General features: G+C 43.6%; 1 protein-coding gene across 1 annotated transcript; it reads right to left on the reverse strand.

Moving 5' to 3' along the window:
* Nucleotides 1–44,891: 44,891 nt before the first annotated feature.
* Nucleotides 44,892–121,033, reverse strand: LOC127001089 (fat-like cadherin-related tumor suppressor homolog). Its single transcript, XM_050865265.1, has 45 exons — nucleotides 120,929–121,033; nucleotides 118,343–118,547; nucleotides 116,396–116,607; nucleotides 108,159–108,239; nucleotides 105,608–105,763; nucleotides 104,155–104,365; nucleotides 102,163–102,302; nucleotides 100,334–100,587; nucleotides 100,074–100,218; nucleotides 97,495–97,594; nucleotides 95,182–95,600; nucleotides 94,260–94,530; nucleotides 93,036–93,727; nucleotides 92,152–92,301; nucleotides 91,231–91,442; nucleotides 90,715–90,896; nucleotides 89,436–89,459; nucleotides 87,006–87,217; nucleotides 86,540–86,753; nucleotides 82,938–83,132; nucleotides 78,638–78,776; nucleotides 77,548–77,711; nucleotides 76,773–76,981; nucleotides 75,968–76,112; nucleotides 72,461–72,622; nucleotides 72,012–72,268; nucleotides 71,731–71,865; nucleotides 71,161–71,407; nucleotides 70,905–71,041; nucleotides 70,241–70,361; nucleotides 68,812–69,047; nucleotides 66,714–66,894; nucleotides 65,800–65,997; nucleotides 65,121–65,309; nucleotides 63,797–64,011; nucleotides 60,027–60,164; nucleotides 59,426–59,569; nucleotides 56,958–57,131; nucleotides 53,872–56,244; nucleotides 53,376–53,667; nucleotides 52,787–52,870; nucleotides 51,021–51,251; nucleotides 50,385–50,408; nucleotides 49,873–50,022; nucleotides 44,892–48,641 (listed from the first exon to the last, which is right to left on the reverse strand). Exons 5-45 carry the CDS (start codon nucleotides 105,734–105,736, stop codon nucleotides 48,166–48,168), a joined length of 10,371 nt encoding a protein of 3,456 aa, XP_050721222.1. The 5' UTR covers nucleotides 105,737–105,763; nucleotides 108,159–108,239; nucleotides 116,396–116,607; nucleotides 118,343–118,547; nucleotides 120,929–121,033; the 3' UTR covers nucleotides 44,892–48,165.
* Between the last annotated feature and the right edge of the window lie 23,146 nt (nucleotides 121,034–144,179).

The following is a 144,179-nucleotide window of genomic DNA, read 5'->3' on the forward strand; positions in this document are numbered from 1 at the left end:
ATCCGACCACCTGTTTTTAACTAGCCTCTCACATATCTTCACAACCACACTATAGTCTGTTCACTTAAGCTAGATTCCTGGCGCTTGAGCATGTTGGAAAGGTTGCAGCTGATTGGCGGCACTGCTCTCTCGCTAACACTCATGTCAGACCACATCTTGCATGCTCTCGTGAGACATGTTTCATAGCTCACCTCATATATGAGATAGCCAGTTTTGGTTGACACCTTCAGACTCAGCAGTGACTGGAGAATCAAGATGTGTTGTAAAAACTCGACAAAACAAAAAAGAAAATGGTATTACGATGAGTTGAACTGTGAAGATGTTAAAAAATGTTTATAACATGTTTTAATTATGCTCACTATTTTCAACAGTTGTTCATTGACTGCAGAAATATATTATTACTTTACGTAGGAAAATCTCTCATGAACACGATAGTGGATAAGAATGCAGATAAAGCTCCACATATTGAAAACACTGAGTTATTTATAGCAACATGTCACTCGCCGTGATGGTAGAGTTATTTATAGCAACATGTCACTTGCCGTGATGGTAGAGTTATTTATAGCAACATGTCACTCGCCGTGATGGTAGAGTTATTTATAGCAACATGTCACTCGCCGTGATGGTAGAGTTATTTATAGCAACATGTCACTCGCCGTGATGGTAGAGTTATTTATAGCAACATGTCACTCGCCGTGATGGTAGAGTTATTTATAGCAACATGTCACTCGCCGTGATGGTAGAGTTATTTATAGCAACATGTCACTCGCCGTGATGGTAGAGTTATTTATAGCAACATGTCACTCGCCGTGATGGTAGAGTTATTTATAGCAACATGTCACTCGCTGTGATGGTAGAGTTATTTATAGCAACATGTCACTCGCTGTGATGGTAGAGTTATTTATAGCAACATGTCACTCGCTGTGATGGTAGAGTTATTTATAGCAACATGTCACTCGCCGCAACCATCACGGCATGCGTGACTCTCATTTTTTTTAACATAATCACGCAGCGTGTCGTGGTGTGCTGTGATGGTTGCGGCAAGTGACATGTTGCTATAAATAACTCTGTGTTTTCAATATGTGGAGCTTTCTTATCACACAATCGTGTTCACAAGAGATTTCCCAATGTAATGCAATAATATATTTCTGCAGTCAATGAACAACTGTTGAAAACAGCGAGCACAAGTAAAACATGTTTTAAACATTTTTTTAACACCTTCACGGTTCAACTCATTGTAATGCCATTTTCTTATCTGTTTTGTTGAGTTTTCAAAATACATCTTGATTCTACAGTCACTGCTGAGTCTGACGGTGTCAACCAAAACTGGCTAGCTCGTGTATGAGGTGAGCTAAGGCATACAATAAAGAAACATGTCTCACTCGAGCATGCAAGATGTGGTCCGACATGAGAGTTTGCGAGGGAGCGGCGCAGCCAATCACCTGCAACCTTTCCAACCTGCCTAGGCGCCAGGAATCTAGCTTAAGTGAACACACTATAGTGAGTGATACCGGTCTGCAATTTAATGGGTCCTCTCTCTTTCCTCCTTTATATATTGGTACTATGTTTGCTCTCTTCCAATCTTGTGGTACCCTTCCTTCACTCAGGGAGGTGCTCATTATGGAGTGCAGTTTCTCTGCAAGTTGCTCACTACATTCTTTCAGGATCCACCCTGATACTTCATCCAGCCCTGTCGCCTTCTTACATCCAGCTTGTTCAAGCTTTCCTTGACCTCCTGCACCGTTAACTGTATCTCCTGCATAACCCTTCCTCTTTCCTGGCCCGGTGGTTGTATGAATTTGTCTTCCTTTGTGAAAACTTTTTGAAAGCTGTTGTTCATCACTTCTGCCATCTCTGCTGGGTCTTCATATGTAGTTCCATTAATTTTCAGTTTATCGATTGTTTCTCTATTCTTTAATTTGCCGTTCACATGTCTATAAAATGTGTGTGTGTGTGTTTTCTTAGCTGTTTGTTCTTTCTATCTATCTATCTGTTAGTCTGTCTGTCTGTGTGTGTGTGTGTGTGTGTGTGTGTGTAACCAAAGCCTTGCCCTAAACCAGGGTTCTCAAACTGAGTGCCACGGACAGTGCCTTGGGGTGCCACAAGATCATCATGAATTTTGAATCATTCTTTTTTTTTCTTCTTTTTATGTTAGTTTACATTTATAACTCTTAAGTTAATCTAATTTGACTGATGAGTTCTGTTTGGGCATGTACTGTACTGCATGTTCCTTTTGGTTTGAGAATGGATAATAATTTTAATTCATTAATTAAAGTAATTTAAACAGGAGGAGGAGGAAGAAGAAGATGAAGGAAGGGAGGGAGGGAGAAAGAGAGAGAGATGGAGGAGAGGAAGAAAGGAAAATGAATGGTAAGGGAAGGAAATGGATGGAGGAGGAATTGGGAGAGAGAGAGAGAGAGAGAGAGAGAGAGAGAGAGAGAGAGAGAGAGAGAGAGAGAGAGAGAGAGAGAGAGAGAGAGGTTAATTCATGTGAGAAGGGGGTGGGGGTGAAAAAAGGGTGCCACAAAAGGGTATATATATAATTCAGGGTGCCACAAAAGGGTATATATATAATTCAGGGTGCCACAAAAGGGTATATATATAATTCATGGTGCTACAAAAGGGTATATATATAATTCAGGGTGCCACAAAAGGGTATATATATAATTCAGGGTGCCACAAAAGGGTATATATATAATTCAGGGTGCCACAAAAGGGTATATATATAATTCAGGGTGCCACAAAAGGGTATATATATAATTCAGGGTGCCACAAAAGGGTATATATAATTCAGGGTGCCACAAAAGGGTATATATATAATTCAGTGTGCCACAAAGGGTATATATATAATTCAGGGTGCCACAAAAGGGTATATATATAATTCAGGGTGCCAAAAGGGTATATATATAATTCAGGGTGCCACAAAAGGGTATATATATAATTCAGGGTGCCACAAAAGGGTATATATATAATTCAGGGTGCCACAAAAGGGTATATATATAATTCAGGGTGCCACAAAAGGGTATATATATAATTCAGGGTGCCACAAAAGGGTATATATATAATTCAGGGTGCCACAAAAGGGTATATATATAATTCAGGGTGCCACAAAAGGGTATATATATAATTCAGGGTGCCACAAAAGGGTATATATATAATTCAGGGTGCCACAAAAGGGTATATATATAATTCAGGGTGCCACAAAAGGGTATATATATATAATTCAGGGTGCCACAAAAGGGTATATATATATAATTCATGGTGCCACAAAAGGGTATATATATAATTCAGGGTGCCACAAAAGGGTATATATATAATTCAGGGTGCCACAAAAGGGTATATATAATTCATGGTGCCACAAAAGGGTATATATATAATTCAGGGTGCCACAAAAGGGTATATATATGGTGCCATCATTGAAAAAAGATTGAGAACCTCTGCGCTAAACAGACCTCACCACAACACCAAAGAGAAAGACAATGAATTAATGACCTGATAAACCTTAATAAAGCCAATAATAACAATGAAGCTAAAAATAGATAAATGATAATAAATGGGAGATATGCTTGTGTGTGTGTGTGTGTGTGTGTGTGTGTGTGTGTGTGTGTGTACATGTGTGTGTGCGTATGTAAACAAACCCCAATACAGCCAAGCCTCGGTTTACGAGTTTAATTCATTGTGGAATTTTGCTGGCACACTAAAACACTCATGAACCAAAATGAATTACCCCATTGAAATTAACCCGGTAGCAGCGACGGGCCAAATTTGTGGCTTTACCGTGTAGCAGCGATGGGCCAAATTTGTGGTTTTACCGTAGTAGCGACGGGCCAAATTTGTGGCTTTACCGTGTAGCAGCGACGGGCCAAATTTGTGGCTTTACCGTGTAGCAGTGACGGGCCAATTTGTGGTTTTACCGTGTAGCAGCGGCCAAATTTGTGGCTTTACCGTAGCAGCGACAGGCCAATTTTGTGGTTTTACTGTGTAGCAGCGACGGGCCAAATTTGTGGCTTTACCGTGTAGCAGCGACAGCCAAATTTGTGGTTTTACCGTGTGTAGCAGCGACGGGCCAAATTTGTGGTTTTACCGTAGCAGCGACGGGCCAAATTTGTGGTTTTACCGTGTAGCAGCGACAGGCCAAATTTGTGGTTTTACCGTGTAGCAGCGACGGGCCAAATTTGTGGCTTTACCGTGTAGCAGCGAGCCAAATAAATTTGTGGTTTACCGTGTATGACAGGCCAAATTTGTGGTTTTACCGTGTAGTTTACGGGACAAATTTGTGGTTTTACCATGTAGCAGCGACAGGCCAAATTTGTGGTTTTACCGTGTAGCAGCGACAGGCAAAATTTGTGGTTTTACCGTGTAGCAGCGACGGGCCAAATTTGTGGTTTTACCGTGTATGAGCGAGCAGCGAGCAGCCAAATTTGTGGCTTTACCGTGTAGCAGTGACAGGCCAAATTTGTGGCTTTACCATGTAGCAGCGACAGGCCAAATTTGTGGCTTTACCGTGTAGCAGCGACGGGCTAAATTTGTGGCTTTACCGTGTAGCAGTGACAGGCCAAATTTGTGGCTTTACCATGTAGCAGGCCAAATTGTGGTTTTACCATGTAGTAGCGGACCAAATTTGTGGTTTTACCGTGTAGCAGCGACAGGCCAAATTTGTGGTTTTACCATGTAGCAGCGACGGGCCAAATTTGTGGTTTTACCATGTAGCAGCGACGGGCCAAATTTGTGGTTTTACCATGTAGCAGCGACGGGCCAAATTTGTGGTTTTACCATGTAGCAGCGACAGGCCAAATTTGTGGTTTTACCGTGTAGCAGCGACAGGCCAAATTTGTGGTTTTACCATGTAGCAGCGACGGGCCTAATTTGTGCCACGATATAAACCCCCCAAAAAGATGATACATAATCTGATCACAAATGCTTTGACATATATTATGAAATGGTTTGTGTGAGGGGTGATTTTTTTCTCATTTTTCTCGCTTAGAGGAAGGAAGATGGAGGGAGGGAGAGGAAGGGAAGCAAAATGGGGAAGAAATGTATGGAAAGGAAGGGAAGGAGAGAGAGAGAGAGAGAGAGAGAGAGAGAGAGAGAGAGAGAGAGAGAGAGAGAGAGAGAGAGAGATGCATGGAAGGGAAGGAGGAGAGGGAGAAAAGTGTGTGTGTGTGTGTGTGTGTGTTTTCTTAGCTGTTTGTTCTTTCTATCTATCTATCTGTTAGTCTGTCTGTGTGTGTGTGTGTGTGTGTGTGTTTTCTTAGCTGTTTGTTCTTTCTATCTATCTATCTGTTAGTCTGTCTGTGTGTGTGTGTGTGTGTGTGTGTGTGTGTGTTTTCTTAGCTGTTCGTTCTTTCTGTCTATCTATCTGTTAGTCTGTCTGTGTGTGTGTGTGTGTGTGTGTGTGTGTGTGTGTGTGTTTTCTTAGCTGTTTGTTCTTTCTATCTATCTATCTGTTAGTCTGTCTGTGTGTGTGTGTGTGTGTGTGTGTGTGTGTGTTTTCTTAGCTGTTTGTTCTTTCTATCTATCTATCTGTTAGTCTGTCTGTGTGTGTGTATGTGTGTGTGTGTGTGTGTGTGTACAAATTATTTGATATATATATATTATTTATATGCGAGGAATGGAACCCTAGAGTGTTCCTTGTCTTATTTTTCTGCGTCTTGAGCTAACGATGTCATACCAGGAAAGGGAAATTTATCTTTAAATTTTTTTAGAGCCTATATTCTTTCCATTATAAACACTTCTCACTACCCTAAAGCCTGAGTAATGTATAAGTATTGCTTTACTCACAAAAACCTAAAAGAATAAACAGGAATTGTAAGTACAAGAAAATGATTGGATCAGGCAACACTTCAAGGCCGTGTGTACTACAGCCGTAGTTCACAAAGTTCAACAAAACACTATGAATCTTCCGACAATAAGTTTTCATTTCCAATTACTCTGAACCATAATTTACAATTCCACATGCCTTACTGATTATAGAATCAAGGAGTAATTACCTAGAAGAAAGTAACTTACCTTCTTGTATAATGATTTTTGTTGGAATGCAGACAAATGTACAGAAAGGCCCTTTAACATCCATTTAAAAATACCAAGACTTGTCAAATTATTCCTCTTTACTGTCAATGAACAATGTTACATACACAAACAAAATAAAGGGCGTATAAGCCCTCAAAAGACCTTGCGTATATATACGTACTAAACACTTCCCTAAGAGGTACTTATATGTATGTACTAAACACTGTACGGGTTAAAGAGACTGGCCTATAATTTAATGGTTCAGTTTTATCTCCACTTATGAATTGGTACAATGTTCACTCTCTTCCACTTTAAGGGCACTTTTCTTGTATTTATAGAGCATGTTATTATGTCATAAAGTGGTTCCAATAATTCATTTGTACACTTTCAGCACTTGACTGGAGATTTCATGCGGCCCCATAGCTTTCCTTCCATCTAAGGTTTTCATCAGCCTCAACAGTTCCCCTTTCTCAACCTTTACATAATTTAGATTCCCTTCATTACAATTTTCAAGCCCCCACTCAAAGTCGGTCTCTTTCGTAAATACTTCATGAAAATTTTTATTTAATATTTCTGCAATTTCTTCGTCCTCGTAATTTTTTTTTCTTTTAGCCTTTCCACTCCTTCATTTCTTTTTAACTTCCCATTTATGTATTTGTAAAACACTTTTGGTTCGTCCTCACAACTAAAAACTATTCTTCTTTCAAATTTAGCTTCCTCTTCTCTCCTTATTTTCACATATTCATTTCTTTCTTTTTATATTTGTCTGTTGTTCTTATTTGGTCATCATCATCATCATTTCATCGATGCCTGCTCGTGGGAGTTTCCACCAGGGGATGGCCACGGCAGAAGAACCTCCAACTTTCTCTATCCAGACACTCCCTCCTTGCCTGCTCAGAGTTTCTCAAAGATCTTTCCCCCTCTCCCCAACGTACTCCTGCACCTTATCCCTCCATTTCACTGGAGGTCGTCCTCTAGCATTCCCTCCCTCTATCTCACTCACATACACCCTTCTGGTCATCTTACTCTCCTCCATTCGCTCCATGTGGCCAAACCACTTTAAGGTCTGTCGCTGCACTTCTTCCACCACTCCACACTTCTTCCCTTCACCCCTGTGACACAAAATGCTCGTACACACTTTCATTACTCATTCCATCCATTCTGCTCACACCACAAGCACTCCTCAAATAACTCACTTCCACTGCCTGCACTCTAGACCTCTGACTTTCATTCCAGGCCCACGTTTCACTTGCATATGTGAGGGTTGGTACTATTATTGTATTTCTCAAATCCCTCTTTACTTCCATGCTCACACTTCTGCCATTCATGATTCGTCCCAAAGACCCTACCACCCTTCTTCCTTGCAATGCCCTTTCTCTTATCTCTCCCTCCATACCACCATGCTTACACATAACTGATCCAAGGTACTTAAACTCATTGACCTCCTCCATTTCTTCACCATTCAAAATTATTTTGCATTCTTTTTCACATTCAATTCCCACTCTATATGGGCATACAAAATCTACAACCTCACTTCTACTTCGCTCACAAACCACCACTTTACTTTTGTTGACATTTACTTTCAGCTTTCTCCTATTACAGACACTATCAAAAACACTGACCAAATTTTGTGGGTCACTTTCATTTTCTGCAATGAGCACCGTGTCATCAGCAAACAGTATAGAATTCAGTACCCACTTCCTTCCCTCATCGAACAGTCTCACTCCAACTTCTCCAACTTTGCCCTTCATTTCTCTAATGACACCATCCATATAAATATTGAATAACCATGGTGACATGACGCACCCTTGTCTTAAGCCCACTTTTATCTCAAAATGTTCACTTGTTTCTCCAGTAATTTTGACACATGCAGATGCATCCTCATAGAAAGACTTTATTGCACTAAGCAGTTTTCCTCCCACACCATAAATCTTTAAAACATTCCACAATGCCTTATTTCTGTTTTGTTTTGCTGTTTCACACCTCCATCCAAACCATGTTTTCTCTCCTTTAGTTTTTACTGTGTAGTATGGAACATATATCTCTATTCCTCTGTTGTAGATATTCATAAAAAGTCAAATTTCTCTTGAATATCAATAAATCTCCTCTTCATATCACTCCAGTCTACCCCAGCGAGGAAAGTCTTGAGTCCAACATAATCTTCCTTTGTGTAGTTTTCCTTTTTTCCTTATATGCCTCATCTTGATATTCATATCCTTCCATAGTTTTCATCTGTCATAGTTCATGGCCACTCTTTCCTTAGGGGCACTCGTCACTGACTCCTTTATCTAACTCAACATTTTTTGTGAAAATTAGGTCAAGTCTTGATGGTTGGTCATCCCCTCTCAGACTTGTTTCTCCTTTAACCCACTGCATCAACATGTTATCACGTCAGGTGTGTGTGTGTGTGTATTTAGCTAGTTGTTGTATTTACCTAGTTGTAGTTTTACAGGCCTGGGCTTTACGCTGGTGTGGTCCCGTTTCCGTATCTACATTTATCCAACTTTTCCTTAAAGCTTTGCACACTCCTCGCCGATGCTACATCCTCACTTAGTCTGTTCCAAACCTCTATATTTCTTTACGGGAAGCTATATTTCTTTATGTCTCTCAAGCATCTTTCCTTCCTCAATTTTTTACTGTGTCCTCTTGTGTTCCTGGTGGTAATTTCTTCTTTTAGTAGTAACTCCTCGTTGTCTACTTCTTCCATTTTGCTCAATAATTTGTAGATTTGTATTAGGTCTACCCTCTCTCTTCTTTGTTCTAGTGTTGGTAAGTCCATTTCCTTTAGTCTTTCCTCGAATGTCAATCCCTCCAGCTCTGGAACCATTTTTGTCGCCATCTTTTGTATTCTTTCTAGTTTCTTTATGTGTTTCTTCTTATGGGGAGACCACACTGCCTCTGCATATGTGTGTGTGTGTGTGTGTGTGTGTGTGTGTGTGTGTGTGTGTGTGTGTAAGATTGACTGACTGATGAATAACTGTGAGATTAAGTAAATAACTTACTGATGGAGTAGATGATTGACTTGGCAAGCTGTAGGTTTACTCTCAGCCATTTCAAGTTCCCGACTGATGTACTAATACCCCATCAGATTGGCTACAGTGAAGGTCGTGGCAGCCAATCAGAGAGTGTACTGAAACTCCTGCTGTGAGCTACTCCTGATGCCTGCGCCCTCACCACCCCTGTAAAGGATGCCCAGCTAACCCAACCTCCATGGTGAGTCTGTCCCACTTAATGTTGCATGAGTTATCCGGTATCTTCACTCTCTCATGCTTTCCCTATGTCCTGTGCTGTCCAACTTAATGATGTGAGAGTTAACTGGTGTTTTCACTATCATCTATTTAGTGTCTGATTAAAAAAAACTAATGCAAGAGTCATGGTGTCTTCACATTTTTGTTCCTGTTGAGTGCCTGGACTTATTAGCTGTCTTGTGCTGTCCAACTTATTAATGCAAGAGTCATGGTGTCTTCACGTTTTTGTTCCTATTGAGTGCCTGGACTTATCAGATGTCTTGTGCTGTCCAACTTATTAATGCAAGAGTCATGGTGTCTTCACTCTTAAGCCTTCCCTGTGTCCTGTGGTGTCACCTTTGCTATGCAGGTGATGGACAGTTATATCAGATACCCTTTGCCTCACAGTTAATGGCCACATAATGAGAGGTAGAGGAATGAGATAAAGATCATATAAAAGCCATATTTTTGAAAAGGGGAAGTGGAGACACAGAGTTTTAAGGTTGTAGGAAAAAATGAGGAAGGAAATGTTTCTTAACAAAGGAGTGGTACAGTTAGTGCCATGGAAATATGGATACAGTAGGCACTGCTTTTATAGTGAGACATCAGCTCGCATAGTGACCGTGGTATTGGCTATCATCCGGCGGCGACTCAGAGACAAGAACTGTTTTGACTTAACTCGGTACCTCTTTTGTATTTCGGGAAAAAATAATACTGGCTGTCATTTTGAGCCAAATGTCCAAACGTGGTACCTGCTGGTAGAAAAAAAATGTATTTTCCCTTTGCTTTTTATTTATTTATTTTTTTTTTTTTACGTTGTTGCCTATTGCGCCGGTAGGCATCTTCCCGGTGGGGCCTGATGGTCGGCCCAAGGCTTCTTCCAGGTGGGGCCTGATGGTCGGCCCAGCCCGTTCTGGCGCAGGCGAGTGTTTATAGTGTGCGAGCACTGAGGGGCCAATGTGCCGCGGGCCACACACAGTCTCCTGAGCGGCCCAAACAGCCAAAACACTGCTGGGAGGTTTTGTATTTTTTCACCCAGGGCTTTATTTTGCTCTCCAGCAGCTTAAGAATGATTTAACTTGCTGTTACATAATTGTTAGTAGCTATTTTGACTTCTGGTCTTAAGATAAGTGATTTACATCACCCTCTCACTGGAGACCCAGCAAACATTGAATGTACGGACCAATGTTGGCCAGTATCGGCATTCCGATTTTTACTATATCGGACCGACTACGTAAAATCTGGCAGCCGGTACAGGCCCGATCTAGGTCCATTATCCGTTTGCACCGCGGTAAGTATCAGCCCAATGATGGTCCAGCGCCTGGGCGAAGCTGGCAGCCATAATCATGCCATTATACCCGGCGCTGCCGATATTGGACCACTGCCGTGCCAGAATATATTTTGCTTCGTTTGCCGATATCGCGACAATACCGAATCTTATTTGCTTGCCCACATTGCCCCTGTATATCTGCAGTAATGTATATATATATATATATATATATATATATATATATATATATATATATATATATATATATATATATATATATATATATATATATATATATATATATATATATATATATATATATATATATATATATATATATATATATATATATATATATATATATATATATATATATATATATATATATATATATATATATATATATATATATATATATATATATATATATATATATATATATATATATACATACACACACACACACACATACATACACACATAAGAAGAAACTGGATGAATATAGATATGGAGACAGGACTTATAAGCTTTGCTCAAACCCTGTACAATACAACTAGGTAAATACACCAAAGATTAAAAGACATATTCAAACTTGAGTTTTATTAGAAATACTTACAAAATATAGCAAAATCAATTACAGCCTCTTCACAGCCTCTTAACTTTCAATATAAGAAAAAAGCAATACATATTATGCAGCCTCTGAAAACTTGCTTATACTAATGCACAGAGCTGGGCGCGTTACTGGATTGATTGGGGTAGTCCGCTACGCTCCTCCGCACTGGACGAGGTAGTCCACCTGCTTCCTGTACTTCCCAAAATTTGCCTCTCCGCCTCCACAGGACCTCCGCACCTCCAAAACTACTGTCGCCTGAAAAAACTAGTCCACCTCAAAATAAAACAAAATAGTACAAGGCAATAATACATCAAGCTTCATATATATATATATATATATATATATATATATATATATATATATATATATATATATATATAGATATATATATATATATATATATATATATATATATATATATATATATATTTACCTTCAAATGGGTGGGCCTCTCGCTGAGTCTGGAATGTTCTATGTAACGGCTTATTCCTCCTAATTTACATTTTCCCATTCTTAATTAAATTCTGGCATTACACTGGAAGGTTCAGCTCCACGTCAGACAAGGAAATGTCTGACGTCGCCAGCGCGAGGGGTTCTGGAGGATGACGGTGCAGGCGTGCTGGTTCTGTAGCTCACGCTATTGACGCTACTATCCCCTGACACACTCCTGCTCCTGTCGCTATCACCTCTTTTCACGTATCTGTCCATGTTTATTTGTAAACACTAAACACTAAATAATCGCAGTGAATCACTAAATGTAAAAAGATTCTGAAAAGAAAAAGAAAATTGACACAGTGATCAGCTGGTAGCACATAGCCCGCCAAAACGCTCGAAAGTAATGCCGCGGACTGTTTGTCGTCTTCGTTTTTTATCTTTGAAAATCTCAGGTGCGGAAGTCTGGACCCAAAATTTCCCCTGTCCGCACCTGTTACTTCCGCACTTTTGAAAACGTTCCGCACTTCCGGGCTTCCGCACCTCGTTTGGCGGTCCGCAGGTGCGGAGGAGCGGAGGTCCGGACCGAGGTGCGGAAGTGCCCAGGTATGCTAATGCATATACTTTGTGGTGAAATAGGTAATACTTTCCTTTACAAAATAAAGACTAGAAACTCTGTAATCATGAAATTATAGGAACATTAAAAAAAATGCATATACTTTGTGGTGAAATAATACTCTTCATTAAAAAATAAACATTGAAACTCTTTGTAAACATGAAATAATAGGAATGTTTTACTAAAATTAATGTATATATGTATATTGTGGTGAAATAATAATTCCCGTTCAAAAATAAACACTAGACACTAAACATTAAATTATAGTAACATTTTAATAAAAAGCTAATGCATATACTTTGTGCTAAAATAATCTCTTTCTTTCAAAAATAAATACTAGCAACTTTGTAAACATGAAATAATAGCGACATTTTAATACAGACCTGAGATAAGGAAGAATATAAAAGAAAATAAATTACACCTTCATCCCCCCTTGGACAAAGCCTTGGACAAAGTGCTGCATGGGAGGATGCTGTGGTCTGAGGGGTGGTTTGCTGAGATGGATGGAAAATATCTTGATTGATAGAGAAATGAGAACAGTGGTAAGAGATTGGGAGTCTTCGTGGAGGAAGGTCAAAAGTGGAGTGCCCCAAGGTTCAGTACTGGCACCAATCATGTTTGCAATCTATATAAATAATATGACAGAGTGTGAATAGCTACATGAGCCTTTTTTGCAGCTGATGCCAAGTTGTTAAAAAAAAGCTGAGAGTGAGGAAGATTGTGGAGTGATGCAGGAGGATCTGAACAAGATATTGGAGTGGAGTTACAGATGGGAAATAGAGTTTAATCTATAGAAATATAAAGTAATGGAGTTTGGAAAGAGTGTGAGGAGAGTAAAAGGAAGTTATGTGTTGAATGGCGAGAGGTTGAGTAGATCAGAAGAGGTAAAAGATCTGGGTGTTACAGTGACTGGAAATTTTACCCCGAAGAGACATATTAGCAAAATTACGGGGGAAACATATAACTTGTTGAGAAGAATAAGGCTGGCTTTTGCGTATATGGTTGAAGAGATGATCAGAAAGATGATTATATCACTGATTAGACCTAGACTGGAGTATGCAGCTGTAGTGTGGTCACTACAGGAGTGCACCAAGGCTGAGAAGAAATGCATAAATTGTGTGAGATACAAGAAGCCTGAAATCAACCACTCAGCGAATGACCAGTGTTGTGTAGTTCTCCAGACTGAAATTGAGATAATTCGTAACATGACCGATCATGGCTATTAATTAGTGTCTGTACTCAAAGGTAAATTGTGTGATGAATGTTCAGTGTGCTGGAAATAATTGTTGAATATTTAATTGTGATACTATAATGAAAATAGCAGACATGAACACTGAACTAGTTGTTATATGTGATATTATTCGTAAAAGAAATTAAGACACTCACTCACTCACTACAATGTTTGAGAATAAGTGCATTGAAGACTATTATTGAGGCTAACGTTGAAATTGTTGACGGCCCTCGTAGAGCGCTGCATCAGCGGCGGAGCAGGGCCTGAAACCTCATCAACGGTAAACGGTAAAATGTGATTTATGACAGGAAGGAATGTCACATCAGTTAAAAGCACATCAAAACTCACCAAAAAAAAAATACTTATGCTCATATATTGCAGTGCATGTAAAGTAAAAATTTACCTATAATTTATTTACTTTAGGTCCACATGCACATCATGTATTGTGACAAAACTGAAGTTGTAGTACACAAAGTCAGCTTTGCAGTGCTGTATGTTAATTACATAACCTTTATATAGACCAGGAGCCAGGGGGGGTCAACCTAGCTGGAAAGGTAACAAATTCTAACCCACACAGCAATGGTCCTTGTGTCTGCCCATGCATGAAAACTGAAGTCTGCCCGGCCTGCAGTGGTGGACAAGGTCATGAGGTCATGTCAAAGTTGTAGACCCTGACTTTGGTCCTGATCTGAACACCACGGTAGAGATGGCAGGATGGCCGCTGATGACTCCAATGGACATGACAGACAACTTACATTCCGACAAAATTTGGCTTATGTTAACGGTTTGTGTAAAAATGGTCATAGTTCAGAAATATGGTGCAAATGGCATCTTTTTATGGCAAATAGACAACTTTGACCATTTTTACAGAAAAACCGTTAACATTAGCCAAATTTTGTCTGAATGTAAGTTGTTTGTCTTGTCCATTGAAGTCATTTGCGACCATCCTGCCATCTCTACCGTGATGTTCAGATCAGGACCAAAGTCAGGGTCTTAATAAATGCAATGGGGCTACAACTGTGACATGACCTCATGACCTTGTCCACCACTGCAGGCCTGGCAGACCTCGATTTTCATGCATGGGCAGACACAAGGACCATTGCTGTGTGGGTTAGAATTTGTTACCTTTCCAGCTAGGTTGACCCCCACTGGCTCCCGGTCTAATAGGTAAGATTAGCTGGGTTAGGTTGGGTAGTAAAGATGACAAACCTAGTATCTCCGTACCTTAACCCCCACAAGTCCCAAAACCTGATGGTGTTCAGAGAGGGAAGGTGGATGAAATGTGGACATAAAGTATAAATATCTTTACCTAAATGAATAATACAGGACACTGTATACAACACAGGAGGCGGCGCAGGGCCTGAAACCTCATCAACGGTAAACGAGACACAACACAGCACACAGCACACAGCACACGACACACCGTGTTAAGAAGCAGAGATCAGCACATCAAACCTGCTGTGCTGTGCACTTAAGCTATGCTGAATTTGAAGGCACCAGTCTGGCACAGCGCGACACAGTTTCTTCTTCTATGGGGCTAGTTAGGCTGTGGGGCCACAGCCTCTACAGCCCCGTCAGTGGTAGTTGGTATCAGGTGTTGTTTTTTGTTTGTTATTTTGTCACCAGGGTGGGAGTTAGATCCTGTCGAGTTGCCCCAACTTCTGCAGGAAGGTTTGCGTGCACTTGAGGGCTTGGAAGGCTGTGTTGGGGCCAAGTCTCCCTGGTTGGGGCTGAGGGTGTTGCTGGCCAGGTCGTTTGCTCCCGCCGCCTTCAGTGACTAGAAAAGTTCCAATTCCTATATTCCTATATTCCTATTTATCATCGTTAAAACTTAGTTTATTTATCACTACTAATTCAACATGTAAATTATGTAGGAAATAATTTCAATCCATTTTTCATTGTTGTATGTCTTTTAACGCTGACATGTTGTGAAATTTCACCTCAGGCTGTTATTTTACGAGTCTTTCTATGACTCAGGTGTTTGCACCACATAGCGTCTGTAGCTGTAGACTAGAGCGACCACAGCCCCGACCAGTGAACACCGTAGTGGCCATGTTGACATCAGTTCGCTACGCCTCCACAATATGGTGGTATTATACAGGTGGGCTTCCCAGACCCATACCAACATAGCAACACGGGAGAGTCCACGGAGGCCATATATATATATATACAGGGGGGTCGCCTGATATGCGAACTTGGGATATGCGAACCACCTCATATGTGACCTCCTTCCTCCCTCCCTCCCCCCCTTGGGGGGTGGAGCCACAGATCTGTATTACCTAGATTGGACACGCCTATTTTGTTTACATTGCGCGCCGCGAGCGGGCTTGGCGCCATTTTGAAAGATTGCACCACCAGAATATTAACATGCAAACATGGTAAGGAGCGCACTAAAAACAGCTCCCAAAACCTTAATTCTGGTCCGATTTCAAAAATGTAAAAACCGACACAATCAGGAAAGAGAGTTCTATCTGGATATCTAACAAATGGCAACTATCATTTGGACATATGCACATATGCAGGGTGTGAATATGAAGGCCAGGGCAAGGAGTTCCAAAGAAACTCTTGTGAATGGCTCATTTTTTCTATTTTGCTCAATTTGATTTTTTTTAATTATATTATGAGGATAGACTGTAGGCCTACTGTATGTGTAGGCTTTCAAAGACAACGACTGTTTTGTAATTGTATACTTTATTTTACATATTTTAGGCTACATAAAAAAGAGGTGGTCACCAAAAATTTAGGCAGGTATAAAATAATATATCAAGCATCTAGCAATCTTCTCATACTGATATAGACATTACAGTATTTTGTAATAGGCCTACCTGCAAGTGGCTTGGTAGATCAACCAATTCTGGAATTGCTCCCTCACGTAGCTGTGCATGATGCATGGTAGTATTTACCATACTTGGACGAAAGTGAGCACTGCATACGAGAGCAGTATTACTGGGGTCCACTGTCCGTCTACATAGCCTGACCCACTCCAGGTAAAGGTCTCTCTGCTTTGATTTATCAGGAAACCTGCAACAGAAAGTTGAACATTTATTTGGTAATTTGCTAAAACTACAGAAAAGTTCCCACTTATAAAACCTCCTCCAGTGGCTGACCATTAGGTCTACCAATCTAACCAAATCTACCCTAACATAACCAATCCTAATATATCCTAAACTATCCAATTCTTACCTAAACCAGTCTATCCTAACCTAAACTAACCAATCCTAACCTAACCTGATCTAACCTAGTCTAACCTGTCTTAACCTATCGTATCCAAACACATTTCCGTATCGATTTTTAGTATTACATTGGTCCTACAAGACCATTATATTCACTACAGAGTGTTTATTAAGTACTCACAGCAGAAAGAATATAACAGCAAATCTTATTATCCACCTACTTCACCCTATCAGAGAGATCAACATTCCACAAACTCTCTGAACAAAGGGCTGGGAGTGGGAGTGTTCTCTGTTTTACACTCGATTTTCGGGTATTATCATATAAAACTGTGACCAAAATTGACTTACTTATGAAATGAGATTCCTCTACTCTTCGTAACTTTATTTTTGTAGTTCTTGCAGTTAATTACAAAGCACTGGGTGCCTTTTGTTTCTTCTTTCCGCGTTTTCCCCATGCTTTCCCCATACAGCTGATGACTGGCGCAACCTTTCAAAATGGCGCCTGTGAATCTTGCCCGCGGTCACGTGATGTCCAATCTAGCGAAGCTAATATATATCTGTGGGTGGAGCACGTGGGAGCGGTGACTTGACTCGGTAGTAAGAGAAAAGTTTTTTTTTCATTCATTTCATGTTCCCGACTTCGCTAACATCCATTTCCTACCAAATAATGAACTTGCTGTTACTCACTTCCTGAAGGAAGGGAAATAAACAATGGCGCAATCTGGCAACTCTTCTCTGTGAGACGGCTCCACGTGTTCTCTTCATCAGTACGTCTAAAGCAGCCATTGCTCTCACAAGCTGTGTCTGTGCTGTGTGCAAGCTAGCCTGTGGGCTATTGTTGTTGCTGTTGTTGTTATTATGGCGCCTCCAAAGAACTCGAAAAAGCAGTTTATTACATTGGAAACTAAGTTAAAAAAATGTGGCTGACCGCCCATATACCATTATTTACATGCTTTTTAAGGTTCCTAATATGAATTTGCGATATATGTAGGCTTTGAACCGCCCATATTCTCGCATATATTAGCGACCCCCTGTATATATATATATATATATATATATATATATATATATATATATATATATATATATATATATATATATATATATATATATATATATATACGAACTACAACAAAAAGACATAATGTAGGCTACTTAGTACTGGCCCGATGTACGTACATTTGCCTCTTATGGCCCGATTGCAGAATATTCATATCGGCCTTATATTGGCCCGATAAACAAAACCCTCGAACTACAACAAAGACGTAATGTAGGCTACTTAGTACTGGCCCGATGTACATTTGCCTCTTATGGCCCGATTGCAGAATATTTATATCGGCCTTATATTGGCCCGATAAACGAAATCCTTTATGCCATAGTTCCATTATTTGCCGGTATCGGCCCGGACTTTCGATGTTTGCTGGGGAGGGTGAATGTAAATCACTTACCTTAAGACCATAAGTCAGAATAGCTACAGGTACTTAAACTAACAATTATGTAACAACAAGTTAAATCATTCTTAACCCTTGGAGTACGGGTGGCGATATATTTCTCTGGATGGTGTGCACGGGGAAAATTTAGACATTTAAGAGGTGGAAATGGTGTCTTTGCAATAACTGTATATTCATCTAGTATATATGGTGGTGTAATTAAACTTCTCTCCTAATAATAATAAAAAAATTATGACAGCCCAAAATATTGCTCATTTTCTCGTGGTCATGACGCATTGCATGGAGGCACCCCACTTGCTCTCTCTCTCTCTCTCTCTCTCTCTCTCTCTCTCTCTCTCTCTCTCTCTCTCTCTCTCTCTCTCTCTCTCTCTCTCTCTCTCTCCTACCCCCTACTTGCCCCTCCCTCCTCTGTCAATGTCACTACCATACCAGTCATCAGAGTCACTGTCACTTTGATTCACCCGCGCTCTGCTTCCGCCTGGATCAGAGGAACTGCTTGACGCATCACGACACATGACATGTATTCTGAACAAAAGTGGAAAATGATCTGTGGCCTTCAGCAGGACGCGCGCTGAGACGAATGAGAGTGTGTACGGATGCCAGATGCCTCCACCATTTTTCTGAGTCAAGAACTGGCGGTATATTTGAAACATAGGGAGCGTAGAGTGTGATGATTATATATATGATCCCCGTACGGATGGGGCGTGTGGTAGCGCACTTATATATATGATCGCCGTAATGTAACGGTTAAGCTGCTGGAGAGCAAAATAAAGCCCTGGGTGAAAAAATACAAAACCACCCAGCTGTGTTTTGGCTGTTTGGGCCGCTCAGGAGACTGTGTGTGGCCCACGGCACATTGGCCCCTCAGTGCTCGCACACACCACACACAGATGCAAACCTTACCAGCAAAGGGTAAATACATTTTTTTTCTACCAGCAGGTAACACGTTTGGACATTTGGCTCAAAACAACAGCCAGTATTATTTTTCCCGAAATAGAAAAGAGGAGCCGAGTTAAATCAAAACAGTTTTTGTCTCTGAGTCGCCGCCGGATGATAGCCAATACCACGGTCCATTGGCGTGGTAGGCATCCATGTTCTTATGGGAAAACGGTACATGGGCGCTTGTCTCTGTGTTTTTCTGTTTTGAGGAAATATAAATAGAAATAAAGAACAGGACAAAGGGACACACACACACACACACACACACACACACACACACACTCTGGGACAATGCCAAGCTTGAGGCTGCCTTCACTCTCCTGGCTCTGTCCTATATCCTGTGCTGTCCAAGTTATCAATGCAAGAGTTAATTAAGCTGTATCTTCACTTGGATATTGGTGACAGGTGTGTGAGTAGGTTTTTTGACATGTGAGTCCAGATGTTGACAGTATTTTTGACAGACATTTGACAGTAGTAGTATTGTTTGGCAGATATTTGAAGGTATTTTTTGACCAATATGTGTCGGTATTTTTTTTACCTCTGTTGAAGTCTTAATAGTTAGTGTTTTTATTGCTCTTCCCTTCCTTTCCCTTCCCTTCCTTTCCCTTCCCTTCCCATCCCTTCGCTCACAACCGAGAGATCCCGGGCTTGATTCCCGGGTGGAGTGGAAAAATTTGGGCGGCTTTTCCGATACCCTATGCCCCTGTCCACCCAGCAGTGAATGGGTACCAGGTATTAATTGGGGGTTGTGTCCCGTCTCCTGGGATCTGTTCCCTTCTCCTATAATTCCTTCCCCTTCTGTCTTTCTCCGGCATATGACCACAGATGTTGCGCCGACTAAACCAAACTTTCCAACTTTGGGGAGTGCAGATTGTGAAAGCTGTTCTCCAGATGGTCATTTAAAAGTTCAAAATAAAACACTTTGTTCACAGTTGTGTTCTTCGGTAACACTACCAAGTCCCCAACACCATAATGAGAAAAACATCCCCACACCATTAAGCTGGGAGGGTGTGTTGTGGCCTTCTGTGTGTAGCGCGGCGGGTCGCTGGGGTCTGCTGAGCCGGGGCCACGGTGTGTCCTCCTGCACTCACACAAAAGGTGCTGATCGCATCACTCCACAGCACTTTCCGCCAATTGTCGAGAGGCCAACCTCTATACTCCTTGGCAAAAAAGAAGCCTCCTCTTCCTCAGCCGATCATTTAGGAGGGGCTTCTTCCACGGCCGATAACACTGGCGGTAGTTAAGGTCACGGTGCTGTACGGAGAGACACGTTACTAAGAAGGTTTTGTTCCTTTAATTCCTTTGCTGTCAGGCAAGGATTGCCTTCAGTCTGTTGCCTTAACATGTTTCTAGTTCTGCTGGACGTTTTCTTAGGCTTTCCGGGCTGCTTTTAGGAGCGGCAGCTGATCACTCTCCCAGCTCTGTAGCAGTGAATTAAGTTTTGCACTGTTCTCAGCTTCATTTCCTTCATGCCACAAATTTCCTTATTAGTGTGCCCAGCCTGGTAAAGGCCAATGACAGCCTCAACTGTTGTGGCATCACACCCACTCAAATTATTACCACACTTCACATGACACTCACTCACTTACTCACCAATGCCCAGAAATTTACTCACCTTGCCCCTAAAATTTACTCACTTGGGCCCCAAAACTTACTCACCAATGCACATATACTTACTCACTTGGGCCCATAAACTTACTCACTTGGGTCCATAAACTTACTCACTTGGGCCCATAAACTTACTCACTTGGGTCCATAAAATTACTCACTTGGGCCCATAAACTTACTCACTTGGGCCCATAAACTTACTCACTTGGGCCCATAAACTTACTCACTTGAGCCCATAAACTTACTCACTTGGGCCCATAAACTTACTCACTTGAGCCCATAAACTTACTCACTTGGGCCCATAAACTTACTCACTTGGGCCCATAAACTTACTCACTTGGGCCCATAAACTTACTCACTTGAGCCCATAAACTTACTCACTTGGGCCCATAAACTTACTCACTTGGGTCCATATACTTACTCACTTGGGCCCATAAACTTACTCACTTGGGCCCATAAACTTACTCACTTGAGCCCATAAACTTACTCACTTGGGCCAATAAACTTATACTCACTTGGGCCCATATACTTACTCACTTGGGCCCATAAACTTACTCACTTGGGCCTATAAACTTACTCACCAAGAACATTTTGAGTAAAAATTCATTTTGTCATAGATATGTAGGTGAGTAAGGTTATCTTATATTCATCCTTCCTCTCAAACTGACTAAGTATCCCAAATGTTAGACCTTACTGTATATCTGTCTAGTTGTATCTCTCTCTCTCTCTCTCTCTCTCTCTCTCTCTCTCTCTCTCTCTCTCTCTCTCTCTCTCTCTCTCTCTCTCTCTCTCTCTCTCTCTCTCTCTCTCCATTCCTTACCCCCATCTCTCTCTCTGTCTCTAAACCTCATGCGCTTGGTCGTCTTTCCAGGTGGAGCGATCGAGGAAACTCAACACCTCTGTCCCTCCCTGGCGGCGGGCAAGACCAAGAGTTCCCTTCACAAGCCTGGCCTGAGGAACATTGCCTTGGTGTGTGGGGTGACCTTCCTCATGACCCGGGATGACCTGACACGGCAGACACTATAGTGAGTAGTCTTGGCACACACAGAGTGGTGGGTGATCCCTCTAAGCGAGAAAAATGAGAAAAAAATCACCCCTCACACAAACCATTTCATAATATATATCAAAGCATTTGTGATCAGTTTATGTATCATCTATTTTGGGGGGTTTATATCATGGCACAAAATTGGCCTGTCACTGCTACACGGTAAAGCCACAAATTTGGCCTGTCACTGCTACACGGTAAAGCCACAAATTTGGCCAGTCGCTGCTACACGGTAAAGCCACAAATTTGGCCAGTCACTGCTACACGGTAAAGGCACAAATTTGGTCCGTCACTGCTACACGGTAAAGCCACAAATTTGGCCTGTCACTGCTACACGGTAAAGCCACAAATTTGGCCTGTCACTGCTACACGGTAAAGCCACAAATTTGGCCTGTCGCTGCTACACAGTAAAGCCACAAATTTGGCCCGTCACTGCTACACGGTGAAGCCACAAATTTGGCCAGTTGCTGCTACACGGTAAAGCCACAAATTTGGCCTGTCATTGCTACACGGTAAAGCCACAAATTTGGCCCGTCACTGCTACACGGTGAAGCCACAAATTTGGCCAGTTGCTGCTACACGGTAAAGCCACAAATTTGGCCTGTCATTGCTACACGGTAAAGCCACAAATTTGGCCCGTCACTGCTACATGGTAAAGCCACAAATTTGGCCAGTCGCTGCTACACGGTAAAGCCACAAATTTGGCCTGTCATTGCTACACGGTAAAGCCACAAATTTGGCCCGTCACTGCTACACGGTAAAACCACAAATTTGGCCCGTCACTGCTACAAGGTAAAGCCACAAATTTGGCCCGTCGCTGCTACACGATAAAACCACAAATTTGGCCCGTCGCTGGTACACGGTAAAGCCACAAATTTGGCCAGTCACTGCTACATGGCTGAACCTCACTGTTTTCCTTGTGTTGTTTATTAGTATTATTACTCATTTCAACATACTACATAATGAGAAGGTAACACACGGCAAACAAACTGTTATTTAACCCCTTAAGTGCTATGGCCGGGCATGGATTGAGCCTCGTAGTGCTGTGGGAGCCGGGAAAACAAAATTGACACGTTAGCATCTCAGAAGTAGTGATTTGGGAGGGAGGGAGGAAGTGATGAATGAAGAGCTGCAGGTGTTTGGGGAGGATTAGCAGAGATAATTATCTTACTCTTTCTCTATTCCTTCCTTTATTACTCTTCCTGTCTTACTCTCTTTCTTTCTTTCTTCTTTCTTACTTGCTTTCTCTTTCTCCTTTCTTCCTCTTTCATTCTTCCTCTCTCTCTTTCTCCTTTATTCTTGTCTCTTTTCTTCCTCTTTCTTTCTCTTTTCTTTCTTTGTTTCTCTTTCTTTCTCTTTCTCCTTTTTCTCTTTCTTTCATTCTTCTTCTTTTATCTTTTTCTTTCTTTCATTTTTACTTTTTCTTCCTTTCTTTCCCTTTTTTTCTTCTCTGTTTCTCCTTTATTTATTTATTTCTCTTTCATTTGTTTATCTTTCTTTTGTCTTTCTTTCTCTCTTTATTTTGCTTTCTTTCTTTCTTTCTCACATTCTTCTTCTCTCTTTCTTTTTTCTTTTTCTCCTTCCTTCTCTCTTTCTTTATGTCATTCTTGATTTCTCTTTTCTTTCTCTCTCCCTTTCTTTCTTTTTCATTCTTCTTCTCTTTCTTTATTTCCTTATTTCTTTCTTGCTTTCTCTCTTTCACTTTCTTTCTTTTTTTCTTCCTTTCATTCTTCTTCACATATGCAGGATATTTTGAGGAAGGAGGGAGGAGAGGAGGAGGAGGAGGAAGAGGAGGAGGGGAGATCATTATGGAAAGGAACACTCTCTCTCTCTCTCTCTCTCTCTCTCTCTCTCTCTCTCTCTCTCTCTCTCTCTCTCTCTCTCTCTCTCTCTCTCTCTCTCTCTGTGTGTGTCTTTCTGTCTCAGTCTTTGTCTGTCTCTGTCTCTCTCTGTCTCTGTCTCTCTCTCAGTCTCTGTCTCTGTCTGTCTCTGTCTCTCTCTCAGTCTCAGTCTCTGTCTCTGTCTCTCTCTCAGTCTCTGTCTCTCTCTGTCTCTGTCTCTGTCTGTCTCTGTCTTTCTCTCAGTCTCTGTCTCTGTCTCTCTCAGTCTCTGTCTGTCTCTGTCTCTCTCTCAGTCTCTGTCTCTATCTGTCCCTGTCTCTCTCTCAGTCTCTGTCTCTCTCTCAGTCTCTGTCTGTCTCTGTCTCTCTGTCTCTGTCTCTCTCTCAGTCTCTGTCTCTATCTGTCTCTGTCTCTATCTGTCTCTGTCTCTCTCTCAGTCTCTGTCTCAGTCTCTGTCTCTGTCTGTCTCTATCTCTCTCTCAGTCTCTGTCTCTCTCAGTCTCTGTCTCTGTCTCTCTCTCAGTCTCTGTCTCTGTCTCTCTCTCAGTCTCTGTCTCTGTCTCAGTCTCTGTCTCTCTCTCAGTCTCTGTCTGTCTCTGTCTCTCTCAGTCTCTGTCTGTCTCTGTCTCTCAGTCTCTGTCTGTCTCTGTCTCTCTCTCAATCTCTGTCTCTATCTGTCTCTGTCTCTCTCTCAGTCTCTGTCTCTCTTTTTGTTACTTCCTTTACTGTAAAAAAAAAAAAAAAAAAAAATGAAGTCAATACTGACCTCCCTTGACCTCGGCAGCACAAGTGTGAAAATTCTCAACCCCTGCTTTTTTTTCTTTTTTTCTTTATTTATGTTACTTCCTTTACTGTAAAAAAAAAAAAAAAAAAAAAAAAAAATTGATACTGACCTTTGACCTCGGCAGCACAAGTGTGAAAATTCTCAACTCCTGTCTTTTTTTTCTTTTTTTCTTTATTTTTCTTAATGTTACTTCCTTTACTGTAAAAAAAAAAAAAAAAAAGTTGATACTGACCTCCTTTGACCTCAGCAGCACAAGTGTGAAAATTCTCAACTCCTGTCTTTTTTTTCTTTTTTTTCTTTATTTTTCTTAATGTTACTTCCTTTACTGTAAAAAAAAAAAAGTTGATACTGACCTCCTTTGACCTCAGCAGCACAAGTGTGAAAATTCTCAACTCCTGTCTTTTTTTTCTTTTTTTTCTTTATTTTTCTTAATGTTACTTCCTTTACTGTAAAAAAAAAAAAAAAAAAAGTTGATACTGACCTCCTTTGACCTCAGCAGCACAAGTGTGAAAATTCTCTACTCCTGTCTTTTTATTTTTTTCTTTATTTTTGTTATATACTTCCTTTACTGTAAAAAAATAAAAAAATAAAAAATAATGAATACCTATACTGAGCCCTGCTGACCTCCCTTGACTCCCAGGCAGCACAAGTGTGAGTGTTACTGGGTCAACGTGCAGGGGGAGGAGCGTCAGTTTGGCAACATCACCGTTTCCTTCGCCAAGGCTCGCCAGGTCTGCCCGGACTTCATCGTGAGAACCCTCAAGATCAACTACATCACTGACGGAGGCAATTCTGGTGAGTGGAGGTGGAGGTGGTGATGGTGGTGGAGGGGGTGGAGATGTTGGCAGAAGCTGGAGGTATAGGAAGGGAGGGGAAGGGAAGGGAAGGGAGAGGTTTTGGTATGTAGGGAAAGGAAGGGAAGGGAGGGCTGTTGATCCACTTATGATATTCTTTTCTCCACATCCTACTCCACTTGCAATATTCTTAATTCCCTTGAACTTCTTCCTTTACTGTAAAAAATAATGAATGCCTATACTGACCTCTGCTGACCTCCCTTGACCCCCCGGCAGCACAAGTGTGAGTGTTACTGGGTCAACGTGCAGGGCGAGGAGGAGCGTCAGTTCGGCGGTAACATCACCGTTTCCTTCATCAAGTCTCACTAGGTGTGCCCAGACTTCATCGTGAGAACCCTCTAGATCAACTACACCACAGACGGAGGCAATACTGGTGAGTGGTGATGATGGTGGTGGAGGGGGCAGAGATGTTGGCAGAAGCTGGAGGTATAGGAAGGGAGGGTTGTTGGTAGGGAAGGGATCCTTAACCCCTTCACTACAGCCAGGCCAAGACAGCGCCCAGCCTTGTATCTGGACACCAGTTGGACAAATTTCAAACGTCGCTACTGAATATAACAAGTTTTAAGCCATATACTCAACATAATCATCATGTATTATATATAAAAATATGCAAAATTAAATGGTGCACATAAAGAAACATAAATTAATGGATAATTTTGAGATGTATGCATAAATATACAGAGAAATTTGCGTTATGCGTAGATGACGTGTGTCTGCTGAATTGTATTTCCTTATGTTAGTTGTGATAAAGAAATAGATTTGTGGAGGAAAGCGGAGGAGAGGGAAGGGAAGGACACACACGTAAGCTCATGGAAAGTATCCCACTGATTCACCAGCAAGACGCACAGATTTCACGGAGTAAAAGGCTGAAAGGCCGGCCTCCTGGAGGTGGGTCTTGTGTGTGTGTGTGTGTGTGTGTGTGTGTGTGTGAGAGAGAGAGAGAGAGAGAGAGAGAGAGAGAGAGAGAGAGAGAGAGAGAGAGAGAGGAGGGGGGTCAAAAGATTGATACCTCACTCCATCCATTTCCTTCCCTTATCATTCATTTTCCTTTCTTCCTCTCCTCCATCTCTCTCTCTCTCTGTCAATCTCCCTCCCTCCCTTCCTTCATCTTCTTCATCTTCCTCCTCCTCCTCCTCCTCTTCCGTGAGTAGCCGTGTGATGTGTTGGGGGGAAGGGAAGGGATGTACATGTGTGTGTGTGTGTGTGGGTGGGTGGGGGGGATGCAAGAGAGGTGTGTTGTGTTGGTTTTGGGGAATGGGAAGGGAAGGAAAAGGAAGAAGATGGGGGGAAGAAGAGGAAGGGAAGGAAAATGGGGAAGAAATGTATGGAAAGGAAGGGAAGGATAGAGAGAGAGAGAGAGAGAGAGAGAGAGAGAGAGAGAGAGAGAGAGAGAGAGAGAGAGAGAGAGAGAGAGAGAGAGAGAGAGAGAGAGAGAGAGAGAGAGAGAGAGAGAGAGAGAGAGAGAGAGAGAGAGAGAGAGAGAGAGGAGAGAGAGAGAGAGAGAGAGAGAGAGAGAGAGAGAGAGAGAGAGAGAGAGAGAGAGAGAGAGAGAGAGAGAGAGAGAGAGAGAGAGAGAGAGAGAGAGAGAGAGAGAGAGAGAGAGAGAGAGAGAGAGAGAGAGAGAGAGAGAGAGAGAGAGAGAGAGAGAGAGAGAGAGAGAGAGAGAGAGAGAGAGAGAGAGAGAGAGAGAGAGAGGAATGCATGTAAGGGCCGGAGGAGAGGGTGATAAGTGTGTGTGTGTGTGTGTGTGTGTGTGTGTGTGTTTTCTTAGCTGTTCGTTCTTTCTATCTATCTATCTGTTAGTCTGTGTTTGTGTGTGTGTGTGTGTGTTTTTGTGTGTTTGTGTGTGTGTGTGTGTGTGTTTTCTAAGGTGTTCATTCTTTCTATCATTTTCTATCATCCATGTTAAGAAACATGATCCCCGCTGCTACCGGGTTAATGTAAATCCCATTAACTGTCTCGTGCACCATAAGCTTCAATAAGTTTCCTTTCCCACACTCATGTGTAAAGTCATGTCTCACCGGCTGGAGTGGTTTTTTATCACGCCAAAATATTTTGTTTCCCAGTTATTTTCCTCCCCAAACTTGCATTTATCATTATATATAGCATATCAATGACTTCCTTATTTGTTATAGTTTTTATGAATCAGTAGAAAAAAATAATTCATAGGACTGTTTATGGACATGTAATACAGTGTGCATTAGCACTTTTTGACTTAGTTCATGTTCCACCTCCATAACTAAACATTTTGTGAGCCAACCTTTCAAGGCACTACATGCATTTATAACAGCAGAATTTTATCAGGATTCTTATGCTTCCTTCAAGTTTCCAATACCACAATTAGCACCTTGAAATATTTGCGGGAAATTGGAGAACGTGCCTTTTTCATTTGTTTTGGCTTTTTTTCATTAACCCGTACAGTGTGGTCTTTTGTCATGGATAAGGGTCATGCCAGGTTGCACTTTTTTCGTATTTTTTTATTTGCCCCTAAAAATGTAAAAAAAAATTATAAATTATTTGATATATATATTATTTAAATGCAAGGAATGGAACCCTAGAGTGTTCCTTGTCTTATTTTTCTGCGTCTTGAGCTAACGATGTCATACCAGGAAAGGGAAATTTATCTTTAAATTTTTTTATAGCCTATATTCTTTCCATTATAAACACTTCTCACTACCCTAAAGCCTGAGTAATGTATAAGTATTGCTTTACTCACAAAAACCTAAAAAAATATACAGGAATTGTAAGTACAAGAAAATGATTGGATCAGACAACACTTCAAGGCCGTATGTACTACAGCCGTAGTTCACAAAGTTCAACAAAACACTATGAAGCTTCCGACGATAAGTTTTCATTTCCAATTACTCTGAACCATAATTTACAATTCCACATGCCTTACTGATTATAGAATCAAGGAGTAATTACCTAGAAGAAAGTAACTTACCTTCTTGTATAATGATTTTTGTTGGAATGCAGACAAATGTACAGAAAGGCCCTTTAACATCCATTTAAAAATACCAAGACTTGTCAAATTGTTCCTCTTTACTGTCAATGAACAATGTTACATACACAAACAAAATAAAGGGCGTATAAGCCCTCAAAAGAGCATAAATATATATGTGTACTAAACACTGTACGGGTTAAAAGATATGATAAATCAACTTTTTTGGGGCTTATATTATAAAGCAGAAAAAACAAAATATCACTTTTCTTTAATGTCTTATAGTTCTCTTGTGGTTGAATTTAGAAGACTAGGCTATGCCCGAGCAGAAATGAGATAATTTTGATTTATCACCTTCTTGCATATTTACCTCAGTAAGTTGGTAAAATTTATAGATTTTCTTGTGCAGAATTTCATGATGATTGCTATGGTGTCATTAGAATTTTGCTACGGTCAATAGTTACTGAGGAAATGGAACAGAAGTAAGCATCAAATAAGGATACATAGTCTCTGATTTTTGGTGAAAATATCCAGCACACACTATTCATCTTACTGGCCACAACACAAGCAGTGATCAGACTCGGGGAAATAAAATGACTATATATTTCTTACCCTTCTGTTGTTCTGGAAGGTGACCAACAGAATATACAAGACTTCAAGCTACACAACACAAGCAGTGATCAGACTCGGGGAAATAAAATGTCTATATATCTCTTACCCTTCTGTTGTTCTGGAATATAGAAGGTGACCAACAGAATATACAAGACTACAGGCTACACAACACAAGCAGTGATCAGACTCGGGGAAATAAAATGTCTATATGTCTCTTACCCTTCTGTTGTTCTGGAAGGTGACCAACAGAATATACAAGACTACAGGCTACATGTGCCAGCAGTTGCATACTTACTTACCTCAGTAAGTTGCTAAAACATAAAGACTTTCTTGTGCAGAATTTCCTGAGTATTACAATGGTGTCATTAGAATTTTGATGCTGTCAATAGCTACTGAGAAAACCGAACAGGAGTAAGCATCAAATGAAAAAGATAAATGTCTCAGATTTTTAGTGAAAATATCTAATGTACTCGTACATTATTCATCTTATTGATCACTATACAAGCAGAGATCAGTCATGGATAAATAAGATTACTATATCTCTCACAATTTTATATACACTAGAAAGTGACCAAAAGAAACACTTGAAAAGAAAAAGATTTTTTTATCCTGATGATGTTTCCAGCATCTTTTCTGTTATTCATTCAGGGTTGTGTCCTTGCTCCTTCCCTTTCAACACTTGCATGGACTGGCTGTTTGGCAAAGTGTTGATCACAGCAAACCAAAGCAGCTCTTGGTGTCATCTAGGCATAGCTGGGCACGAAAACAGAAAACCTTATTCTCAATAACCGATAACTGATATTGAAAAACCTTATCGGTGATAACTGATATTCGTTAACTGGAGACACAAATATAGGCGATAACCGATAACCAATACCTGATATAAATCCACAATTCCGATACTTGCTAGCGATAAGTCCGATAGGCGAAAACTATACTATATTGATATTTCAAATAAAAACATTGATGAATTCAAATTTTCATTATCTGTATTAATAAATTTTAGAAAACTTACAAAACCTGAAAACCACACGTTGACACGTAGCTATTGACGGTAATACTAGAAACGCCTGAACCGGTGTTGTGTTATTTGGCGTCCCCACTGTCAAAAGCTGCCGCTTTTGTTTACAAACACTGGTCTCTCGTGAACTGCACATGCTCAGACCAGCAAGCGTAGACCTGTACAGTCTCACAAAGCTTTTTAACCGCAATTAAGAGTTGCTGGAAGGCTGAATCAGACACACAGTACCACCATCTCCACTGTTTCTACCTAGAACGACACTCTGTTCGAGTTGCATTTATATGTACAGAGTGTCGTTCTAGAAACAGTGAGGATGGTGGTACTGTATGTCTGATTCAGCTTTCCAGCAACTCTTAATGTTGAACATGCGCAGTCTACGAGAGACCCTTAGGCTTTAAGGGCTGTAAATACAGATCAGTTCTGAACAACATAGACACCAAATAACACAACACCAGGTGCCTTTAATACCATGGCATGCTCACAAACGAATATGGAATATCAAAGTTGAGGCTGTAAATAATCATTTTTTGGGCAAAGTTAAATGATTTTTCTCTTTGATTTTTTAGTCTAACATAAAATATAACCTAGTGTTTTAATGTTGATGATCTATGTATGAAATCTCTTCACCGAAGATATTTCATACCCCGAAGTTTTTTCATACAACACCGGGCGCCCAGGCCACACATGCGCAGTAGGGAGGAGACAACGTTTTTTTTTCTGAGAGGCGGAAAAAAGTAGTGATTATCACTAGTTTGGCTATAAAAGTAACGAAGATACCGATATATATTTAAATTAGTAGCGGATGGGCGATAACCCGATTTTGTTATCAGCGATAAAGTATCGCGATAACTTATCGAGATAACGCCCAGCTATGCATCTAGGTCAGTGACTGTGTGTGAGGGGAGGGCAAGCATTTATTGGTGGTGGTAGTTGTGCTTTGGAGAGAGAGCTTAGTGGGTGTTTGGGCCATGAAGGAGCAGCTCTTGTGTGTTAAGTCCTTCTGTGGTAGTGGTATTTATTCTCAGCCAGGCAGATTGTGTACAGCAAGTTACTGACGGACATTCTACTCAGCTGGCTTGTGTAATGACCTTCCCTCCAGTCAGCCATTGGTCCTTATCCATTTGGGGGCTTCATGGTGCAGTGGTTAGCACATTCGGCTCACAATCAAGAGAGCCCAGGTTTGATTCCCAGGCGGAGTGAAAAAATTTGGGGAGCTTTTCCGATACCCTATGCCCCTGTCCACCCAGCAGTGAATGGGTACCAGGTATTAACCCAGTAGCTGCGGGGATCATGTTTCTTAAAGGTCCCTCTAAACGAGAAAAATGAGAAAAAATCATCACTCACGCAAACCATTTCATAATATATATCAACCCATTTGTGATCAGTTTATGCATCATCTATTTTGTGGGGTTTAAATCATAGCAAAAATTTAGTCCATCGCTGGTACACGGTAAAGCCACAAATTTGGCCCGTCGCTGCTACCAGGTTAATTGGGGGTTGTGTCCCGTCTCCTGGGGTCTGTTCCCTCTCTCCCTCCTTCCTTCCTGTCCTTCTCTCTCCGCATATGACCACAGTTGTTGCCCACTTCCAAACCAGTCTTTCCTTTTCCATTTCCTCTCCTCTCCTTCCTGCCGTCCTTCCTTCCCTTCCTTCCATGATTTCTCTCCTCTTCTCTCTCTCTCTCTCTCTCTCTCTCTCTCTCTCTCTCTCTCTTCCTCTCTCTCTACCACAAAATTTCTTCACAGTTATCTCTCTCTCTTACTCTCCTCTCTCTCTCTCCTCTCTCTCTCTCTCTCTCTCTCTCTCTCTCTCTCTCTCTCTCTCTCTCTCTCTCTCTCTCTCTCTCTCTCTCTCTCTCTCTCTCTCTCTCCCATTTTTTCTTTATTTTCTCTCCTCTCTCTCTCTCTCTCTCTCTCTTTCTCTCTCTCTCTCTCTCTCTCTCTCTCTCTCTCTCTCTCTCTCTCTCTCTCTCTCTCTCTCTCTCTCTCTCTCTCTCTCTCTCTCTCTCTCTCTCTCTCTCTCTCTCTCTCTCTCTCTCTCTCTCTCTCTCCCCATTTTTTTCTTTATTTTATTTCTATCTCATTTTATTCTCATTCTCTCTCTCTCTCTCTCTCTCTCTCTCTCTCTCTCTCTCTCTCTCTCTCTCTCTCTCTCTCTCTCTCTCCCCATTTTTTTCTTTATTTTCTTAAAATTTTCCTTCATATTCTTTTTCTTTATTTTTATTTATTTCTCATTTTATTCTCATTCTCTCTCTCTCATTCTCTCTCTCATTCTCTCTCTCTCTCTCTCTCTCTCTCTCTCTCTCTCTCTCTCTCTCTCTCTCTCTCTCTCTCTCTCTCTCTCTCTCTCTCTCTCTCTCTCTCTCTCTCTCTCTCTCTCTCCCCATTTTTCTTTATTTTCTTAAAATTTTCCTTCATATTCTTTTTCTTTATTTTCCTTATTTCTCATTTTATTCTCATCTCTCTCTCTCTCTCTCTCTCTCTCTCTCTCTCTCTCTCTCTCTCTCTCTCTCTCTCTCTCTCTCTCTCTCTCTCTCACACCTCTGTTCCTCGATCATAAACTAGTGTAGCGTTGACATTAGAGCTCAAACATCGGTGACTGATAATAAAGTTAAGGTGCCCAATTTCAAAAGAGCCAACTTCGTAGAAATCCGACGAAAACTAATAGATATGCAACTATCAGATGACGGCAATGCAGAGGACGCCTGGCTAAACTTTAAAAATCACTTACTCACTCAGCAGGACACATTTGTCCCCTTGTGCGAGAAGAGAATTAACACTAATAAAAGTCCACCTTGGTTTAATAGCGAAATTAAACACTCAGTCAAGGAGAGAAAATTGTCTTACAGGTTAAATAAAGACCAAAGCACGCCCGAAAACATTATACTTTACAATGATTCAAGGCGACGAGTAAACAGATTAGTGCATCAGGCAAAGCGTAGATATGAAGAAAATATTGCAGCCAACTGTAAAAATAATCCGAAATCCTTCTTCAGTTACATAAACAACAGAAAGGCGATCAGAAGTGGAATTGGACCTTTAATAAACAGCGACGGTGCACTAGTGACTGACAGCCAACACGTTGCAAACCTATTAAATAATTACTTTTCCTCGGTGTTTAATAATAACAGTCCTCCCACCACCACCACCAACACCAGTACTAATGTAAATCCCGAGCATGCATTGTCTAACTTTGAAATAAAACCCGATGAAGTCCTTAAAGCCCTCAAATCACTTAAAACAAATAAAAGTCCTGGACCTGATAAAGTATATCCAACTCTGCTGAAAGAAACAAAAAGCGAAATACTCTCCTCCCTCACAACCGTATTCAATATGTCCTTGCGACAAGGCATTGTCCTTCAGATTGGAAAATGGCTAACGTGACACCGATTTTAAGAAAGGAGACAAAAAGTACCAGGTAATTACAGGCCCATTAGTCTAACTTCGGTTGTAGGTAAGCTACTTGAGGCATAATTAGAGACAAAATTGTGAGTTACCTTGAAAGCCACTCATTAATTGGGGACTCACAACATGGCTTCGAAACAAAAGATCCTGCCTATCAAATCTATTAACCTTTTATAACGACCTCTTCACTGTTTATGACGTAACCAAATCACTGGACGTAGTCTATCTTGATTTCAGAAAGCGTTTGATAAAGTCCGCATCATAAATTACTTTACAAATTAAAACAAATAGGTATTGACGGTCAGGTAAACCAATGGATCGCGAATTGGTTGAGCAACAGACAACAAAGAGTAGTGATTGACAGATTTAACTCAGAGTGGGCGCCTGTCACTAGTGGCGTCCCTCAGGGCTCGGTTCTTGGCCCAGTGCTCTTCATTATTTACATCAACGACGTGGATGTTGGACTCAATAACCGCATTAGTAAATTTGCAGGCGACACAAAGATTGGTAACTCGGTTCTCACTGACGAAGACAGGCAAAGCCTCCAAGAGGATTTGCACAAAATTTCAGCTTGGTCGGATAGATGGGAGATGCCCTTTAACGTAGACAAGTGCCAGGTCCTTCAAGTTGGAACGAGGAATAAAAAGTTTGATTACGAAATGCGCGGCGTTAAACTCAAAAGCGTTCAATGCGTCAAGGACTTGGGGGTCAAAATCGCGTCAAACCTCAAATTCTCACAGCAATGCATCGATGCAGCAAATAAAGCGAACAGAATGTTGGGCTTCATTAAAAGAAACTTTTTTATTTAAGAATAAAGATGTAATACTCGCTCTACAACAGTTTAGTCAGACCCCACTTGGAATATGCGGTACAGTTTTGGTCTCCTCACCATGCAAAGGATATTGCTAAATTAGAAGGTGTTCAGCGTCAGACGCGAAAATTATCCCTTCCTTGCGCAACAAATCCTACGAAGAAAGGCTTTCTACCCTTAACATGTTCTCTCTTGAGAAACGTCGCCTCCGAGGAAAACTGATCGAATGTTTTAAAATACTTAATGGTTTCACGAATGTAGACAGATCAACATTGTTTATGATCGATGACACTTTGCGCACGAGGAACAATGGCGTAAAACTCAGATGTAGACAAGTAAATTCAGACTGCACCAAATTTTTCTTCACCAACGTTGTAGTGCGAGAATGGAATAAGCTCCCATCATCAGTGGTCCAGTGTAACACGATTGACTCCTTCAAAAATAAGCTCGACCGTCACTTCCTTCAACTTAATATCAACTAGAGTAGAAATGCAACGTTTTGGAGTCTACTGATTAATGTAAAATCACTTAGGTTTAAGGACAGACCACCAAGTCTGGACCATGGGGTCTGTGTGGTCTGATTTTCTATGTAAATCTATGTAAATCTCTCTCTCTCTCTCTCTCTCTCTCTCTCCCCATTTTTTCTTTATTTTCTTTCTTAAAATTTTCCTTCATATTCTTTTTCTTTATTTTCCTTATTTCTCATTTTATTCTCATCTCTCTCTCTCTCTCTCTCTCTCTCTCTCTCTCTCTCTCTCTCTCTCTCTCTCTCTCTCTCTCTCTCTCTCTCTCTCTCTCTCTCTCTCTCTCTCTCTCTCTCTCTCTCTCTCTCTCTCTCTCTCTCCATTTTTTCTTTATTTTCTTTCTTAAAATTTTCCTTCATATTCTTTTTCTTTATTTTATTTATTTCTCATTTTATTCTCATCTCTCTCTCTCTCTCTCTCTCTCTCTCTCTCTCTCTCTCTCTCTCTCTCTCTCTCTCTCTCTCTCTCCTATTTCCTTCCGTTATTCCGTTCTTAGTCTTATTTTCTTTCTTCCTGTTTATTTATGTCTGTATTTTCTTTCTGTTCATCATTTTTTCCTTTTTCTTTTTCTTTTCCTTTTTGACACTTTTGCTTTCTCTTGTGTTTCTTCCATTTTCTTCTGTTTCCTTCCGTTATTCAGTTTTTCATATATTATTTTCTTTCCTTTTCTTTATTTTTCCATCCGTTATTTTTGTCTCCAGTCTCGTGTTAGTTTACGAGTGTTTTGATTTACCAGCAAAACAAAATCACAAAAAAATGCCTTGGTTTACGAGCGGTGAGTTGGTGTACGAGCATTCTGTTTGTACGATTTATTATTTTTTTTTTATTTATTTATTTTTGTTTTTTATTTGTGGCCACCTCAAGGGTTAGGACACAGGCTGTATGGAGGCCACCAGGGTCAAGCGCGTAAGTCCCTCCGAAGAGGTACCAGTGGTCCTTGCCGGGTGACGACTCATGAAGGGGAGGGGAGGGTGTTGACAGATTGACTCTTATCAGCTGATGTCAGCCTTGCCGATCAAGTCAGTCTTTCGATGAGGACTGGCATGTCTGTTTGTGCAAGTGGGCGTTGGTTCCCCTTGTTCGCCACAAGACAAAAGTGCTCAAAGTGGAAAACAATGGGAATAGAGTCACAGTTATGGCTGCCACCTTGAGCTAAAAAATAAGGAACGCAACATCCCGTTCTCCAATACAGAACGAATCTATATTTTAACCCGAAAACTGCTGTGCACCTCTCAAGCGGCTTCTTCGGGAACATGCTGTACGCCTCTTGGAAGCGCGATTTTTACATTGCTTCTAAAAAATTGCTGAGCCTTGTACACCCTGGAATCTTTTTTACCTAGTTAGCATCTCATGTTTAATTTTTCATCTTAGTCATGCAGATCTTGTCATTAGTTTGTTGTCTGTCAAGAGTGATAAAGACATTTGTATGGGAAGCCTATTGAGTCACTGAATTCACGATCCTACTCACTGTTTCTTCTCTGTTACATTGTAAATATAGTTATAAACACAGTGACATCAAAGTTCAGGCATAAAAAGAAGCAGAAGATGAAAAAAAATAACCATTTGTTAGGAATTCAGAAGGGATCCGTTCTGTACGCTGGTAACACTGCCTCTCGTACACAATAATGAGTCACGCGCGCCACTCAGCCCAGCCACCCACACTGTCCCGCAGTCGCTCACCGTCAGTCATGGGGGAGGGCATGAGGCAAGCAGTGCTGCATCTCTCTCTAATGACATGAATGATAAATGCCCGCCTCCCTCCCTACCAGAAAGAAAGTAGCTAGTTATTTTCTATCACTCAATCTATTTCATATGGATGAAAATTATATTGGCTGATGAAGAAAGCATTTTCTTTTATATGGATTAATGTCACAGGCTAAGCATGAAAGAGGAAAGCAGTTTCTTTAATATGGATCAATTACAAAGGCTAAGCATGAAAGAGGAAAGTATATTTCTTTGACATGGATCAATGTCGTAGGCTAAGGATTAAAGAGGAAAGCAGTTTCTTTGATATGGATCAATTTTGTACATAGGCATGAAAGAGGAAATGATTTTCTTCGATATTCGATCAATTTCGTAGGCTAGGCATGAAAAGCTACGCTGTGGTTGGCACGTATTTTGCCTTCACTGGCAGCCTGGTAACATATAGTCCCAGTAGTCCCAGGTCTTTTTCTGCCTCTGGTGGATAGTGGAGTGTTTCCCATGTGGTATTGGTGTGGTGGATGTCCCCTCCCAAGGTACAGGACTTTACATTTTTCTTCATTGAATTGTAGCAGCCACTTTTTGTTCCATTCCTGTTGCTTGGTGAGGTCTTCTGGTAAGAAATCCGCAGTCAAGGGTTTAATCCGTGAACGCCAACTCTGGGTATACGGGTACATGGCAAGCCTCCCATGGTGGCTGCATGGGGGCTTGCTCAGGCGTGTGTGTGTGTGTGTGTGTGTGTGTGTAGTGAGCTGAGTGTGTTTTGTGCATGTCTATACTCTTGTTCTGCTGATCTTTCCAAACATCTAAGCTTCTGCCTTTGCTGTAAAAATGTGTGTTTGTGTGTGTGTGTGTGTGTGGAGCGGTCCTGTTTTGTTATGCTCATTACCCTTCTCTCCTTCCTTCCCCTCCCTTTTCTCTCCCATCTACCATTGAATTTATTCTCCATTATCCATTACTTACCTCCTTTCTTTTACTTAATGTTCCTCCCTCCCTTAGTTCTGTCCCTTCCTTCCATCCATAACTTCTTCAGCATCTCTCTCCTTCACTCTCATTCTCTCCTTCCTTTCCTTAACTCTTCCTTTTTATGTTATGTTCTTCCCTTCCTTTGGTTCTGTCCCTTCCTTCCATCCATAACTTCTTCAGCATCTCTCTCCTTCACTCTCCTTCCTTTCCTTAACTCTTCCTTTTTATGTAATGTTCTTCTCTTCCTCTGTTTCTGTCCCTTCCTTCCATCCATAACTTCTTCAGCATCTCTCTCATTCTTTCCTTCCTTTCCTTAACTCTTCCTCTTTATGTAATGTTCTTCTCTTCCTCTGTTTCTGTCCCTTCCTTCCATCCATAACTTCTTCAGCATTTCTCTCAACTCTTCCTTTTTATGTTATGTTCTTCTCTTCCTCTGGTTCTCTTTCTTCCTTCCATCCATGACTTCTCTTTTTTTCTTCTGCATCTCCGTCTCCTGTTGAATCTCCGGTCTCATCTCTCTCCTCTTCTCTGCCACCTCCACACCCCTTTCCCTTGGTCTTATAACTTAAAGCTCTCTCCTCTTTTCTTTCTTTCTTCCTTTCATACATTACCTTGTCTTTTCCTTGATCTCCTTCCCATTGTGTTGTGTGGTTTCATTCTCTTGTTATCATCCTATCTTCTCCTCCTCCGCTTATTATTGCTTGTTCTTTCTCTTCCTTCCTTTGTCTTAGTCTCTCTCTCTCTCTTCCTTTGTGTTACCTCATCTCTTTCTTCCTCTCTTGTTATCTCTCTTTCTCCTCCTCCTCCTCTTATTATTGCTTGTTCTTTCTGTTCCTTCCTTTGTCATAGCTTTTCTCTCCCTTTCTGTTACCTCATCTCTTTCTTCCTCTCATCTTCTCTCTCTCTGCTTCATTTTTTCCTCATTGACTTATTCCTTACAGCCATTCCCCCCTATGTTCCACTGCTAAGATTGATAATTTTTGTATCCTCAGATGTGTTGATGCTGATAGGAAGAAAAGGAAGAAGAGGAGAAGGAAGAAGAAGATGATAAAAGCAGCAGGAAGAACAAGAAGAAATACAAAACGCACCCACACCCATATGAGAAACACTTAATTTTTCTTGGTTTTATTTTTTTTTATTAGTTCACATTCTCACAACAGCTTGCAAGGTTTCACAGTGTAGTCTTTGCCTGGCCGAGGAGCGGGTGTTCACGGGGATTAATGTGAACCCTTCCCCACACCTGGCTAGAGTAAAGGCTATTCTGTGAAACCATGTAACATTGACCTATATACATTACATATTCAATCATAATACACAACATAAACATAAATATATATTCAATCATAGTTAACACAGTCTGCATTACACCATACATAGAAGAGAGAAGGACAGAAGAGACTCGTCACTGACAAGAGGAAAGAGACTAGACTCGAAAGGGAGAGAAAGAGGAGAGAGACGAGGCTTGAGAAAGTCGATCTCTCTCTTTCTCTCTTTTTTTTATTTATACAGATTACACGTTTATATTACAGAGTTCAATGTAGTGCACATTACACACAGTTACAGTGTTTTCAGGCCGAAGGAAACATGTTTAGTGTTCCCTATCTGAAGGCCCAACTCTGATGCCTGGGCATTTCATGACGGCAGCCATGCGTTCACCAGCTCCTTGAAGCGCTGCACACTCATGTTCTCCGCACAGTCATGTTCTCCAGGCGTTGCTGCGAGGCAAGCAGTACATTCCACCAGATTACATAGGTGTTGATGAACTGCCTCTGGTGATGCCACGTTCTGCAGCGGGGCTGCAGCAGCTCTGCGGGAACTCGGGAGGCTGACCTGGTGGCCACCTGGGCCCACCGGAGGGGCTGCCTCAGAGCCTGGAGGTGATGGACCCGCTGATGATGTATTTTGTACATCACCGTGAGCCCTGCCACGTCATGGTGGTGCTGGAGGCTGCAGAGTCCCAGATGCTGCTGCATGCTGCTGCTGTCCTTGATCAGCCTCGCTGTGCAGCCATGTACCTTGTCGAGGAGGACGAGGTGTTTGTGAGCCGCGCCTCCCCACGCCAGGCACGCGTACTCCAAGGACGAGTGAACTTGCGCCTTGTAGAGGATCTGGAGCCCCTTACAGTCAAGAAGCCATGACATCCTCCTCAGGGATGCCAGCTTCCCCGAGCCCTCTCTGGCGAGTCGCTCGATGTGGGATTTGAAGGTTAGCTTCCTGTCGTAAGTAACCCCCAAAATATCCACCTCTACCCCTTCCTGGGATGCCAGTGCCTTTCCTTCGAAGGCCAGGGGCAGGGGCTCACTCGACAGAGAGAGAGCGAGAGAGAGAGAGAGAGAGAGAGAGAGATATATATATATATATATATATATATATATATATATATATATATATATATATATATATATATATATATATCAGCTCTGGCCCCACAAGGTGTATTCCCACAGGGTGTTGACATACCCCCCAGACACATAGCCCCCCCAGCCACATAAAGGAGTCACCCCCCCTCTATCCCCCCTTCCCCATTGTTCCTATGTGCATTCTGTCAATAAAAAAATATCTGACAAAGTGTGTATTACTTCAACTTAAAAAAAGATGCAGGTTAAGTTTAGAAAGTGGAAAGAGGAGATGGAAGTGGAAGACAGATATGACAGATGAGAGAGAGATTAATATCAGCACCTACTCAACATTAAGAACAAAACTTGCTAATATTCCCCTCAACTAATTTGCTCAATAAAAAATAAATAAGAATAAAGAAATAGGGCTGACAAAAACTAATACAACTGCCAAAAAAATCTAGTAAAAACTACACTAAGTAGAGGAATAAAGGTCAACTGTAAGCTATGATTGTAAGCAATTCACTGTATAAAACTGTACGTACATAACTTTAACTAAAGCCGCATTTACACTATCAAGGACCGCTGCTACGGCACTCAAGGATCTCTCAAATTTTGAATCTATTACATCATTACGGTCGACCGGGTATGCATCCGTAGTATCCGGGAAACCTCTGGAAGCCACGGCTTCACCCAAGCAGACCTCTTTTTCTTCTCCTGCTGCTGCTGCTGTTGTAGTAACTTTGATCTCCTACCGGACTGCTTGGTACACTCCAGTCAGATAGCAGCAGTCTGTATTTTCATTTCTGGATCTAATGAATATGCTTTTATCCGGTCGTGGGATGTCGCAGGGGTATGCAGTACAAAACTAGTTTGCAGACTGTTTATAAAAGTTATATCTCCCTTGAAAATATATGCCTGGCCCTCCACCGGCACCGGACAACCCATTCTCAGTACGGATGACCGGCAAGGTCTCGGTCGACTGGATTGCCGCCGAGTTGGCCTTATTGTAGCCGTATTGCGTCATACGCAGAACTGTAGAGGGTGGACAGTCGACCTGGCATGGCAGCCGCAACTGACTGTATTGGCAACCTGGTCAGCCAAGAGGTCCTTATTGTTGCCGGGATGAGTGCCGGTACATTCTTGGTCAAACGGCGATGACATGCAAAGAACTGGCCGTTTGGCCCCATTTCCTGCCGGTCTGCAAAAATCACGCACCCCGGTCAACTGTATCGGCGATCCTTGATAGTGTAAACCTGGCTCAAGCCCTTACTGATGACACCAAACTTAACTCTATGCTAAAGGTGACAGTAACATCACTGTTACCACCAGACAGGACACAGTGGCTGGCTGGACTTAGATGAGTGGACTGTCCCACGGCAGGCCTGACTCCCTCTCTGGGCTGCTCCTGAGGGACTGTGGATTCTTGTGTCTTATGAAGTGTGTTCCATCCCTCCTTCCCGGGTCAGTCAATGAGAGACCTACAACTAATCTGTTCTAGACTATATACAATAACACATTAATGCCTGTATGAGATTATGAAACGAAACCGTACTGAAAACATGCGGGTAGTACAGTCTTTATCATACCTAGGTGTCTAAACAGATAACAGCAGGCAGGAAGGAGGTGGTGGCTGAATGGACAGTGTGTAATCGTAGTGAGCCCGAGGACCTTGGTTTGAGTCCTGCCGAAGTACGCTGACAATTTTCAACCATCACCGTGTGGCGGAAGATCACCCACAAGCTGCCCAGATCTTCAATCAACCCTAACTTCAATGACTTTGTTCAAGTGGGGCACTGGGGGGCAGCATGGGCCGGGCAAGAGTCACACGTCACAGTAGCCACTGTAAATAAAATTTGCCTGCTTCATTAATTTGCTGAGGTTGTCCAAGAGGTCCCTTATGAGAGCACATAAGAAAAATAGTCAAACCTTTAATGGGAGGAACAGGTTACAGAAAAGAAGTGAAGAGTGGCCAAGATGTGGCTCAGAAATAGAAACTTGAACATTTTTGTTGGAAAGTGAAGAGAATGCTGACATGAGACAAAGCCAAAACTTTACACAGACTGCATCACACCAAAGCAGAGACCATTTAACCCTTAGACAGTAGCAGTGCTTGAAGAGCAACACCCCCCAGAATGAATGGTTTATAATGTACAGTCACTGCTGACCTTAAGACTGTACCATAAATATAGTTATGCTGCATAAGAGATGTTTTAACGATTGCCTGTATATAGATCCTACTGCAATCTTGAAGTGTTGTTATATTTCTGCCATACAAAACTGACTGACTGAATTTTGGAGTCTTTATATAGTTTCACTGCCGTCTAAGGGTTAACAGCAAGCATATTAGTGTCCACACATTATCACCGAAGGAAATTGAAAAAAGAACTATATTACAAAAACTTGGATTAGAAGACGATAAAACTCACCGAGACTAGAAGACAGCAACACCTGCTGAGAACCTGAAGCCACAGGTGGGAGCCGCTAAAAGGGCAATCCAACGCCCACCACTGACCTGCTGCTACTACTACTACTACTGCTACTACTCCTACTGCTACCACTGCTACTACTATCACTCCTCCTCCTCCTCTTCCTCCTACTATTGCCACCCTAACTAACTAACTAATGGGAAGCATACGTCCGGGAGTGGATCACTTCACTCACTCTCCGTCTCCACTCCTGGTGGTTCCCCTGACCAAGCTCCCACGTAGTCTTTCCCTGCATGACTGATCAACATGCCCCAGCCACGAGTTATGTGGGCACCCCCTTGGTCACGCAGACTGACTGACTGACCTCTCTAAGCCAGGGGAGGCTGCTCGTCATGGCCAGAATAAGGGAGCAAAGAGGTGTGTTGCTAGCTGCAGCACACAACTGTGGCGTCGCTCAATCTCCAGGACTCCCATTTCCCCGCCTTAGAGGGACACCACACACTGCAAACATGTGGGAGGACTAAGGTTAAGGGTGCGCCAACCCATCCTCAGGGTGTGGAGAGAAGCATTAGTCAAAGAGGGAAGGAAGGACACAGCTCGGGGTGGTTGAGAGCGCTGCGTAACTCATCCAGACAGGCTGCCCCTACCACTACCCACTGACATTAAGTCCTGACACTTTTTTAGTATCTCTATGGGTGAAACTCCTCCATGCGGACACTGAAGCAAGTCTGGTGCATAGCTGGACCACGGTGGATGACATGACTGGATTTGGTTACCTACACGGCAACATTCTCATCTTTAGGGCAGAGGTACTTATTGCTGGCACCCAGTCTGCAAACACCTTCCCTACATGCCTGTGTGTGTGTGTGTGTGTGTGTTGGTTCACTCCAGTTCTTGTTGGTTTGTTTGTATGTTTTCAGTGGAAAGGTTTGACATGAAAATACAGTAAGGAAATATTTTTTGGAAGGTGAAAAGTAGGAATTACATTTCTTTCCACAACACCTTTATTTACACAAGTACTTATTAAAAATACAGCTTGAAATGTTCCATTTTACGTGTGTGTGTGTGTGTGTGTGTAGCTACATAAACACACACACACACACACACACACACACACACACACACATTTATATAGATATATATATATATATATATATATATATATATATATATATATATATATATATATATATATATATATATATACAGTAAACCCTTGATATAACGGACTAATTGGGGGAGACCATAGCCCGTTAATGCCGAAAGTCCTTTATAAGCGGCGGTAATTTAAAGATATGCACAATAATACCGACGAACCTAATAAACGTAGGTATATAGTTTTTTTTTATTGTGTATGTTGTCTCCACGTTGCCTGCAGAACTACACAGAACACTTGGCATCAGACTGCAATGCACTGAGGCTGCCAGGTTGGCCCTGCAGGGCGGCCGTATTGTTATGGGTATGGATAAAATTTTACACGTGCGTTTATCTCGCACTGGCAGACGAACCTTTATTTTTTTGTAGTTTTCGGTGTGTTATGAAATAGTCTGCTAACTGTTTCTGTCACTAATCAATAAATGATTGACTTTTCAATGCCTGTTGTACACCTGCTGCCGCAGTCGCAAAATAACTCGCAGAGAGAGGTTCAACTTGCTTACGGTTTCTCTATTTCACTCACCGCTCACAAAGATTACAAGTGGACAAAGTAAAACAAAACCAGGCAAATTAATGCTTTCACTGCCGTGTATTCCCCCAGTGTTTTTTTTTTTTTTTTTTTCGTTGTTGCCCATCTTCTGGTGGGCCTGATGGCCTGCGTTCTGGGCATGAGTGTTTATAGTGGCGCCATCTTGCATTGTGGCTCATGCTGCCCCCCAGAACTCGTTCTTGATTCGCTTGGACGGCTTTCTCTAGAGTCCGAGTTGATGGGTGGTCTTCAGGACAGCATGTGGGTAGTTTTAAGCCACTCGGCGGTGACTGAAAAATCCAAGTGGTAGCGTGGGGATTCGAACCTGCGTCGTCCATCACGCGGTGAATGTGGGCCCAGTACGCTACCCGTTCGGCCACTGCCTACCCAGAGCGACTTATTTCTGCGAGGAGGTATTTCTCGCAACACCGCCGCCCTGTCTCGTCTTGCACCTTGTATTTCCACCGCCCCACACCGAGTCTGGAATAAATTCAAACTAACCAAACCTAACCTAACCTACCTAACGAGCGACCCCTTAACCTGGTAGCAGCGACAGGCCAAATTTGTGGCTTCACCGTGTAGCAGCGACGGGCCAAATTTGTGCCATGATATAAACCCCCCAAAATAGATGATACATAATCTGATCACAAATGCTTGGATATATATTATGAAATGGTTTGTGTGAGGGGTGATTTTTTCTCATTTTTCTCGCTTGGGGGGACCATTAAGAAACATGATCCCCGCTGCTACCGGGTTAAGCTGTGTCAGTACCGACACTCACAACACTTGGCTATTTTCCATTACATTTACATCCTGGATTGATGCACAAGACTTTCTTGTGGTGAAAATATGTTCTTCATTTGAATTGGAACCACAAGGACGAAAATATTTCATCTGGTGGGCTGAAAAAGACTACAGCAACCGAAGGATGCGGCAGCAGGCAATGGGAGGAGGCCAGGTGGCCAGCAGACGCTGGTGTACTTACTGTTCCTTCAAAAAACATTCTTAGTCGGTCCCTGTGAATTTCTGACCTTGTCCGTTATATCCGAAATCCATTATAAGCGGGTCCGTTATATCCTGGGTTTACAGTATAAATGTACGTATATATAAATATATATATATATATATATATATATATATATATATATAGATATATATATATATATATATATATATATATATATATATATATATATATATAGCTAGCTAGCTAGTTATTAAACATACACACACACACGCACACACATGCGCACACACACACACACGTGCACACACACACACACACACACAAATATATATATATATATATATATATATATATATATATATATATATATATATATATATATATATATATATATACATATATATATATATATATATATATACGGGACTTATTTATATATTAAAAGAAAAATATAGTACAAAAAGGTAATTATTTTGTTGACTATGTTGTTATGGTGCAGCACGTCCAGGTGGAGCAGTGAGTGACGCTGCCTGGGCTGGTGGCAGCACAGTGGTGGAGGCCACCAGCTCCCAGCAATGCCTCGGGGATCCCTACATGCCATTGTGATGGTGGCGGGCACAGTGGTGGAGGCCACCAGCTCCCAGCAATGCCTCGGGGATCCCTACATGCCATTGTGATGGTGGCGGGCACAGTGGTGGAGGGCACCAGCTCCCAGCAATGCCTCGGGGATCCCTTCATGCCATTGTGATGGTGGCGGGCACAGTGGTGGAGGGCACCAGCTCTCAGCAATGCCTCTGGGGGATCCCTTCATGCCATTGTGATGGTGGCGGGCACAGTGGTGGAGGGCACCAGCTCCCAGCAATGCCTCTGGGGGATCCCTTCATGCCATTGTGATGGTGGCGGGCACAGTGGTGGAGGGCACCAGCTCCCAGCAATGCCTCTGGATGATCCCTTCATGCCATTGTGATGGTGGCGGGCACAGTGGTGGAGGGCACCAGCTCCCAGCAATGCCTCTGGATGATCCCTTCATGCCATGCTGCTGATGCTCCAGGATGTATCTCACTGGTCCATCTGAACATGAATTACCTTACACAATATATAATGATCTCTTGCATAGGCACTTGTTCTACTCTGTATCAATAATGACTAGTCCACAAGAAACAAAACCGTGTCAAGAGAAACCATTCATGTATCTTCACAGGTCCCGTCTTTCCGGCATTCACGTGTGTGGCTGTTTCCTGCACATCACTCAGGTCCTTGAATGCATGCTATGATTTTATGACACTAATGTTTTTGGGAAAATGACACACGTAACAATAAAGAAATGCACTAAAAAAACTCAAAACTACGTGACACTCGGTAAAAAGGTCGTCAGTTATTAGCCAAAGAGTTTGTTGGACACAGTGCATCATGTTGCTTGACTCTGCACACTACACACTTGATGCTAACAAGACTTTTCAACCCTCACTCACTCCGGCAGACTATACCATCACAGGAAGAGTTCAACTTTTGTGCGTTCACATGGGAGTAACTTGTAGGCAGCACATTTTGTATTGGATAACTCAACAGTTTCAGGAGTTATGAAAAGATGTTCCCATATATAAAGATTAGTTAGTTATTCATTTATTTATCTCAGTAAAGGAATATGAACTCTCTAGCTTTCACTTTTTCATATTGTAGTATCAAATATCAATTTCCATGTGTAGAGGCTGGCAGCAGTCCTCAAGGCACCATAGTAATGACCTGCCTCTGAGACACTCCGGCTGGGAGGCTCCTCAGTGAGTCTTGAGTGTCGCACTGTCAGGAGAGGTCACTGTCCTGCGTGGGGAGTCAGTGCAGGGTGTGACTGGCTGGTGGTTAAATTGTGAGCCGAGTTATTGGTCGTAGGAAAGGAGTAGAAAAGTATAAAAAAAAATAGTTGTTGCATGAAATAAAAATGCAGTACAGTCACCTCTCGATTAACGCGAGGGTTACGTTCCTGGAAATGTTGCGTTATTTAAAATCATGTTATTTAAACATAATTTCCCCATAGGAAACAATGGTAATAGGGGGGTTACGTTCCTGGACACTGGGAAAGTCTGCCTATTTTGAGGATTTTGTTACTCTAACCTTTTCGTTGTTTCCCACCAATGTATTAATAATGTTTCATGGATGACGTCACGCTCGATGACGTCATTGATGAAACTCATGTTAAATTGAACATATCGCATTAGTTAAATGTATCTCCTTAAATATCAACTCGTGTTTAATCAAAAACACGTTATTTAAACTCATGTTAATCGAGAGGCGACTGTACCAGTAATGTACCGAAACCTGCTCTTTGTATGTCCTGTTAGTGACTCATGTGGATTTGCATTCATGGAAAGGTTGCAGACTGTGAATTACATTAACTTAAAATTCCCATGAGGAATAATGGTAATAGGTGCACTTGCATTTTCAGCCTCTATGAAAACATACAAAAGTATCAAAAAATGGTGTAACACATTTTACAACACGGTGGCTTATGTACATCCTCTCCTGTGTCTTCTTGAGGTCCGTCTGTACAGTCTGGCTTGAAGCATGTTTTTTTTTTTTTTTTTTTTCACCTGTGGCGCCAGTAGGCTTGTTTTTGGAGGGGCCTGATGGTATGGCCCAGCCCACTGTGGCGCAGGCCAGTGTTTATAGTGGCGCCATCTTGCATTGGCTCATGCTGCCCTCCCGGAGCACATCTTTAATCCTAGAATCTACAGTCCGGGTTGATAGGTGGTCTTCTGGACAGCATGTAGGTAGTTTTAAGCCACTCGGTGGCGGCTGAAAAATCCCAGCTTGGTGGCACCGGGCGGGGATTGAACTCACATCGTCCTGAACGTGGCGTTGTGACACTGTCGACTCAGCCACCGCCTCCCCCTTCAGTACAGCAGCCTTCAGTCCACACGGGAACAGCTCTGTGGCTTGTGGCTCACAACACACTCACCCACTCATCCTGTTTCTCTAATGTGAAACCCTACCCTTGGCAGCAGCTTGATACCCCCCTAGGCTGGGTAGAAGTGGCCTCCTTCACCGTCCTGAGATATCACGTCCTCATCAGTCATAGCGGTTCTGTCCTTGGCTTGCTTGCACAAAACTTTTGATGAATCTCGACTCATTGAGCTCAGCCTTGTTGGTAAAAAGTGTGTCCTGCTTTGCGTCGTGCTTGACCGGACATGTGAAGGCTTGGCTTGGGAAAATGTTGCACACTGTTTGTGATGTTTTAGATACTTGAGAGAAGTGTTTTCTGTCATTCCAGGTTTTCATGGAGTAGCAGAAAGTAACCATGTACACCTACTACATTTTTTCTTTATGGAATAATGAATTTAGTTTGAGCTAAATTAGATTCTAGTTATCTTTCCATGAATGCAAGTTTGTCTGAAACCTGAACAGAGTGTGTATGTTATTTATATATTTGTATAAATGTATATTTAACAATTTCTTCTTTCTCTCAGTACATCTACTTAGGTATCTATTCATCCATCTATCTGTCAATCTATCTGTCCACCTATCTATCTACCTACTATCATATATTTCATATTTATCTTTCCCACAAATATAATTTCCCACAAATTTAATTTAATGTTAAACAAACTGGTGGGAGCTGGTGGGGTAAAAAGTTTTTGCTTCCTTGTCCAGCAGCAGCAGCAGCCGTGGTCACATCACAAGACTATAGAAACACTTCTGAGAGGGAAGTCTGCACCAGTGTGGGTGTCAGGGGCTCACTGACTCTATCCCGCGGCTCATAGTCAGACTCCTGGAGTTCAGACATTGAGTCATCAACGCCTTCCTCTTCCAGGGCGGAGAGGAAGGACAGGTCCGACACGTGGCTGTAGTCTCTGCGGTGGAAGGGGCGGCGGCTCCTGGGGCTGCCCAGCCTGTTGGCGTCCTCGACGATGGAAGGCACGTTGGATATCTTCAGGGCTGACTCTGGGCAGTCGTCTTCAAGGTCCGAGACAATGTTGTATTTAGACGAATGGTCAAGAGTCAGGTCTTGGCAAGAGTCAACAGATATATTATTTGCCAGAAGTATTTCCTCAAAGCTGCAGGGATCATCATCATCATTGTCCTCGTCGCCGTCTGGCGCATCCCGGCCATCTGGACCACCCCGGGCGTCCACACTCAGCAGGGGTGTGGCAGCAGAGCCTGGAGGACAACACACACACACTCAGGTCAACAGTCAGGGAGTTTGGTATCAAGGAGCTGGCTGGAACTAGTGGCGACATTAGTGATGTTACTTCTTCGATATAGCTGGTGGAAGTATGGAAGGTCTGATCTGCTTCTATAAGTCGCTCCCTCAGTGACTGAAAGAATTACGTGTTCATCATGTGACAAGACTGAAGTAGCTACATGTTTATATTTGGTTCTTTCTGCTGCTGCACCTCCTAAGCCTTTATCCTGCATCACTATAATAGTCACGTGTTGACAGAGTGAGTGGTGAGCAGCTACTCGCTCCTCACACACATTCACTCCTCATTGATCCTCTGATATACATCTCACTCCCTGCATCACATGATTTCTATTTATACATTTTTTTTATTTATTTTTGTTTTACCGAATTTTGACAAACATTCTGGGAGTTCTCCAATCAGTTCTAAGTCTGTTCATCTTGCATCAGAGGTAAGCAGGAATGTCTAGCATGAGAGCATGGGTCAAACTAGAAGACATTTCGTCGCCCAAGAACACTTATTTGACAAGGCTCTCGTAGGAGTTGTGGGCACTTCCAGGGGTAGTTTTATGACCCTGGTGGTAGTGTGACCCTAAAATACCACTCATAAGTACCCGACTGACCTCCTTTTTGGCCTTAGGAAATAGTTGATGTGAGAAGCACAAGTGTCTTATAATACGCCCCCATGTGTGACTGACAGCCTACCATCATGAGTCAGAGAGAGAGCCAACCAGTCAGGAGAGGCCTGACACATATTGCCCGGCACCAGAGAATCACTTCATTTGAACAGACTACTGAGGATGTCCACAAGGGTCAGCTCTGGTGCCAACTTTCTTTTATATATATCCATGACATGAATTACAATACAGGAGAAGAAAGCTGCTCAACCCCTTGACTGTGGATTTCCTACAAGAAGACATCACCAAGCTACAGGAATGGAACAAAAAGTGGCTGCTACAATTCAATGAAGAAAAATGTAAAGTCCTCCACCTTGGGAGGGGATATCCAGCATACCAATACCACATGGGAAACACTCAACTACCCACCATAGAGGCAGAGAAAGCCCTGGGACTGTATGTTACCAGGCCACCAGTGAAGGCCAAATCCGTGCCAATCGCAGTGGACGGGTTAAACCTGATTGTAGAGCTAGAATTCAGAGAAAATAACAACTATGTCTTCATGAACACATCTACAAACACTAAGTCTCACATGGCAGCAGTGGTGTTCCCTCCATGGGGTCGTCTCCATGGATGAGGGAGGTGCCCTGGCTCAGCATCAGCAGGTCTGGCGGGGCGGCCGTGGCCCCCTCGCCCACCAGCGTGTGAGGGCCACGCATGTCATAGTCATCCCAATGGTAGCCTAGGGATGGGAAACACAGACCAATATTACCAGGGCTTTCTGACACTGAGCTACATGTGGGTTTGTTGAGACAGATCCACATTCCTCAGCCTTCAGTGTATGTCAGTGTATTCACAGCGTGCTATAAAGACTTCCACGTGACAACCCCAGACCCATGCTACTGCTCAAGAGCTTTCTCCACATGCATCACAAGATGGTGAACGTAATGTATGGGATATCATGCAAAGAGAATAATCTAATACAGAATATTACACTCAAAGTTCCAGCACCTCATTGAGCCTAATTCTCCTGCAGACTTTTATGATTTTTGTCACACACACAAAAGGAGTAAATTATATTAGTACTAGAGTAGGGTGTGGTACCTTTCTTCTTCTGCCGGCCCGGTGCTGCGTGCAAAGGAAACAGAAGACACGTGAGTGGCCAGCCCCAGAGGCTTAGAGTTACAATGTGCATTCTCCCTCCTCTCAACCTGGGAAACTTACTTAAAATTACAGAGCAAATATATCATAATAGATGAGGTTCAAAAGTCATCATGTATATTGATGAAACATTTTGTTAGTTGAAAACCAAAAAATCAACCAAAAAATATGTTAAATCAACAACAACCACTACCTAGTTTCATATTAACTACAGACTACTTTGTTGGTCTTGTGGCCGTGTGATGGCAGAGTGAGTGCGGCCGCCAGGCACGGCACAAGACTGTGTCAGTTAGCAGCATGCTGAGGGGACAGGTCCGGAAGTTACACAGGGACGAAACACGACAGCACTCGTGTTCTTATAATATTACACAAGCACTTTACTATCACCACGTCAACTTGTATGGTTTGTTATGGTAAGCGCTACTCAAAGCTGAGCCTCAAAGACTCTCAGCAGCGGCTGGTTATCTCAAGCAGCACAGGAACTTGGTGGGTGAGTGTTGGCACAGCGCTGCTTTGTCTCACAGAAGCCCTTTGGCTGTCACAAAGGTAAAGTGTCACTCAGCCGGCAGCCTGACTTACGATGTCCCTCTCTCAGGGCCTTAGAGACTCCTGGGCCACAGGGAACCCTTGTGTAGGGCCCACGCAAGGCAGAGGCCTGGCTCTGAGGGCCATGCAACAGTCTTCCGGTGTTGTCACTATCAGCTGTGATGGCCTCCGGAGGGTGGTCTAAATGTGCTGGGAACCGGCGAGACAGGAGGTGGGGGCTGGGGAGAGGGGGCACGGCGGGGGGCCCTGACGCCTGGCCCCTCACTGTAACCGCCAGGATATAGACACAGGTTTGTTACTCCTGAGGGTAAAGTCTTGTCATGAGAGCACACTGCAACACCTCCCTCCTTGCTGTGAGGGGGTGAGCCTAAACCCCTTACAGGGAGGCTTTAATGTTTTCTTGGACAAAACACAATTTATGCAGATCATAAATTAGAAGCAGTACCAAATAAATACATGGAGTGGAATTGAATGGAATTTTCATTAGAGTGCATTTACCAACATTGAGTGTTAAGCAGGCATGCTATTAGTGCCACCAGTGCACATACATACATACATATCCCCCATTATTTGACAGTCCATTATTCAACATTTGGAAAACAACCAATACTTTTTTTTGTTGTTATGACATGCAAGCTCCACCAATTCCACATTTACACTTCCTATTGTGTGCCAGACTTTGCCTGACTGCATCTGCACATTATGATACAATCTCTATCTATTACAGATGTGTGATCAACCCCTTGACTGTGGATTTCCTACAAGAAGACATCACCAAGCTACAAGAACAGAACAAAAGTGGCTGCTACAATTCAATGAAGAAAAATGTAAAGTCCTGCACCTTGGGAGGGGATATCCAGCATTCCAATACCACATGGCAAACACTCCACTATCCACCACAGAGGCAGAGAATGCCCTGGGACTACATGTTACCAGGCTACCAGTGAAGGCCAAATCCGTGCCAATCACAGCGGACGGGTTAAGCTATGGCAGCCAGACTCACTTCTTCCCTCATAGGTATTTATTTTCCCTTTAGTCCTGCAATGATCACACTTCTATTTTCTCCTCATTCCTCAGCCTCTGTTTCCTGGTATCTGCGAGCTAAGTAAGTCTTGGCTTCCTCAGTTTCTTTCTAGCACACCTTATATACAAGTCATCCCTAGCAAGCATTTTCAATTCATTCATTTTATTACAGTAAGGCCCCGCCCACACTGTGTCAACTCTGGGCCATGACATCCCAGCGACTCTTAGTCCCCCTTCAAACAGTGCCAACTCAGCATCTGGTGAACGTTTCTAGACCTCTTTCCAACCATGTGCGACCCTTTCACATCAACCCCTCAAACCCAAGACCTAGTGTGCCGAGTGGGTGGGTTGTCGTGGCCCAGACTCGGCACAGTGTGAACCGGGCCTGAAGGAAGCAGCTGAAGGGCAAAACTAAATGTGAAAAAAAGGCTGCTAATCACTAATCTTATAGAGGAAAGTATAGATGAGTATATAGACAGTCATGTGTGTGTGTGTGTGTGTGTGTGTGTGTGTGTGTGTGTGTGTGTAAGATGTGAGATACCAATTTCTTTTTCTTTCCTCATGCTGAAAATTAACTTTCCTTATGACTAGAATAAAAAAAATTAATGAAAGAAAAGAATACTGAGAAAAAAGCAAAAAAAAAAAATAAATAAATAAATAAATAAATAAATAAAATAAATAAATAAAATAAAAATTAAAAAATAAATAAAATAAAATAAAATAAATAAATAGTAAAATACAGGGGTCTGGAAGGGGCTAAGTCAGGGCTGCCATACCTGAAGAATCGTCCGAGAAGGGGGACTGGCGGGCCGAGGAGGTGTGGGTTTCGCCGAGGTTGGTCACCAGGTCACAGCCCACGTCTGGGGAACACAAGGAGGTCATATGAAGGTACTTGCAAGGTGACGCACGCCCAGCGCTATCCACCACAGAGGCAGAGAAAGACCTGGGAGTATATGTTACCAGGCTACCAGCGAAGGTGAAATCCGTGCCAATCACAGTGGACAGGTTAGTAAGTTTTCAGAGTGTGGGTGCTGAAATGTACTTGTGGAAGCCTGAGCAATGAGAGGTGAGGCGTGAAGGAAGGCATGGAAAAGGGGGTCATGGCTAAACAATGGTTGGGACTCCCTGTGAAATGCCAGGATTTTCTCTTTTCTACACTCACACACGAGAAATTAACCCAGACAAGGAAAGGTTTTGCCGGCGCTGGGGATCGAACCCGCGACCAGCGTAACGGGAGAGCCACTCCTTTACCAGTCGGCCAAAGAGGTGCCCCCCTGGCAGAGGGAGTCATGGGAGGCTCGCCCATCAGGCTTGGTCGTACACCTGCTGTATATATTTCTCTATTTCCAGTGGTATGTGACTCACCCTTGATTGGCATGAAGTACGAGTCGTTGAGGTTGTTGTGGTGGTCCCAGGGCTTGTGGAGAGAGTCGGAGTCACTGTTGGAGGGCGGCGGAGGGGAGAGGTTGGGCGGCATGACCACGGGCTTGTTAAGGCTGTGGAGGAATTCATGGGAGCATCGCGAGAGTGTCTCCAACTCAAGGCTCTCGTGGCCCGCGGCAGAGAGGTCTGCCAGGTGCTTGAGGGTGTTGAGAATGGCGGAGTCGTTGCCGCTGGGGGTGTAGGAGGCCGGGCGGGGGGGCAGCGGCGGCCCCTGCTGTGTGGCACCAAGGCAACAAAAAGAAAACAACTCAAAAGTCTGTAAGAAACAAAACATCTAAGACGCTGACGCCCTAACACACAGAGCCTCAACAACATCCACAAAATGAAATATGGACAGAAAACATTCAAATTTCATCCTGTAACTTGACGCCAAAGAAGTGAGTCTGGTAAAACTAACATGTGGGAGCGTCTGTCTTACCTGGTCCGCCTCCACGTTGCAGATTTTGGAGTTTCTTTTTGGAGTGTCATTCGCCTTGAGGTCGTTCTTCACGTGGTGGTCCGTGAGCTTGACGCGGTTGTTCTGCTGGTGACGCTTGTGCCTCCACCGCCGCCGTTGCCAGGCCCCCAGCAGCAGCACAGCCATCACGCACCCCAGGAACACGGCCAGGATGCACAGCAGCTCCTCCAGGGTGATGTTCAGGGAGGAGGACGGCTCTTCAGGCTTCCTAACGGCCTCTGTGCAGTATTCACCGGTAACATTGGAGGAACATATGCACTTGAACCCACCAAAGAAGTTGAGGCAGGTTCCCCCGCTCTGGCAAGGGTTGCGGGTGCACTCGTCAATGTCCAGCTGGCACATTGCACCGGTAAAGTGTTGGCACTTGCATATAGGCCCATCGGCACCCTCCTCACAGCGACCGCCGTTCTGGCACGGGTTTGGGTTGCAGAAAACACCATATTCACAACGCTTTCCACTCAGTTTTGAAGGACATTGACACTTATAGGTGTGGCCAACAACAACACATTTGCCTCCATTCAGACAGGGTGAGGAGGAGCAGGGAGCCGTGTCCACCTGGCACTGTGCTCCGGTAAAGCGTGGAGGGCAATTACACTTATAAGAACCTTCATTTTCTATGCATGTCCCAGCATTCTGGCAAGGGTAGGAGCCACACACGCCGGCCAGGGGCAGCACACCTGGACACTGGAGCTCCACGTTGGCCAGGCGCGTGAGCACCGTACCCCCGGAGGCCGTCCCTGTTATTGCCACGGGAAGCTCGGTGCCATCAATAATGATCTGATCGAGGCAACCCACAAACCCCAGGCTGCTTTGGGAATAAGAAGACATGCCTGACTCTGGTTCACTGTTGAGGGTAGCACCGAGATACATGAAGTTTGAATCCATGTTCAGAATGTCATTAGCACCCGGCGCCGCTCCTGAACTCACCTCGCCATCCACACTCAGTGTTGATATGGTGCCATCTCTGGTCAGGTTGATGAAGTGCCACGCATCATTGTCGACCCTCACTGTGGACACCCTGACCAGCCCCTCCCCGCTGCCACAGTCCCAGCGGTACTGCACATGTCCACCGGCCACCTCCAGCACGCTGTAGTCCACGTCCCCGGCAGCAAAGACCAGTGTTCCCACCGGGTGTCTGGTGCGCATGAAGGCACTCAGCATCAGCGAGCTGCTCTCACTTTGCTGAGCTATGCTGTACTGGGCATAGCTCTTTCCCTTGAAGGAGAGAGGCCTCAGTGGGTAGTGGCATGCAGGGCTGCGGCACTTTGTCAGGTCCACTTGGCACGAAGGTCCTGCTCTGCCGGCAGGGCACTGGCACGTGTAGCCTCTGCTGCTGGTGTTGGTGGGTGCACACTCCTCATACTCGGCACAGGGTCGGTGCCCACAGGCATTGACCAAAGTGGTGCAGTTCTGGCCTCCATACCCTTGGTCACACACACAGCCAACTTCCTGAGTGAACCCTGGAGCAACCAGACTGGACAGCTGTGTGTTGAAAGGCACGGCCACGTCCTCACTGATGGCCACCACGTCCACACAGTCCCCATGGCCGCCACACTCTGAGCCAGACACACACAGGGACTCCATGATGTCCACAAAGGGCAAGCCAAGCTTCTCTTTTATGTCAACTTGCTTTTCTTTTAGCTTCAGCAACAGATGTTCTCTTGTCATGTAGATTTCAAAGAGTCTGACAACTATCAGAACATCAAGACTCCTCTGTATGTCTCTCTTGGAACGCTGTGGAATGTAATCTATTTTTTCTAAAGAGTGTGAGTGCACGAGGGCTGGCTGCAGGCTGACCAGGACCACAGAATGCTCCTGCACCGACAGCTCCATGGCAATAGCTTTGAGGAAATATTTCTGATACCTGGAGAGAAATTCATCGGAGGACAGAGGACCCAGGCGGATGATGACGGCATTTTCAACCATTTCCTCAGTGACCACGGAGACCTCGATGGAAGCCTGCACGGTGCGATGGTACCTCCCGTCCGACACACTGACGTTGACGCTGTAGTTCCCGGCATCAAGCGGCGTCAGTGCCACCAGAGTGCCGTCCTCACTGTCAATGTCGAAGTACTTGATGGAGCTGACTTCCTCTGGGTAGGGCGCCACGGAGTACTGCAGGGTATCATAGGGGTCCTGGTCCAGTGCAGTGACCCGCCCGATGATGCCCCCAGGAAAGGCACTCCGGAAACTGATGACCACGGTTTTAAGCGGGAAGAGTGTTGGCGGGAAGCGAGACTCCTCCACCACGCTGATGGTAACTTGGGTGTTGGCGTGGAGAGGTGGTGAGCCGCTGTCCCACACTCGCACCTGCACCACGTACTGATCCTGGACCTGGTGGAGAAGGAAAAATGGGGAATGAAAGGATAGAGAAGAAGGAAAGTTTGAAAGTTTCGTTTAGTCGGGGCAACGGCTGAGGTCATATGCCGGGGAGAGACAGAAGGGGGAAGGAATTTTAGAAGGAAACAGATCCCAGGAGACGGGACACAACCCCCGATCATATACCTGGTACCCATTCACTGCTGGGTGGACAGGGGCGTAGGGTATCGGAAAAGCCGCACAAATTTTTCCACTCCGCCCAGGAATCGAACCTGGGCTCTCTTGGTTGTGAGCCGAGTGTGCCAACCACTGCACCATGAAGCCCCCGGAAGAAAATGAAGAAGAAAAGAATAATGGAAAAGAAAAAGAAAAGGAAAAAAGGAAAAGAAAAATATGAAAGAACAAAAGAAAAATGGTGCCTTGGTATTACCTTCAGTATCTGTGGAGCTTACTTAACCCCTTGACTGTGGATTTCCTACATTAAGACCTCACCAAGCTACAGGAATGGAATATAAAGTGTCTGCTACAATTCAATGAAGAAAAATGTAAAGTCCTGCACATTGGGAGGGGATATCCAGCACACCAATACCACATGGGAAGCACTCCACTATCCACCACAGAGAAGGACCTGGGACTATACGTATGTTACCAGTCTACCAGTGAAAGCCAAATCCGTGTCAATCGCAACGGACAGATTAAATGCAAGTTAAAAAAAAATTGTGTGTTACCTTATGGTTGAGTTTATTGGTGGCCAGCCTCAGTGATCCATCCTGGTCCAGGGTGAAGGCACGGCTCTCCACAGGCTGGTTGATCACCTCCCATGTGAAGGGGGCGCCACTGGGGTCAGCGTCGGCATCGGTGGCCATGAGGCGGATCACTGAGTAGCCCACAGGTCGGTTCTCCTAATAAAAACACAGTGGCTTTGTAATCGCCTAAACCAATTCTTCAATCTTCTACACTTTATAACTCCTTGACTGTGGATTTCCTACACGAGGACATCACCAAGCTACAGGAGTGGAGCAACAAGTGTCTGCTACAATTCAATGTAAATGTAAAGTCCTGAACCTTGGGAGGGGATATCTAGCATACCAGTACCACATGGGAAACACTCCACTATCCATCACAGAGGCAGAGAAAGACCTGGGAGTATATGTTACCAGGCTACCAGTGAAGGGATATCCAGCATACCAGTACCACATGGGAAACACTCCACTATCCACTACAGAGGCAGAGAAAGACCTGGGAGTATATGTTACCAGGCTACCAGTGAAGGGATATCCAGCACACCAGTACCACATGGGAAACACTCCACAATCCACTACAGAGGCAGAGAAAGACCTGGGAGTATATGTTACCAGGCTACCAGTGAAGGGATATCTAGCATACCAATACCACATGGGAAACACTCCACTATCCACCACAGAGGCAGAGAAAGACCTGGGAGTATATGTTACCAGGCTACCAGTGAAGGGATATCCAGCACACCAATACCACATGGGAAACACTCCACTATCCACCAAGGCAGGGAAAGACCTGGGAGTGTATGTTACCAGGCTACCAGTGAAGGGATATCCAGCACACCAATATCACATGGGAAACACTCCACTATCCACCACAGAGGCAGAGAAAGACATGGGAGTATAATGTTATCAGGCTACCAGTGAAGGGATAGCTAGCATACCAATACCACATGGGAAACACTCCACTATCCACCACAGAGGCAGAGAAAGACATGGGAGTATATGTTACCAGGCTACTGGTGAAGGGATATCCAGCACACCAATACCACATGGGAAACACTCCACTATCCACCACAGAGGCAGATAACGACCTGGGAGTATATGTTACCAGGCTACCAGTGAAGGGATATCCAGCACACCAGTACCACATGGGAAACACTCCACTATCCACCACAGAGGCAGAGAAAGACATGGGAGTATATGTTACCAGGCTACCGGTGAAGGGATATCTAGCATACCAATACCACATGGGAAACACTCCACTATCCACCACAGAGGCAGAGAAAGACCTGGGAGTATATGTTACCAGGCTACCAGTGAAGGGATATCCAGCACACCAATACCACATGGGAAACACTCCACTATCCACCACAGAGGCAGAGAAAGACATGGGAGTACATGTTATCAGGCTACCAGTGAAGGGATATCTAGCATACCAATACCACATGGGAAACACTCCACTATCCACCACAGAGGCAGAGAAAGACCTGGGAGTATATGTTATCAGGCTACAAGTGAAGGGATATCCAGCACACCAATACCACATGGGAAACACTCCACTATCTACTACAGAGGCAGAGAAAGACATGGGAGTATATGTTACCAGGCTACCGGTGAAGGGATATCCAGCACACCAATACCACATGGGAAACACTCCACTATCCACCACAGAGGCAGAGAAAGACCTGGGAGTATATGTTACCAGGCTACCAGTGAAGGGATATCCAGCATACCAGTACCACATGGGAAACACTCCACTATCCACCACAGAGGGAGAGAAAGACATGGGAGTATATGTTATCAGGCTACCGGTGAAGGGATATCTAGCATACCAATACCACATGGGAAACACTCCACTATCCACTACAGAGGCAGAGAAAGACCTGGGAGTATATGTTACCAGGATACCGGTGAAGGGATATCCAGCACACCAATACCACATGGGAAACACTCCACTATCCACCACAGAGGCAGAGAAAGACCTGGGAGTATATGTTACCAGGCTACAAGTGAAGGGATATCCAGCACACCAATACCACATGGGAAACACTCCACTATCCACCACAGAGGCAGAGAAAGACCTGGGAGTATATGTTACCAGGCTACAAGTGAAGGGATATCCAGCACACCAATACCACATGGGAAACACTCCACTATCCACCACAGAGGCAGAGAAAGACATGGGAGTATATGTTACCAGAAGGGATATCTAGCATACCAATACCACATGGGAAACACTCCACTATCCACCACAGAGGCAGAGAATGACCTGGGAGTGTATGTTGCCAGGCTACAAGTGAAGGGATATCCAGCATACCAGTACCACATGGGAAACACTCCACTATCCACCAGAGGCAGAGAAAGACCTGGGAGTATATGTTACCAGGCTACAAGTGAATGCCAAATCCATGCCAATTGCAGCGGACGGGCTAACCACCACTACCCTCTCGGCTCACCTGAACGATCACGGTATAGTTGTCTTGTGTGAACTTGGGAGCGTTGTCATTGACGTCGCCCACCTGGATTGTGACCTGAGTGATGGCAGTGTTGCTGGGGCTGCCCAAGTCCCTGCCACCCACCGTCAACTGGTACTGTGCGACCTGAGAGGCGGAAGAGGAGGAGGAGGAGGAGGAGGAGGAGGAAGAAATGAAAGAATGATGAAGAAGAAAGGAGAAAATAAAGAAAATAATGAAGAGGAAAAGGAGGAGGAGGAGGAGGAGAAGGAGAGGAAGAAAACGAAGAAAGGATATAATGAAAAGGAAAATGAAGAAGAGAAAAAGAGGACAAAGAAGGAGGAGGAGGAAGAGGAAGAGGAGGAGAAGAAAATGAAGAAAAAAATGGAAAAAAATGAAAGAAATGGAAAAAAAAAGGAGATGGAGGAGAGGAGGAAGAAAAGAAGGAGAAGCAAAAAGGAAAATGAAAGATGTAAAAGAAAAAGACAAAGAAAGGAAAAAGGTCACAGGGTATGTTAAACTATATGACCAACAGGACGGAAACCAGCAGACAGCCACATTATTTGAATAAGGAAAACCACATCACAAGAGCACAGTTCCTCACCTTCTCCCTATCCAGTTTCTTGATGACGGTGATAATTCCAGTGTGGTCGTCAATGGTGAAGCAGTGGTCATCATTTCCCGCCCTGATGCTGTAGCGGACTAAGCTGTTTACGCCGTAGTCGATGTCACTGGCCGAGACCTATGACGGAAAATAGTTGTTATTCCGCCACCACAGCCTGGACACGTCTTGGACTCGTCATCGCCAGCAGGCACCCTCCCGACACGAGCAAGTAAAGTCGCATTAGTGGGGTTGAAGATTTATTTATTTATTTATTTTTTTACAACAAAGGAGACAGATCAAGGGCACAAAAAAAGGAAACAATAATAAATAAAAAAAACACTGCTTGCTGCTCCTAAGAAGAATCCAAAGAGGTGGCCAAAAGAGAGGTTGTTTTGACTTGTTGATGGGAGTGAGAAGGAATATAGAGTCTGTTTGTTGATGGGAGTGAGAAGGAATATAGAGTCTGTTTGTTAATGGGAGTGAGAAGGAATATAGTCTGTTTGTTGATGGGAGTGAGAAGGAATATAGAGTCTGTTTGTTAATGGGAGTGAGAAGGAATATAGAGTCTGTTTGTTAATGGGAGTGAGAAGGAATATAGTCTGTTTGTTAATGGGAGTGAGAAGGAATATAGAGTGTTTGTTGATGGGAGTGAGAAGGAATATAGAGTCTGTTTGTTAATGGGAGTGAGAAGGAATATAGAGTCTATTTGTTGATGGGAGTGAGAAGGAATATAGAGTCTGTTTGTTGGTGGGAGTGAGAAGGAATATAGAGTCTGTTTGTTGGTGGGAGTGAGAAGGAATATAGAGTCTGTTTGTTGATGGGAGTGAGAAGGAATATAGAGTCTGTTTGTTGATGGGAGTGAGAAGGAATATAGAGTCTGTTTGTTGATGGGAGTGAGAAGGAATATAGAGTCTGTTTGTTGATGGGAGTGAGAAGGAATATAGAGTCTGTTTGTTGATGGGAGTGAGAAGGAATATAGAGTCTGTTTGTTAATGGGAGTGAGAAGGAATATAGAGTCTGTTTGTTAATGGGAGTGAGAAGGAATATAGAGTCTGTTTGTTGGTGGGAGTGAGAAGGAATATAGAGTCTGTTTGTTGATGGGAGTGGGAAGGAATATAGAGTCTGTTTGTTGATGGGAGTGGGAAGGAATATAGAGTCTGTTTGTTAATGGGAGTGAGAAGGAATATAGAGTCTGTTTGTTGATGGGAGTGGGAAGGAATATAGAGTCTGTTTGTTAATGGGAGTGAGAAGGAATATAGAGTCTGTTTGTTAATGGGAGGAAGGAATATAGAGTCTGTTTGTTAATGGGAGTGAGAAGGAATATAGAGTCTGTTTGTTAATGGGAGTGAGAAGGAATATAGAGTCTGTTTGTTAATGGGAGTGAGAAGGAATATAGAGTCTGTTTGTTAATGGGAGTGAGAAGGAATATAGAGTCTGTTTGTTGATGGGAGTGAGAAGGAATATAGAGTCTGTTTGTTGATGGGAGTGAGAAGGAATATAGAGTCTGTTTGTTGATGGGAGTGAGAAGGAATATAGAGTCTGTTTGTTGATGGGAGTGAGAAGGAATATAGAGTCTGTTTGTTGATGGGAGTGAGAAGGAATATAGAGTCTGTTTGTTGATGGGAGTGAGAAGGAATATAGAGTCTATTTGTTGATGGGAGTGAGAAGGAATATAGAGTCTGTTTGTTGATGGGAGTGAGAAGGAATATAGAGTCTGTTTGTTGATGGGAGTGAGAAGGAATATAGAGTCTGTTTGTTGATGGGAGTGAGAAGGAATATAGAGTCTGTTTGTTGATGGGAGTGAGAAGGAATATAGAGTCTGTTTGTTGATGGGAGTGAGAAGGAATATAGAGTCTGTTTGTTGATGGGAGTGAGAAGGAATATAGAGTCTGCAGTTGTTTTGGCATTGGTAGCAACCTTATGGAGAGTTGTGGAGGTGAGAAGGAAATAGATAAGGAGGAGGAGGAGGAGGAGGAGGAAAGTATGAAGAAGTAAATAGAGGAGAAAAAAGAAGAAGAACAAGAGGAAGAGGAGGAGGAGGAGGAAAGTATGAAGAAGTAAATAGAGGAGAAAAAAGAAGAAGAACAAGAGGAAGAGGAGGAGGAGGAGGAAAGTATGAAGAAGTAAATGGAGGAGAAAAAGAAGAAGAACAAGAGGAAGAGGAGGAGGAAAGTATGAAGAAGTAAATAGAGGAGAAAAAGAAGAAGAACAGGAGGAAGAGGAGGAAGAGGAGGAGGAGGAGGAAAGTATGAAGAAGTAAATAGAGGAGAAAAAGAAGAAGAACAAGAGGAAGAGGAGGAAGAAGGAGGAGGAGGAGGAAAGTATGAAGAATAGAGGAGAAAAAGAAGAACAAGAGGAAGAGGAGGAAGAAGGAGGAGGAGGAGGAGGAGGAGGAGGAGGAGGAGAAGGAGAAGAAAAAGAGGAAAGGAGGAGAAAATGAAGAGGAGAAAAAGAAGGAGAAAAAGAAGAAAATGAAGAAGAGGAAGAAGAAAAAGAAGAAAATGAAGAAGAGAAAAAGAAGGAGAAAAAGAAGAAAATGAAGAGAAAAAGAAGGAGAAAAAGAAGAAAATGAAGAAGAGAAAAAGAAGGAGAAAAAGAAGAAAATGAAGAAGAGAAAAAGAAGGAGAAAAAGAAGAAAATGAAGAAGAGGAAGAAGAAAAAGAAGAAAATGAAAAAGAGGAAGAAGAAAAAGAAAATAAAGAAGAGGAAAAAGGAGAAAAAGAAGAAAATGAAGAGAAAAAGAAGGAGAAAAAGAAGATGAAGAAGAGGAAGAAGAAAAAGAAGAAAATGAAGAGAAAAAGGAGAAAAAGAAGAAAACGAAGAGAAAAAGGAGAAAAAGAAGAAAATAAAGAAGAGGAAGAAGAAAATGAAGAGGAGAAAAAAAGAGAAAAAGAAGAAAATGAAGAAGAGAAAAAGGAGGAGAAAATGAAGAAAATGAGAAATAGAAGGAGAAAAAGAAGAAAATGAAGAAGAGGAAGAAGAAAAATAAGAAAATGAAGAAGAGAAAAAGAAGAAAATGAAGAAGAGGAAGAAGAAAAAGAAGAAAATGAAAAGAAAAAGGAGAAAAGAAGAAAATAATGAAAAAAAAAGAAGAAGACTGAACCAGCATTTCCCTCACTGTCTCTCCTCCTCTTACAGGCCTATTCAAGAGTTAAGAATTTAGTGGTTAGGGCAAAGGAGGAGGATGTTGGGTAGGCCTATAGGCTGTGTGGAGGAGGGGAAAAGGAAGGGAATGCATGGAGGTCAGAGGAGACAAAGGAGGAGGAGGAGGAGGAGGAATAAATGGAAAAAGAAGGAGGAGAAGAAGAAGGAAAAAAAGAAGGAAGAGAAAATGAAGAAGTAAATCAAGGAGAAAAAGAAGAAGATGAAGGGGAAGAGGAAGAGGAGGAGGAAAAAGAAGAAGAAGAGGAAGAAAAATGAAGGAAAAAAGGAGGAAAAGATAAGAAAAAGGAAGGAGGAGAAAAATTAATGCAGAAGAAAAAAATAAAGAGAAGAAAAGGAGGAAAAAGAATGAGGAAGAAAATGAAGAAGGAAGAAAAGAAAAAGAAAAAGAAGAAGAAGAAAAAGAAGAAGAAGAAGAAGAAGAAGAAGAAGAAGAAGTAGAAGAAGAAGAAGAAGAAGAGAAGGGGGGAGGAGGTATTATAGATAGAAGGTGAGAGGAAGAAAAAAAAAGAAAAAAAAGGAAATTGAAGTACAGAAGAGGAGGAGGAGGAGGAGGAGGAGGAGGAGGAGGAGGAGGTTCATTAGAAGACGAAGAGGCACTTGCTAACCTGCACCACACTGGCCCCCTGCAGTGCGTCCTCCCTGACCGTGGCGGTGTAGGACGGCAGCGTGAAGACCGGGGAGTTGTCGTTCACATCGGTGATCGTTAGGTTGACCAGGGCCGTGGAGGACAGTGGCAGCACCCCTCCGTCTGTGGCCACTACCGTCACTACCACCTGCTGCACATGCTCAAAGTCCACCTCAGCGCCTATGCTTATCACACCTGTGGCAGAGAGGGAGGGCGTGAGGGCTTGCGGAGAATGAGAGCGTCACACCCACCCGCCAGACTCATCCAATTTTCAGCTGTAAAATCCAACTAACAGGTTCATCATCATCTTGTTTAACGTCCATTTTCAGTCTTCACTTAATGGCTCTCCTCCATTCTACTCTGTCTTCTGCCTGATGCTCATCCACTCCCATCAATGCCAAGTCTTCCTATATACACCTTCTCCACTTCCTATCGTTCTGCTTCCTTCACCCTTAACTAACAGGTTATTGATATATATTGCAGAATGACTTGGAATGTGCAAGTATGTATAGCTTATAGTGGCCTTGTACCTCCTTTCTCCTATATCTCCAAGCTGAATATCACTTCCATACCTTGTTTTTTGCTACCCTCCAAGATTTACTGTTATGCCATTAACAGTCTAGTCTAGTCTTACTGGCCTAGGGTTACTTAAAGTCCCAGTAAGATAATGATTGCTATGTAAAATGTTATGTATTATTATAAATTTTAACCCCTTGACTGCAGGTTTCCTACAAGAAGACATCACCAAGGTACAGGAATGGGACAAAAAGTGGCTGCTACAATTCAATGAAGGAAAATGTAAAGTCCTGCACCTTGGGAGGGGATATCCAGCACACCAATACCACATGGGAAACACTCCACTATCCACCACAGAGGCAAAGACATGGGAGTATATGTTACCAGGCTACCGGTGAAGGGATATCCAGCACACCAATACCACATGGGAAACTCCACTATCCACCACAGAGGCAAAGACATGGGAGTATATGTTGCCAGGCTACCAGTGAAGGGATATCCAGCACACCAATACCACATGGGAAACTCCACTATCCACCACAGAGGCAAAGACATGGGAGTATATGTTGCCAGGCTACCAGTGAAGGGATATCCAGCACACCAATACCACATGGGAAACTCCACCATCCACCACAGAGGCAAAGACATGGGAGTATATGTTACCAGGCTACCAGTGAAGGCAAAATCCGTGCCAATTGCAGCGGACGGGTTAATGAGTATATATCTACATTTTATAGGTATGCTTTGGTTCTCATAATTTAATACAAATATGTGTTGACCATATGTACCAGTCTTAGGGTGTATGTGCAGGTACTCCTCCAGGGTGGTGTGCTGCAGGGAGTAAGAGATCTCTGCGTTGACGCCGATGTCCCTTGAGGTGGCCATGACCCGCAAGATTTCTGTCCCCACGGCCGTGTTCTCCGCCACAGAAGTTTCGTGGAGCTTCCTCACAAACTCCGGCGCATTGTCATTCACATCTGTGGGGGGACGGAGCTCACAGCCTTACTTTGAAGCATTCTCAGACAAGAAAAAAAAAAATAAAATAAAATAAAATAAAAAATAAATAAATAAATAAATATATATATAAATAAATAAATAAATAAAATAAAAAATAAAATAAATAAATGAATAAATGAAAAAATAATAAAAAAATACAGAAATAAGGGTTGGAGGCTTATAAATATATTGAGGATGGTCTTGTCATCTATAATAAAAATAACTCTTGCCTTCCAAATGATATCAGTGAGACTAATTTTGAAGGGTTCATTATTCCTTGAGACTTAAACATCATAGCAACTGAGGTATTACTGTATATGTTTTCTTTTTAGGTAGTTTAGGTTTTGCATGGAAGTTTTTTGCAAGAAGTGTGTCTCTAATGGCCCAATGCATATCCCCTGGTACTTATGCCCTACAAGATGCTGAGGGAAGGAAACGCAGGGCAGCGGCACGTCAACACATCCCACGAACCTGAGACCGTGACCATGAGCTGCGTGGTGGACGACAGCGGTGGGGTTCCCTGGTCCACGGCGCGCACCGTCAGGCTGTAGGAGTCCCTCGTCTCACGGTCCAGGGGCCGGGCCAGGCTGACCACGCCCTCCACCTCGTCAATGGTGAAGTGGCCCTCTGCTGAGTCCACAAAGTTGTACCGCAGACGTCGGTTGATGCCTGGAGGTACAGGAGAGACATTATTATTAACTCCTTGACTGCAAATTTCCTACAAGAAGACATCATCAAGCTACAGGAAAGGGACAAAAAGTGTCTGCTACAGTTCAATGAAGAAAAATGTGAAGTCCTGCACCTTGGGAGGGGATATCCAGCACACCAATACCACATGGAAAACACTCCACTATCCACCACAGAGGCAGACAAAGCCCTGGGAGTGTATGTTACCAGGCTACCAGTGAAGGGATATCCAGCACACCAATACCACATGGAAAACACTCCACTATCCACCACAGAGGCAGAGAAAGCCCTGGGAGTGTATGTTACCAGGCTACCAGTGAAGGGATATCCAGCACACCAATACCACATGGGAAACACTCCACTATCCACCACCTAGGCAGAGAAAGCCCTGGGACTATATGTTACCAGGCTACCAGTGAAGGCCAAATCCGTGCCAATTGCAGCGACAGATTAAGTATGTTCAGTTTCATCTACAACCAAAAATAATCTTGTTTATGTATGTTTAAGATCTGAAAATTTTGTTTATCTTGAACTTCCACCCGACATTGACCTCTTCTGACCTCTCATTCTTCTTTCTATTGTCGAGCTTTTATGTTGCTTTATTTTTTTTTTTTGCCCTTGAGCTGCCTTGTTTGCTGTAAAAAAAAGAAGAAAAAAAATTACCCAAACCTAATTCACATTCAAAACCAATCATTTACCAAGGTCAGGGTCGGTGGCAGACATCTTGACGACGACGGTGTTGATGGGCGCGTCCTCGGGCAGGGTGGCGGCATGGGCGGCCAGGGAGAAGGACGGGGGGTTGTCGTTTGTGTCCGTCACCTGGACCTCCACCACCACCTCACACTGCCAGGCCTTGTGCTCCCAGTCCTCCACCACAACCTGGAGTCATGCCCAGAGTCACATACCATCCTAGGCACTGCTACCCTAACCTGGCTACAACTAGTATTAACATTATTGCTGTTGTTATTGAGATCTATGAAAGGGAATTGAAGGGAAAATAAAAGAAATTGATATAGACCCAAACTGAGTCCTTTCAATAAGCAGATACATACCATTTCTTTAGTTTCATGTCTCTTATCGAAAAAAAAATTGCCTTGCCTTCTCTAACCTTACACCTTTCTCCTCCCTTGCTTCATTGTGCAAATGCTTGTGTATTTACCTAGTTGTAGTTTTACAGGGCCTGGGCTTACGCTCGTGTGGTCCCGTCTCTGTAACTGTATATGTCCAATTTTTCCTTAAAGCTTTGCACACTCTTCGCCGATATGACATCCTCACTTACTCGATCTGTTCCAAACCTCTATATTTCTTTGCGGGAAGCTATATTTCTTTATGTCTCTCAAGCATCTTCCTTTCCTCAATTTTTTACTGTGTCCTCTTGCACTGTGTATTTACCTAGTTGTGAAATACAGGAAAAGAGCCGTACTAGGCTCGTGCCGTTCCGTCTCCATAGCGCTTATTATCCAGTTTGGCTTTAAATTCATGAATCATTTTTGCACACACAGTCTCCTCGTCAAGTCCGTTCCATGTTGTTATGCTTCTGTATGGAAAACTGTACTTCTTGATGTCTCTCTTACAGTCGCTCTTCTTCAATTTCTTACCATTGCCTCTTGTTACACTTCTGTCACGTTCCACTAAGTCTTCCCTGTCCAATTTCTCCAATCCCTCTTGTATCCTGTACAATGCTATTAGGTCCCCTCTCTCTCTTCTGCTCTCCAGTGTTGTTAGTCCCAATTTCTCCAGTCTTTCTTCATAGGTATGGTCTCTCAGAGTTTCCAGTAATTTAGTCGCTGCTCTTTGTATTCTTTCCAACTTTCTAATTTCTTTCTTCAATCTAGGTGACCACACTAATGCTGCATATTCCAGTCCAGGACGTATCATCGATGTTATTAGTTTCTTCACCATTTCTTCATCTAATTATGTAAATGCTGCTTTTATGTTTCTAAGAAGATTGTATGTTTCCCCAGTTATCCGGTCTATATGTTTTCCAAAGGATAACTTATCTGTTATGATCACTCCCAGATCTTTTTTCTTCAGTTTTTTTCATGATTCTTTCATTACTCAGAGAGTAGTTCCTCGATATTTGTCTACTGCTCTTACCAAACTCCATCATGCTACATTTCTCTGTATTGGATGTCATTTCCCATTTGCGTGACCATTTTATCGAGATCTTGGCTCAGGGCTCCACAGTCATCTTCATTAGCCACCCTCCTCATTATTTTAGCATCATCAGCAAACATATTCATACAGCTTGTCACCCCTTCTGTCATGTCATTAATATAAGTTACAAACATAATCGGAGCCAGCACCGATCCTTGGGGGACTCCACTCGTCACTTCCATCCAGCTTGATTTATTATTCCTGATTACTGTTCTCATTTTTCTCTTCATCAAAAAGTCCACAATCCAATCCAATATTAAACCACCCAGACCTTCAACATGATTAAGTTTCCATATTAATTGCTTGTGTGGTACTTTATCAAATGCCTTCTTTAAGTCCAGATACACACAATCTGCCCAACCGTCTCTTTCCTGAATTATATCAATTACTCTTGAATAGAAGCTGATCAGATTAGTTACACAAGACTGTCCTCCTCTGATTCCGAATTGGCTATTTGTTAATATACTGTTTTCTTCTCAATACTCCACCCATCTGTTTATTATAATTTTCTCACACATATTTGCTACTACACTTGTTAATGACACTGGCCTATAGTTCAACGGGTCTTCCTTACTTCCTCCTTTATGTATTGTGTGTGCGTGTGTGTGTGTGTGTGTGTGTGTGTGTGTGGGTACTTACTTCGAGGTGGTAGTGGTCCCGTGCCTCTCTGTCCAGCTGTGTGGCCGTGGACACGTGGCCACTCAGCTGGTCAATACTGAAGTGGTTGGCGCTGTCCCCGGTGAGGATGTAGCGGCTCCGGGCAGCCGTGCCTTCATCAGCGTCCCAGGACACAATGGAGGCCACGTGGGTGCCTGGGGTGGCGTCCTCGGAGATCTCCCGCCGGTAGATTGGCTCCTTGCACACCGGGCCGTTGTCTGCCGGGCAGGATGTCAGTGTGAGTCACAGAAATGCTGGACACTTTACTTACTTAACTCGTAGACGGCAGCAGTATTTGAAGAGTAGCTCCCCCCAAAATGAATCATCTATATTCATTGCCGACCTTAGGACTGAAGCATTACATATATTTATGCCGCATAATAGATGTTTTAAGTATCGCCTATATATAGATTCCACTGCAATCTGGAAGTGTTGTTATATTTCTGACATACAAAACTGACTGACTGAATAGGCACACCTGACAATCACCATATGGGGGGGGTACAAACTTGGTGGAAGGACTTTTTTGGCAGCCATAGCCAGTAACGGGCTAAAGAGTAGCCCATCCAGATATTTTGTTTTTATTTATTAATGATCCACGAGACATCCTAGAGTTAAATCAAAGTATGTGCTTATCTTTGTATTCATTCATACACACACTGGTAATATTTCTGTGGAGTCTGATTCACTTGTTTGAATGAAATTCTATTGTGAAAAACAGTCACATATTCGTGTCACTCGTAAAAATGAAACTAGTAATGAAAGTTTTGCCACTAGGAAATATACACAAACAGATAAATATGAAAGCTCACAAAGTCACAATAAGTGACATCACCTGCTTTGCGCAGTAAAAATATGCTGTTTGTGGTATCTTACACCCTCAAAATGGCGTACAGGCTGGCTCGGGCCTGCGGGCTACAGCCTCAACGTTGCCAGATTGCCGTACTCAGCCGATTATATTTCCCGACTTCCTAACCCAAAACTGTCTTCTGGGCTCCAATAACGAAACTAATTTATAGTTATCGTTAAAAGAGTTAGATCCTGATGTTTCTTGGCAATAGTTAGGCGTCACAAACCGGTAAATACTGTGCTCTGAGTACGATGACCTGGCAACGGTGCTATGCGTATTTTCATATTATTGTTCTGTTGTTTATTCAATGTTCTGTTCAAGAAAAAGAATACTCACAATTTTTGTTAGTTTTTGGTTATAAGGATTCTTTACGAAATACAATTACAACATCACCTTCTACTAGTTAGGAAACGTACTGAATCCTGGATCGGCTACATTGATGTTAGGTGCGCCTATTTTGCAGTGTCTATCTGTTCCACCACTGTCTAAGGGTTAATTCATGATCTATTACCACCATTCATTATCAATCATCATCTCAGGCAAGACTTTACTGTCACCAACCGTTGATGTCGATGACGGTCACAGTAACAGTCGTGTTGGCCGTAAACTTCCCATCGGTGACGGTGACGGTGAGGGTGTACTCGGCCTGCCTCTCCCGGTCCAGCTCACCGGCCACGTACACCTGGAGGGCAGACCACAGCACCAGGACTCTCTCATTAACCCGGTAGTAGCGACAGCACAAATTTGTGGCTTCACCGTGTAGCAGCGACGAGCCAAATTTGTGCCATGATATTTACCCCCCAAAATAGATGATACATAATTTGATCACAAATGCTTTGATATATATTATGAAATGGTTTGTGTGAGGGGTGATTTTTTCTCATTTTTCTCGCTTGGAGGGACCATTAGGAAACATGATCCCCGCTGCTACAGGGTTAAGGCCACTAGTACAAGACACCTTCACTCCTCACACCAACTATTTCTAAAGGTCAAAGAATGAATGAATCAGGTTCTAATGAGTGCTTTTTTTGGTTCATGCTACTGAGGAAGGATCAAACTACCATCAGGGTCATGAAACTACTCCTGGAAGCCCTAAACTCATACAAAAGCCCTGTCAAATATGTGATCTTGGGCAGCGAAACGTTTTAAAATACGACCCCAAGGAACAGTTATGTTATTAGCGCACCACCATTGTTTTTGTGCCTCACCAGGGGCCCACACTCACCTCCCCTGAGGCGTGCACCAGGAACTGGCCGTCAGGGTCGCCGCCGGTGATGAAGAAGTCCAGTTCAGCCACAGACTGGTCGGCGTCCGTCACGCTGAGCTCCACCACCGCCGTGCCCGTGGCCGTGTCCTCAGGCACTGGTGGCAAGGAAAATTGATTTGGTAATGTAGATATACAAAACCTTTACAGCCAATGATGTATTACAGAGAAAATCAGTTTCCTTTTGATCCTTCATAAGACTCTTGCAGTGTCTTACCAGCAGTGACATAAGTGTCTTTGGTGAACACTGGAGGGTTGTCATTGTAGTCCTGGACCATTACAGTGACTCTTGTGCTGGTGGACAGAGGCTTGGGGCCCCCGTCAGTGGCCGTGACTGTGAAGGAGTACTGGGCCATGGTCTCGCGGTCCAGCGGGGCGGCCAGGGTCAGCGTCCCAGTGTGGGGATCAATGCGGAACGTTGACTTCACTACAGCGCTTTCATCGGGGCCGAGGCTGTACTGGATCTGAGGAGGGAAGAGCAGACACTTAACCCCTTGACTGCAGATTTCCTACAAGAAGAAATCACCAAGCTACAGGAACGGAACAAAAAGTGGCTGCTACAATTCAATGAAGAAAAATGTAAAGTCCTGCACCTTGGGAGGGGATATCCACCATACCAGTACCACATGGGAAACACTCCACTATCCACCACAGAGGCAGAGAAAGACATAGGAGTATATGTTACCAGGCTACCAGTGAAGGCCAAATCCATGCCAATCACAGTGGATGGGTTAATACTCTATTCCAGGGAAGGTTTTCATTAATACAATAACACAGTGACACTTACCTGGCCATGGTTCCCTTCATCGTCATCAGAGGCCGTGAGGATGGTGACGGTGGCGCCAACCTCGCTGTTCTCGGCCACCAGGGCTGTGTAGCTGGACTCAGGGAAGCGTGGAGGGCAGTCATTCACGTCCATCACCTGTGGGTCATACCAGAACAACACCCAATTAATTCAAGACCCATAAAGTAAAATGTCCTTTGACCCTCATTTCAGCCAAAAATCAAAACCCTAATCAACCATTAAGATAAGTGATGAAAACTTGTTGTTTTCCGCCATCAGCTCACCACCACGGATATGGTCATGTAGTCCAGCGTGGGTGGCGTGGCCAGTGTGCGGTTTGTGACTGTGATCCGGTGCGTGCGGCGCCGCTCATGGTCCAGGGCCCTGTGCACCACCACCAGGCCAGTGGGGGTCACAGTGAACGGCCCTGAACTCTCCCCAGACTCCCTCTCCTCGCTGGCTGCCTTCATGTCCTCGTCTACCATGATCAAGTACTGCACCTCCTGCGGCCCCGCCAGCCACAGGGACGTGACAACACTACCTGGCAACACAAGGAAACACTTGAAGCTTACAAAAGGAGGCTAGATGGGAACAGTGTGTTATGAGGTGCAGTTTGTGATGTGAATTCTTTAATATGTTATCTGAGAAATGAGTGTATGACCTTCCAGTACTGTAATGTATGTGTGTATGTGTATGTGTGTGTGTCGTAATACTGCTAGGTGTGGGTGCTCACCGATGGGGGCGTCCTCCCTGATGAAGAATTGTGCATACTTCCTGGCGCAGTGCGGGGGGTCCTCATGCGGGGGCAGCAGGAAGATGGTGACAGGCACATCGGCGTGGTGGTGTGGGGAGCCGCTGTCCTCGCCACGGATGAAGAACTGGTACACTTCATTTTCTGCAAGATTTTGGAAGTTCATTGATGCTTATAGAACTAAAGGAACAAACAGCCTCTCTATACAGTAATCACATGTGCATTCAAATTCACTTTTTTTACAGTAAAGGAAGCAGATCAAGATACAAAATTGGAAGATAAGAAAACTGGTACACTTCATTTTCTGTAAGATTTTGGAAGTTCATTGATGCTTATAGAACTAAAGGAACAGCCTCTCTATACAGTAATCACATGTGCATCCAAATTCACTTTTTTAACAGATAAGAAGGCAACTCAGGATACAATATTGGAAGATAAGAAAACTGGTACACTCCATTTTCTGTAAGATTTGAAAGTTCACTGATGCTTATGGAACTAATGAACTAGTCTCTCTATATATGGTAATTACTTGTGCATCCAAACTCACACTTCTTACAGTAAAGGAGAGAGCTCAAGATACAAAAATGGAAGATAAGGAAACTGGTACGCTTCATTTTCTGTAACATTTGGAAGTTCACTGATGCTTATGGAATTAATGGGACAGTCTCTGCATATACAGTAATCACTTGTGCATCCAAACTCACACTTCTTACAGTAAAGGACAAAGATCAAGATACAAAAATGGAAGATAAGAAAACTGGTACGCTTCATTTTCTGTAAGATTTGGAAGTTCACTGATACTTATAGAATTAATGGAACAGTCTCTGCATATATAGTAATCACTTATGCATCCAATTTCACACTTCTTACAGTAAAGGAGAGAGCTCAAGATACAAAAATGGAAGATAAGAAAACTGGAACACTCCATTTTCTGTAACATTTGAAGTTCACTGATACTTATGGAACTAATGGAACAGTCTCTCTATATACAGCAATCACTTGTGCATCCAAACTCATACTTTTTACAGTAAAGAAGGCAGCTCAAGATATACAAATGGAAGATATGAAAATGCCTGCTGGTGTAACTATCCAAACTATCCAAACCCTGAAAGTGTTAGGGATGAAAGTGGTGAGAGATGGAAAAAGAAAAGGAAATTCATGGTGGACAGAAGAGATAAGGAGGATAGTAAAAGAGAAAAGGGAACTTTTTAAGAAAACTCAAGAAAAAAATGTGTCTGAACAAGTAAAAAGGGAAAGGAAAAAGAAATATAGAGAATGCAAAATGAAATTAAAACAAGCAATAAAAGAAAGTAGGAAGAGAGTTGATGAAGACTTTGGAAAAAGACTTAGTGAAAAATATAAAGGGAACAGGAAATCATATTGGAAAGAAGTAAAAATGAAAGAAATGCAGAAAATATCTCCTCAAGTAAAATAAATGAGGTTATGGATGAGAATGGAAAGATGTTGAAAGACGAGGAAGCTGTGAAAGAGAGATGGAGAGAACATTTCAAAAACTTGATGAATTTTGAGGATGGACGTCCAGCGGCTGTAACAGCAGCAGTTTTGAGTAGAGGTAGAGGAGGAGTACATAAAGAAAGAACTATAACATATGAAGAAGTAAATCAGGCAATAAAAAGATTAAAAAATGGAAAGGCAGCAGGAATTGATGGAATCGTAGCAGAAATGTTGAAGTGTGGAGGAGATGAAATCGTGAAATGGATGGTCAAGATATGTGAAGTAGCATGCCAGCAGACTGGACGAAAGCCATCATTGTCCCAGTTTACAAGGGGAAGGGCAGGAGAGGGGAATGTGGGAGCTATAGAGGTATAAGTCTCCTGAGTATACCCGGAAAGGTATATGGAAAAGTCATAATAGAGGGTGCAAAGACTTACAGAAGAGAAAATCAGTGAAGAACAAGGAGGCTTCAGGAAGGGAAGGGGATGTGTGGATCAGATATTTGCCTTCAGGATGGTAGTACAAAAAATATTAGCAAAAGGAAAGAAACTATACGCTGCCTTCATGGATTTGGAAAAAGCTTATGACAGAGTCGATTGGATTGCATTGTGGGATGTTTTAAAGATTTATGGTGTGGGAGGAAAACTGCTTAGTGCAATAAAGTCTTTCTATGAGGATGCATCTGCATGTGTCAAAATTACTGGAGAAACAAGTGAACATTTTGAGATAAAAGTGGGCTTAAGACAAGGGTGCGTCATGTCACCATGGTTATTCAATATTTATATGGATGGTGTCATTAGAGAAATGAAGGGCAAAGTTGGAGAAGTTGGAGTAAGACTGTTCGATGAGGGAAGGAAGTGGGTACTGAATTCGATACTGTTTGCTGATGACACGGTGCTCATTGCAGAAAATGAAAGTGACCTACAAAATTTGGTCAGTGTTTTTGATAGTGTCTGTAATAGGAGAAAGCTGAAAGTAAATGTCAACAAAAGTAAAGTGATGGTTTGTGAGTGAAGTAGAAGTGAGGTTGTAGATTTTGTATGCCCATATAGAGTGGGAATTGAATGTGAAAAAGAATGCAAAATAATTTTGAATGGTGAAGAAATGGAGGAGGTCAATGAGTTTAAGTACCTTGGATCAGTTATGTGTAAGCATGGTGGTATGGAGGGAGAGATAAGAGAAAGGGCATTGCAAGGAAGAAGGGTGGTAGAGTCTTTGGGACAAATCATGAATGGCAGAAGTGTGAGCATGGAAGTAAAGAGGGATTTGAGAAATACAATAATAGTACCAACCCTCACATATGCAAGTGAAACGTGGGCCTGGAATGAAAGTCAGAGGTCTAGAGTGTAGGCAGTGGAAATGAGTTATTTGAGGAGTGCCTGTGGTGTGAGTAGAATGGATGGAATGAGTAATGAAAGTGTGTACAAGCATTTTGGAATGTGTCACAGGGGTGAAGGGAAGAAGTGTGGAGTGGTGGAAGAAGTGCAGCGACAGACCTTAAAGTGGTTTGGCCACATGGAGCGAATGGAGGAGAGTAAGATGACCAGAAGGGTGTATGTGAGTGAGATAAAGGGAGGGAATGCTAGAGGACGACCTCCAGTGAAATGGAGGGATAGGGTGCAAGAGTACGTTGGGGAGAGGGGGGAAAGATCTTTGAGAAACTTTGAGCAGGCAAGGAGGGAGTGTCTGGATAGAGGAGGTTGGAAGCTCTTCTGCCGTGGCCATCCCCTGGTGGGAGCTCCTAGGAGCAGGCGTCGATGAAATGATGCTGATGATGATGACAGAGAAAATATAAATTGCAAATGAACATGTTAGAAAAATAACAAGATTCAGAAAACTTAAATACTAAATGATACAAAGAAAAATGATGACAGAGAAAATAAAGACAGAAAATGAGCATACCTGAGAAATACTAAGACTCAGAAGACAGCTATTCTAACTGTTACAAAGGAAAATAATGGCAGAGAAAATATAGACAGAAAATGAACATCTGACTCTACGCCCCTGCCTGCGAGTGAGTCTCAGATGAATTACCTCGGTTGTGGATGGTCTGAGCCACAGTGACCTCGCCGGTGGTTGGGTTGACTGAGAAGAGCTCCAGGGCCTCGGAACTGTTGGCTTCATACATGCGGTACTTCACCTCACTGTTCACTCCTTCATCCGCGTCACTGGCCTCGACCTGTGATGGCGAGAATGGAGAGAGTGTGACACCCAATATTAGTAGCTAGGTAAGGGCCGGGCCTCTATTCAAGAAGAATTGTCGCCGCAGCACCTTTACTTCTTCACTGCAATGAGCTTAAAGCCAAGAAGGAGAGGCGTGTGTGGAGGCGGCAGTGGTTAGCAAGGAGAGAACAGTTTGGGGTTGTTTATGTTAAGAGGTCAACTGATAACTTATGTTGTTTTATTATAAAGTTTTGTTTTGGTCTCTTTTTTTCTTCCTCATAATCCTTATTCTATTGCAAGTTATGCAAGAAATAAAATCACCATGGCAAACTAATTTGTTTTCTCAACAATTTACACAGAATGTCAGTTGACTTAGAATTTTCCTCCAGCAAATTGGTTCCTTCCCAAAAGGTACGGGCTGAAAATTTTCTCCGACAGTCGGTGGAAAAAGTGCTGGAGGTGGGCGGCACCACCGATTAATCGGAGGTTGGAGGAAAACTTGCCCAATGTGATAGCTCCTTAAGACTTTCAGCTCTCTCAACAACTATTTCCCAAGGCCACAAAGGAGATAAGTCAGCTTCTATTGAGTGTTTCTTCACGTTCATGGTACAGAAGTCTTGTCAAACTATCACTAGGGAATACAAACACAACCTCCACCCTGCCCGCTGTCCCCCACCTTGAGAATGGTTGTCCTGGGAGCCACGTCAGTGTTGATGTTTGCCTGGTACTCCGGCAGCGTAAAGACTGGTGGGTTGTCGTTCTTGTCGTGCACCGTCACTCGCACTGCCGTGAAGCTGGCCCGGCCCCCCTCGTCCATCACAGACACCTTGAGGTTGTGCACGGGCAGGGACTCGCGATCCAGGGGTGTCTCGGTGTATAGATTGCCTGGGAAGAGGTGAAGTTCATATGGTATAAATCAACAAAGACTGACCTCACTTTGTTATATAGAAAGTCTCATTAGTTAGGAACCTAGAATTCAACAGCACAAGTAAAGTCACTGTCTCTCTCTACCTTCCTTGTCCATGGTGAAGGCTTCCTCTGAAGTCTGGTGCTATTACTATGAACAATAATATTAATACGTAAAACCTCAATACAAAATCTCTTGCTACAGGAACCTAGAATTCAACAGTACACCTAAATCCACTGTCTCTCTCTACCTTCCTTGTCCATGGTGAAACCTCTCCCTTTGAAGTCTGGTGCTATTACTATGAACAATAAATTTAATACATAAGACCTCAACACCAAATCTCTTGCTACTGGAACCTAGAATTCAACACTACAAGTAAATTCACTGTCTCTCTCTACCTTCCTTGTCCATGGTGAAGGCTTCCTCTGAAGTCTGGTGCTGTTACTATGAACAATAATATTAATACGTAAAACCTCAATACAAAATCTCTTGCTACAGGAACCTAGAATTCAACAGTACACGTAAATCCACTGTCTCTCTCTACCTTCCTTGTCCATGGTGAAGGCTCCCTCTGAGGTCTGGTGCAGGATGGTGTATCTCAGCTTGCCCAGGTCCCAGACGTCAAGGTCCGTGGCCACAAGGTTGATGACCAGCTGGCCGGGAGATGAGTTTTCCTCCACGTAAGCTTCGTAGAACGTGCGATTGAACCTGCGACAGTAAAAAAAAGATGAATTAAGAACAAATGAATAAGTAAAATATAAACACAATAACATGGTCACACGCAGAGGAGTGCACCAGATGGAAGACAGAACACGAGAACAAAAATAATTATAACGACAATAAATGAGAACGAAGTGAAAAGAAAGAATGAGAAAGTGATGTGGATGGAGAAAAATAAAAAAAGAAGATAACTAGAACAAGGTGGATGACAACGATGGTAAATGAGAGAACAAGGAAATGGATGAACGAGAAAGTGATGTGGATGGAGAAAAATAAAAAAAGAAGATAACTAGAACAAGGTGGATGACAACGATGGTAAATGAGAGAACAAGGAAATGGATGAATGAGAAAGTGATGCGGATGAAGAAAAATAAAAAAAGAAGATAACTAGAACAAGGTGGATGACAACGATGGTAAACGAGAGAACAAGGAAATGGATGAATGGGAAAGTGATGGGGATGAAGAAGAAAAAAGAGGTAACTAGAATGAGGTGGATGACAATGACGGTAAGAGAGAACAAGGGAATGGATGAATGGGAGAGTGATGCGGATGAAGAAGAAAAAAGAAGGTAACTAGAACGAGGTGGATGACAATGATGGTAAACGAGAGGACAAAGGAAATGGATGAATGGGAATTTGATGCGGATGAAAAAAAAAAGGAGAAACTAGAACCATGACAGCATTATTACACCACACGGAAGAAAAAAACAGAAATAATAATGATAAAAAAATAACCAAAAATTAAAAAATACAAAATGAATGAGTAAATAAATATATACGTAATTAAGAGCCAAGAGCACGCAGCGGTGAGTAGCAGGCTTTTTTTTTTTCTCTGCACTTTTTTTGTTGCCCTTGAGCCGTCTCCTTTGCTGTAAAAAAATAATAATAATAAAAAAAAAAAAAAATGTAGCTTACCTGGGCGCGTGGTGATTGGAGGCCACCACATCGACGTGCAGGCCGGTGAAGACCACATGCACCCCGTCACTCACCGACAGGTTCAGGTTGAGGGAGGTTACGTTCTTGAGCTTGTGTGGGGCCGTCACTGTTAGCACACCTGCGGAAAAAAAAATCACTGTTCAATTTAAGTTAAAATTCAATGTTCTCAAAACCTTGATTGACCTACCTCTTTTTTTTTGGGCAACTCGTCTATGCTTCTTTTTGTATAAATCAAAACCCACACTGGCAGACGATAGAGTTATATTTTTGACCAAACAGTTTTGGTGGACACTGCCACCATCTTCAGTGGTGTAAAGGAAGAGTAGAAGTAGATACAATGCTTTACAATTCTCCTTATATACAAAATGGAATGAGTAAATATGGGAGGGGCAGGACAGAGAGGAAGTGCTCAGCCTCAGCCTATCGTTTGCACTCAAACCGAAAAACAATATTGGCTTAGATTTTGTTACAAACACAGTGAACAAGTGGTTTGAATTTCCCTGTATTAGCGGTGTAATTGCGAGTAGCCTCATGAATCATTTCCATTCACTGGACTCCATCCCCAGAAGATTTCGTGTCACTGGAAAATTTGAGAAAAAACAAAAATATTTTCATCACCAAAGCTGACAAAAGCAACACTGTATTGATCCTCAACAAGAATGACTATACTGCCAAAATGAACAATCTTCTAAGTGATATCAACACCTACAAAAAACTTAGGTCATCACCCCTAAAGAGTTTAACCTCAGCGTTTCATAGAAAAGTAAGTGAAGTATTACACAATGTACCCAATATTGATGCCAAAAACCTTGTTCAAATCAACCCAAAACTGCCATACATCTACGGCCTACCCAAAACTCACAAGGATAATATTCCCCTTCACTCGATTATATCACAATGCGGTTCATTCACTTACAAACTTTCCAAATTTCTTGCCAGCAAATTATCACCCATCATAGGCACAGTATCCGGAGCTCATGAGAAAAATTCAAAAGATTTCATTAACAAAATTAAAGAATTGAGTCTTGTCTCCAGAAAATGGTTAGCTCCCTTTTCACCAAAGTTCCTATCGACAATGTACTAGAATTTTTGTCACGAAAATTGCCTGATTGCCACATTGACTTAGGTATGCCTGTTAACGCATTCACTGAACTTATTAAATTATGCGCAAGCTCTAATGCTTTCTCTTTTGGGGATGAATTTCATATGCAGTGCTTTGGTATGGGTTCCCCTTTGTCTCCAGTATTAAGTAACTTATATATGGAATATTTTGAAACTGAGCTTTTGCCTAGCATTTCACCGCCACAATTAATTTGGTTTTGTTACGTTGATTTTTCTCATTCTGGCCCTCATAATTTCGATCAATTTTTTGCCCAGTTAAACACCCTCGCCCCTTCAATAAAATTTAAAGTTGAATGGGAAGCAAACAACAGACTTCCCTTCCTAGATGTCCTCATTCAAAAAACTAATAACACTCAGCTTCAAGGTATATCAAAAACCTACAAACTGCAACTTATTCATACATTATTTCTCCTATCATCACCGCTCCATAAATTTGTCTGTCATTTCCTCCAGGTTTCTCAGAGCCATAAGAATTTGTAGCCCCCAGCACTTGTCAGAAGAAAACAATAATATATGGAGGATCTTCTGTAATCTAAAATATCCAGACTGGCTCATAAAACAAGCATATTTAAAAGAAAGAAAATCATATTTTGTACCTAGAGCTCCCTCCCCTGGAAAAAAACATTTCTGCCCTTACCATGTTGCTGACCTGCACGATATTAAAACAGTGTGTCACAAACTTGACGTTAATATAGCCTTTAAATATACTTCCACAATCAAAACCATGTTAGTTAAGAACAAAAGTATCGCTTCATCGGCAGCTGGTGTGTATAAAATCCCTTGTGAAGATTGTCAGCTAGTTTATATAGGCGAAAGAGATAGAGATCTTAATAGGCACATTAAAGAACGCAAGTGTACTGTTAAAACAGGTAACGACAATAATGCAATTTTTAAACATATGGAAAATCCAAATCATAGGATTTCTTGAAAAACCAGCCATCTATTATATAAATGTGATGATTATAAACAACATAAGGTTATTGAGGCAATGTGTATAATGAAACATAACAATTTTAATTTATGTGACGGTAATTTCAAGCTCGATCCGTTAATGAGGTCACTGGTTGACAAGTCTCTTCCTGCCCCCCTTAATCCCAACATCTGTCAGTCATAACTTTGGGGCGGCGTGTCGACCTTACTTGCCTATATTTGACCTGATGGCTTAGGGTTGCCCACCCATCCCTGTCCTGCCCCTCCCGTATTTACCTGTTCCTGTTTGCCAAAAAGATTATTTTGCTAATCCCTATAACTACTTCTACTCTTCCCACTCCTTTTTTCCCCCATCTGTCAGTCGCAGCATTTGGGTGGGGTGGTGACCTTACTCCCCCCCCCTGGACCTGACGGACTTACCCATCCCTCTCTGTCCTGCCCCTCCCATATTTATTCGTTCTGTTTTGTATATGAGGAGAATTGTAAAACATTGCATCTACTTCTACTTTTCCTTTACACCACTGAAGATGGTGGCAGTGTCCAATTGAAACTGGTTAAAAATATAACTATCGTCTGCCAGTGTGGGTTTTTATTTATACATCAAGAATATCACGTCAGTGTGATTAGCCCAAGTTTCTTTTTATTGCTTTTTGCCCTTAACCTGTTTCCTTGGTTGTTAGAAAAAAAAATCACCTTTCAATTCAACTTAAAATTCATCAATGTTCTCAAAACCTCGATTGACCTCCCTTTTCTTGTGCCTCCTCTATGCTTCTTTTTATTGCTTTTCTTTTTTTGCCCTTGAACTATTTCCTTGGTTATTAAAAAAAAATCATCTTTCAATTCAATTTAAAATTCATCATGTTTTCAAAACTTCGATTGACCTCCCTTTTCTTGTGACTCCTCTATGCTTCTTTGTATTGCTTTTCTTTCTTTGCCTTGACCTGTTTCCTTGGTTATTAAAAAAAAAATCATCTTTCAGTTTAAGTTAAAAAAATCAGTGTTCTCAAAACCTCAGTTGACCTCCCTTTTGGCACCTCCTCCATGCTTCTTTTTATTACTTTTTTTTGCCCTTGATTAGTTTCCTTGGTTGTTAAAAATAAATAAATCCATAAATAATACAATTAAAAAATCCATCTCCTCTTTCTGCATCATTCTGATCACAATAGGTCCAAACAAACAACTTTTCTTTCATAAATGACATCAAATAGTTGGTTCAGAATTCAAGATGTATCCCTCAAAATGTCTATAATAAGAAATGATTAACTTTACACTCCATTTTTCCTTCAAACTTCAACCTTGCTTAAGTCTAGTCATCCATACTTGTACATGAACCTCACCAGTCAGCTGATCCATTTATCCCTGAAAACATCTATAATAAGAAATGATTAACTTTACACTACATTTTTCCTTCAAACTTCACCCTTGCTTAAGTCTGGAGTCATCCACACTTGTACATGAATCTCACCAGTCAGCTGATCCATTTATCCCTGAAAACGTCTATAATAAGAAATGATTTACTGTACACTCTATTTTTCCTTCAAACTTCACCCTTGCTAAGTCTAGAGTCACCCACACTTGTACATGAACCACACCAGTCAGCTGATCCATTTATCCCTGAAAACATCTATAATAAAAAATGATTAACTTTACACTACATTTTTCCCCCAACTTCACCCTTGCTTAAGTCTAGAGTCACCCACACTTGTACATGAACCTCACCAGTCAGCTGGTCCATTTATCTCTGAAAATGTCTATAATAAAAAATGATTAACTTTACACTACATTTTTCCTTCAACTTCACCCTTGCTTAAGTCTAGAGTCACCCACACTTGTACATGAACCTCACCAGTCAGCTGATCCATTTATCCCTGAAAATGTCTATAATAAGAAATGATTTACTGTGCACTACATTTTTCCTTCAAACTTCACCCTTGCTTAAGTCTAGTCATCCATACTTGTACATGAACCTCACCAGTCAGCTGATCCATTTATCCCTGAAAACATCTATAATAAAAAATGATTAACTTTACACTACATTTTTCCCCAAACTTCACCCTTGCTTAAGTCTAGAGTCATCCACACTTGTACATGAACCTTATCAGTCAGCTGATCTATTTATCCCTGAAAATGTCTATAATAACAAATCATTTACTGTACACTACATTTTTTCCCCAAACTTCAACCTTGCTTAAGTCTAGAGTCATCCACACTTGTACAGGAACCTTACCAGTCAGCTGATCCATTTTGAAGATGGCGCCTCGGTCTCCAGAGTGAATGGCATAGCTGAGTGGTGTGACCTGACCAGCGTCGGGGTCTGTGGCGGATACTGAGGTGACCACATGGCCGGGCTGGGCCTCGGACGATACGCGGCAGGAGTAGCTGTCCTGCCGCCACGCTGGAGGGTTGTCATTGAAGTCCACAACTGTAGGGAAAAAGAAGGTCTGGCCAGGCTTAACAGAACATAGTTATAGGGTCAATATGTCAGCTTCCATCACTCTAACTATTTCCAAGGGCCAAAATTGAGCTTAGTTAAGTACCTACGAGTGTTTTTTCAGGTTCAAGGTACAGAAGAAGGGTCAAACTACTAATATGGCCACCTGATTTAAAATAGGGGGGGCCATAGCCCCCCCCCTATAGTAAAAGCCACCCCCATCCATTCCTTACCTTTCCATTTTATTTTAACCAGCCACAACATTAATTAGCAACAAACAATGAACAAACAACAATTACATACATTCTCCACCACCATCACACACACGAGGCAGGACAGCCTGGGCGGCCCAGGCACCATTATTAGCGGTTCAGTGAACACCTAACAGCACAACTCATCCCAATACAGATCTTAGCCCAACACTTCACTTCACTGATCTTAACCTTCACATTTTGCTTAGGTGTTCTGCTCTGGGTCGCGACCCCACATCATGGTTCACCCCTTGCAATGGGTGCCCCTGCCGTTCGTCTATACGTCTGATAAATCCGGACCCCACCTTCCAGGGCCTTGTCCACCGCAAGCTTCAGTGCGGCTTTGGGGAGGCCCAGTGCCAACCATGTGTTGGATAACGCTGGAGCCACCACCCCCTGCCACGACAGCATGAGCAAACTGATGACGGGGGGTGTACCAGACACTCTTTCTACAGCGCCCTTCACAGCTGCCACGTTATAATAGGTCACTTTCCGCTCGTGAGCCACATGCAGGTCCGCGGCGGCACTGTCTGACACAACCTGCACGTCAATCACCCACGAGCGGTTCTCCCTCTAGTATATTATGTCCGGGTACCTCAGTCATGCTGGTGTTGGGATAGGATGCTCTTTCAGCACCTGGTACCTGGCATGCTGGAGGGCCTGGATGGCGCCATCTTTAGATGGTATTATGGCGCAGAGTTCTGACCCCTGCCACGGCCAGACACTGCTGTAAGACGTGTCCAAGGGACTCAACCCTTCGGCCGTAACAGAGGTCACACATGACGGCAGGCTCTAGCCTGCCCCTAGCCGAGCGGGACTTCGTTGGCAACAGGGCTCCACGGAGCCTCACCGCCTTAAAAAATATCCCGTCCTTCATCAGGGCAGACCCATCCAGGAAGGCTGCGGAGACTGGTGTTAAGTTGGCTCCTCTCAGCCCCCATCTGTCAACAGAACCATAGAGGTTCTCCGACCAGCACCCTCTCTCTTCCCTCTTCCTCCTAGATGGAGTGGAGGCGTCATCTGCCAGACTTGTGCCTTCTGCCACAGCTCTTACTGCAGGGTCGTGAGACTGCCTGAGGCGGGCCAGAAGGTCCGATTTTAATCGGGGGATGTGAGACTCAAGAGCCAGCACTCCAAGTCCGCCATCCACACCGGCCGGGTGAAAATACCCCAGAGGGGTATCCCGCGGCAGATGGAGGGCGACTCGGACAAACCTCCGAGTCTCCACATCCACCCTTTTTAAAATTCCCTTATTGGCCCTTGAGTGTACCAGAGGGTACATCTGGGGTAAGAGAATGCTGGTGAGGCCCCAAAGCTTCTGTTGGGGCTTGGCTGGGGCTCGTTGTAACCGCCCCAGCTTCTCCATGTGCAGGTCTAACAGGTGGGATGGACCACTCGCTCATGTGGCGCCCACCCTTGAGCCCAGGTACTTGTAACAGTCACCCAGACCCAGAGACCTGATCACATTACCCCCTGCTTGGAGCCTCTCTCTGTCAATGAACCAGGTCTTATTTTTCCCATCTGCCATTAGCCCCACGGAGGCGCACTTGGATGGCCCCACCTCGAGCCCCAAGGCAGCCGCGGCAGATATTAGTGTGCGCAGGCTTGCCTCTAAGCCTATCCTGGTGGAGGCCAGTAACACCACGTCGTCCGCAAAAGCCAGGTAGCCGTGGGCTCGGCCACCCAGCTCTACGCCGACAGTCCGGGGCAAGGCAGACAGGGCCTGATCCAACGTGAGGTTAAACAGCATGGGCGACAAGGGTCGCCCTGCATAACACCTCTTCCGATGTCCACCCTGGTGTTTGTGTCCAGGCGCGTAGATGCCTTGGCATACACGTTGCTGATGTAGGTGCCAAACTGCTGCCCTAGTCCCCACCGCCTAGTGGCATCGACTATGGCGGGGTGGCCCACTGAGTTGAAGGCCTTCTGGAAATCCACAAAGACCATGTAGAGGGAGCGGGCGGCACTCTTTGCAGCCTCGAGGGTGCGGCTAACCAGTAGCAGGTTGGCCGCGCAGCCCTCCTCCCGCTTAAACCCCCTCTGACCCAGTGGCAAACTACCATAAAACAACCCCTGGAAATGCCCCAAACACCTATGAAGGCCTTGTCAAGTATCAGTGCTTGGGTGCTAAAATGTTTAACCCCTTGGATGTGGATTTCCTACGAGAAGACATCATCAACCTACAGGAATGGAACAAAAAGTGGCTGCTACAATTCAATGAAGAAAAATGTAAACACCTGCACCTTGGGAGGGGATATCCAGCACACCAATACCACATGGAAAGCATTCCACTATCCACCACAGAGGCAGAGAAAGCCCTGGGAGTATACGTAACCAGGATACCAGTGAAGGCCAAATCCATGCCAATCACGACGGACCGGTTAAGAATATGACCCTTGGTATGCTGTTGTTACTTTAGTCCAACTGTTCTCCTCTCTCCTACATGTGTCCTGCCCTGGGTTGACAGGATATTAATCAAGTAATTATAATAAAAATAATAAAAGTGGGTTTCCATATTCCTATGTTTTCTCTATTACTTAATTTACTGTCTGATGCATTCCATGGTTGAGAACCCACTCTAGCCTGTCCACTGCAATTGGCATGGATTTTGCCTTCACTGGAAGCCTGGTACCATATAGTCCCAGGTCTTTCTCTGCCTCTGTGGTGGATAGTGGAGTGTTTCCCATGTGGTATTGGTATGCTGGATATCCCTTCACTGGTAGCCTGGTAACATATACTCCCAGGTCTTTCTCTGCCTCTGTGGTGGATAGTGGAGTGTTTCCCATGTGGTATTGGTATGCTGGATATCCCTTCACTGGTAGCCTGGTAACATATACTCCCAGGTCATTCTCTGCCTCTGTGGTGGATAGTGGAGTGTTTCCCATGTGGTATTGGTATGCTGGACTTTACATTTTTCTTCAGTGAATTCCAGCAGCCACTTTTTGTCCCATTCCTGTAGCTTGGTGATGTCTTCTGGTAGGAAATCCACAGTAAAGGGGCTAAAAACCAGCTTGTGTGGGAACATACCTCCTTTGTCAGCCATAAAATTCACTACCTGGTGCATCTGAAAACTTCATGCATACAACTCACCTTTGGCACAATTAATAGTCTTGCTATACAAATATTTACCATCTACACGTAACTTACCATCAATGACCACTGTGGCGGTGGAGGAGAGCTGAGGTATTCCTGAGTCTGTTGCCAGCACAGTCAGCACGTGTTGAGCCTCAGTCTCAGCGTCCAGCTCCTTGGTGAGTATGACGGCACCATCCAGGGCACGAACCTCAAAGCTGTCGCACTCCCTGAGACACGAGTAGCGCACTGAACCACCCGGGCCAGTGTCCATGTCACTTGCTGAAACCTGTACAAGGCAGAGGGCGAAGGTGTCTACAGTACAAAAAGAATTCAGACTTTTGATTTTATGATGGGCTTATCAAACTTATGCATATGATCAATTTTTTATTGATTGGCAATGAAATGCTATCAGTTAGTGAATATGGGAATCAAGATCTATAAGGAGTTAATAGAGTTAATGGGCAAATTTTCATATTAAAAGTACTATGTAATAATTTTAAAGGAAGCGGAAAAATCTATATTTGATGAAGTAATTCACCTGCAGCACCACGTGGCCCGGCGCTGCAGCCTCCGACACGTCCCCCTTGAAGACAGAGCGGCTAAACTCCGGAGGGTTGTCATTGACGTCCGTGACCGTGACGGTGACGTGGGTGTCCGTGTGGCCGCCAGTGAAGGGATCCCGCGCCCGCACCGTCAGGTTGTGGCTGGTGGAGGACTCGTAGTCCAGCAGGGCAGTGGTCTGGACAACGCCTGGACACAGGGGGACACCATTACCTTTGTGAGCTGAGACCAGTGAGGGAAGCAGTGCTGCCAAGGCCAACATACTCAGACTCAACACTGCAGCAACACCAGATAAAAACTGTTCTCTATCAGAAGGTTCAGGCAGGTGCAGGGACGGAAAAATTAAAAAAAAATGTGTTGGCAGGGATTATGTATGATGCAAAAACAAACACATACAAACAAACACACAAACACACACACATCTTATGAATATCATCAGAAATGTCTCTGTAAATGTTTTTCTGGTGCTAAGTAGCCAAGGCAGACATAGGAACAGAAGGCAGCAGCCACTTCATGTACTTATGATCAACAAAGCTGACAAAGACATTCATTTAGTGTCATGTCAGTGTGTTAGTGGTTGAGTAATGTATGAATGACACTAAATGTTATACAAAGTAATATTTAGGAGTCTCTGCAAACACCCAAGGAAACTTGTATGTGTCTTAATTCTTAGAGTTAAGTTTTAGTCTGAAACCAAATCCCCGCTGGAGGCATTACCCCTGGCAGTGTGTTGTACCCCAGCCACGGCCAGGGCGAAGGCCGGCCTCCTGAGGCATGGCGGATTTTTTAATATAAAGACCAGAGATTCTTTATAGAGATCCCAATTGCACATAGTAATGATTATATATAAGAAGCTTGCCTTCTTCCTTGGTCAAGCGTCGTGTGACGACATATTCTTATGCCACAGTCGTAAACTAGTTCATGCGTGAAGTTCATAATTACAACACAAGTGTCGTAACTTGAAACAAGGATTTTTAATAATTTATGGGGGTTACCTTCCAACCTCTAAACGTCGTGGGTTGAGGATGTTGTAAGCCGAGCATCCCCTGTATACACACACAAACACACACACACACACACACACACACACATATATGGTCATGTGTTGCAAGGCCATCATCAAGGCAGGGGGTGGCAGGAGACGTTACATGGAGGGGTCGCAAATTATAATTTTTGCATCTCGTTATATGAAAAACAAAACGAAACAAAGGAAAGCAGGGTGGGTGGGAGGAGGTGAAATGCTGAGTGTGTCAACCAAGGGTGTGGATGCCCTAGACACAGGCAGGGAAGCATATAAAGTTCTGATTGCAATGGTTTGTACTTCATGACAGGAACACATCAACTAAGAACATGACCAGGCAGGTTTAGGACACACTGCATCTAAGCAAGTCATGTTCACTCATACTACAAGACAATGATGAAGCAAAAATGTGTAGCAGGAGAGGGATCTCTCTCTCTCTCTCTCTCTCTCTCTCTCTCTCTCTCTCTCTCTCTCTCTCTCTCTCTCTCTCTCTCATTTGGTTATTATTAAATTTTCCTCCTACATACTGCTGACAATTTATTCCGTTATTTAAATTATCCACATATTAGCGTTTAACTACTACAGGTAACTCTCGATTTACACGAGTTTGGTTTATGCGTTTTTTAAATAACGCAGAGTCCGAAATCCAAATAAATGTTTAATTTACACGTTTTTCCCACTTATACGCGATATATTATGGAGTGGCCACCATATGTCTCATGCAACTGGACTGCATGCTGGTATGCCTACACAGCTGAGCTCAGTTCTTCCCGCGCGCCACTTGAACAACAATACAGTACCCACGCTGCCATGCTACTCAACAATAGAGGTGGGCAGGTACTGGTATCAATACCGGTACTAACGGTACCAGCTATATGGTACGGTACCGGTACCAGACTACTTGGTACCGTTACCAATACTAGCCACTCGCTCATGGTGTCCCTCATTTCTTCCTCACACGAGTGAGGATGAGACTGAGTGCCTGAGTGGATATCTCGGTGATATGGATATTCTCTCTTTCTCTCTCTCTCTCTCTCTCTGAATGAAGTGAATATTTATTTTTCGAGAGAAACTTACCTCTTGTTTGATTTACATTGTTTTTGATTTACGCGACCTCTTCAAGGACGCAATACTCGCGTAAATCGAGAGTTACCTGTACCCCAGAAATTAACGGTCATGCTTTTTAAGGCTTCTCGTGCAGTAATGTCTGAAAATAATATACAGAGGGAAATTAAACCCATCCAGCCCTTTAAACATCGACCTGTGCTCCGTCCCCAGGCCCGGCACACCACTTAGGGCTGTAACAGTGCCTGGGAGGAAGGCTTCATCATAAATATTTACACTGAACAGGTTGGACAAAAGGGGAAGATGGATACAAATACTTACATTCAAGATCCACTGCATTGCCACCTGGGAAAGCAGACAAACCCTTCATGAAGCAAAGTAGGGAGCTTCAGGGATCACAAAGAAATACAACATGTTTTATGATGTTATGAGTAAGGGTGATTGACATGTTAGAGGAGAGAGCCATTTGGCTAGACTGTGTGAACTTAGGCCTTGATAAAGCATTAGACACAGTACCACACAAGACTAATATGAAAGCTGAAGCATATAGAAGGACTGAAAGGGAGCTTAGTATAGTAGATGCAAGGGTAATGGACATGTTACAGGAGAGAGGCATTCGGCTAGATTGTGTGAACCTGGATAAAGCATTAGACACAGTACCACACAAGACTAATATGAAAGCTGGAGCATATAGAAGGACTGAAAGGGAGCCTAGTTGTGTATATGCAAGGGTGATGGACATGTTACAAGAGAGGCATTTGGCTTGATTGTGTGAACTTAGATCTCGATAAATCATTAGGCAAAGTACCACACAAGACTAATATGAAAACTGGAGCATATAGAAGGACTGAAAGGGAGCATAGCAGAGTAGAGGCAAGGGTGATAGACATATTACAGGAGAGGCATTTGGCTTGATTGTGTGAACATAGATCTCAATAAAGCATTAGACATAGCACCACACAAGACTAATATGAAAGCTGGAGCATATAGAAAGACTGAAAGGGAGCCTAGCAGAGTAGATGAAAGATTTCCTGAGGCACATGATGCTGGTCCCTGCTATGTTGGAATATGTGGCAGTAATATTGTCCCCACATAAAAATAAATATACAAACAAGATTGAAAAAATAAAAAAAGCCTAGCAAACAAGTGTGTCCCTTCCCCATGGGTAAGGAAGAAGAGGAGGAGGAGGAGGAGGAGGAGGAGGAAAGCTTCTGTCAGCAGCACACAATTTTGCAAGTGCACAATTATTAGCAGCTGGAAAACTAATGTTACTGGTTGCACAACTCAATACAACTCATGTTAAGGTCAATCACAATGACTTGCTCCAGGGTATGGTGGAACAACAATGATTTATAAGAGTTAGCAAGTGTCTGTCAGTCCTCACTCTGGACATCTGACACACCAGGTCTCTCTCTGCCTCTCACCTTACCTACACTCCTCTGAAGGTCAACAGGAGTGAGGCAGCTCATGTGTTAGTAAGATTTTAGAGGTAGTGTGAGTCTAAGACCAACAAAGCATGTGTCATCGCTGATACTGGTACATTAATACTAACACTGCCACTAAAGGCCTTGCTGCTGCCTGCCTGCTATGGTTCCCTTACCTGTGGAATAGTCGAGGCCAAACAGCTCCTCAATGTTCCCGGCCACGATGGTGTACATGATGGGCTCCCCGGAAGGGCTGGCGGCCTCCACCCTCACAACAGGCGTGCCCTCGGCGGCGTTCTCCGGCACGGCTGCCTCATACCGTGCGGCGGTGAACATTGGCCCTTCAGAGGACACCACCCTGGGGATGCGAGATGGGCAGGTTAACCCGGTAGCAGTGATGGGCCAAATTTGTGGTAGCAGTGATGGGCCAAATTTGTGGCTTTACCACGTACCAACGACAGGTCATATTTTTGCCTTGACATAAACCCCCAAAATAGAGGATGCATAAACTGATCACAAATGCATTGATATCTACTATATAATGATTTGTGTGAGTGATGATTTTTTTCCCATTAATTCGCTTAGAGGGTCCTTAAGAAACATGATCCCCACAGCTACTGGGTTAATATCTTCAACACAAGAACAACCTTGAGGCTAATAGGCCTGGCCCAAGGCATGGCTGTGTGACTCACCTTATGAGGACGTGAGCCTGTGAGCTGAGGGGAGGCTTCCCCCCGTCGTAGGCAGCAACGGTGAGGCTGTAGGTCTTGTCGGCTGCCAGGAGCGTCTGCTTCAGGGAGATTTCACCTGACTTTTTATTCACAGCGAAGAGCTCACCGCTGCCTCGCACCAGCTCGTAGCGGACACTCCCAAACTCTCCTGAGTCAGCGTCTATTGCCTGGACCTGGAAAAACAAGGGAAAGGGCCTTTTTTTTTTTTACAGCAGAAGAAACAGCTCAAGGGCAACAAAAGAAAGCGTAGAAAAAAAGCCCACTAATCGCTGCTCCCACAAAGCGAAAAGTAAAGTTTGGCCAAAAGAGAGATCAAGTTCGAATGGAGAGGTGTCTTGATACACTCTTCTTGAAAGAGGTCAAGTCATAGGCAGGAGGAAATACAGACGAAGGAAGACTGCTCCAGAGTTTACCAGTGAAAGGAATGAAAGAATGGAGATGCTGGTTAACTCTTGCATAAGGGGTTTGGACAGTATAGGGATGAAAGAATGGAGATGCTGGTTTACTCTTGCATAAGGGGTTTGGACAGTATAGGGATGAAAGAATGGAGATGCTGGTTAACTCCTGCATAAGGGGTTTGGACAGTATAGAGATGAAAGAATGGAGATGCTGGTTAACTCCTGCATAAGGGGTTTGGACAGTATAGGGATGAAAGAATGGAGATGCTGGTTAACTCATGCATAAGAGGTTTGGACAGTATAGTGATGATATAATTGGACTAATAGGACTAACAGAGCTAATAAGACCCTCTCATACTCAACACTTACATACCACTTCAAAGGTTCACCACTTGATCATGGGGGATCCTATTTCTTTATGGAGAGCACAAGTTAAGTCCAGAATGTGTCTGACAAAATTATCAGCTTGGGTCCTCGCACTCACCTTAGTAACCACATGGCCGCGCGGGGACACAGTGGACACCAGGGCGTGGAAGGGCTGGTTGAGGAACACCGGCTCGTTGTCATTCACGTCCATCACCGCCACGTGGACCAGCACATGGGCCACATTTGCCGTGCCCTCGATGTCCTGCGCCTGAACCACAAGAGGATGAACAACAGTAAGACAAGCGTGAATACAAGTAGATGCAACACAGGTCTGGGGGTCAATTAACAGCAGGAGGACAAACGTGAACATTCAAATAGATGCAACAGAGGTCTGGGAGTCATGGATTGCAAGAAGGTTAAATAACGTAAGATAAAAGTGAATATTCAAGTAGATGCAACAGAGGTCTGGGAGTCATGGATTGCAAGAAGGTTGAATAACGTAAGATGAAAGTGAATATTCAAGTAGATGCAACAGAGATCTGGGAGTCAATGGATTGCAGGAAGGATGAATAACAAAACATAAAAGTGAATATTCAAGTAGATGCAACAGAGGTCTGGGAGTCAATGGATTGCAGGAAGGATGAATAATGTAACATAAAAGTGAATATTCAAGTAAATACAACAGAGGTCTGGGAGTCAAAGGATTGCAGGAAGGATGAACAACAAAACATAAAAGTGAATATTCAAGTAGATACAACAGAGGTTTGAGGGCAAATGCATGAGATGAATGGAGAGAATGATCAATGTCCTCTGAGCCAAAGAAGTTTCACGTTACTTAAGGTTCCATATTGCCGAAAAGTCATACCATTTGCTGATTTCCAGGTAAAGGTTTATGATTAGTAGAAAACAAAAGATGATGATACTATAATGCATTAGTCTTGGTAGTGACAGTCCAGAACAAGAACACTGAGGTCATAATAATTGTGCTGGCCCTGGACTCACCTCCACCACCAGCGTGTAGTGGTCCTCAGCCTCCCGGTCAAAGGACTTGCCGGTGGTCTTGATGACACCAGCAGTCGGGTGGATTTCAAATTTACTGTTTGGGTTGAGAATTGAATAGTGGACGTGGTGGTTGAGTGGCTGACCCTTCACTCCCAGGGCAGCAACGTTCATCTCCTTGGTGGAGTTCTCGATGACGTTGGCCCAGTACTGGTCCTCAGTGAAGACCAGAGTGGACAGCGGCGCTTCTTCAATTAGAATTTCCGCCGTGGCCGTGGACGAGGCGGCCCCGTCGGTGGCCTGGAGGGTGAGGTTGTAGTGAGGCTTGAGGCTGTACTGGTCCTGGACCTTGACACACTTGCTAACGTTGTCAAACACAAAGTTTTCTCTGTCGTCGCCGGCAGCGATGGAATATGAGATCTGTGTGATGGCGCTCACTTCCACGTGCTGGTGTGGCTGCTCCTCCCGGCCCAGGCAGAACACCCTCACGCCGGGGTAGGTTGGCAGGTAGAGGATGGCTGAGTAGTGGGTCTCGGGGAAGGCCACGGGGGCAGCCTTCACCTCCCTCACCGAGATGAAGACCGGGGCGGGGGCCACACACTCCCGCCGGGGGCTGCCCCCGTCCGTGGCCCACACACTCAGCCTCACCGTGGTGCCGGCCACTCTGTCCAGGCTGCCAGACACCCACACAGCTCCTGAGGGTTGTGGAGGAAGAGGTACACTTAGTGTTGCTTGTCTTCAAGAGTGGTGGCCAGCAGACATCTCAAGGAGGGAGGCAAAGGATTAAAAGACTCATAAAAAAAAAATTGTCAATATTCTCTCCAAAAGAGTGAGTCTAAAACACACACACACACACACACACACACACACACACACACACACTGCTAGAATTTTGCTGTGAAGAGGATGAAAGACAAAATAATTTATAATCTTAAGTAAGAAGGAAAGAATACGTAATTAAAAGTTAAGTCTGTGCAGCAGGACAGGATGAAGGGAGAGCCATTCAGTCAGCAAACTTAGGTGAGCAGTAAAAACTAATTATCAGTGTAGTCAGCAAACCCTCTGCCTCCCGGGTGTGGCTCAGCACTGCACATGGCAGGCAGCAAAATTTGTGATAATGTTCCTGGCTGCAGGAGGAACGTTGATTATTGTGGGATTTAGGCGCTTATCTCCCCGTCTGCCTGTATTCACTAAGCAGAGCGCCTTTAAACAATCCCAAACGTTCACCTGTGTGGCGGTTGATTGAAAACAACTTTGTGATGTCCTTCTCCACGATCGTGTAGGTCACTCTGCCGTTGTAGCCTTGGTCACGGTCCCGGGCGGTCACCGTAAGCTGGCTGGGGCTGGCCTGGGCGTGGGCGTGGGCGGCCAGCACGGGGGCGCCGCGGCCGGCGGTCTGCAGGACACTGCCGTGGTAGGACAGCCGCACCCACTCCGGCCACCAGTCGTTCTCGTCGAGGACCGTCACGCCCAGCCACGTGTTGCGGGACACCCCGGCCTGTGAAAGGGTTAGGGCGCGTCACCAAGGCAGAACACCAGTGTTCGAACACACTTGTCTGAAGCGGCGGCCGTGTTTATGAGTGGTGGCAGGAATGCACCAGATAATATTGACATCACTGGTGAAAAGCGAAATCAAGTTTCCCTAGAGTAGATATTCTACATTCACAGACCATGAAAATTTTTTGCATCTGTTACTGTAATGGCTTGATGGTAAATCTTGGGAATAGCGGCTCCTAGCGGGTGCACGTTTAGGGCACGGTGTGGTGGTAATTACAACATTTCTAGCACGTACGACGGGGTTTTGACAAGCGGACAGGCGTGTTTATGTCACAAGGGTGTATTTTTCCACGCTGGTCTCACGATTTCTTTCAAGTCGATGGGCGATGAGACTGCGAGCTCCGGGGTGAAGAAAGGGAAGAGCCCGCGGGGAAAAATACACCCTTGTGACAAACACGCCTGTCCGCTTGTCAAAACCCCGTCGTACGTGCTAGAAATGTTGTAATTACCACCACACCGTGCCCTAAACGCGCACCCGCTAGGAGCCGCTATTCCCAAGATTTACCCCTGTGATTTCTCCCCTGAAAAGCATATCCTACCAGTGAAGAATATTTGAATGCTTTCCTCATGTACTAGGCGGGCAAGTACTCACCAGGTTGGTGGCCGTTATGGTCAGGTTGTACCAGGCTGTGGTCTCGTAGTCCAGGGACGTGGCCACGCTGACCACCCCCGAGGCGGGGCTGATGACGAAGGCACCGTTCTCATTCCCGCCCGTCAGCGTGTAGTGGAGCGCCGACGGTGAGGACGCCGTGACGCGCGCCAGGGCCGTGCCCACCGCCACCCACTCCCCGACCTCCTCCACGCGCGGCTTATTGCCCTGCCACGAGGGCGGCGAGCTCTGCGAGGCGGTCACCATGACCCGCACTGGCACCGAGGCGGCGCGGGCCTGCGCGGCGTGGTCCGTGGCCCGCACCAGCAGCAGGTACTCCGGGGGCTGGGCCTCGGCCAGGGTTCGGGTGAGGCTGATCACGCCGAGGGCAGTGTCAATGCTGAAGATTCCTCCAGCATTACCTGGGGACAGGGAAAAGCAACGAATAACCCTTAGTGCAGGGAAACAAACGAACACACATCATTTACAGTTAGCAGTATCTACCTCATCATGTCTTCACTCATTTGGTAATCTGTCGCTCACAAGGTGTGCAAAACTTTTGGGCACACTGTACATACGTGTACGTATCCAAGTGTAAAGAAGTATTGAGGAGGAGCTAAGAAGCGACACAAAGCGGAACAGCTCAAAAGAACAACAACGTAACAGGCAAGGTGGCTCGTTACCGCGGTGCTCATTCCCAGCGAAGCTTTGGTCTGCCACAACCTACTCGTACGTGCCCAGCACATTATTCTAAGCCGACACTGCAGACAGCCTATTACTGTAAGTCTAATTCCTACTCTCACCGCCTATGAACTGAATCACATACAATTTAGATGGAGGAAAAAAAAAACTTAAAACGAAGCATCACTTGCCTGACACATCCGCGAGTTATCCAATAAGTACCCGTCATTTCTATTCCATCTAACTTCAGGCCTACGAGGGAATCCATAATTAATGTACCGTCCCTCCTGAAGCGATTGCTGGGCCCTTTACCACACGCAAATCCATAGTGACCTCCAAAAAGCGAGATACCACACGCGTACTCTCCCTCTTCACGGCCACAAGCAGACTGACCTTCTCTCAACCTTCTCAGCTTCTCCCCCGTGACGTCAGGTGCACACAGTTACCAACCCTCACTGCTGGACATTCAACTCTTTCAATTCGTATCTCCAAGAATAGTGACACGAAACAAATTCCTTGGGGTCGATATTCTCAGTTTTTCTAATGTAACGTAAAAAAGATCATTCTCAACTCGCAGAACACTATGAATACGTAAAATAATAGCCTTCCTTTTGTTGGTCACCCTCGGGGATGGAGTACGATATCCTGCCGCTGTTTTGTGATCATGGGTAAGAATGAACGCCCTGAGGAACGCCCACCGGTACTTAAGGGTTAAAATGAACGCCCCGAGGAACGCCCACCGATACTATATCCTGCCGTTGTTTTGTGATCATGGGTAAGAATGAACGCCCTGAGGAACGCCCACCGGTACTTAAGGGTTAGAATGAACGCCCCGAGGAACGCCCACCGATACAATATCCTGCCGTTGTTTTGTGATCATGGGTAAGAATGAACGCCCTGAGGAACGCCCACCGATACAATATTCTGCCGTTGTTTTGTGATCATGGGTTAGAATGAACGCCCTGAGGAACGCCCACCGGTACTATATCCTGCTGTTGTTCTGTATTTAAGGGTTATAATGAACGCCCTGAGGAACGGCCACCGGTACAATATCCTACCGTTGTTCTGTACTTAAGGGTTATAATGAACGCCCTGAGGAACGGCCACCGGTACAATATCCTACCGTTGTTCTGTACTTAAGGGTTATAATGAACGCCCTGAGGAACGGCCACCGGTACTACAATATCCTGCCGTTGTTCTGTACTTAAGGGTTAGAGTGAACGCCCTGAGGAACGGCCACCGGTACAATATCCTGCCGTTGTTCTGTACTTAAGGGTTATAATGAACGCCCTGAGGAACGCCCACCGGTACTATATCCTGCTGTTGTTCTGTATTTAAGGGTTATAATGAACGCCCTAAGGAACGGCCACCGGTACAATATCCTGCCGTTGTTCTGTACTTTAGGGTTATAATGAACGCCCTGAGGAACGGCCACCGGTACAATATCCTGCCGTTGTTCTGTACTTAAGGGTTAGAGTGAACGCCCTGAAGAACGCCCACCGGTACAATATCCTGCCGTTGTTCTGTACTTAAGGGTTAGAATGAACGCCCAGAGGAACGCCCAAAGGTACGATCTCGCCGGTTTTCTGTACTTAAGGGTTAGAATGAACGCCTCTCAGTCCCCGGAACACTCACCCTCGAAGATGGAGTAGGATATCCTGCCGTTGTCGCCCTTGTCGTGGTCCAGCGCCATCACCCGCACCACCGCCGTGCCCGCCGCGGCCCCGACGCTCACCTGGGGGAAGGATGCGGGGACCGGTGAGGGACAGAGGCGAGGGGTTGGTGTGTTAGGTGAATAAGCTGCTACTACTACTACTACTACTACTACTACTACTACTACTACTATTACTACCACTACTATTACTACTGTTACTACTACTACTTCTACTAATGCTACCACTAATGCTACTACTACTACTTCTTCTACTACTACTACTACTACTACTACTACTACAACAACTACTACTACTACAACAACTACTACTACTACTACTACTACTACTACAACTACTACTACTACTACTACTGCTCCTGCTACCACTACTGCTACTACTACAATCACCCCTACTATTACTAAAATAATAATAATAATAATAATAATAATAATAATAATAATAATAATAATAATAATAATAACAATAATAATAATAATAATAATAATAATAATAATAATAATAATAATAATAATAAAAATAATAATAAGAACAACAACAACAACAATTAACTACTACTACTACTACTACTACTACTACTACTACTGTTACTACTGCTACTACTACTACTACTACTACTACTACTACTACTACTACTACTACTACTACTACTACCAGTGAAAACAACAACAACAATAATAATAATAATAATGATAATAATAATAATAATAATAATAATAATAATAATAATAATAATAATAATAAATAGCTCTTAAGTATTTTCATCACGTACTAAATAATTTACACTAAGTTAATCGCTCAGAAAACTTACATTACTTTAAAGTCACTAACTCTCTCACGTGCCTCCTCTTCCTCCTCCTCCTCCTCCTCTTTTCCTCTCCTCCTTCACCCCTCAAAAAAGTCTCATTCACACCTTTATGGAGCGGCCTCGTAGACAAGCTTGCATCAAACAGTAAAGCCAGACCACATTCCAACGACCTGTGACTTTTCCAATGGCTGTAATTCATCTCATTTCAGGTACATTAAAAGACAAGTTTACATCAGACAGTAAAGCCAGACCACACTTCAACGACCTGTGGCTTTTGAAATGTCTGTAATTCATCTCATTTCAGGTACATTAAAAGACAAGCTTGCATCAAACAGTAAAGCCAGACCACACTCCAACGATCTGTGGCTTTTCAACTGCCTGTAATTCATCTCATTTCAGGTACAATTAAAGACAAACTTGTATCAAACAGTAAAACCAGACCCCACTCCAACGATCTGTGAATTTTCAAATGGCTGTAATTCATCTCATTTCAGGTACATTAAAAGACAAGCTTGCATCGAACAGTAAAGTCAGACCACACTCCAACGATCTGTGGCTTTTCCAATGTCTGTAATTCACCTCACACGTGCAGGGCGTCGGGGCTGCATCTCACAACCCTTTTAGCCTCGTCTCAAGCTCCCGGTTACAGCTCCTGCCTTTGATCTCTCCTCCTCCTCACCCTGCTGCTCCTCTGTCTTCCGCCGCTACTTTTATGGATATTCTTACGGTGCTCCTAACTTTATGGCTACTCCTCTCAGGCCGCCCCGCTGTTTAAGGCCGCCTCTCGCCTCGTCCCTTTTTAGCACCTGCTCGTGAAGTTTACAAGGGAGTTAAGCGGCGTTACAACTCGCCTTTCCCCGCCGCCGAACTTTGCGGGGTTAAAGCCTGATTTGTTTTCCGCGGTCTTCCATGATTTAAGCCGCCGGGATAGTGACTTGTTGTTATGACGCAGAAAAAGGTGGGGTAGATTTTTTCATTGGTCTGGTAGTCGGTGGATGGTAGATAAGGTGTTGATATCTATGTATTTAGTATCTCTCTCTCTCTCTCTCTCTCTCTCTCTCTCTCTCTCTCTCTCTCTCTCTCTCTCTCTCACTTAGGTTTAAGGACAGACCACCACTTACTCTGGACCATGAGGTCTGTGTGGTCTGATTTTCTATGTAAATCTATTTATGTAAATCTCTCTCTCTCTCTCTCTCTCTCTCTCTCTCTCTCTCTCTCTCTCTCTCTCTCTCTCTCTCTCACACACACACACACACACACACTACTCTGATTACTGTTCGGTGCTCGTCTAAAGGAGCGTCGTAAATTTGGAGGGTTCGTTCCGATGGGAGAGCAATGACATATCCCCTGGAGCGGCCTCTGTTTGCTGGACTTGTGTTATTTGGGCGGGAGGTGAAAAACGACTATTGACAACTGCTGTTTATGGACCCGCGCCCCACGGCACGGTGATGCACGCGCCGGGACGAGGCTGCTCATACACCAACTACAATTGGCTTTAGTTCATAAGATTGTTCCACCGTACAAATATTATCTTGGAACGTTCGTCATGTATAAGCTTTTTTCTCTGGATTAGATATGAATCGCCTTTATAAACGTTTTCTGTGTGTAATAGTGCTGTAGTTGCTTTGACTGAATTAACTGCCTCTCTGATACTCAACGAAAGCTATTCCTCAACTCGGCAGATAATTCACAGGTCATATACTGGTGGGCCGCCGCAGCAACAGTGTGCTCACCTTGGCGATGATCACGGGTTCCAGGAAGACGGGCTCGTGGTCGTTGGCGTCCTCCACCGTCACGGCCACGCGGGCAAAGTCTGCGTTCTCCTGTCTGCCGCGGTCCCTGCAGCTCACGGTCAGCTCGTGGACGCTGGACACCTCCCTGCGGGGAGATGAGCCTTAAGGTTATCACATGTTAATATTTGCACCCAATACACTCATGGCAAGACTATTCATTTTTGTTTCATGCAGCTTAACACGCCAGCAGCTCGCCTGACCTGTCCAGGGGCTCGGCCACGATGAGGTCCCCGGTGAAGGAGTCCACGGTGAAGAGGCCCTGGGACGCCAAGGCCTGGGCGTGGTGCAGCGTGAAGTAGACGGAGGAGGACGCCGTGGGTGACTGGTCCCTGTCTCGGCATTGCAGGGTGACCACGGTGGACCCCGGCGCCACGTCCTCGCTCACGGCACCCCCGTAGGTCCTGGCGCTGAACACAGGCCGGTGATCATTGGCGTCCATCACCTCCACCACGAGCTGCGGCGAGGGAGGCACCAAGTGGTTACGTAAGCCAAGGGGGAGATGACGGGCAGCTGACGGGAAGGCTGTGTTGTGTGGAAAGGCCGGGAGATTGAGCGTTGAAAATAGATAGATAAATAGATAGACAGACAGATAGATAGATATAGAAAGAGATAAATAAGAAAATGAAAATGAGAACTAAAGAAAATAAAGAATAAAAAAGCAAAAAAATAAATAAAATGGAGAGAGAGAGAGAGAGAGAGAGAGAGGCCCCTAATCTTGAACATCCGCACCTTTTTCGGCACATCTGACAGGCGGCTGATGAGCGTCTGATAACATGAAACTCTTCCATACTACCAATCCCCTCAAATAGTCCACCCGAGGGATAATATGAAGAAATCTACGGAGAATCGTCACTTTTTCTACATCACTACGGGCTGGGTTAGCATCCATTCCGTTGCGATCTTGAAGGTCTTGTGATATTTTACCTTTATGGCTCGCGATTATGCCCTCCAAGTCATGGGCGGGCGGGCGCGGTGTTCTCCCCACGGAGCGATATATCTCGCTGGTGAGTAGTGTGTTTACCGATGAGCGAGGGGAGCGCGGGCCGGGCCGCTGCGTCGTAAAGCACACTAATACCGATTCAAGTTATCACCGAGCCGTTTGCTGCCTCCCACTTGTAGTTAGGGTCGGTCGGTGTTCTCAGACGCTTCCACCTCTCACATTAATAATTTCCAAAGGCCGAAAAGGAGTCATCTGGTTCTAATGAGTGTTTTCTTAGTTCCATGGTGAAGAAGAAGGGCTAAACTGCCACCATGATCATAAAAGTACTTCTGGAAATGCCCACAACTCCTACGAAAGTGTACTCAAATATATGTAGCCTACGTGGTCGCCGAAATGTTGAAGGTGTCCATCAGCACTAATTTTGGAGGAGGTTAATTCATAAGGTAAAAACTCCGCATTTCGTCGTTAATCGCAGTTCACCGCAGGCTGGGCAGCGCATATTCCCTTTGTGTCGCTTTCGGAAAACAAAAGAGCAACTGCCGCCCCGAATTTGCATATGTCACAAAGAGCCTTAACAATTTACAAACAATATTAGCTGCCATGAAAAATATTATACTTTAAATTCACTTTGTTATACTGCGCCGGGGGAAACACACACACACACACACACACACAGAGAGAGAGAGAGAGAGAGAAGAGAGGGGGCGCACTGCATTCAGCTCATGGCCGATGACATCATAAGAGTAAAATTTTGACAGCATAAAAATAAAAGTTTACGGGCGGGAGTGAGTCAGGTTGTGTGTGTGCTCTGTGCAATAAAGACCGACGCTGGAACAATGGAATACAACACGGTGGGGCAAGAGTTAACAGTTAGAGAGTATCTTATTGAGAGAGAGAGAGAGAGATCATGTAAGAAAAAAAAACGATGCTCAGAAATATAAACACATCTCTCTCTCTCTCTCTCTCTCTCTCTCTCTCTATTTACGTGTCTTTCTATTCTATCTCTTATTACATAGTTTCATCTCTCTCTCTCTCTCTCTCTCTCTCTCTCTCTCTCTCTCTCTCTCTCTCTCTCTCTCGCACACTGACCTTGGTGGCGGCGGTGTGGACGCCGTCTGTGGCCGTGACGGTGAGGGCGTAGTGGTGCTGCTCCTCGTGGTCCAGGCGGCGGGCCAGGCTCACCAGGCCAGAGTCCACGCCCATGCTGAACCTCCCGCTCTCGTCGCCCTCTGACCACGAGAAAGATACGGTAGTGAAGGATGTTTCGAGGATAGAGAAACGTATTGATGTCAAGTGAATCTTTTACTACTGGAGGTGAAATAGTTAGCAAAGGAAACAAAGCAAGCAAAACATATCCCAGGTATCACTCTTCCCAAAAGTTACTGATATAACTAAACACTTGACAGGTGGCCATTCTGTAACGTAAAAAAAAGCTACTCTGCCAACGAGAAAACACACGTTACCAAAGGAAATGAGGCGGGCGAAATAAATCCTGGGTATTGTTTTTTCCCCAGTTACTGATATACCCAAAACTTGCCTGAGGTACCTATTCTGTAGCGTAAAAACAGTTATTTTGACCACTAGAAAACACGTTAGGATAGGAAATGAGGCGAGCAAAACATATCCCAGGTATCACTTTTCCCCAAAACTTACTGATACAACTAAACACTTGACAGGTGGCCATTCGGTAGCGTAAAAAAAAAAAAAAAAAAGTTACTCTGTCAACGAGAAAACACACGTTGTTCTTGCTGTACAGGTGACCCGTTGGAGAGTCTGGCCTTCATATCGGCACAGTTAGCATAGGAAATCAAGCGAGCAAAACATATCCCAGGTATTATTTTTTCCCCCAGTTGCTGATATACCCATAACGTGACTGAGGTAGCCATTCTGTAGCGTAAAAACAGTTATTTTGACCACTAGAAAACACGTTAGGAAAGGAAATGAGGCGAGCAAAACATATCCTGGTTATCATTCTTCCCTTACTGATACAGCTAAGCATTAGACAGGTAGCCATTCTGTAGCGTAATTAAAAGAAGTTACTCTGATCACGATAAAACACACGTTAGGAAAGAAACTGAAGCGAGCAAAACATATCCTAGGTATTATTTTTTCCCCCAGTTACTAATATACCCATAACTTGACTGGGGTAGCCATTCTGTAGCGTATAAACAGTTATTTTGACCACTAGAAAACACGTTAGGAAAGGAAATGAGACGAGCACAATATATCCTGGGTATTATTCTTCCCCAGAAGTTACTGATTCAACTAAACACTTGACAGGTGGCCATTCTGTAGCGTAAAAAAAAGTTACTCTGCCAACGAGGAAACACACGTTAGCAAAGTAAATCAAGCGAGCAAAACAGATCTCAGGTATTATTTTTTCCCCCAGTTACTGATATACCCATAACTTGACTGGGGTAGCCATTCTGTAGCGTATAAACAGTTATTTTGACCACTAGAAAACACGTTAGGAAAGGAAATGAGGCGAGCACAATATATCCTGGGTGTTATTCTTCCCCAAAAGTTACTGATTCATCTAAACACTTGACAGGTGGCCATTCTGTAGCGTAAAAAAAAAGTTACTCTGCCAACGAGAAAACACACGTCAGCAGAGGAAATGAGGCAGCAAAACAAATCCCAGGTATTATTTTTCTCCGAGTTACTGATGTGCCCAACACTTGACTGAGGCAGCCATTCTGTGGCGTAAAAACAGTTACTCTGACCATTAGAAAACACGTTATCGAAGAGAGAGTAAAGTGAGCAAAACAGATCATCTTAGAAATCAACGTCACTAACTCTTTATAGGTGTTATTTTCTCCCCAAAATACAGATTCATAAAAAAACAGAAGAAAAGACTGAGTTTGCCATTCTGTCGCGTCAAAAACAGTTACTTTGACTGGTAGGCTACAAAACACGTTATTAAAGGAAACAGAGCGAGCAAAACAAAACCAAGAAATAACTCTTTTTAAGTATCATTTTACCCCTAAATTACTGATTCAATCCAAAACTGAACTGAAATATCCAATAAAAGCGACGATTATGCGTGAAACAAATCAACAGGTGCCTCCGCGCGTCCCTCACCTGTGATGTAGTACCACAAGGTGTCGTTATCCGGGTCCTGAGCGTTGATGAAGGACACCAGGTGGCCCGGCGCGTCCGTCTCCATCACGTGGGCGGGGGGCGGCGGCTGCAGCACCGGCGGGTTGGGAGACGCTTCGGGCACGTCCACCACACGCAGGAGGACCCGCGTGGTGGCCGTCAGCTGCGGCGCCCCGTTGTCCTTCACCTGGATCTGAGAGGGAGGAGGAAGGGGAGGTGTTAGCGAGGCAAGCAAGTAGCCGTTCGTATTCTCAGACAATTTCAGCTCTCACAAGAAGTATTTACAGAATCTGAGGGGGAGGAGGAGGAAGGGGAGACGTTAGGGAGGTAAGCAAGTTCACGTTCGTATTCTCAGACAATTTCAGCTCTCACAAGAAGTATTTACAGAATCTGAGGGGGAGGAGGAGGAAGGGGAGACGTTAGGGAGGCAAGCAAGTACCCGTTCGTATTCTCAGACAATTTCAGCTCTCACAAGAAGTATTTACAGAATCTGAGGGGGAGGAGGAGGAAGGGGAGACGTTAGGGAGGTAAGCAAGTTCACGTTCGTATTCTTAAGCGATTTCAGCTCTCGTAACAAGTATTTCCAGGGAGGAGGAGGAAAAGGAAGAGGAGGTGTTAGGGCAATTTCAGCTCTCACAAGAAGTATTTACTGAATTTGAGGGGGAGGAGGAGGAAGGGGAGACGTTAGCGAGGTAAGAAAATACCCGTTCGTATGCTCAGGCTATTTCAGCTCTCACAACAAGTATTTACAAAAACTGAGGGGGAGGAGGAGGAGGAGGAAGAGGAGGTGTTAGGCCGATTTCAGCTCTCACAACAACTATTTCCAGGGTCTGAGGGGGAGGAGGAGGAGGAGGAGGAGTGTTGGGGCGATTTCTGCTCTCGCAAATATTTCCAGGGGCCAAAAAAGGAGACTAATTGAGTTTTAATGAGTTGACTTCACGTTCATGGTGCAGAAGCCTTGTCAAACCATCACTAGGCTCATGAAACTATCCGTGGAAATGCCTACAACAACCTCTACAAAATATCCTTATCAAATGTAGGTGTTTAAAGGCCATTTTCTTCAACATTCCAAGCACGTATATTTGACTAGGCTTTCGTAGGGGGAGTTTTGGGCATTTCTAGGGGTAGTTTTATGACCCTGGTGGTAGTCTGACCCTTCTTCTGCACCATGAAACTAACAGAACAGTCATTAGAACCCGATGAACCTCCTTTTCGGCCTTTGGAAATAACTGATGTGAGAGGCGGAAGCGTAGTACTACAGACCGAAGCCTCGAAATGTTGGAGAATATGGGACTTAGTTTGAGGCACAAGACTTTCATAGGGAGACTGAACTAATGTCTCACCGTATTATAATTACCATAGCCCGGGTAAGGGGGAGCGATCTTAACATGGGATCGCATTTTACACGAATATTTTGAGGTATGTTTGCACTCACCATCAAATCGAAGGTCTTGCTCGGGGGAAAGGCCTTGTTGCTGTACACTTGGCCAGTCTTCGGGTGGATCTTGAAGCGGCCCTTCTTGCCCTTGCCGGTCCTGATGCTGTAGTCCAGGTCACCGTTCATGCCGACGTCCGCATCTCTGGCGAACACCTTCAGAGGAATAGGGAAAGGTACTGAGAGGCGGCACCGAGCAGGATGGTCCACGTAGCTACAAGGCCCGTGAAGGTAATGCTCCGTCTGCTCGCATTACCGTAGTACACAACCAACGTGTTATAAGGGAACGTTACTCGAGTATTGGTGATCATTTAAGTCAATGGAAAATATGTTACGGCTTTGTATGGACGTCAAAAACATGCAGATATAGGATCAACACCCCAAGTATGTTTAAGAAGTGATTAGGTTTTATGTGATGACAAAATTTTAGTCTCCTTTCCCAGAGAGAGGTTTAGTGAGTGGAGTTTGAAATGACTTACAGATAAACATGTTCGTGACGTTATTGAGTTAATGCTAACATACACATTCCAGAAAACGAAGTCATTACGTCTACTGCAGTACGAACATCCACAAGATACTGTCACCATGCACACTTCCTAAGGCTACACAGAACAGAAGGATGAACGAAACACTGAGCCACGAACGACAACGCCCCGCACATGCACAGACGGCCTCCAGGGGCGTGCGTGTGTCCTGCTCCGTGGCTCGTGTTCCCGGGCTAAGACAACAGAACATATGTATCATAAAAATGCGTGCAGCACATAATGTCAAGGGCACAGCGCCCTCTAAGACATCAGGAGGCGTCCGTCCCAGAGAACACCAGCCCCGTGTCCTGCTATGAAACAAAACAGTCACAAGGGGGGTTCAACATGCCCTCTGAACACCGCCAGTGACGGAGACACGGAACCAAATCATAAAAGATAAACAAAAGTACATCTAGACACACTTGCAATTCGACGCGTGCACCGCCTGCATGCGCTGACGTGACACCACAGGGAGCCGAGCCATGCTGACGATGACACTGACACGGGTCCTCTGCCGCCGCCGGTGTGGTGCGCCCCGCGGAGGGAGAGGCAACGCGGCCGCTCTATACCATTATTAGTACCAAAAGGGGCTATGACAGCGCGGCCACTCGTCTATATAACCATTATTAGTACTAAAGGTGGCTGTGATAGGTTAGTAAAGCGGTCTATATGTTGATGAACACCCGCAGACCTTCTTCTTCTAGTTCTTCGTCAGTTTTATTAGCCCGTCGTTATACAGGGTCGCTCAGCAAAAGCAGACTAACCGTTTATGACTGGGAACGATTATTCAGCCTTTACCGCTTCCGTTACCGAGAGAAAACGTGTGATTGTAGTGACGTTGGTGTACTGATCATTAGGAGTTTATCATATTTCTCATATATATCTAATAACAAACGTTGAAGTTACAGGAAGTCCAGCAGATATCAAGGCACTCATTGGCCACAACAAAGTCGATATTTAGCAACAATAAACCTCGCTTACTCTTGTTGGGTGTGTCGCTGGACAACAAAGACTAAGAGCACGAAAAAGAGGCGACCGTCAGGAAAGTTGACTTCCAGCTGGTGAGTCCTGCGCTGATATAAATATGAAAGCAGATATATTATGTGTCCCTGTTAAGTATATATATCAGGGAAGCATAAACATGTCTCAGCATTGCGTCTTTCCTCGGAGGCTCAGGCCCGACAATGAGGCACAGGTTCGCATGGAGCCTTTTATTTTTGTTGTGCATGCCTGGCCACAAGACACTTAAACGTCCGATGTGGGGCAAGGAATCTGTGTGATGGTCCTTGAGTCGCACGGGCTGTGCACTCTTGAGGCTCATGTCCACCTGGTGACTGAGTTTCTACACCCCTGGGCCGACAATACGGTAAAGGATAGCGTGGAGCCTTGTATGTCAGTTAGGCGTTCATGCCTGGCCACACGATACTCAAGACTTGTCCGATGTGGCGTGAGGAAGTTGCGTGACGGTCCTCGTACGGCGAGGACTATACACTCTTGAGGCGCCTGTAAATGGGTTTCTGCATCTTTGGGTTATGTTGACGGCTGGGTGGTACATTGTTTTGGGCACTGGGCGAGGCAAACACGACTCGCTGAGACGCTCCGCCTCCACGACAGGTCAAAACCCGGCTCATCGCTTTGAGGCTGTTGTCAGTTTGGTCGCCGGGCCAGGCTAGTCAGACATGGCAACTGAAAATACTGATGAAACGTAAAATGACTTAACCAATCAGTGAAAGTACTTAAGCCAATGGTGAAATACGAAGCCACTAAAAACTGTGTAACTGTGCCAATCACATCACTGCAGACTTTACACTTGCGATGCGGTGCGTGCAGCGTGGAGGAGCGCGGCTGGCAGACTCCGGCCACCTCACCACGCTGCAGCGGCTAGTTATAACGGGCTTGCAAATACGTAAATCATTGTCTCTTTACAGTCAAGTACGTGAGTAGCACAAAGGTAGCGATGCCTCCCATGCTGAGCGTGCACACGGAAACCACCTCACAGGTTCCCGTGTCGCGCGTGCCCTCCTTACCCTGAACAAGGCGTCGTCGTGGACGGTGATCTGTGAGGGCGAGAAAGTGACCCAGTCCCCCCACGCGTCCTCTGGCTCGGGCTGCACCACCACCCACACCACCATCACCACCACATTCACAGCGCCGAGGACAGGGAAGCAAAGGTGTATTTACAGAAGGCGGACAAGCTAACGGAGGTGGTCTGACCAAGGTGTGGTGTGGTAGGGGAAGCAGTGCGGCACAACACCAGGTGCCGAGATTAAGGACATGTCATCAGGAACAGTTACACACCTCAGCCAGATAGGGACATGGACAGTGTGGCCAACAAGTGTTATACTCAAGACTTACACCCCGAGCAATGCCCCTACTACTTACACCCCAAGAAATGCCCTCACCACTTACACTCCGAGCAATGCCCTCACCACGCAGTACTTGGAAAAGGCAACTCTACCCATGTGTCTATACTGCTTTGAAAGGTTCCATTCTGTCACCCTAAGCAATGCCCTCACCATGCAGTATTTGGAATAGGCAACCCTACCCACGTGTCTTTACTGTTTTGCAAGGCTCCATTCTAACACCCCAAGCAATGCCCTTACCACGCAAAACTTGGAAAAGGCAACCCTACTCATGTGCCTATACTGTTTTGAAAAGCTCCATTCTAACACCCCAAGCAATGCCCTCACCACGCAGTACTTTGACAAGGCAACTCTACCCACTGTTTTGAAAAGTTCCCTTCAAACCAGTTCCTTTTAAATACTTTCCTGATGCAAAAGCTGTCGTTCTACACTCCCCAAAGTATTAAAGCTAATGTGTGTATGTACTTAAAGGTATTCTTAGTTCACACATTAAGACGAAGCTTATAGTTTACTTAATCTAGAGGCAAGGCTGAATGAACCTTTACTTAAGCCTAAAAATGAAGGGCCTTTGTGTGTCAGCGGCAGACAATGACACTTCATTAAGACAAGATTTTGATGTGAACAGCGGCGGCCATTACCCTGAACATGTCTGGAAGAAACACACACACACACACACACACACACACACACACACACACACACACACACACACACACACTTAACAATAGTAATCATCGTCATTATTATTATTATTATTATTATTATTATTATTATTATTATTATTATTATTATTATTATTATTATTATAGGTGATATTAGTATGTTTGTTAATAATGGTGTGCCCTCAAATAGCATAGACAATTATTATTATTATTATTATTATTATTATTATTATTATTATAGGTGATATTAGTATGTTTGTTAATAATGGTGTGCCCTCAAATAGCATAGACAATTATTATTATTATTATTATTATTATTATTATTATTATTATTATTATTATTATTATTATTATTATTATTATTATTATTATTATTATTATTATCATAGGTGATATTAGTATGTTTGTTAATAATGGTGTGCTCTCAAATAGCATAGGCAATTATTATTATTATTATTATTATTATTATTATTATTATTATTATTATTATTATTATTATTATTGGGTTATGAATAAGCGTGAAGTGAAGAAGATTTATACCCGCCCTATTATCATTATCATTATTATTATCATTATTATTATTATTATTATTATTATTATTATTATTATTATTATTATTATTATTATTATTATTATTATTATTATTATTTTCATTATCATTATAGTTATTTATTATGTTAGTGCTATGCATGGCGAGGGGCTGGCTTACTAGAGCTTAGCAAAGTGTGTAATAAAGAGGATGAAATGATAATATAGTACTTAAGCTTTAATTAAGGTTGTAACAGAACACTCATGGTAAGCAAAACAAAAACAAATAAAAATCAATCAATCAATAAAAAATGATTATTGCCGTGACCGTAAGAACAGCCCTCGTATAACCCTTACTTGCTGATCTACTCGATTACATAGTTCACTTTATTTCATTTATTTTCTCATCATTTCCATTTATCATAATTCCACATCGCTTCCGCTGACGTCATCTCACCTCCCTTCCCTTCACCTTCCTTCCCCTCTCCTCCCCTCCCCTCACTTCCCTTCACCTTCCTTTCCCTTCCCCTCCCCTCCCCTCACTTCCCTTCACCTTCCTTCCCTTCACCTTCCTTTTCCTTCCCCTCCCCTCACTTCCCTTCACCTTCCTTTCCCTTCCCTTCCCTTCCCTTCCCCTCCCCTCCCCTCACTTCCCTTCACCTTCCTCCCCCTCTCCTCCCTTCCCCTCACTTCCCTTCACCCTCCTTTCCTTCCCTCCCTCCCTCACTTCCCTTCACCTTCCTTTCCCTTCGCTTCCCTTCCCTTCCCTTCCCCTCCCCTCCCCTCACTTCCCTTCACCTTCGTTTCCCTTCCCTTCACTTCCCCTCTCCTCCCCTCACCTCACTTTCCTTCCTTTCCCTTCCTTCCCTTCCCTCCCCTCCCTTCATTTCACTACCCTTCCTTTCCTTTCACCTCACCTCACCTCACCTCACTTCCCTTCACCTTCCTTTCCCTTCCCTACCCTTCACCTTCTTTTCCCCTCCCCTCACTTCCCTTCACCTTCCCTTCCCTTCCCATTCTTCACCTCATCTCATCTCCCCTTATTTCCCTTCCCTTCCCCTCATCTTCCTTCCCCTCCCTTCATCTCACATCCAATGCTTTCCCTTCACATCACCTCACCTCACTTCACTTCCCCTCCCTTCCTTTCCCCTTTCCCTCCCCCTCCTTTCCCTTCCCTTCCCTTCCCCTCAACTCACCTCCATTCACCTCACCTCATTTCCTCTCATTTCCCTCCCCCTACCCTTCCTTCCCCTCACGCCACTCTCTCCTGTAATTAAGTCTCCTCTCGTGCCACTCTGCTCACAATTAGTTCACGCCTTGGCGGTGCAACAATTGTCCCCCGCCGCCGTTCTTTGAGTAGTGAGACAGCGTGGACGAATTATAGCAAAATGCCCCACAAGATGACTCTCCGATGTACTCACTCTTTCTGTGGTGTGGTTAGACGTTTTTATTAATTTTTTATCTATCTTTCTTTTTCTTTTCTTTTTCTAACAAATTACTAACAGCTCTTCCATATTCTCCGGTCATTTTCTTTATACTCTGAGGCGTATACTAGACCACGGAGGCGGATAACAAATTACTAACAGCTCTTCCATATTCTCCGGTCATTTTCTTTATACTCTGAGGCGTATACAAAACCTCGGAGGCGGATAACAAATAACTAACATATTTTCCATATTCTCCGGTCATTTCCTCTATACTCTGAGGCGTATACTAGACCACGGAGGCGGATAACAAATTACTAACAGCTTTTCCATATTCTCCGGTCATTTTCTTTACACTCTGAGGGATTTCTTAATATTCTGTAGGCAATCAATCTTATTTCACGCAAAAGACTGTTTACTTGTATCATTTTACCTTAAAGAATTATATTACTTCCATTTCAGTTTAAAATATATTCGTTATCTATTTCATTCCTGGACAGCAGTAGAGCAATGGATGCCAGACTTATCAAACGAGCATACTTCAACGTAAAAAAATCTACATGTATTCTTCTGCTATTCATAACTTAATTCCACTGTCACCTCCAGCCATTCTCTCTTGTGATGACAATTCTCGGTACATGACAGGGACGTGGGTATAACAACTGAATGATTTGTAGGAAGATCAACGCCGGAGACTAATATTGTGATCTTCGTGTTGTCTCAGTAATTGATAGCGTTAGGTTTTCATTGTTTCCAGTGCACAGGTTTCTTCTCCCGCACTGAGCTGGCGGCACTGGTGAGCTATTCATTGACATAAGGTGAAGTGGGGGGAGGGAGGAGGGAGGAGGAGGTGAAGGGAGGGAGGGAGGGGGAGGAGAGAGGAAAGGAGATGAGGAGAAGGGAGGGAGGGTGAAGGGAGGGGAGGGGAGAGGAAGGGAAAAGAGGGAAGATGAAGGGAAGAGAAGAGAGGTAAGATGTAGGGAGGGGAAGGGAAGGGAAGGGAGAGGAAGGGGAGATGAGATGAGGTGAAGGGAGGAGAAGGGGGGGGAAAGGAGAGGAAGGGAAAAGAGGGAAGATGAAGGGAAGAGAAGAGAGGTAAGATGAAGGCAGGGGAAGGGAAGGGAGGGAAGAGAGATGATGTGAGGTGAGGTGATGTGAGGTGAAATGACGTTAGTGCAGTCTTCTTACTTTAATCATTTCTTTACATTTATATTCCTCTCTCTCTCTCTCTCTCTCTCTCTCTCTCTCTCTCTCTCTCTCTCTCTCTCTCTCTCTCTCTCTCTCTCTCTCTCTCTCTCTCTCTCTCTCTCTCTCTCTCTCTCCAAGAAAATGGTGCAGTTTTCTCTCTCTCTCTCTCTCTCTCTCTCTCTCTCTCTCTCTCTCTCTCTCTCTCTCTCTCTCTCTCTCTCTCTCTCTCTCTCTCTCTCTCTCTCTCTCTCTCTCTCTCTCTCTCTCTCTCTCTCTCGACAAGAAAATGGTGCAGTTTTCTTACTTCAATAATTTCTTTACATTTATATTCCTCTCTCTCTCTCTCTCTCTCTCTCTCTCTCTCTCTCTCTCTCTCTCTCTCTCTCTCTCTCTCTCTCTCTCTCTCTCTCTCTCTCTCTCTCTCTCTCTCTCTCTCTCTCTCTCTCTCTCGACTAGAAAATGGTGCAGTCTTCTTACTTCAATAATTTCATTACATCTATATCTCTCTCTCTCTCTCTCTCTCTCTCTCTCTCTCTCTCTCTCTCTCTCTCTCTCTCTCTCTCTCTCTCTCTCTCTCTCTCTCTCTCTCTCTCTCTCTCTCTCTCTCTCTCTCTCTCTCTCTCTCTCTCTCTCTCTCTCAATATTAATATCAACTAGAGTAGAAATGCAACGTTTTGGAGTCTTCTGATTAATGTAAAATCACTTAGGTTTAAGGACAGACCACCAAGGCGGTGGCCGAACTGGTAGCGTACTGGACCCACATTCACCGCGTGATGGACGACGCGGGTTCGAATCCCTACGCTACCACTCGGATTTTTCAGTCACCGCCGAGTGGCTTAAAACTACCCACATGCTGTCCTGAAGACCACCCATCAACCCGGACTCGAGAGGAAGCCGTCCAAGCGAATCTAGAACGAGTTCCGGGGGGCAGCATGAGCCAGTGCAAGATGGCGTCACTATAAACACTCGCCTGCGCCAGAATGGGCTGGGCCGACCATCAGGCCCAACCTGGAAGAAGCCTTGGGCCGACCATCAGGCCCCACCAGGAAGATGCCTACCGGCGCAACAGGCAACGACGTAAAAAAAAAAAAAAAAAAAAAGTCTGGACCATGGGGTCTGTGTGGTCTGATTTTCTATGTATATAAATCTATATCTCTCTCTCTCTCTCTCTCTCTCTCTCTCTCTCTCTCTCTCTCTCTCTCTCTCTCTCTCTCTCTCTCTCTCTCTCTCTCTCTCTCTCTCTCTCTCTCTCTCTCTCTCTCTCTCTCTCTCTCTCTCTCTCTTACTCTCAACAAGAAAATACATTTGCAATACTTGAAAATGCGAAAGGAACACTTCACCTACATGTAAGCCTTTATGAGAATACAAATAATACGTTTTCGTAACTATGAAGATTACAACAAACTTATTAGTGTCATGGATTACGCCGACTCAGAACAGATCCAACATTCTCCGTGTTTTTCGGGGGACCACTATACATACCACTGTCTTGACTCAGATAGGAATAGAAGGGAAGGGAAGGGAGAGGGAAAGGAAGGGAAGGGAAGGGAGAGTAGAGAGAGAGGGAGAGAGAGGGAGATGGAAGGCTGTAGATAAATCCTCAAAAAATGACGTAATATATTAAAAGAAGTCAAGTATTAAAACAAAATCAAGCATATATAACCTGTATGCTACATCTCAAACCTGAATTCAAACGGATAAAATTCTCATTCAGTACTGCAGACAAATCCTCAAAAAATGACGTAATATATTAAAATAATTCAAGTATTAAAACAAAATCAAGCATATATAACCTGTATGCTAAATCCCAAACCTGTATTCAAACGGATATTATTCTCATTCAGTGCTGCAGTTTGAGAGTGGTTTGATGTAAGGGAGATGAGGAGGAGGGAGGCTGGAAGGAAGGGTAGGGTCGGTTCCTCATGTAAAACCCTATCAACAGTTTCCGTCTAACACACTCTGGGCCTCGATCCACTTTATATTCAACGCTCCCGTCACTCACCATTAATATTTCACCCTCCGTAATACACTCACTTTTCTAAATACATTGAAAGAGGAAAATGAACTCGCGAGGTAGTACGGATGCAGTAGTTTCTCTCTCTCTTTCTCTCTCTCTCTCTCTCTCTCTCTCTCTCTCTCTCTCTCTCTCTCTCTCTCTCTCTCTCTCTCTCTCTCTCTCTCTCTCTCTCTCTCTCTCTCTCTCTCTCTCTCTCTCTCTCTCTCTCTCTCTCTCTCTCTCTCTCTCTCTCTCTCTCTCTCTCTCTCTCACACCAGCCAGGTCCCTTGAGGCTGTGTAGGGCGGAGTGAGTACAGGTTTGAGGTACAGTCGGTAAGTCTAGTCATCCCACAGACACATTAAGCCAGCGAGGAGAGCTTCAAGAGTGGGCCTCCCTTGCCTGGCCTTTGATAACCCTCTCGTGTGCCTCCTCTGTCCCCCTGAGCCCAGATGTTTCTTTAGCCCGTATTCTTAAACGTATCGGCGCCTCTCTTCGCCTGTTTGATAACCCTCTCGTGTTCCTCCTCTGTCCCCCTGAGCCCGGATGTTTCTTTAGCCTATGTTCTTAAAGGTTTCAACGCCTCACCTCGCCTGTTTGAAAAGCCTTTTGTGGAAGTTGTTTGCTGGGTTTCCATGGACTGTTTTGTGATGCTGGTGATAGTTTTACACGACTTCTGCAACTTGAACGGGAAAAACACCCATGAAAACCCGGTTAATCTTCCCCGTGGCCTTGGGAAGTAGTCGTAATGGGAGCCCGATACGTTTAATAATATGGACCTGAGCTTTCTGGGCCCTATATACTTCTAATATACACCAATGAAAGCCCAGTTAATCTACCCCGTGGGGTTGGGAAATAGTCGTAATGGGAGCCTGAGACGTTTAAAAATATGGTCCTGAGCTTTCTGGCCCCTATATACTTTCAATTTACACCAATGAAAACCTGGTTAATCTTCCCCGTGGCCTTGGGAAATAGTCGTAATGGGAGCCCGACACGTTTAATTCCTTGACTGCGGATTTCCTACAAGAAGACATCACCAAGCAACATGAAGGGAGCAAAAATTGTCTGCTACAATTCAATGAAGAAAAATATAAAGTCCTGCGCCTTGGGAGGGGATATCCAGCATACCAATACCACATGGGAAACACTCCACTATCCACCACAGAGGCAGAGAAAGACTTGGGAATATAAGTTACCAGGCTACCAGTGAAAGCCAAATCCGCAGCGGACGGGTTAAAAATATGGTCCTAAGCTTTCCGGGCCCTAAATACTTCCCCACATTCACTTTATAACTCCCAAAGACAGCGGCAAGACTGTGATGAAAAGGGTGTTAGACTCGTATCATCCAACGCTTCGGGTTCTTGTTACGACTATTCTTTAAGGTCGCAGAGAAGATACATCGGGCTGTCATGAGCGCTTTTCCCGTTCATGGCGCGGAAGCATTACGAAACTACCGCTAGGGTCAAGAAACCACCCATGGGAACCCCGACAACTTCTGCGAGAGCCTTTTTAAATTGATGTACTAAGGCTTCGAGGAGTTTGATAATATGGACCTGAGCCTTCTGGGCCGTAAATGCCTCCCCACATTCACTTTTAAACTACCAAAGATGACGTAAGACACTGTTTGAGATGAGAGAAGAGAGAGTACAAGAATGCGGGCTTTAAATACTTCTCCACATTCACTTTTAAACACCCAAAGATGACGTAAGAGACTGTTTGAGATGAGAGAAAAGAGTGTAAGAATGCGGGCTCTAAATACTTCCCCACATTCACTTTTAAACACCCAAAGATGACGTAAGAGACTGTTTGAGATGAGAGAAAAGAGTGTAAGAATGCGGGCTCTAAATACCTTCCGACATTCACTTTTAAACACCCAAATATGACGTAAGAGACTGTCTGAGATGAGAGAAGAGAGAGTGTAAGAATGCGGGTCTAAATACTTCTCCACATTCACTTTTAAATTCCCGACTGTTTGTAATGAAAGTGTAAGCCTCCGGACCCTAAACACTTCCCCATATTCCCTTTTAAACTCTCAAAGTCGGCGGTGAGAGACTGATTATGACAAAAGAATGAGCGTGCAAGCCTTCAAGCAGGGGGCCACTTACCCTGAAGAGCGCCTCCCGTTTCTTGGTCTTGCTGCGGGCGGGGACGGTGACGCGGTAAAGCGGCTCCAGGAACTCGGGCGGGTTGTCGTTGACGTCGCTCACGGTGATGAAGACCGGGGTGACGGAGGACAGCTGGCCGTCGCTCACCCGCACCCAGAGCTCGTAGTCCGCCTGCTCCTCCCTGTCCAGCGGCACCAGGGTTGTGAGGGCGCCTGGGGGAACGGGTGTTAGTGAAGGGGAAGGCGAGGGGGGCAAGTTATCGTGTGTGTGTGTGTGTGTGTGTGTGTGTGAAAACCTCATAAGCTTACAAGACTGACTTATCGTATACATATTTAGATCTTTTTGTCATTATTCAGAGCGGCGTGTGATGTAATACTACAATTCCTGTCTTTTTAAATACGGTTGTAATGTTTAGTTTCCCAGCAAACACCACGTAGCACATATTAGCCTTATTTATACAGAGAAGCTGCGGTAATATTTGGGATTATTCAGAGCGGCGTGAGATGCAACAATACAAAGCGAGTCTCTTTCCATAATACGCGTGTAGGTTTTTGTTTCCCGCCACGCGCCAACAAGACAGACTTATCGAATATATATTTATATCTTTTTGACGTTATTCAGAGCGGCCAGTGAGGCAATACTACAATTCGTTGCCTCTTTTCATAATACGCTTGCAGGATTTTGTTTCCCGCCACGCGCCAACAAGACAGACTTATCGAATATATTTACTTAGATCTTTTTGACGTTATTCAGAGCGGCCAGTGAGGCAATACTACAATTCCTGTCTCTTTTTAAATACGGTTGTAATGTTTTGTTTCCCGCCACGCACCAACAAGACAGACTTATCGTATATATATTTATATCTTTTTGACGTTATTCAGAGCGGCGTGTGATGCAATATTACAATTCGTGTCTCTTTTTAAATACGGTTGTAGTGTTTTGTTTTCCGCCATTCACAGACAATCACAAACAAGAGTCTTATCGTATATGTATTTAGATTTGTTCGACGTTATTCAGAGCGGCGTGAGATGCAGTAATACAATTCGTGGTTCTTTTTATAATAATACAATTGGTGTCTCTTTTTAAATACGGTTGTAATGTTTTGTTTCCCAGCGCACACCACGTATCACATATTAGCCTTGTTTACAATGGGATGCCGCGGTAATATTTAGATCTGTTTGACATTATTCAGAGCGGCGTAAGAAGCAACACTACAATTCGTGGCTCTTTTCATAATACGCGTGTGGGTTTTTGTTTCCCAGCACACACCACGCATCACATATTTGCCTTGTTTACAAAGAGATGCCGCGGTAATATTTATATCTGTTTGACATTATTCAGAGCGGCGTGAGAAGCAACACTACAATTCGTGGCTCTTTTCATAATACACGTGTGGGTTTTTGTTTCCCAGCACACACCGCGTAGCACATACTAGCCTTGCTAACAAAGAGAATGCCGCGGTAATTATGAATCCCTTTGAAGTTTTGAAGTTTTTTTCTCGCTGTGAATGTTAGTAAGAGTGAGGTAAAAAACTTACTCATTTACTGACATTATCACGGCAGGTTTGTGGGAATCCAAGCTCTACTATAAAATAAAAGCATTATTATTACTGTATGAGAGGTAATTACTGTGATGACTCGACGCTCTGAGAGATAATTAGTTGACGGTTATAACACAATTCGAGTCATTATTTATTTCACTTCCGGAACGACTACTGGAACACACACACACACACACACACACACACACACACACACACACACACACACACACTTTCGAGAGAGACACCTCTTCAAACCCCTTTCAATAATCCTTAGGAATTCTCAATCGCATTTCTGTTAGGAGGAATTGTGTGGACCTTTTCTTCCCCTGTTTTTGTTTTTGTTTGCCCTTTGACATTTGCTTCCTCGGATGTAAAGAAGAATAAACAAGTTCCCCCTTCCTTACCTGTCTGCGGGTGTATCTTGAAGCGAGCCAGCTGGTTCCCTTTGGTGATGGCGAAGGAGATGTTGGAGGGCGCCAGGTCACCGTCCGAGGCCCGCAGCGCTATGACGGAGGTATCTGGCGGCAGGTTCTCGGCCACGTAGGTGTGGTAGGCGGGCTCCTCCGTCTGGGGGATGTGGTCGTTCACGTCCTCGACTTCAACAAAGACCTGAAGGAGGATTGGTTAAAATATTGGATGGTTAAAAGGAACTATAAAAAAAAGGTTCCACGGGAGCTGGCGAGTTTAATCCTTCAGGGGTGGACTCGCGGACATGGTATCATTGCTTGGGTGACTGTACTGATGTAAAGAGGTAGCAGAGAGCGAGAGATAGTAGGCTGTGTCACGGCAGGTTGGATCTAGTAAACAACAGCCAATGAGCGACGCAAGAGACCGTCACCCAAGCGATGATGCCACGTCCGCGAGTCACTCCTGAAGGACTTGGCCCGCCAGCTCTCGTGAAACTGACTATAGTTTTCTTAATTAAAGGTTCCTGTCCCCTAGAGGGTGATAATCAAGATAGAGACTAACTTTTTCTACATAGGATAACCCAAGGGCAGTCTAAACGCTTCCTGTCCCCTAGAGGCTGAGAACGTTGAGGGGAGAGAGGCGAAGAAAGCCGCACATCCAGCTGACTTCACCCCTCCATCCTCTTCCCTTCGATTCAACTATGGGAGCCGGTTGAATGGGTCCCCCTTTATCAGGCCAGGTTCAAAAGGGTTATGCAGCGTGCCTATCATTTCCACCATTCTGCCGCGGTGCACAGGCATCACTCGACGGCCAGGCTGACCCGCCGCTCTCCACAAGGCAGGGTCGGCAGCGGCACGGATATCTAAGTCCTGAGTCCCCATGTTCATTAAGAGTCGTCAGAGATATTTTTTATACCGGCTGTGGTTTATAGGAATTCCAACTCAGTTAACCAGACCAGGACTCGGTTGATTGACTATAGAAAGACCGCTGATCCTCAAGGTTAATAATCACATGCATATTATAGTGAGCAATATTAGTGTAATGGGCTGATAGAAAAACGTAATTATTGAATGACATTACTGATAATTTTGATAAGAAGCAATGCCAAAAATGTGAAGACGTCCTAGACACACACACACACACACACACACACAAGCAATTTTTTTTTTCTCTCTCTCTCTCTCTCTCTCTGGTATTGACGGTCAAGTAAACCAATGGATCGCGAATTGGTTGAGCAACAGACAACAAAGAGTAGTGATTGACGGATTTAACTCAGAGTGGGCGCCTGTCACTAGTGGCGTCCCTCAGGGCTCGGTCCTTGGCCCAGTGCTCTTCATTATTTACATCAACGACGTGGATGTTGGACTCAATAACCGCATTAGTAAATTTGCAGACGACACAAAGATTGGCAACTCGGGTCTCACTGACGAAGACAGGCAAAGCCTCCAAGAGGATTTGCACAAAATTTCAGCTTGGTCGGATAGATGGGAGATGCCCTTTAACGTAGACAAGTGCCAGGTCCTTCAAATTGGAACGAGGAATAAGAAGTTCGAATACGAAATGCGCGGCGTTAAACTCAAAAGCGTTCAATGCGTCAAAGACTTGGGGGTCAAAATCGCGTCAAACCTCAAATTCTCACAGCAATGCATCGATGCAGCAAATAAAGCGAACAGAATGTTGGGCTTCATTAAAAGAAACTTTGTATTCAAGAATAAAGATGTAATACTCCCGCTCTACAACAGTTTAGTCAGACCCCACTTGGAATATGCGGTACAGTTTTGGTCTCCCCACCATGCAAAGGATATTGCTAAATTAGAAGGTGTTCAGCGTCGGGCAACGAAAATGATCCCTTCCTTGCGCAACAAATCCTACGAAGAAAGGCTTTCTACCCTTAACATGTTCTCTTGAGAAACGTCGCCTCCGAGGAAAACTGATCGAATGTTTTAAAATACTTAATGGTTTCACGAATGTAGACAGATCAACATTGTTTATGATCGATGACACTTTGCGCACGAGGAACAATGGCGTAAAACTCAGATGTAGACAAGTAAATTCAGACTGCACCAAATTTTCTTCACCAACGTTGTAGTGCGAGAATGGAATAAGCTTCCACCGTCAGTGGTCCAGTGTAACACGATTGACTCCTTCAAAATAAGCTCGACCGTCACTTCCTTCAACTTAATATCAACTAGAGTAGAAATGCAACGTTTTGGAGTCTTCTGATTAATGTAAAATCACTTAGGTTTAAGGACAGACCACCAAGTCTGGACCATGGGGTCTGTGTGGTCTGATTTTCTACGTAAATCTCTCTCTCTCTCTCACATACACACACACACACACACACACACACACACACACACCCACACCCACACCCACAAGCACCCACACAAACAATCTCTCTCTCTCTCTCTCTCTCTCTCTCTCTCTCTCTCTCTCTCTCTCTCTCTCTCTCTCTCTCTCTCTCTCTCTCTCTCTCTCTCTCTCTCTCTCTCTCTCTCTCTCTCTCTCAACACACACACACACACACACACACACACACACACACACACACACACACACACACAGCGGGGGGCGTCACTCACATGGCAGGTGTCGGTGAGGGGCGCCGCTCCCCCGTCGGACACCACGATGGACAGCCAGTAGCCGCGCGCCGCCTCCCTGTCCAGCGCCACCACCGTTCGCACCACGCCTGGAACAAGACTGTATGTTAGGGACCACGCTTGGTATGCTCAGACGCTCCCAACTCACATCTACAATTTTTAGAGCCCAAAAAGGAAACTAACTGGGTTTTAATAAGTGTTCTTTTAGGTTCATGGTACAGAGGGAAGTATTAGTTGAAAACACGCGCCTAAGACATGTTTGGAAATTAGCTCTTTACCAAAAACTTATAATTAGGAAATGAGTTGAACGTAAGCTTCCACTCTCTCTCTCTCTCTCTCTCTCTCTCTCTCTCTCTCTCTCTCTCTCTCTCTCTCTCTCTCTCTCTCTCTCTCTCTCTCTCTCTCTCTCTCTCCTCACACACACACACCTCCCCTTCCCCCATTCACACATTTTATATATTTCATTTTGTTTCATTGCACACTATCAGGGCGCGTGGCACGTTTAATCCAACCACTGATAGCCTGACCCATCAATGCCGAAATACAAGGTTCATTGGAAAATAATGTGTGTGTGTGTGTGTGTGTGTGTGTGTGTGTGTGTGTGTGTCTGTGAGAGAGAGAGAGAGAGAGAGAGAGAGAGAGAGAGAGGTTGAGACAGACAGACAGATAGATAGATAAAGAGAGACACATATGTATATAGATAGATAAATAGATATAGAGAGAAAATTAAACAAAACATCGTTCGTGCAGTAATTTATTTTTCCTCTCCACCAACAATCTGTATTTGCCGTTCCGCTCATTCCCGGCGCTGCGTCCTGTCAGGTAATCGTGTATTCTCTTATTCAACTTAACATTAACGCTGGAACGAATTTCATCTATGGACCAGAACTTTAATTTTTATTTGAGCTACGAATGATATAACGAAAAATACGAACTTTAAAGGATAACTTGTGTGTGTATGTGTATCTGTCTGTCTGTTTCTCTCTCTCTCTCTCTCTATATGTATCTATCTATCTATCTATCAACCTATCTATCTATCTATCTATCTATCTATCTATCTATCTATCTATCTATCTATATACCTGTAGGTCTGTCTGTTTGCCTCTCTCTCTCTCTCTCTCTCTCTCTCTCTCTCTCTCTCTCTCTCTCTCTCTCTCTCTCTCTCTCTCTCTCTCTCTCTCTCTCTCTCTCAGGCACACAAAACGCTCGTCAGGGGAGGCAAGGTATGGTATTGACAGGCCGGGGAACTTACGTGAAGAAATAGCAAGAAAACGTCAAAATTCCTACAACATTTTTTACCTCTTTTTATTTTTTCGTTTTATATTCAATATTCTCGTAAGTTTCTGCTTTGTGTGTGTGTGTGTGTGTGTGTGTGTGTGTGTGTGTGTGTGTTGAGAGAGAGAGAGAGAGAGAGAGAGAGAGAGAGAGAGAGAGAGAGAGAGAGAGAGAGAGAGAGAGAGAGAGAGAGAGAGAGAGACAAACAGACAAACAGAGAACGAGGTGATTTAATGACTGAGTGAGTGAGTGAGTGAGTGAGTGATTGAATGCGAGCTGCAGCGACTGACCGACTGATTGACTGACTGACTGACCAAGACTGCCAGAGTAACTGAATGAAGGAATTATTGACTGACGGACACACACACACACACACACACACACACACACACACACACACACACACTGACAGACAGGGAATGAATACAGAAAGCTGGGTAATATTGAACGTTGAGAAAGGGACGAGCGGATAAAAATGGAGGAGGAAGAGGAGGAGGAAGTGACCGAAAGTGAAAATATAAAAGAGACTGAGAGAGAGAATCCTGAAACCCTAAACTTTATTGGTAAAACGCGAGAGTTGGGAGGTCGCGCGAGCCAGCCAGTCATCCGGAAGGCAGAGGAAATAATAAAATGAGAGAGAATTGAGGGAAAGGAAGATGCAGAAAGGAGATCACGAAAACATAAGAAGAAATTGGACCAGGAGATTTATAACTCTGCTCATATTTCCTCCTCCTCCTCCTCCTCCTCCTCCTCTTCCTCCTTCTCTTCCTATCACTCGCCGCCCAGTTTCAAAAATTATAAAAAACAATAAAACAATAGAGAAATGAGACAGATATAGAGAGATAGAAACATAAATAGATGAGAGAGAGAGAGAGAGAGAGAGAGAGAGAGAGAGAGAGAGAGAGAGAGAGAGAGAGAGAGAGAGAATAAGAACGCCCCCCCATACATCATCACCTTCTCAGTTTCAGATAAAATGTTGAAGGCTAAATCCCGCGGGTCGTATCAATTACTGGCCGAGGAAAGGATTTTGATGTTTTTTGTTTTTTTTACTCCCAGATGCGGAAAAATATTTGTTCGGGCATCTCAAAATTCTCAACAGTGATCGGGGCGGGAGAAGGTGTATACAGGAAGACTTGGCATTGATGGGATTGGATGAGCATCGGGCAGAAGACAGAGTAGAGTGGAGGAGAGCCATAGAGCGTCCAACCGCTCAGGAAGAGTGAAGACGGACGTTAACCCGGTAGCAGCGACGAGACAAATTTGTGGCTTTACCGTGTAGCAGCGATGGGCCAAATTTTTGCCATGATATAAACCCCCAAAATTAGATGATGCATAAACTGATCACAAATGCGTTGATATATGTTATGAAATGGTTTGCGTGAGTGATGATTTTTTTCTCATTTTTCTTGCTTAGAGGGGCCTTTAAGAAACACGATCCATGCAGCTACTGGGTTAAACAAAATGATGATGATGATGATGATGATGATGATGATGATGATGATGATCGGAGCGGTACATCCTCTGCACCACGTAGCCAGATGTCTATTTTTTTTGGTTATCATTATTATTTTTTACATGAAAGGAAGCAGCTCAGGGGTAAAAAAACACAAGTGGAGGCAAAAAGTCCCCCTGGCACACTCCTGCAAAGACTTAAGGATTATTTTCTCATTCTAACCGAGTCCTCATTCACGCCGCGAAAAAAACAATGTCTGTCTTCGGATTTCAAGTAATATCTCCAACGACGAAGAGAACACGACCCGCTTTGTACGGTGGCGTAACAAAGGCTGCTCTCGTAAGCCTTACACCGCCAAGCCTCAGTTTGTTGTGGCTCTCAGGGGCAGGTGGAGCACATATTGGCTGCCTCTGCATTGTCTGGGCCGGAGAGTGACAGACGGGTCGCACGCCATTACCGCCTCCATTGTTCCGCCTCCGTCAGTGCACTGCCTCTCGCGCCCTCCTACACCCTCACAGTTAGCGGCGCGCCTTGACACTCTCGACACTTCTCAAGCATCATCAGAGGTAAAGTTGGGAGCCCATGCTATAGCTACGCGTGGCGGCGGTGCTCATCTCCGTCTCGTTGGCCCTTTGAGGCTGTCGTGGGAGTGAACCCTTAACCCGACACAGGGCTAGCGACATTTGGGTTACCACAGTTTACCTTCCCCAGCTTTCCTCAGGCACCCGTTTATCGACCAGCCCCGAAAGGAAGGATGAACATGGTAGGTTGCACGCCGACTGCCCAGGACGGAATTCGAACCCAGGCCAGCAGATTCATAGTCAGGGACGCTAACCACTGCACCGAGGAGGAGTAAATCTACGAGGGAATGTGAAATGCTTCAAAATTTAAAGTAGATTATCCGGTCCTCTCGTTCTTGTAATGGAGGAGAGTTTATTTATGAGATTCCTGAACTAATTCGTTTTCCACTATTTAGCTTCCAATGAATTCAGTAGAGTAAGCAAATTAGATACGTGTTTCCCAGCGTTGTACAGTGTCAATGTCTCTGTGTCAGTAATATACGAAATTTTGTTCCTTAAAAGTATGGATATTTTTATTTTCGTAACGATGAACTTCCTTTAACTAATAAATATTTTCTCAGTAACTTTCCTTTTGACTTTTTAATATTCTCTTTTAGTTACTAAACTTTGCTATAACTTGATCTCGTCCGCACAAAACTTACATATATTTTCTTTCACTAACGCCAAAAGTCCTCCTCCCTTTCAACATTTTCTTCCGGTAACGTTTTTAACTGTCCTATAACTTTTTCCTTTCAGTAACGTCAACTTCCCTCACAGTTTTAAACATTTTCTTTCACTAACGCAAAAATCCCTCCAATTTTTAATAATTTTCTTTCAGTAGCGTTAAAATGCCTCACACTGTGGCACACTTTGTTTCACTAACGTAAACTTTCCTGTAATTTGGTCTCGCCCTGACAAATCCATCAATATAATCTTTCAGTAACGTTAAAATCCCTCCATCGTTTAAACATTTTCAGCAACAACTTTCCTTTGACTTTTATACATTTCCTTTCACTAACGTTAACTTTCCTATCCCTTGGTCTCTCCCGGACAAATACACATTCTGGCTTTCATTGAGGATTCTTTCTCGCGCGGGACCGACAATCACTGGGCCGGGACTAAAGGCTTCATGCCCCGTAATTAAAAGCGTTACCTGCTGCTCACGGCCATCAAAGGCGAGGCGCAGGGCGGGGGAAAGAAAGAGTCAGTTTTCGCGGAACTGTCAAAGCTTGGTGGTCAGCCGGTGATTGATTTGTCCGGGTTATTGTACTAGTGTGTGTGTGTGTGTGTGTGTGTGTGTGTGTGTGTGTGTGTGTGTACCTATCTATACTGGCCCACTTCACTTCATTTTGTATTACTGGAAAGTCTACAAGCTTCAAGTCAACGTTAGCAATATCACTCTATCGCCTGCATTTACACGCTACCAATGATCTATCTACGTTGATGTTCTTCTTCTTCCTTCTTCCTCTCTGCTTGTCTTGGGTCTAAAGAGTAAAAATGGGAAGAGAAGGAATGAGGTGTTCAATTTTCTTCCTCATTATTTTTCTTGTGTCAATATACAAATTAATGCATATCTTTTTTATATCTTTCCTAGTCTTTGTTAATTTATTTTCATTTTTGTATGTCTTTAATTGTCTGGCTGCGTTGGGGTTCATTTCGAGGCTCCAGCACTCCGCTACTACTGCTCGTCACCCAGAATGTACCCGTCCAGTGAGTGCTTAACAGCCTCCCTCTGGCCCAGCGCGTAGGACGTCCCCGGCTTAGTGTTGAAGAGGATGTACTCACGCCACACCCGCCTCCCTCATCCACCTGCCATTCGCTACCTGCCTGCACACGTGGAAGCTGCAGCACACTCACGTCCATGGTGCAGAAGCCTTGTTAAACTATCACTAGGCTCATACAACAACCCATGGAAATACCTGCACCATAACCTCTACGAAAGCCTTATGAAATGTGTGTGTGCTGGCGACGAAATGTTGATAATGGACTAAAAGCAACCCTGCTACCAGTTTGTATACATGAAACTTGCAGTACACTCACGTTCATGGTGCAGAAGCCTTGTTAAAATATCACTAAGGTCATAAAACTACCCATGGAAATACCTGCAACACAATCGCTACGAAACCCTTATCAAATGTGTGTGTGTGTGTGTGTGTGTGTTTGGGCGCCGAAATGTTGAAGATGGATGAAAATAACATATAAACGTGTGTGTGTGTGTGTGTGTGTGTGTGTGTGTGTGTGTGTGTGTGTGTGTTGCATTATACGTATGTGTCAGACAAGTGATTGAGGGCAAATCCTCCCAGACTGAAGGCTTCTTCGTAATGGCAGTGAACGTCGGCAGTTCCGTGGAATCTGCAATTTGTGTTCGGCTTTCGGGGCACCGCGGCGTTTTACCCTCGCTGATGACACGGGGGCCGAGGAAAGCGTTTTTAGGATAATGAAAGGATAAGATGATGTATGTTAGATGTATTGAGATTGTCAGGTTAGGCAAGAAAAGACAAAATTTATACTTGTCATTTGGTTAAGGAAAGTGGTTTTAGGATAATGAAAGGAGAAGATGATATATATTAGATATATTGGGTTTGTCAGGTTAGGCAAGAAAAGACAGGAAATTTATACTTGTCATTTGGTTAAGGAAAGTGGTTTTAGGATAATGAAAGGAGAAGATGATATATATTAGATGTATTGGGTTTGTCAGATTAGGCAAGAAAAGATAGGAAATTTATACTTGTCATTTGGTTAAGTTATTATTAGGTAAATGGTTGGTTGTAGTTATAGTTAGGTAGTTAAAGTTATTATTAGGAAGGGGGTTAGTTGTAATAAAAAGGTGGAGGGGCGACCAATTTATCATAGACCAACTATGTTTTTAATGCAATTATTTTGAAATTCTGAAGAAAAAACGTGAACACTGTCAGTAAAGTGTTCGGAAAGTTCCCGCCCAGCGGCTCCCAACATAGACCTTGAGGCAACACTTCCCCGAACACAGCACAACACACCATTAGCCGAACACACAGAAAGCACGCAAGCTCTCTCTCTCTCTCTCTCTCACTACTGAACACAACACAAGCTTCTTCACAGTAAAATCAAAAACCTTATAAAATTTGACCTCTCTCTCTATCTATCAATCTATCTCTCTCGCTGATAAACACAAGACCTTTCACAGTAAATTCCTTAACTTCGTACAAATCACCTTGAGACGACTTCCTTTGGCCTGCAAGACAAAACTACTGAGACTGACCTTATAGTTCATACGCAAGATTATTTAATTTTTATGATAGAGGAAGAAAGGCCGCACAGTTATCCCCTTCGAGTCATTTTCCACCAATATTGAACAAAGAAATAACCTAATGGCGTAAAGTAAAGTTCATACGCAAGACTATTCAATTTTTAAGTTGAAGGAAGAAAGGCCGCACAGTTATCCCCTTCGACTCACTCTCCACCAGTAAATCCAGTATTGAATAAAGAAATAACCTAATGGCGTAAAGTCGACAGCTGGTAAAGTCAACATTGGTATAATTTATGCATGTGTGTCTGAATGCATGGAAAGCGAAATAGTCCAAGCAAGAGGAGAGAATCGAGACACCTCTCCCGAAATTGACCTCTTTTGGCCACTTTTTTTACATAGGGGTAGTGATGAGCGGGCTCTTTTATCACTATTATTATTTTTTTGAGTATCGAAACACCTCTCCTCCCGAAATTGACCTCTTTTGGCCACTCTTCTTTTATAGGGGTAGTGATGAGCGGGCTTATTTTAATCATTATCATTATTTTTTTGAGTATCAAGACACCTTTCCTCCCGAAATTGACCTCTCTTGGCCACTCTTCTTTTACAGCGGTAGTGATGAGCGGGCTTATTTTAATCATTATCATTATTTTTTTGAGTATCAAGACACCTCTCCTCCCGAAATTGACCTCTCTTGGCCACTCTTCTTTTATAGGGGTAGTGATGAGCGGGCTTATTTTTATCATTATTATTATTTTTTTAAGTATCGAAACACCTCTCCTCCCGAAATTGACCTCTTTTGGCCACTCTTCTTTTATATTGGTAGTGATGAGCGGGCTTATTTTAATCATTATCATTATTTTTTTGAGTATCAAGACACCTCTCCTCCCGAAATTGACCTCTCTTGGCCGCTCTACTGAACTCTTTTTTTATAGGGGTAGTGATGAGCGGGATTTTTTTTATCACTATCATTATATTTTTGCCCTTAAGTTACTTCCTTTACTGTAAAAAACAAAACACTGACAACCAGCAGGAGACGCAGAGAGCGGCAGGCGGGAAGGAGCCAGGCGACATCGGGCGGGCTGCCTATCACTCCACAAAGGGCTGACTAATCTGGCTGAGGCGAGGGCGAGGCCTGACAATGTGTTTATAATGTATGCCATTACGGCCTGACACACCGCCTGCATAATACACACACACACACACACACACACACACACACACACACACACACACACACACACACACACATACACACACACACACTCACTTAGCATACACACGCAGGTACACACCCAAATATAGTTATACACACCCACACCCATCCACACACACACACACACACACACACACACACACACACACAGTTACAAGACATTAATATTTCACCAACACGAGTAATATGTTTTGAAATTGATAAGTTTTTTCTCTTCGCTCTGTCAAAACAAAACAACTATAAAAGGAAAGCAAAATAAGATAGGTAATGTGAGGCAGCCAGGCAGGTGACGAAAATAAAAGTGGATGAATATTTATTAGTCATCAACAACTAACTTTTATGGGGTGCTTTATCTTTTTAGTGATGATATAGTGCAGTTTTTTTGTGTGGCTACGATGCGATGCTGTTGTTTTCATTGTTACGTTTTTATTATTATTATTATTATTATTATTATTATTATTATTATTATTATTATTATTATTATTATTATTATTATTATTATCTTATTCTTACTGTTCCTTATTCTTGTTTCTTCTTCTTGTTTTTAGTGATGGTATAGTGCATTTTTATGTTGCTACGATGCGATGCTGTTTTTTTCATAGTTACGTTTATTATTATTATTATTATTATTATTATTATTATTATTATTATTATTATTATTATTATTATTATTATTATTATTATTATTATTATTATTGTCTTATTCTTACTGTTCCTTATTCTTGTCTCTTCTTCTTCTTGTTTATTTCTTATTGTTTTTGGTATAGTACATTTTTGTGTGGCTACGATGCGATGCTGTTTTTTTTGCATAGTGACGTTTTTTCTATTCTTCTTCTTCTTATTGTCGTAGTTGTTCCTCTTTCTAACATAATATTTTCCTAGTGTCATTGTTGTTGCTACAGTTTTTCTTTTTATGGTGATTTTTTTTGTGTTGCTACGGTGCGATGCTGTTATTTTCATAGTGACGTTTTTTTCTGTTATTCTTCTTCTTATTGTCGTAGTTGTTCCTCTTTCTATCATATCATTTTCGTAGTGTCATTGTTGTTGCTACTGATTTTCATTTTATGGTGATTTTTTTTGTGTAGCTCCGATGCGATGATGTTATTTTCAGTTACCTTTCTATATTATTATCATTATTAGTATTGTCGTAGTTGTTCCTCTTTCTATCATAACATTTTCATACTGTCATTGTTGGTGCTGCTGTTATTTTTCTGTTACGCTTCTGTTTTGGTCATTTTTGTTGTACCTCCATAATATTTTCGTACTGTCATTGTTGGTGCTGTTATTTTTCTGTTACGCTTCTGTTTTGGTCATTTTTGTTGTACCTCCATAATATTTTCGTACTGTCATTGTTGGTGTTGTTATTTAACTGTTACGTTTCTGTTTTGGTCATTTTTGTTGTACCTCCATAATATTTTCGTACTGTCATTGTTGGTATTGTTATATTACTGTTACGTTTCTGTTTTGGTCATTTTTGTTGTAACTCCATAATATTTTCGTACTGTCATTGTTGGTGTTGTTATATTACTGTTACGCTTCTGTTTTGGTCATTTTTGTTGTAACTCCATAATATTTTCGTACTGTCATTGTTGTTGGTGTTGTTATTTTACTGTTACGCTTCTGTTTTGGTCATTTTTGTTGTAACTCCATAATATATTCGTACTGTCACTGTTGGTGTTGTTATTTTACTGTTACGCTTCTGTTTTGGTCATTTTTGTTGTAACTCCATAATATATTCGTACTGTCATTGTTGGTGTTGTTATTTTACTGTTACGCTTCTGTTTTGGTCATTTTTGTTGTACCTCATCATCGCGTTACACGTACGTACATTGATGGTTGCAAAACTGACATTCGACCTTTAGTGAATGATGTTTTAATGGAAGTGTTAATAATTCTGAACGCCTGAATTTCACTAACTTGTGCCGGGTGGTGAGCAGTAATTTTAATAATGATAATACTAATACTAATTTCAATACTGATAATAATAATAATAATAATAATAATAATAATAATAATAATAATAATAATAATAATAATAATAATAATAATAATAATGATAACATCGATAAAATATAAAAGACAATGAAAAAAAAAAGAATCAGAAGTTAAGAAATTTAGAAGTCTTAGGAAATCAGTCAACCCATACTACTCCTACTACTACTACTGCTAACTACTACTACTACTACTATTACTACTACTGTTACTATTACTACTACTCTCTCTCTACTACTACTACTACTACTACAAGAACTATTACAACTACCATTACTACTACCACCTATTTCTTTTACCTCCTCCTCTTATTATTCTTATTATTTTCATTATCATTATTGTGGCGGTGACGGAGGGGATTGAGCGGCAGTGATTGCGGTGACTGGCTTTCCTTCCCTCATTGGAAAACATGAGCTCGTCCAAGAGGCTGCGGAATATTAATTAACACCCCGACACGGAAAACCCTCACACAATTTTACTGCTCATCGTATGCTTTCAAGAACACACACACACACACACACACACACACACACACACACACACACACACACACAGGTAGAAAGGTGTTTTGCCGTTCTCAAAAAGACATGAATTTATCACTAATTTGTACGAAGAGAGAGATAATGAAAAAAGGAAGAAAAGATTAGCTCCACTGTGAGTGTGTGTGTGTGTGTGTGTGTGTGTGTGTGTGTGTGTGTGTGTGTGTGTGTGTGTATTCAGTTTAATCTCGGTAAGTTAAATCTCCACAAGTATAAACCGGTGCGTGCGTGTGTGTGTGTGTGTGTGTGTGTGTGTGTGTGTGTGTGTGTGTGTGTGTGTGTGTGTATTGTTTAATTCCGGTAGGGTAAATTTCCACAAGTATAAACCGGTGCGTGTGTGTGTGTGTGTGTGTGTGTGTGTGTGTGTGTGTGTGTGTGTGTGTGTGTGTGTGTGTGTGTGTATTTCGGAACACACGTCAAAAAATCATATTCAGAATTCCTTTCACTTCTGCTTCTGAGAGTGTAATGGCGGCCGTTGAAATTCCGCCGTGGAAAATGAGGGACGGAAGGGAAAGACTCTCATATACACATTTCACGCAGTTTTTAGAAAGAGATGTTTTCAGCGCATCCATGAACTGCGGGTCCAGGCTGGAGGGTCGGGCGGGAGGGGGGCAGACACGAGAGGCGAGAAGAGGCGAGGCGCTGGTTTGACACTTGACACCTACCATTCATACGCTATTGACCGAGCTGGTTCACTCTGCCTATAGGAAAGTTGGAGCATAAGGTTGTCTGGGAATGTTGCGAAACGTTGCCTCTGAATGGGTAAGTGTGAACCGTGTAAGAACAGCATATATACGTCCTCTCTGCGTATAGGAAGGTGAGAGAATAAGGTTGTCTGGGATTTTTTTTTTTTTTTACAACAAAGGAGATAGCTCAAGGGCACAAACAAAGGAAACAATAATAAAAAAGCCCGCTACTCGCTGCTCCTAAATATTGTGAAAGGATGTCTCTGAAAGGGTAAGTGGTAAGCATATATCCGTCCTCTCTGGCTATAGGAAGGTGAGAACATAAGGTTGTCTATCAATGGGAAAAAGTTGACTGTCTAAGAACAGAATATGTCCGCTTTGTCTATGGAAAGGTGAGAGCATAAGGTTATCTATCAATGGGAAAAAGTTGACTGTCTAAGAACAGAATATGTCCGCTTTGTCTATGGAAAGGTGAGAGCATAAGGTTATCTATCAATGGGGAAGTGTGGACTGTCTAAGAACGGAATATGTCCGCTTCGTCTATGGAACGTGAGAGCATAAGACTGTCTATGAATGATATCTATGAATGGGCAAGTGTGAAAGAAAAAAAGAAAAAAATAGAATACGGAGTGATTTCAAGAGATAAAAACCGGAATATTGATAGTCTTACCCCTTGAAAATAAGCACAGTGGCGTCATTACTGTGCCCAAACGTAAACAATCACTGTCAGCGAGCTTGTGCCGTGTAAGAAAGAGAAAGAAAAAAAAGAAACGCGATAAAGGATGTTGATAGATTTACCCCTTCAGAATAATCCCAGTTCCTTTATCCCAGTACTCAAGCGCCAACAATCATCAGGCCAGGGAGATTATAGCCTTAAATAATACGTGAATGTGAGCAGCGAGATTGTACCGTGTAAGAAAATAATACTAAATGATTTCAAGGGATAAAAGACAGAATATTGATAGTCTTACCCCTTGAAAATAAGCACAATGGCGTTATTGTACTACCAAAGCGAGAACAATCAACTGTCAGCGAGTTAATGCCGTGTAAGAAAGAGAAAGAAAAGAAAGAAACGCGATAAAGAATGTTGATAGATTTACCCCTTCAGAATAATCCCAATTCCTTTATTCCAGTACTCAAGCGCCAACAATCATCAGGCCAGGGAGATTATAGCCTTAAATAATACGTGAATGTGAGCAGCGAGATTTTACCGTGTAAGAAAATAATACTAAATGATTTCAAGGGATAAAAGACAGAATATTGATAGTCTTACCCTTTGAAAATAAGCACAATGGCCTTATTATACTACCAAAGCGAGAACAATCAACTGACAGCGAGATTGTAGCCTCAGATAATACGTGAATGTGAGCAGCAAGATTGTACCGCGTAAGAAAAGAACACTAAATGATTTCAAGGGATAAATGACAGAATATTGATAGTCTTACCCTTAGAAAATAAGCACAGTGACGTTACTACTCAACCCAATCGCAAACAATCATCAGGCAGCGAGATTGTAGCCTCAAATAATACGTGAATGAGAGCAGCGAGATTGTACCGTGTAAGAAAATAATACTAAATGATTTCAAGGGATAAAAAACAGAATATTGATAGTCTTACCCCTTGAAAATAAGCACAGTGGCGTTATTATACTACCAAAGCGAGAACAATCATCTGACAGCGAGATTGTAGCCTCAGATAAACGTGAATGAGAGCAGCAAGATTGTACCGCGTAAGAAAAGAACACTAAATGATTTCAAGAGATAAAAGCCAGAATATTGATAGTCTTACCCTTAGAAAATAAGCACAGTGGCGTTACTACTCAACCCAATCGCAAACAATCATCAGGCAGCGAGATTGTAGCCTTAAATAATACGTGAATAATAGAAGCGGGATTGTACCGCGCAAGAAAAGAACACTAAATGATTTCAAGAGATAAAAGCCTGAATATTGATAGTCTTACCCTTTGAAAATAAGCATTATGGCGTTATTACTGTACCCAAACGAGAACAAACAACTGCTAGCGAGATTGTAGCCTGTGATAGCACGTGGAAGCTGACAGGGAAATTGTGAAGTGTAAGAAAAGAATATGGAATGATTCAAAACATAAAAACCTAAATATTGATAGTTTTTCCATTTCAAAATAGGAACAGAGCCGTTACTACTCTACCCAAGCGCGAGCAATCATCTGGCAGCGAGATTATAGCCTCTAATAGTACGCGGAGCTCGGTAACGGCGCGCCTCAGCTGGGAGTAAGGAGCACCCTGGCCTCGGTAATGAGGGGCGGCGCGGCGCACTCCTGTCTCCTCCTCCGCCGCCGCCCCCGTCTTCATAATGTATTTCATCAACATTCCCTGCGCGTGTCGAGTGTTGAATGGATGCACTTCCGCAGCATTTATGACGTGGCGACGAGACCTCAATACACACACACACACACACACACACACACACACACACACACACACACACACACACACACACACACACACACACACACACACACACACACACACACCCATGCACGCACGCACTTACAGAGAGAGACAGACAGACATAGAGAACGACAGATAAACACAGACAGACAGAAGGACAGATAAAGAAGACAGACAGAAACACCTATACCCCTCTCTCTCTCTCTCTCTCTCTCTCTCTCTCTCTCTCTCTCTCTCTCTCTCTCTCTCTCTCTCTCTCTCTCTCTCTCTCTCTCTCTCTCTCTCTCTCTCTCTCTCTCTCTCTCTCTCTCTCTCTCTCTCTCTCTCTCTCTCTCTCAGTGCGGGGAGATAATTAGTCCATTTACAGTTCCCTCCGCGCGGGGAAATCAAATTAACAAGAAGAATTTGCCTCACGTCTCACACGGCATCGAAACTAACGCGATTTAGCCCCGGGCGCAGAAACATAATATTCTCAGGCAATGGAAGACGCGAGTGTGCGGAATAATGTTGAAAGGGGGGAAGGGGGGGGGAGGGGGTGAAGAGCAAGCACACGCACACACATACACACGCACACATATACCCCCCTTCCCCCCCACACACACTCACATATATACACACACTAACGCTCGCTGTCGCTCTTTCTCTTTCTATCTGTCTCACTCACTCACTCACTCACACACACACACACACACACACACACACACACACACACACACACACACACACACACACACGCACCCTTCTCCACCTCCCCCCCCATTCATTCCCACAGGCTCAAGGTGACATTTAATGAAAGAGTCAAATCCCTTAGTTCAAAAGGATAATAAAGGGAATATAATATCAGAGTCATGAGGTGAAGTGTCTTTCCGCGCCGCACAGAAAACACACGTTCCCGAAGGAGGAGGTTTTGGTGCTTCGCTTGCTTTCATCTCTTTTGCTTGCCTTGGACATTGTCAGGGAAGGTAGTTTTTTATAATTATTAATTCACGTTATATCAATTTATCTATCTACTTGCCAACGTAACACTATCTCTATCTGTTTATCTATCTATCTATCTATCTATCTATTCATCCATCTATGTTAGTCTATTTATCTATGTATCAAGCTTTTTATCTATCTATATATTATACGCAAAAAATATATTACTACAACAATATACAAGGGACAAAGGAACAGCTGTCTATCTATCTATCTATCATTTTCTCTATCTATCTATCTATCTATCTATCTATCTATCTATCTATCTATCTATCAATTTCTTTCTATCTGTTTATCTATCTATCTATCTATTTATCTATTTATACAACAAAGACAAAGGAACGACTATCTATCTATCTATCTATCTATCAGTCTATCTTTTTCTTTATCTATCCCTATCTATCTATCTATATCACAAGCAAATGAATATATTATTGCTATAACTATACATAACAAATAGAAAGGAACGATAGGCCTATGTCCCGCACGGAAAAGGTGAGAATCATGAAGAAGACAGAAAAAGAAGAACAAGAAGAACAAGAAGAAGAAGAACAAGAAGAACAAGAAAATGATGTTGAAGAAGAATTAGGATAAGGCGCAAAGGTTAAGGAAAAAAATAACATAGAAAATAATGAAATGAACCAGAATAAAGAGAATAAATAAAATATGCAGTTAAGTATATAGCAAAAAAGAAAAGGTTCCCCCTACCTTATAAAACGAAAACCCTGATTCTTTTCCGTAACAGCCTTTCGGAAAAGTGTAGGAGAGAGGCGGACTTACTTATGCCAAAAAAAGCCTCATTATATTTTCGATGCTCCATCCTTATAATTTACCTTCCTGTCTATCTATCTATCTATCTATCTATCTATCTATTGATCTATGTATGTATGTATGTATGTATGTATCCATCTATTTACTTATCAATCTCTATTTACTTATCTATCTTTCTTCATGTCTATCATTTATTTGCTAATCAATTTCTATATCAGTCGAAATACTTTTATCTATCTTTCTATTTATCTAAGTGTTTATGTACTTATATACGTCTAAATCAACCTATCTCCATTTATCTATCATCTATCGATCTATTTGTCTATGGCTGTTCTTCCCATCCATCATTTTGAGCGTATTATGTAGATACGAACGCATTCCTCGCCCCTGTAACAAAAAGAGCAAGGGATTAAATTATATGAAAACCTCTCGTGTAAAAATGCAGAGAAAGTAAAGTTAAAAGCGAGGTGCATGAGAGAGCGAGTCGCTGCCCTTCCTCCCGCCCTCCCTTCCTTCCTTCCTTCCTTCCCCTTACGCTGAGGATATTAAAGACTCGTTAGAGACTTCCCGTTCATTAACATTCTCGTTATGGTCTTCAAGAAATATTCGACGTGGCTCAAATTCCGACGAACCCAATTAAAAGGTGGAGCAGGGAGTACCTATTCAACCCTCTTACCCACATTCTATTCATTCTTTTGGCTTGACCTGATCGTTCACTTTCTCTCTCGTACTGGAAATCTCAAAACCCTCAGTCTCTATCAACCGGCCTTCTGGCTTCACAATCGGTCACTCGCTGAAGGGGTTTAATCCGCGGAAGACGTGCGCAGGTAATGTTCCGAGTGCGCCTTTAAAAGCTGCTATACCGACCTCCACTGAAAGCTACTTATTTTGCCGCGGACGGAAGGAAGAAAGGAAGGAGGGAAGGATATAAGGATGAGGAGTTGAGAGTTTGAAAGCGGAAGACAAAGAAGACTGAATGAATATATGACACTACATGTTATTTTGATCCGGTAGGAAGGAGGGAAGCGAGGATGGAATATTCAGAAGTTGAGTGTTTAAAAGCGAAGAATGTATTGAGAAAGAGGACGGAGGGAATGATTAGAAGTAGAGTGTTTTAAACTGAAAGACAAAGAAGAATGAATGAATATATGACTTACATGTTATTTTGATTCGGTAGGAAGGAAGGAAGCGAGGATGGAATATTCAGAAGCTGAGTGTTTAAAAGCGATGGATGTATAGATAAAGAAGACCGAAGAAGTGTTTAGAAGTAGAGTGTTTTAAAGCGAATAACAGAGACGGAAGGAAGGATCGGAAGTTGATGGATTTAAAGGGAAGAAAGAAAAGAGAAGAGACGGAAGGAGTGTTTAGAAGTAGAGTGTTTTAAAACGAATAACAGAGACGGAAGGAAGGATCGGAAGTTGATGGATCTGAAGGGAAGAAAGAAGGATCGGAAGTTGATGGATTTAAAGGGAAGAAAGAAAAGAGAGGAGACGGAAGGAGTGTTTCGAAGTAGAGTGTTTTAAAACGAATAACAGAGACGGAAGGAAGGATCGGAAGTTGATGGATTTAAATGGAAGAAAGAAAAGAGAGAAAGAGGACGGAAGCAAGATTTAGGGGTTCAGTGTTTGGAGCGAAGAATGAATAGAGAAAGAAAAACGAACAAATATATAACGTGCACGACACTTTGCCCCGGCAGGAAGGAAACAAACAAAGAAGAGAGGCTCAGAAATCGAGTCTTAGGAAGCGAAAAATGAAAAGAGAAACTAGAATGAATAAATAGACAAACACAATATATTTCTCTCGCGCTCCCAACGACTATGATACAAAGATGGAAATGAGATAAAGGGAGGGAGAGGAGAGAGAGAAGCAGAGGACCATGAAAATAGAGGGAGAAAAACATGAAAAGTATGAGACTCCATTGACAAAAACCTGAAGTCATCCGTAAATCATTCATTAGTAATTTCCGCCAACATTCTACTCTCCCCATGGCGTGATACCTTCCTGATTATCATTATTATTACTGGTTATTTTCACGCGAGTTTTCCATTCCTTTTCCTTTCCCAGCACGTCTCCGCCATCACAAGCTTCCTTTCTGCTTTTTTCCTTCCTCTGCAACCTCCTTAGCTCATCTTCATGCTCCATCTCCTTCATATTTCCTCCTCCTCCTCCTCCTCCTCCTCCTCCTCCTCCTCTTCCTGCACTTCCATTGACGTTTCCTCTTTCCGGATGGTCTCTGAGTAAATTTCCCGGTATGTGTGTGTGTGTGTGTGTGTGTGTGTGTGTGTGAAAACAACCATACCAAAAACTCTATGGAAACATCAACTAAATTTTCACTTACTATACATTCACTATACGCTTAAAGTTATTCTCCTTAGTCACATTTTTAAACTCTTACTCTATCAATCCTAAACAATTAAAGTCACCGTTGTTTTCCTTTCGTCACTAGATCGTTCAACACATTTCTCATGGCAGGCAAACACAAGGGGGACGGGGCGGGGCGGTGTCAGGTAAACAGCGGGCAGATCAGTCAGTAAGTTCTCGCAAATAACAAACAGCAAACGAGAGTAAAATATCAGTCCACACGTCTTGATGATCTACAGCTGAACGGTGGATTTTGCCCTCTTTGATCTGGCTCTACATGTGGTCTATATATATTGCAAGGGTTTCATATTTGACCTTTTTTCTGGCATTTCGTCCTTTTTTTCTTTTGCTTAGGCAGCGAATAGCGGTCTTTTTGTTACTGCCTCCTTTGCTGTAAAAAAAATAATTGTCTCAGTAAAAGAATGTAAGTTACTGAAAAGGTTGATCTATGAGTGTCGGAGGAAAGCTTGAACGGCATGACATTAGGATAGAAATTTAACCGATTCACCGAGTAACATAGGACATGAAAAGAAGTTGGGGCATATGCTGTAGTGACAGTATTTCATTGGTAAAGCCTTGGGATCAATACTGAATAGGCTTTACACTAACGCCTCTGAAAAATGTATACCGTAGCCTCACCTTGATGAATAGAAAACGGCTAAAAGTGTGAAACATATAAAGAGAGGTAAGAGGCAAAACGTGTCATATCAAAGTGGCTCCAAGAGTGACATTTTTCATCGGGGCCTTGTGATACAAATTAAACGGGGCTTCACACAGGCTAACACATATAACACTTCTCTGCCGTTTTCCGCCGCTGCAGGGAATAGAAAAAAATGGAAAAATCACAGAGGGAAAGAGGAAATAGTCCGTGCCATGTCAAAGCGTCTATGTAAGCGATAATGTTTTTTTTAAGGAAATTAAAAAAAAGAAAACTGTCTTGCTTTTAGGAAAATCATATAAGAGACAACGGCCCTGTGTCGGGTTAAGGCCCCGGTCACATATGCGGGTACGGGTGGTCCACGAGTTGAATTTAGAAGCCGTGATGACACGTGGCGTAACTTTCCAAAAATTGACGAACCCGTGGTAACCCGCAGACAACCCGCAGACAACCCGAAATCGGGTTGTCTGCGGGTTGTCTGCGGGTTACCACGGGTTATCCACGCGTCATCCACAGGTTATGACGCGACATCCGAGCGTTGTCCACGTGTCAAGCGCGGCCCGTTCGCGGATTAATCCGGGTTGCGCGCGCCTCCTCGGCGGGTTTAAAGCGCCCGGCCGGGCGGCAGAACTACTCTCGCTCCAGACTCCAGACAAGCAACATCCAGCTCCAGCTCCAGCACCAGCTCCAGCACTGCTTCCAGACCACCGACCACACTGCTCCAGATGGCTCCCAAGTGGTGTTGTGAGGCACCCTCCAACCATACTGCATCTCCCGGTACTTGGCGCCAGAAGCAAGGTGCCTGAGGGTGAGGGCAACCTTCAGGCCTGGCTCAAGGGGTTCTCGCCACTTGGTTGTCTTCTTTTCAAGGGCTGGTGTTAGTCTCTCCACAACTTCGTCGAACATGGCAGGTGGCATTCTCATGAAGTTCTGGAAGGCTCTTGGATCTTCATTGCGGAGCTCCACCATGAGACGATCGTACAGCCCAAGCAGAGGTCTCCTGGCAATCCACTCACGAACCCATATGTTCCGGACAACCCTCCTCTTCTGCTGTCTTCGTCTTCTACGTCTTTCAGAGAGGTGCTGATGGACTTGGTACTGCAGGTTCATATGCTGTTGCATCAGCATGCAGACGAGGTCACTACGGTCTATGTTTACGCAACGACGTCTGGAGCAGGAGTGATGAATGCTGGGCAGTAGCCCCCCAATATATAGTCCCAGAGTACCCGTAATAACCAGTTGACAAGACGCGGATAAGACGCGGATAACTCGCGGATAAGCCGTGCTAGCCCGCTCTTGACCCACGATAACCCGTTAAAGCTCCACGGCCTATCACGGGTCACCACGGCTTATCAGCGCCTTATCTGCGCGTTAACACGCATTGTCCACGGGTTATCAACGCGTCACCCGCGGGTGCGACCCGTGGGCACCCGCGCCTCAAAGTTTTGAACTTTCCAAAACTTTCTAGCGCGGGTTGATTTTCTACCACGGGTTGTAGCGCACCATTAGCGCCACATCCACGCGTCATCCGCGTCCTACCACGCGTTATTAGCGGGTTTAAAATTCAACTCGTGGACCACCCGTACCCGCATATGTGACCGGGGCTTAAGGGTTCTCTTCTCTCCCACCACAGGCTAACACATATAACAATTCTCTGCCGTTTTCCGCCGCTGCAGGGAATAGAAAAAAATGGAAAAATCACAGAGGGGAAGAGGATATCCGTGCCCCGTCGAAGCATCTATGTAAGCGATAATGTTTTTTTTTTATTATAGGAAACTAGAAAAAGTAAACTATGTCTTGCTTATAGGAAAATCAAATAAGAGAACTATCTTGGTCCTGTGTAGGGTTAAGGGTTCTCTCCCTCGACAGGCTCAAAGGGATATCGGGTCGGAGATGAGCACCGCCGCAACGCTCACCTCCGGCGTATGCTCCCAACTTTACTATACCTTTTATCATGTTTTAAGAAAAGTGACTGTGAGGCAAATACAATTGAAACCTTAAACGGAGACTAGATGCACTTATAAACGGAAAGGGAATTTGGTGAGCAACCCGTCTTCAGGAGCTGCCTTGTGTAGACCGTCTGGCATTGTATAGTCTCTTTATGCTCTTATGTCCTTAAAAGTAAACTATATCCTGCTTTTATGAGAGGAAAGTAAACTATCTTGCTAACAGGGGAATAGAAGTCAGCCATATAGTCGACGATTCTATATGCACAAAGGAAGAACGCACAGAACAATGAGAGGAGCAAAAGTGCGTCGTGTTATAGTGTTTCTGTAAGTGTTGGAAATAAGAGGAAAGCATAAAGGGAACAAACGTCTCGGCGTAAAGGGAGGCGAGCAGGCATGTGTTCTCGGCGGCCGCGTCCCCCGTGACTCCGCTGCGTCCCGCCTGTCAGCTGCCTGGAGTGTGGAATGCCCGTGTTTTTACCCGCCTAGTGTTTGTTTACCCGCCGGCGCGCTGAGAACCTTCCTTATTCCCGCGGAGGTTGGACTGCGATCGTCACCCGGCGCGGATAAAGATGGAGGAAACAAAGGAAAGGAAGATAAGGGAATAAAAGACGGTGTAAGTAAAGTATATATGGAGGAGAAAATAGAGGTAACAGTACTGGAAACGGAGGAAACAAAGGAAAGGAAATTAAGATCAGTAAAGGATGTCTGTATAAAAAAAAAAGCCGCCAGCGCAGAGTGAAGTATCTAAGTGTGAAGAAGAAAAATATATCTGCATACTGTGGTAACTAAAGTATTAATATATCTATTTACCTGTGTGTGTGTGTGTGTGTGTGTGTGTGTGTGTGTGTGTGTGTGTGTGTGTGTGTGTGTGTGTGTGTGTGTGTGTGTGTGTGTGTGTGTGTGTGTGTGTGTGTGTGTGTGTGTTCAGCTGGTCTCAAAGTCAGCAAGTTAGAATCGGAACAGACTATTGCTTTGTGTATTCAAGGCGTATTCAATTTAGGTGTTAATGTTTATTTTGCGTTAGTTTTTAAGGATTAAGTTTAGTTTTTTAATCTGTATATCTGCTGTGGTGAATAAACTATCTATCTATCTATCTATCTATCTATCTGTGTGCGTCTTCAGCTGGTCTCAAAGTCAGCCAGTTAAAATCGCACCAGACTATTGCTTTGTGTATTCAAGTCGACGTGGCTGGCGTGAGGGCGCGGAAGTCTGCTCGTCGAAGCGCTGCCTGCAAACATTCTGGGCTGCAAATCACTTGTGTTCGCCTAAGCCCCGTGCAAATCCCCGCCGAGCCTCGCCGCAAGACCTTGTATCCCGGAGCGGCCGTGCGGGAGCGTCGGCCACCCTAATATCGTGGCGCAAATCCTTCCCGCATCATGTTGCCGGAAAGCTAATCTTGCAAATGGATAAATGACTTCCGGCGTCGTGCAATTTTGGGCGCAGAGTGCATGAGAAAGCAGCTCCACCAGGCACAGCGGAAGGCTAATATATGTCTTGATCCGGCATTGATTGTGTTTCTGTTTTTATTGGAGCAACACATGGAAATAAAGACGAGGTAGGAAGGAGAATGTTGCTATTTCTAAACTCTGTCTCCGCATGAAAAGGCAGCTCCACCAGGCATAGCGGAAGGCTAATATATGTCTTCATCCCGCATTGATTGTTTCTGTTTTTATTGGAGCAACACATGGAAACAAAGATGAGGTAGGAAGGAGAATGTTGCTATTTCTAAACTCTGTCTCCGCATGAGAAACCAGGCACAGCGGAAGGCTAACATATGTCTTGATCCGGCAATGATTGTGTTTCTGTTTTTATTTGAGCCACACATGGAGATAAAGACGAGGTAGGAAAGAGAATGTTGCTATTTCTAAACTCTGTCTCCGCATGAAGAAGCAGCTCTACCAGGCACAGCGGAAGGCTAATATATGTCTTGATCCGGCAATGATTAGGTGGCTGTCTTTATTGGAGCTGAACAAGGAGATAAAGACGAGGTGAGATGGAGAATGTTGCTATTGTTTAACTCTGTCTCCGCGTCCAATATCTAAACTGCCCCAACGATTTGCTTTCCTTATAATATTATTCTCCTTTCTTTCTTACGTATCCCCATCCATAAAAGAACAACGGCTGGGTGATTTCAGGTGCCCTTCAACTCACTACTACTCCCGTCTCTTCCTTCTGTTACTCCATGTATCTTCCCGAGTCTCATTTCTGCGTCCATTCACATAAATTCCCATCAGCGTCACACCATTGCCTCGGCGTCTGTTGTTTCATTCATCAGTCACACAACAACATTCCTCTTCCACAACTCTCCCCCGGTCACACTTATTTTAACAAACCCCCTTTCATCTCATTTTCTGTTACCCATATACATCTACTACCTTTCTCCTTACCCTTACATATCCATAGACCCTTATCACTCCATTCATTACCATCACCGCTACTCATTCACTCATAGAACTACGCCACACAACCTCACCAATTCTCTCGTACGAACTCACTCAAACCAACACACCAAACCACTACCATCAATTCTTACAGGCCCACAGACTCCATCCATTACCATACTCACCTTGCATTCACAGCACCACACGACACACGCCCATCAGTCCTCTCGTACGAACTCACTCATACCAACACACCAAACCACTACCATCAATTCTTACAGGCCCATAGACTCCATCCATTACCATACTCACCTTGCATACACAGCACCACACGGCACACGCCCATCAGTCCTCTCGTACGAACTCACTCATACCAACACACAAAACTACCACCACCACCAATTCTTTCCCACACGTTTCCCAATAGAGAGAATAATGTTTCCATCACCGGGAGTTCAATATGATATTTTTCTCTGGCTTCCTCTGTCACAACCTGCACGAGAGACAATACACCATTCAGCCTCCCAACAGTCCGAGCCAGTAGTGCGCCATATTCTTATTAAACATTTCGGCGCTCCAGCACACACACACACACACACACACACACACACACACACACACACACACACATACTCACACATTTGACAAGGCTTTCGTGGGAGTTGCACGGAGCGTTTCCATGGGTAGTTTTGTGACACTGGTGGTAGTGTGACAAAGCTTCTCCCTCTCTCTCTCTTTTTTGTTCTCTCTCTCTCTCTCTCT

Source organism: Eriocheir sinensis, chromosome 20 (genome assembly GCF_024679095.1).
Source record: "Eriocheir sinensis breed Jianghai 21 chromosome 20, ASM2467909v1, whole genome shotgun sequence".
NCBI lineage: Eukaryota > Metazoa > Arthropoda > Malacostraca > Decapoda > Varunidae > Eriocheir > Eriocheir sinensis.

What these genes read in the sequence shown, in the direction of transcription:
- LOC127001089 (XM_050865265.1), bottom strand. Translation starts at nt 105,736, where the DNA reads ATGAACGGTGACCTGGACTACAGCATCAGGACCGGCAAGGGCAAGAAG. An exon ending in CGGGCCACGTGGTGCTGCAG is followed by an intron (nt 86,754 to 87,005) that starts GTGAATTACTTC and finishes TGCCTTGTACAG; the next exon opens with GTTTCAGCAAGTGACATGGA. An exon ending in TCCAATCACCACGCGCCCAG is followed by an intron (nt 77,712 to 78,637) that starts GTAAGCTACATT and finishes TTACTGTCGCAG; the next exon opens with GTTCAATCGCACGTTCTACG.